This window comes from Miscanthus floridulus, chromosome 8 (genome assembly GCF_019320115.1).
Source record: "Miscanthus floridulus cultivar M001 chromosome 8, ASM1932011v1, whole genome shotgun sequence".
Lineage (NCBI taxonomy): Eukaryota > Viridiplantae > Streptophyta > Magnoliopsida > Poales > Poaceae > Miscanthus > Miscanthus floridulus.
In genome coordinates this window covers 206,320,392-206,464,570 of record NC_089587.1, presented here as the reverse complement: position 1 = coordinate 206,464,570, position 144,179 = coordinate 206,320,392, and the positions used below count along the sequence as shown (strand labels likewise).

Here is a 144,179-nt window from a genome sequence, read left to right as displayed (position 1 = left end):
GCGTCGTCTCTCTCTTTCCCTCTTTCTACCTCTATTTTCACCGCCACCGGGGAGAGCCCGCTCTGCTTCACCCCCGTTTGTGCCACCACCGCCCATCATCGTGCGTCGGCCCATAGGTGAGCATCGGTCTCCTAGCTAGGTCTGCAAGGGTCTCGGGTGGCCGGCGTACCGCCTAGTGCCACCATCCGTCGCGCCGACTTGCGCGGGGCGTCCTGAGGACCTCTCCGGTGTGAAGGTGAAAATATTCGAGGGTTCTGTTGTAAAGTCGTTGTATATAGAAATAGTACGTGTAGTGTTTGCGCTATTGTCTTATAATACGAGGGCATTTTTGGAAGAGTGCCAGCGCGTGGGCTTCCTCACCGTGGGTCGCCTCGCGTGGGTGGGCCACACCGCCAGCCACTGTGCGCTCGTGTGCACGCGCGTTGCGTCGCGTGGGCCACGCGTGTGGGCCGCACGAGAGAATACATTTTTCTTTTTTATAAGCAATTAGAAATAGTTTTCTAATATAATTTTTTGAGCTGATCCTTGGTAAATCATATAAAATCATGTAGGTATCCAAAAATTATGAAACCAATTTTATTAGGTTCCTAAAATTGTGCTATATCTGTTAGTGTATTTAGTTCATATATGTGCTTGTTGATACTAGGAGCTATTAAATCATTTGAGAGTGCTCAATATTATTAAGTTAATTATTATATCAACTTTTGTGGTAGATTGGTAATAGCGAAAACCCTGAAATTTTTATAGCAGCATCGTGGTATGATTATGTGCTCGCTGTAATTTTTGTAGCCTTAGAATAGGCTAAGTACTAGCATAGTTAGGTGCTCCTTGTTGTAATATAAGTTAAATCGTTAATAAGAGTAAGATTACATTTTAGTTTCTAAGTTAATATCCGTTAGATGAACCCATACCTATTTTTGTGGAAATGATAAGTAGTTAGTATTTTAACCATTAGAGCTAGCTTAGTGGCTTAGTAGATGTATTCTTATTTTAAGAATTGTTGTTACCTTAATATTAACGTGTTGCATCATCATCGCATGCATGTAGAGAACGAATTGGCGGAGATCATGACCATCGGAGATCATGTAACACCCAAAAATTTTAGTCTTTTGAAATAAGAAAATTTGATTTAATTATGTTATTATGTGTGCATTCAAATATAGGAAATTAATAATTTTTGGGAAATTAAAATCAAATATAAGGTTAGTAACCTTTTTATGCATACATGCTGCTGCACTTTCATCTTTGTAATGATTGGTTTTTTATAAAAATTGAATTTGGATACAAAACCAATTTGAAAATGGTTTGCTAAAACTATGGAACATAAAAAGAAAAAGGCTTCTTCATTTCTCTTCCCTCTCTTCCTCATTCGGCCCGCAGGCCATTTCCCCGCTGGCCTAGCTCCCCTTTTCTCCCTTGCGCACCACGCCAGCCTAGCAAGGCGTCGGCCCACTCGGGCGAGCAGGTAACCGCCATCATGCCCTCCTTCCCTCTCTGTGTTGATAGCTTGGGCCCACTTGCCAGCGCCGTCGCCAACCTTCCGCGCGTCCCACGCCCACGTCCGGTCCAAGCGCAACCGCCGCCGCGCCCACGTCGCGAGTTGTGGGAGCGTTCCCCCACGCTCGGCCTGTACAAATGCGAGCTGAGCCTTCCCCGCTCCCCCTACTGCTTCCCCACTCCCTTTTCGCACTTGCTCGAGCCGAGGAAGCCACAACCGCCGTATTGGAGAAGTGCCGTCGTTCACCGTCCGCCCCTCCGCGTGGCCCGCCGTCCTCGAGCCTCCTCCGTCTTCATTTTCATTCGCGGTGAGCTCTGTTGTCTTCCCCTCCATCTTCCCATGCTTTCAATTTCTTGTTTCACGGTCTCTAGGGTCCTATCCGCGAGTGCCGTCAACCTTCTGGCCGTCAGCCATGGCCACCACCGCCACGGCCGAACCCTCCGGCCGTGCTCTAGGCCTAGCCGAGTTCACCTGTCCCCTCTCTCTCTCTCTCGGTGCTCTCGGTTCATCGAACTGTGGCCCGTAGGACGAGGTCTGCGTGCGCCGGTGACCTCTATGCCGCCGACCATGGCTGCGCCGCCACTGGAGTTACTATTCCCGGCCGGCTCCTTCTCTTTCCCCCCAGATCTAATCTGATCCACCCGTTTTTGATCCAACGGTTCACATAAGCCGGTACCCCTTCGTGTGGTGATCTTGTTAAAGAACCCCTGGGTTATTCCATAATCCCGCCCATAGTCCATAGCATACACCGGGTTTACGCTTTCTCTTTCTAAAAGCGCGGATCTCCTTTATTAGTTTCAAAATACGTTTTCCTTATTTACAGTTTTGCCATCCATCTTCGAAACCCCATAACTTTTATGTTTTAACTCCGTTTTGATCCGTTCAAATTGCATTAGTTTCATAATTTCATAATCTACATGTTAGTACCACTGTTAATCATGATTGCAACTTTTAAATTTCATAGTTAGATTTAATTAAATAAATTGCTATAGGAAATCCCGTTTAAATCATAACTTTCACGTTTTAGCTCCGTTTTTCGTGAACTTCGCATTGCCGTGATCGTAGCGAGACGTAGATTCTTTTCATAAACATTTTAATTTGTTTTCTATAATGCTGGTGTACTGTTCTAACTATAGGATTGTTTGCTTTGCATGAATGTTCCTGGAATGTTGTATGTTGCTGTGTTGGTCGTGTTCAGACGGTGAGAAGAACGTTGATGACCAAGAGTACTTTGACGACCAGCAGGATCAGTAGGAGTTTGCTAACCAAGGCAAGTATAGCATGGGATCTACCTTGATGTCCTATTCACATTCACTCATGTGCATGTGTCTAATTTTGATAACCATAAGGACATCCTAGTTATTTGATGACATGTTTCCTTGACTCCTATGGGTTAATTGCATATGGGTAGATTGCTAGCGCTCTAACTGAACATGATCTATACAATGGTTAATGGTTCTATGGAACTAAAGGTAAAACATGCTTTATAACAACTGATCCATAGGGCGAAGGTGCAAATGACTTTGATCATGATGTCCTAAGCCCTCCATAAGGACTTATCTGTCGACAAAAGCTGTGACTGATAGTGCAACCGTGAGAGTCACATGGCTCTGACTTTAGCTCAGTAATAGGACATTTTCTAGCTTGTTAGTGGTTACCTTTATGGCGCAAAAGAGGCTTGCCACGTTGGGTATTGGGCTGCCTCTGTTCCTATGTGTATAGCCACGATGAATATGTGCCATAGGAAAGGGGGGTTCCTACATCTGCCTGTTGAGGAAACCTAGCGGCCCTAACTTGTTAGAGAAACCTATGAAATGGCTTCATAGTGTACCCTGCCCACTCACCTTGGCAGTGATATGGGAGTAATTAACCCGAGCATATGGGAATCATGACTCACGGTGAATGTGCACCACCTCTATAGAGGGTTACAAACTGTTATAACAGTCATGCTCATGATCATGAGCGGCCCGAAAAACTCACAGAATAATTGGTTACTCATTGTTGTTCATTTATGATGGTATACGATGATAATATGATCCAAACGATTCTAATATCTGATTATGTGGGTTTAAATGGGAGCTTAAGCATAACTTGATAATACTTGATAATAAAATCTTGACTTACTAAAAGTGCTAACTGCAGTAAACCAGTGTCATCCTTTTTGAGCTACATAACCCTATGTTATCCTGTTAAGTACAGGAAGTACTTACGCTTGTTTACTTTCTATATTTGGATAAAAATCCCGGATGGGTAACAGATGACAACGTGTATGAGGAGTTTCCTGATGACTTTTAGGCTTGTGGTCAACCAGTTGACCGTCCCTGTGATGGAGTTCCACGAGAGAGTTATCTTTTTATCTTCCGCTGTGTTGTGTAAGACTATGTGAGGTTATTAATCGTGATGTAAGATACACCGTGATGATACTTTTTATAATTTGTCAACTTGTGTGTGTGACTGATCCCTGGGCACACATGAGTTTAGTGCATTCAATTTTATCCTTAAAATTGGGTGTGACAAATTGGTATCGGAGCCGTGTTGACTGTAGGATGCAAGCCTAGTTAGAAATGGTCGTTTTAGCATCTTTGCTCCTCTGGTTTCATGCTTACTGTCTCATTCTTGTTATTTTATTAAAACATTTATGCTTTTCATACCTTAATCTATTATATAAAATTGTTGATTCTAATTCTATCTCACTTTAAATCTATAGATGTCTCGTAACCCAAAGACCGCCCGCCTCAGCACTGCAGGTTACCACGCTATGTTCACCCCCCGTGCTCCATAGGCGGAGAAGGAGATTGTGATCATCTCCGATGATGAGGTGGAACCCTCGATCGAGGATGATGAGGAGTGGATGGCTACCCCAACACCTGCACCTGCTCCTACTTCAGCTGTTGCACCTGTCTATCCTACTGTAGCTACCCCAGCGGAGTCATCAGCTACTTCACCTACGCCTGTGCTGTCCCCAGCTATTCCTGTGGTGGATGAGGAGATAGGCTGGAAGTGCAAATACTACTTCAAGCTAGCCCCAGAGACAGCCTACTACCACACCCTCCTTACTCATGTGCTGGATGACTACTACACTGATCTGTATGCCTCCATCAGTTATCATTGTTCAGAGTACCAGCATCCTTTGGAGGCAACCTTTTGGAAGGTAGAGCTGGTTGTCACTGCTTGGAATGACATAAAGAATGGACATGAGGTGGAGATTGTTCATCGTGCCACTGCCAGATGGGCCCATGCATTGGATGGCATGGAAGATGTAGCGCAGGACGTCTACATCTACTACCATGGTTGTCGTTTTGAGGCCATGAAGGAGGATCGTTTTAGATACCTTCCTCACAATGATCATGAGGGTAACTGATAGGTCCTGGCACCACCAGAAAGTGACCCAACTCTGAAAGCAACAGTGCAACATGTCCATGCCATGCAGGGGGTAGATGAAGAGGTCAAGGGAGAGCTACATGCATCACAGAGGGTCGAGAGGCGCCTCCAGAAGCAAGTTGATGAACTACGTACTCAACTTGGGCTGCCACCGATCTACAAGAAGAAGCGCCGGTTGTTCACCATGATTGACACCGCCCCATAGGTGTTAGATTCCTTGTTTAAAGATTACAACGTTGTTAGTTCGTGAGTCATGTCTAGTCTTGTTTGGTCTTATGAACTTTAATGATTAGATGTTTTTAATTGTGAACTTGGATGATTTGGGGTTTGTTTGATTGCTGGAGGTTTGTGGGCATGTCCACAACTTCCTTAGGTTTGAACCTTAAGTTGAGATGATGTTCTTAATGTAGATGGGTTTGCTTTATCTTATCTCTGTTGTGCTATTTTTTGGATCAGCCTATGTTCTTTATTTTGTATCTCGAAATCTGGGCTGCCAAAAATTCTGAAATTTTTGTGGAGATATCTAGACTTCTGTATCTTTCCAATGGCTCTAGAATTACGTCAATAGCTGTTCAAGTTTGTGAGATCTAGCTGTCACAAGTTGATGTTCCTGCGCAGACTGGAACACAGAACATATTCGGTTTAGCTATGTTTTTGAACATGTGTAAGTCAGAATCTATAAAAGTGATTTAAATAAAAGTTGTAGCTGATCTCCTAAGATTTCCAACCGTCCTTGGTACATCTCTGTGGGATCTCTAAAACTCAAGTAATGACAGATTTTCTAAACTGCTATAATTGAATCTTGTCCAGAAAGTTTTCAGCATTGTTCATTATCTTTCATAAGCTTTCTATAAATTGGAAATCTCTAAAATTTTGCGCATTTGTTGGAAAGCAGATGGCCGCAAGAGGAGGAAGAGGTAGAGGCCGTGGTCATGGACGTGATGCTCTCATAAATCCACCACCACTGCCACCAGTGACCATGGAACAATTGATGGGAATGCAAGCGTAGTTGATGCAAGCCATGATGCAACGCTTGGATAACGAACCGGCAAGAGGACCACCGCATGTTTAGGTCAGAGATAAGCATGGAGAGTTTATGAAGGGTCACCCTTCGATGCTCACCCATGCCTCAGACCCTTTGGAGGCAGATGATTGGTTGCGTGCTGTGGAAAAACAACTTAACATAGCACAATGCAATAATCTTGAGAAGGTGTTGTATGCTTCTGGTCAACTCCAGGGAGCAACTCAGGATTGGTGGGATTCTTTCCAGTATGGACACCCCAACAATGCTCCTGCTATCACCTGCCAGGAATTCAAGGACAACTTCCGGTCATATCATATCCCCGATGGACTGGTGGAATTGAAGCAAGAGGAATTCAGATCCCTTAAGCAAGGATCCATGACGGTGGCGGAGTATCGTGACAAGTTTGCTCAACTATCACGCTATGCTCCAAATGATGTAGCTGAGGATAAGGAGAAGCAACGTCGTTTCCACAAGGGACTTTATGATGGCCTGCAGCTCTAGCTGATGTCCAACACCTACCCTAACTTTTAGTCCTTGGTGAACCACGCTATTGTGATTGATGATAAGCGTAAAGAGATGGAAGCCAAGAAGAGGAGGCTTCAAGGGCAAGCTTCTAGAAGCAACACTCGCCCGCGTGCCTATCCCCAGCAGGGTTTTCAGTAGAGGAATCAAGGACCATCTAACTAGGGAAGCCGTGGTCAGTATCCTCAGCGTAACCAGTTCTAGCAACGCCCTTAGTACCAGCAACAGTATGGTAATCAGCGTCCCCCACAACAGACCGGCAATCTGGCAACACGCTAGGGAATGCCCAACAATGCTCCTATGAAGAGTGGTGCACCCAATAACCCCAATGCATGCTACCGCTATGGAGAAGTAGGTCACTATGCTCATCAATGTCCAAAGAAGCAGAACCAGCAAGCTCTTCAGAACCAGAGTGGCAATCAGAAGTTCAACGCCCGACCACCTCACACTGCGAAGGTGAACTATGTGTAATCTGATGCAGCTCAGGAGACGCCTGAGGTCATGTTGGGTACGTTCAGTGTCAACTCTATCTCTACTATAGTACTTTTTGATTCCGGTGCTTCGTATTCATTTATTTCCCAAGCTTTTGTTAGAATGAATAGCATACATTTATGTGCCATGAAAAACCCCATACTAGTAAATTCACCAGGAGGTAGTATGCTAGCTTCTTATTGGAGTCCCTCAACTAGCATTTCCTTAAGGGGGGTAGACTTCAAAGTGAAACCTATTGTGTTGAGAACAGTGGGAATTGATCTTATTCTAGAAATGGATTGGATGAAACAGCACCAGGCAGTGATTCAGTGTCAGGAGAAATCTATTGTTGTGACATCACCCAATGGAGATAGAATCTGTATAGAAGTGGTAGTGCAAGCTCAGCCAACAGCCACTGTGAATCAGTTGGATGGTGATGCCAATGAACAAGATCGTGTTGTGGAGGAGTTCCCGGATGTCTTTCTCGATGACTTGCCAGGTATGCCACCTGACCGAGACATTGAATTCATTATTGAATTATTACCTGGAACTGCACCAATAGCTAAACATCCATATAGAATGGGGGTTAATGAATTAGAAGAGCTTAAGAAACAACTAAAAGAGTTGCAAGAAAAAGGTTTCATACGCCCCAGTTCTTCCCCATGGGGGGCACCTGTGATCTTTGTGGATAAGAAGGATGGTAGCCAACGGATGTGTGTGGATTACCGTTCACTTAATGAGGTTACTATCAAGAATAAATACCTTTTGCCTAGGATTAATGATTTGTTTGATCAGTTAAGAGGAGCCTATGTATTCTCCAAGATTGATCTCCGCTCAGGTTATCATCAGCTTAAGATTCAAAACTCGGACATACCTAAGACAGCATTCACTACACGGTATGGCTTGTATGAGTATACCGTTATATCTTTTGGATTGACCAATGCACCTTCATACTTTATGTATCTGATGAATAAGGTGTTTATGGAGTTTCTTGACAAATTTGTGGTGGTATTCATTGACGACATACTGGTATTCTCCAAGACCGAAGAAGAACATGCTGAACATATAAGGTTGGTCTTGCAAAAGCTTAGAGAACATAAGTTGTACGCTAAGTGGAGCAAGTGTGATTTTGGTTGAAGGAGGTCTCTTTTCTAGGTCATGTTGTCTCCAATGGTGGAATAGCAGTGGATCTAGGCAAAGTACAAGATGTGTTGAATTGGAAACCACCAATCAATGTAAGTGAGATTCATAGCTTTTTGGGATTGGTTGGATACTACAGGAGGTTCATTGAAGGGTTTTCCAAGCTTGCTAAGCCTATGACAGCTCTATTGGAAAAGAATGCTAAATATGTATGGTCTGATAAATAACAGGCAAACTTTGATGAGCTAAATAAGAGATTGACTACAGGTCCAGTATTGATTTTGCCTGACTTAAGCAAGAACTTCTCTATATATTGTGATGCATCCTGTTTGGGCCTTGGATGTGTGCTTATGCAAGAAGGAAGAGTGGTGGCATATGCATCTAGACAATTGAGGAAGCATGAGTTGAATTACCCAACTCATGACTTAGAATTCACAGCTGTGGTTCATGCTTTGAAAATCTAGAGACATTATTTAATTGGTCATAAGTGTGATATCTATACAGATCACAAGAGTTTGAAGTATATCTTTACCTAGTCAGATCTGAATCTGAGACAACGTCGTTGGTTAGAATTGATCAAAGACTATGATTTGGAAGTGCATTATCATCCGGGAAAAGCAAATATCGTAGCTGATGCACTTAGCAGGAAGAGTTATGCCAATGGACTTTGGGTGACATTTATGTCAGCAGAGTTGTGTGTGGAAATGGAGTATCTCAACTTGAGTCTTGTCACTAATGCAATGGAATTGGTGATAGAGCCTACCTTGGAGCAAGAGATACGCAAAGGTCAATTAGAGGATAAAAAACTAAAAGAGATAGCGAGAATATAGTGCTTGGAAAGGCACCAGGATTTAGGATGGATGAGAATGGTACTCTTTGGTTCGGGAAAAGGATATGTGTACCTAAAGTGAAGGCTATCCATGATGCAATTCTATAAGAGGCACATGAGTCTGCATATTCTATACATCCTGGAAGTACCAAGATGTATTTGGATCTCAAAGAGAAGTATTGGTGGTATGGTTTGAAGAGAGATGTGGCAGAGTATGTGGCTTTGTGTGACACTTGTCAAAGAGTGAAAGCTAAGCATCAAAGACCTATAGGGTTGTTACAACCAATGAAGATTCCTGAATGGAAATGGGAAGAAGTTGGTATGGATTTTATCATAGGTTTGCCCCACACTCAAAGAGGTTATGATTCAATATGGGTAATAGTGGATCGACTCACCAAAGTTGCTCACTTTTTATGAGTCAAGACTACCTATACGGGTGCAACGCTAGCAGAGTTGTACATGGAAAGAATAGTGTGCTTACATGGTGTTCCCAAGAAAATTGTGTCGGATAGAGGCACTCAGTTTACATCGCAATTCTAGCAAAAAGTACATAGATTTTTGGGGACAAAGTTGAATTTTAGTTCTGCTTACCACCCGCAAACTGATGGACAGACTGAAAGGGTCAACCAGATTTTGGAAGATATGTTGAGAACTTGTGCACTGCAGTATGGTAATAGTTGGGATAAGAGTCTGCCATATGCGGAGTTCTTGTACAACAATAGTTACCAGAAGAGTCTCAAGATAGCACCTTTTGAGGCGATGTATGGACGTAAGTGTAGAATGCCCCTGTTCTGGAATCAGACTGGTGAAACTCAAGTGTTTGGACCCGATGTACTTAGAGACGCAGAAGAACAAGTGAGAATGATTAGAGACAACTTGAGAGTGGCTCAGTCTCGACAGAAGAGTTACGCTGATACTCGTAGAAGAGAGCTGACTTTCAAAGTTGGAGATTATGTGTACTTGAAGGTGTCACCAATGAGAAGTGTGAAAAAATTCAATATGAAGGGAAAGTTGGCACCGAGGTATATTTGACCTTTTAAGATCCCAGAGAGACGTGGAGAAGTAGCCTATCAGTTGGAACTGCCTGAGAGTTTGTCAGGTGTACATGATGTGTTTCATGTTTCTCAGTTAAAGAAGTGTTTGCGAGTACCAAAAGAGCAAATTCCTTTAGAAGAACTTGCTGTTAAGGAAGATCTCACATATGAAGAGTATCCGATAAAGATCTTACAGACGGCAGAAAGAGTTACAAGGAGCCGAGTTATAAAAATGTGCAAGGTATAGTGGAATTGGTATATAGAGGATGAGGCTACTTGGGAAAGAGAAGAGGAGTTGCGAAAGTCTTATCCCCAACTGTTTGAGTAAGCAATCACCTGAATCTCGAGGACGAGATTCATCTTAAGGGGGGGTAGAATTGTAACACCCAAAAATTTCAGTCTTTTGAAATAAGAAAATTTGATTTAATTATGTTATTATGTGTGCATTCAAATATAGGAAATTAATAATTTTTGGGAAATTAAAATCAAATATAAGGTTAGTAATCTTTTTATGCATACATGCTGCTGCACTTTCATGTTTGTAATGATTGGTTTTAATCAAATTTGAATTTGGATACAAAACCAATTTGAAAATGGTTTGCTAAAACTATGGAAAATAAAAAGAAAAAGGCTTCTTCATTTCTCTTCCCTCTCTTCCTCATTCGGCCCGCAGGCCATTTCCCCACTGGCCCAGCTCCCCTTTTCTCCCTTGCGCACCGCGCCAGCCCAGCAAGGCGCCGGCCCACTCGGGTGAGCTACTAACCGCCGCCGCACCCTCCTTCCCTCTCTACGCTGATAGCTTGGGCCTGCTTGCCAGCGCCGTCGCCAACCTTCCGTGCATCCCGCGCCCGCGTCCGGTCCAAGCGCAACCACCGCCGCGCCCACGTCGCGCGTCATGGGAGCGTTCCCCCGCGCCCGGCCTCTACAAATGTGAGCCGAGCCTTCCCCGCTCCCCCTGCTGCTTCCCCACTCCCTTTTCGCACTTGCTTGAGCCGAGGAAGCCACAACCGCCATATCAGAGAAGTGTCGTGGCTCGCCATCCACCCCTCTGCGTGGCCTACCGTCCTTGAGCCTCCTCCGTCTTCATTTTCATCCGCGGTGAGCTCTGTTGTCTTCCCGTCCATCTTCCCGTGCTTTCAATTTCTTGTTTCATGGTCTCTAGGGTCCTATCCGCGAGCGCCGTCGACCTTTCGGTCGTCGGCCATGGCCACCACCGCCATGGCCGCACCCTCCGGCCATGCTCTAGGCCTGGCCGAGTTCGCCTGTCCCCCCCCCTCACTCTCTCCTGGTGCTCTCGGTTCATCGAACCGTGGCCCATAGGCCGAGTTCTACGTGCGCCGGTGGCCTCTATGCCACCGGCCATGGCTGCGCCACCGCCGGAGTTACTGTTCTTGGCCGGCTCCTTCTCTTTTCCCCCAAATCTAATCTGATCCACCCATTTTTGATCCAACGGTTCACTTAAGCCGGTACCCCTTCGCGTGGTGATCTTGTTAAAGAACCCCTGGGTTATTCCAAAATCCCGCCCACAGTCCATAGCATACACCGGGTTTACACTTTCTCTTTCTGAAAGCGCGGATCTCCTTTATTAGTTTCAAAATACATTTTCCTTATTTACAGTTTTGCCATCCATCTTCGAAACCCCATAACTTTTATGTTTTAACTCTGTTTTGATCTGTTCAAATTGCGTTAGTTTCATAATTTCATAATCTACGTGTTAGTACCACTGTTAATCATGTTTGCAACTTTTAAATTTCATGGTTAGATTTAATTAAATAAATCACTATAGGAAATCCCGTTTAAATCATAACTTTCGTGTTTTAGCTCCGTTTTTCGTGAACTTCGCGTTGCCGTGATTGTAGCGAGATGTAGATTCTTTTCATAAACATTTTAATTTGTTTTTTATACTGTTGGTGTACTATTCTAACTATAAGATTGTTTGCTTTGCATGAATGTTCCTGGAATGTTGTATGCTGCTGTGTTGGTCGTGTCAGACGGTGAGGAGAACGTTGGTGACCAAGAGTACTTTGACGACCAGCAGGATCAGCAGGAGTTTGCTAACCAAGGCAAGTATAGCATGGGATCTACCTTGATGTCCTATTCACTTTAATCATTCACTCATGTGCATGTGTCTAATTTTGATAACCATAAGGACATCCTAGTTATTTGATGACATGTTTCCTTGACTCCTATGGGTTAATTGCATATGGGTAGATTGCTAGAGCTCTAACTGAACATGATCTCTACAATGGTTAATGGTTCTATGGAACTAAAGGTAAAACATGCTTTATAACAACTGATCCATAGGACGAAGGTGCAAATGACTTTGATCATGATGTCCTAAGCCCTCCATAAGGACTTATCTGTCGGCAAAAGCTGGGACTGATAGTGCAACCGTGAGAGTCACATGGCTCTAACTTTAGCTTAGTAATAGGTTATTTTCTAGCTTGTTAGAGGTTACCTTTATGGCGCAAAAGGGGCTTGCCACATTGGGTATAGGGCTGCCTCTGTTCCTATGTGTATAGCCGCGATGGATATGTGCCATAGGAAAGGGGGGTTCCTACATCTGCCTACCGAGGAAACCTAGCGGCCCTAACTTGTTAGAGAAACCTATGAAATGGCTTCATAGTGTACCTTGCCCGCTCACCTTGGCAGTGATATGGGAGTAATTAACCCGGGCATATGGGAATCATGACTCGCGGTGAATGTGCATCACCTCTGCAGAGGGTTACAAACTGTTATAACAGCCGTGCTCACAGTCACGAGTGACCCGAAAAACTCACAGAATAATTGGTTACTCATTGTTGTTCATTTATGATGGTATACGATGATAATATGATCCAAATGATTCTGATATCTGATTATGTGGGTTTAAATGGGAGCTTAAGCATAACTTGATAATATTTTATAATAAAATCTTGACTTACTAAAAGTGATAACTACAGTAAACCAGTGTCATCCTTTTTGAGCTACATAACCCCATGTTATCTTGTTAAGTACGGGAAGTACTTATGCTTGTTTACTTTCTATATTTGGATAAAAATCCCAGATGGGTAACAGATGACAACATGTATGAGGAGTTTCCTGAGGACTTTTAGGCTTGTGGTCAACCAGTTGACCGTCCCTGTGATGGAGTTCCACGAGAGAGTTATCTTTTTATCTTCCGCTGTGTTGTGTAAGACTATGTGAGGTTATTAATCGTGATGTAAGATACACCGTGATGATACTTTTTATAATTTGTCAACTTGTGTATGTGACTGATCCCTAGGCACATATGAGTTCAGTGCATTCAATTTTATCCTTAAAATTGGGTGTGACAGATCACGAGTTTGAGGAGGTGATCAAGGAGTACGAGGAGGAGATCCTCGTGAAGGAGGAGGTCTCAGAGCCACCACTGACTGACTGAGCTGACACCCCGCCTGCCCAAGGCAAGCCCTAGTGCATAACCCTTATTTTGAATAATCACTGGATATATATATATATATATATATATATATATATATATATATATATATATATATGATGTGCATTTATGTTACAGGCTTATTGTTAAAACTACATGCATAGATAAACCTTCCTATGAGTCCTACTAGCATAGGTCGAGTAGCTGCTATGCTTAGGCTATCGGTAGCATGAGTAACCTGATGTTACTCACAATAGGTGATTATTATTATCACTCTCATGATAAAATGATGAAAAGGAAATGGAGACCTGGCAGGGATATGTTATGGGTATTGGTGGGTGTAATACATTGTGTCCCACGGCCAACGGGGCATAGCTTGGTTACACTATTTTCCTTGTCCGTGTCGGTTAAGGACCGACCGTTGCATTAGATTCTAGTTAGGTCACAGACTTATTATCCTGAGCACATACTTGCTTATGGGAGCGGGAAGGCTTGTTGCTCTCTTGTCGTGGGTTTTGGTTCTTTCTAGACCGTCTTATGGGAGGCAGGGATGGTGGAGGTCTAAGCACCACACTGAGTCTAGGACTCAGGAGTAGGGGCTTAGAGTCCAAGTTTGGATGAGGACCTAGACCCCTTGATAGGAGAGTGATGGGTTGGTCTTGCTTGTGCCTAGGGTACAAGCGGGGCATGTGTTTTGGGGTACCCAACTGGGATACATTGGTTAGTGAATTGCTATGTGATATGGTATGACTTGTCTACAATCTAGCACCATAGTAAGAACTAGAAGATGAAAGATGGTGAAATGGATCTGATTATTCAACTCTTGCTTGAAAGTAGAACATGTGCTTACATAGAATGGTTAGCTAATAAACTAATCAGGACTGCTAATAAGAAACATACATAAGGATTCACTACTAGTAATGCTTTTTGCAAAAAGGAAACCTAGCAAACCATAAAGCTTATCATATCCTTTGGAGTCGGAAAATTATTCCCACTAGTCGGGTAAGTCTTGCGAGTATATTGTGTACTCAAGGTTATTTATCCCTATGTAGGTGCAGCTTGAGGAGTGGCTGTTGTGTGGAGAATTCTTCTAGTGGGCATAGGTGGATCCTCATATCTTATCGTTAGATGTTTATTTCAATTCCGCTGTTTAAATTCCACACTCTGAACTTGGTATTGTAATAATGTATTTTTGAGAACTCTTGTTGTATGAAATGGACTAAGTGATATAAACTTGTTCTCATTATTGGATCCTCGATGAAAAACATGGATTGTTCGAGCTCTCCCTAGGGGTGTGCTCGACGGAACCGTCCGATGTAGCCAGCTTTCGGGGTGCTTAGCGTCTGGTGGAAGACAAGCGCCTCCAGAAGCGTGCTATTTCGAGCGGTTCTGCCACATTTTCCTATACTCAAAATCAAAATATAAAAGAATTTAAACCTCCTTTGAGTTTGAAGCCATAAACATTTGTAATTGGGGGCTCCTCCATTTCGTGTAGCATCCTTGAATATAAATTCCCTGCTTGTCATCTCGATAAATCTCATTAGTTCTCTAATTGCATGGTCATTATCACCAAAACGCACAATTAGGACTTGATTGCACTTTCAATCTCCCCCTTTTTGTTGATTGACGACAACCCAATTAGAGCTTACAAAATATATAAAATAAATATTGAGGTTTTTTGAGCCATGGGTGTAGATCCTCCCCCTAAATGTGTGAAGAGAATTGAATTCTCAAATTGGCATAAGAAGCCAAGATTCACATTTTAGTGAAAGTGATGGGGTTCTCCCTACATCCATGCTCCTATGGGGTTCTACATACTGTGTCAGGTATGTAAAATATGATGCGAATGATAGTTTATGCACAACATGTTTTGCTGTTATAACTGGGTGCGGCACTGCTGCACCAGAGTGCGGCACTGCCGCACTTGCTGTAACAGCACAGATCAGAACAGACACCACACAATATGTGATACATATAAGGATATACATTCTAGCATAATTTTATCACAAGCGACAACATAGATTAATATATGTCCATATCCTACACATATATAAAGTACTTAAGTAGCATTATTACATAAATAGAGTTTCTAATGGACTCTCAAACTCTCACCTAATGAAGACTACTCTAAACGGATACGAACATGACTCTAGCTGCAGCAACCTCCTCTCCATGGCGTCGAAAAAGTTATTGACCTCTCTAATTTTCTCCCCCTTTGGCATAAAGTACCAAAAAGAGAAGAAAAGAAGAAAGACCAACACCCACTTCTCATCCTCTTGGATGGTGTCCCAATCGACATCATCCCCACCAGCAGCTCCACTAGCACCTGCAACATCCTCCTCTCCACCATCATCGTTGTTGTCGTCATCATCGGAGGAAGAAGAAGACACCATTGCCCTCCCTTGGCGATGAGTGGTTGAAGTCTAGCACTCATGCCTGGTGCTCCTCCGCATGGACTGCAAGGTGGACCTCAAACTCGTGTGAGGATCAAGCTCTGGCTGCTCCTCCTCCTCCTCCTTCTCATCCTCTGAATCTGTCTTAGAATGGCTAGGGAGGTCATCAAACCTCGACGGTGACTGAACTGGAGAAAGAGGTGATAGCCCTACATGCTCTCTAGCCTCCCGGTTAGCTTCACGGTTCTCCAATCGGTCCTGATATGCAGTCCTCGCTACATAGGTGCATGTGGTGAAAATAGCCTTGATTAACTTCCCAAACTTCTCCATCTTCTTTTTTTCTTGCGAGGCCTAGAGCGGGATGACTTAGACACATCCACAACTGATGGAGAGCTTCTCAGTGCCCTGCTAGCACCTGCTCCTCGGGTCTTCTCAATCTTGTAGACGGTGTGAAGACCATCTTTCTCAAATATGTAGCCAGTGACCCTCTTAATCATAAACATGAGATAGGAGGCATAGGGTATCCCCTTTCTCCCATCCTCCATGGTGTTCCTCAGCTCACGCCACCTGAAACGAGGGACATTAAATCTGTCACCTCTAGAAGCAAATCTAAGAAGGACATTCCTCACATATCCATTAAGATCAGAAGCTGCTCCATCCTTAGGATTGATAGTTTGCCTGATCAAATTGTTCAGAATATAATAATAGCTCTTTAGGCCACTGACCTTCCCATCTACACTTCTCCTATTAATCCACATATAGGCAATATCATGGATCTCAGCTCTAGCCTCATCATGAATGTAAGTGAAACCTCGCTCCTCCTCTCCAAAACCAAGGATCCGGCTGAAAGTCACAAAATCAACTCTATAATGCCGTCCCTCAGTCATCCAATGAATCTCATTAGTGTAGATGCTATAGAAGAAAGTGGCATGGAACTAGGCTAGCACTTCTTCATTCCAATTATATCTGAAGCTCATAATATTAGTGAGGCCAAACAACTCACAAGCCTTGATCACCTTATTAAATTCTGGCTCATTCTTTGCCTTCATCTCCTTCCAATCAACATACCGCATCTTCACAACCTTGGATTTCTTGGAGTTGAAGTTCACAGATGCATAGAAGTTGGAATGAAACTCATTCCAAAACCTATAATCAATCTCCAAATCCTTTAGTTGTTCATAGGGATTGTTCTCATGTGCTTCTTCCACCATCTTTAGCTTTCCCGCATAAATGAGCACGGGATGAGCACGTGTGTCAATAGGACGCCTCATAACCACATCCTTAGAATACTCTCTGATGTAGCTCCTATGAAACTCCTTAAGATGAGGTGGAGTATCTAGGCAAGCACCTAGAGGAATAGTGTAGTCAACCCTCTCTAAGTTCTCCTTATCCTGGATCATCTTATCTCTCCTCCCCCTGTCTCTGGCAGCATCTTTGCCTGCCGCACTGCTGCTGCCCCTGTGGTCCTACCACGACCACGATGAGGCATCTGCTTATCTTGAGGCTCGGTCATCTTCCTCTTCCCCCTCCGGTCATCATCACCTCTAGAGGACATCTATGCAAACAAATATAGGTCCAAATAAGAAACTATACATAAGGGTATAGAAGAGCACTTGTAAAACACTCTGGATAGATGATATGATTCAAATCTTGAGTTAGGAAAGCACTCTAAACTAATCAGGTCAAAGGGTGTAGCACTGCCGCACCCTAAGAGCGGCACTGCCGCACCTAGTGCTTTACCTCTCCCACGATTCAATTCTTCTCAACTATTCAGACTATTTCTCAAACATTCTCCTAAACCACTAGATAATCTCAGAATGAGTAGACCTAAACAAATACATGGAGTTGTCTACAATGTAGGTAAAGTGGCTACATGTTTAAGATAGAAACAAATCTAGTGCACAAATCTAACCAAACCAGAGAGTCATCGATGGAACAACATATGCATTTACAAGTTCAATCTATTGAGTGCGGCACTGCCACACCCAACATGCAGCACTGTCGCGGGTATAGATGAGGCTCAACCAACAAATCGTTATTTTGATTCAATTCATCCATCAAACTAGTTTCTACTCTAATCATGTAGTCACTAGAAACCATCTTCCATCAAATATAGAACTCCATGGCATAGATCAGGATTAGGTTAGGGTTTCACCTTGATTCACATGGACTGAAGAGGAAAGGAAAAGAATGTCGCCGTCCATGAGCTAGAGCTACTGCTGCTGTCGGCGAGGAAGAGTAGCAGCAGGCCGTGGCACAGCCGGAGCGGTGGTATGGAAGCAAGGAGATGACGGCGGCTGACTATGCGCGCGTGAAGGAGAAAAGAGGCGACGGCGGCGTCTACTGAGGAAAGAGGTGAGGGGTTACCCTGGGGGCCAGGTAAATAGAGATAAGATGCAGGGCCCCATGGCACAACCGCCCTCCCTAGTACAACAAATTTAGCTACTAACTAAATACCTATATATATAGGATATGGGCACATATCTCAAGCACACTATGATCAGCAACAAATAATCAATACAAACAATGATCATAATGCACTTGTTTCTTATGATAAACATTTTTAGGCACAATATTTAAAATTTTGCAATTCATTTCTCCTATCCATGCTAGTTCATCAATCAAGGTGTGCTATAGTTCAAACCATGTTACAAGAATCAAGTATATTTAGCTCACTATACAAAGCACAAAACTTTGACTCATCAAGAGGCTTAGTGAAGATATCAGTTAGTTGCTTTTTGGTGCTCACATGGCGAATTTTGATATCTCCTCGCTGCATAGGTGCATGTGGTGAAAATAGCCTTGATTAACTTCCCAAACTTCTCCATCTTCTTTTTCTTGCGAGGCCTAGAGCGGGATGACTTAGACACATCCACAACTGATGGAGAGCTTCTCACTGCCCTGCTAGCACCTGCTCCTCAGGTCTTCTCAATCTTGTAGATAGTGTGAAGACCATCTTTCTCAAATATGTAGCCAGTGACCCTCTTAATCATAAACATGAGAAAGGAAGCATAGGGTATCCCCTTTCTCCCATCCTCCATGGTGTTCCTCAGCTCACACCACATGAAGCGAGGGACATTAAACCTGTCACCTCCAGAAGCAAATCTAGGAAGGACATTCCTCACATATCCATTAAGATCAGAAGCTGCTCCATCCTTAGGATTGATAGTGTGCCTGATCAAATTGTTCAGAATATAATAATAGCTCTTTAGGCCACTAACCTTCCCATCTGCACTTCTCCTATTAATCCACATATAGGCAATATCATGGATCTTAGCTCTAGCCTCATCATGAATGTAAGTGAAACCTCGCTCCTCCTCTCCAAAACCAAGGATCCGGCTGAAAGTCACATAATCAACTCTATAATGCCATCCCTCAGTCATCCAACGAATCTCATCAGTGTAGATGCTATAGAAGAAAGTGGCATGGAACTAGGCTAGCACTTCTTCATTCTAATTATATTTGAAGCTCATAATATCAGTGAGGCTAAACAACTCACAGATGCATAGAAGTTGGAATGAAACTCATTCCAAAACCTATAGTCAATCCTCAAATCCTTTGGCTACTCATAGGGATTGTTTTCCCGTGCTTCTTCCACCATCTTTAGCTTTCTCACATAATTGAGCACGAGATGAGGACGTGTGTCAACAGGACACCTCATAACTATATCCTTAGAATACTCTCTGATGTAGCTCATGTCAAACTCCTCAATATGAGGTGAAGCATCTAGACAAGCACCTAGAGGAATGGTGCGGCCAGCCCTCTAAAGTTTCTCATCCTGGATCATCTGATCTCTAGCAACATCTCTGCCTACTGCACCGCTGCTGCCCCCTATGGTCCTACCACAACCACAACAATGCATCTGCTTATCCTGAGGCTCAGTCATCTTCCTCTTCCCCCTCCGGCCATCATCACCTCCAGAGGCCATCTATGCAAACAAATATAGGTCCAAATGAGAAATTTACATAAGGGGTATAGAAGAACACTTGTAAAACACTCTAGATAGATGAGATGATTCAAATCTTAGGTTAGGAAAGCACCCTGAACCAATTTGGTCACACCCTAGGAGCAACACTACCGCACCTAGTGCTTCACCTCTCCCATGATTCATTTCTTCTCAACTATTTAGACTATTTCTCAACCATTCTCCAAAACCACTAGACAATCTCAAAATGAGTAGACCTAAACAAATATATGGAGTTGTCTACAATATAGGTAAAGTAGCTACATGTTTAAGATAGAAATACATCTGCTGCACAGATCCAACCAAAACAGAGAGTCATCGATAGAACAACATATGTATTTACATATTCATTCTGTTGAGTGCGGCACTAGTGCGGGTACAGATGAGGCTCAACCAATGAATCTTTGTTTTGATTCAATTCATTCATCAAACTAGTTTCTACCCTAATCATGCAGTCACTAGAAACCATCATTCAACAAAGATAGAGCTCCATGGCATAGATCAAGACTAGGTTAGGGTTTCACCTTGATTTACGCGGATTGAGGAGGAAAGGAAGAGAATGGCGCCATCCATGAACTTCGGCTGCTGCTGGTGATGACGAGGAAGAGCACCAGCAGGGCACTGGATAGAGCGGTGACGGCGGCGGCTGCGTGCGTGCGTGTGGGAAAGAAGAGGCGTCGACGGCTGCGGTGAATAAGGGAGAAGGGAAGTTACCCTAGGGGCTAGGTGAAGTAGAGAGGTAAGATGGGCCCCCACAGTAACTACTATTTTTGGGCCGAATTCTAGTTGGAATTCAAAGTGCGGCACTACCTCTCACCACACGCGACACTGCCGTAGGGCAGGTGCGGCACAGTCGCACTCCCCAGTACAGCAAATTTAGCTACTAACTAAATACCTCTATCTATATAGGATATGGACACATATCTCAAGCACACTATGATTAGCAAGAAATAATCAATACAAACAATGATCATAATGCACTTATTTCTTATGATAAACATTTTTAAGCAAAATATTTAAACTTTTGCAATTCATTTATGCTATCCCTGCTAGTTCATTAATTAAGGTGTGCTATAGTTCAAGCCACGTTACGAGAATCAAGTATATTTAGCTCACTACGTAAAGCACAAAACCTTGACTCATCAAGAGGCTTAGTGAAGATATCGGCTAGCTGGTTTTCGATGCTCACATGGTGAATTTCGATATATCCTTTGGCTTCGTGGTTGTAGAGGACCGTGACGCCTAAGAGGGGGGTGAATTAGGCAACTTAAAAATCTAACTCTAAACTATGTCCTCTTTTCCTATCCTTAGAAAAACCTATGCAAAAGATATAAATGCGCAACTACTATTTTGCTAGTGTGTTGCTATCTCTACCGCACAAGGAGTAATACAATCAATGTAAATGTGGAAGCTAAAGAGCAAGGTAGAGATATGCAAACTTCCGTCGATGACTCCGGTATTTTTACCGAGGTATCGAGAAGCACGTAAGCTTCCCCCTAGTCCTCGTTGGAGCCCCTCACAAGGGCCAAGATCCTAGCCGGGTAACTCTGTGGATAGCCTTAGGTCTTCCCCATGCGCAAGTGGGTCTCCAACGTGCCTTCTGGCAAGGCTCTCCCAGATGCTCCCCACCATCTTCACTATCAAGCTTCCAGCCAAAACGCCGTAGGCCTTGTTCCCTCTGGTACATGGTGGCGGCCACACCACAACCGCGGTTGGTGTGATCTCACAAGACTACAAGCCCCTCCATTGTACAACAATGGTGCGCGCAAGCACCGAGTGCAAGAGGTATGCAAACCTCACTAAACACTAGCCTAAACCTAGAGCAAGCGCATAAGCGGTGGTCTAATCAACCTAAGCACTTCGCAAAGCATCTACGCTAATCACCTAATGAATCACTAAGCACTATACAAGTGGAGATCACAAAAATGGTGTATCAACACCCTTGATATGTTTTCTTAGCTCCACACATCTCAAATGGCCAGTTGGGGGGTCTATTTATAAGCCCCACTAAGAAAGTAGCCATTGGGGATGAAATCCTGCTTTTCTGCTACTGACCAGACTCTGACCAATGTCTGGTCAGCACTGACTAGACGCGTCCGGTCATGGAAACTGCTCTCTAGAACCTTACTGATGTTGATCGGACTCTGGCACCTAGTGTCCGGTCACTTTGCTGCTCAGCATTCGGTCTAGCGTCCGGTCACTTCTGTGAGTTGTCCAGCGTCTGGTCTAGCGTCCGGTCACCTCTATGAGCTGTCTAGCATCCGGTCCAGCGTCCGGTCACCTCTATGAGCTTGTTTCTTCACGATCTTGCGTCTGGCTTGGTTCCTATCTTCATGCTTGGACTTTGCTTGATATCTTAGGTCTTCTCTTGTGCTTCTAGGGTCTTCCTTATGGTGTTGATCATCAGATCATCATGTCGCCTTCGTCTAAGTCACGTCTTTCATCCTATTGAACTACAAAACAATCACTTGCAAATTTATTAGTCCAATCTGGTTGTGTTGATCATCAAACACTAAAATCGAAAGTAAATGGGCCAAGGGTTCATTTTCCTTACAATCTCCCCCTTTTTGGTGATTGATGACAACACGACCAAAGCAAGCAAATAATAAAAATTTAGAATTTAAAAACTATCTACTTGCTAGGATGCAATGCAAGGGGCAAGGTTATATGATGCTAAAAGATACTATTTGTAAAACTAAAGGATACCACATAAAAAATTTATCTTGCCCTTGCAAATGTCCCCATGTGGCATTATGGATTTCCTACAAATTCTCCCCATTACATAGGCAATCCATAATCCAATATCCTCCCTTTCTCGGACCATTACCACTTGTAGACACCACTTGTAGACCATTACCACTTGTAAGTTATTATGATCTAGCTTTTGGTCCTACAAATGAATGCTTCCTTTTGGTCCTCTAAATTCTCCCCTTTGGAATCAAACACCGAAAAGGAAGACATTAGTAGCACAAGGGAGGGTCAAACTTTGTGATCCTTTATATGTAGAGTGAAATATGTCATAAAATTTGACTCTCACATTATATAGACTAAACTCCCCCTAAATATGTGCATACATATGGTGGAAGGCAAAGCATATGCATAATTGGCGATTTATTGCTCAAGGGAATTTAATCTATATAATGCATGGAGAAAGCATATAAATATCAAAAATAAAATCAACATGATGATATCGGTTTAGAAATACCACATGTGAAAGCCAATTTGATTTCTACCACTTGTAATATGTGGTGTATACTTGAAGTATGATGCTTAACTCTGGGGATTCTATTTTCCTTGTAATGAGACTACTGCTCACATGATAAGCTTGAAAAGGTGTTAGTCTCAAAGCATCCAACTTGTAGAGTAACCTCCCCCTAAATTTGTGCACACAAGTGGAATACATGTAGAAGACATGCACATTGATTTTAGAATCAATAATACCTCTTCAAAGATGACATCACATGAATGTGAGAATCATTTTTAAAGGTAATATTTAGGAGAAATTATCTATAATTTAGACTATGGCACATATTAGATAAACAATCGAAAGACAAGCTATGTGCCATGCTCCTAAACAATTTTAAACCATGTAGGTTTGCTCCAATGGTTATGAATGAAACTGAGCAAGCCTACCATAAGATATACCTAGTGTATGCATGTCAAAAGATTTAAGCATGCAAATGCAAACCTAGGCATGAAGAGTAACTAGATGCTTAAAGATGCCACTTGTAGGAGATTAAATCTAGTACCACTTGAAGCAAAAAGAATCTAGTTACCTAACATGGGAAGGGGAATTTGGGTCCATAGTATTCACTAACCCACTTGGCAATGATCTTGTCCATCATGATGCACCCCATGAAATGCACCCATACTTTGCCAAGTCTCCAAATTCCTCGACGTCCATCGGACCTCTCACTTTCCTTTCGGGATCCAAACCTTTTTGGTGCTCTTCATGTTGGAAATGATTTCCTTTGGCACCCAAAAGCGTTTGACCCCATTGATGGCTTGCTTGTTCACCTTGATGGCCACCACCTTGTCATTTTTCTTCCTCTTTAACAAGTATGGTGCGGATGCCTTCTTGTCCACCTTGTTGGTGTAGGTGTTGGAGAGCTTGCTTGTTTGCTTCTTCTCTTTCTTCTTTGCTCCTCCCCCATTCTTCACCTTGCACTCATAGGATTTGTGGCCTTCCTTGTGGCACACGTAGCAAACCACGGTTTGTCCTTCATCAAGCTTCTGCACTCCCTTGACGGTGTTATCTTGATGAAGTTGGGCTTGCTTCGCCATGCCTTTCACTTGAGTCAAGTCCTTGGTGAGGCGAGCTACTTCTTGCTTGAGTTGCTCATTCTCCCTTGCAACCTTTTGTGTGCATGTATCTACAACAACTTTCTCAGCACAAACTTAGTTGCACAAAGATGAGTCTAAACATAAATTATTACAAGAAGTAGAGGCATCCTTTTTAAACATGTTGAAGATAGAACTTTTCTTTTTAGATGCCTTGGTAGAGGTTGTACTAACAACTTCAAGATTAGCAACTTTATTAGTTAGCTCATCACAATGTTTGCACATGGTTTCTATTTTAGCAAGCAAACTTTTATAAGCATCTTGTGAGCTAGCTAACTTTTCTTTTAATTTTTTATTTTTCTTTACAAGTTTCTCATCATTGATTGTGCATGCATTTGTTGTTGCACTAGCCTCAAGTTGCTCAATTTTAGTAGATAGTTCAACATTGAGATTAGCAAAGTTCTCATATTGTTCAAGCAAAGTTTTATATGCTTCTTGTGAACTATCTAGCTTTTCTTTTAATTTTTCGAGCTTCTTTTGTTGACTAATGCAAACTTTAGCATAATTAAGATTTTGTTGCACAATTTCATCATAAGAAGGCATTTCATCATCACTATCACTCTCACTAGAGGATGCGTTTTCATTACCTCGTGCCATAAGGCACATATGAGAAGAGCTTGATGATGAGTGCTTGCGCCCTCGCCTCTTGTGATGGTGTTCTTCTTCACTTGAAGAATCATCCCATGACCTTATTGATGTGAGGGCTTGGTTCTTGCATGCCTTTTTATTTGTCTTGGGTGTGGGCTTGTTTGGACAAACTTCCACAAAGTGTCCCAACTCGCCGCATCCATAGCATCCTCTCTTTCTTTGCTCATTTCTTTGATTGGTGAAAATGATATCTTGGATTTGGATGGGCACACCCTTGATATTGAGCCTTTGGATCATCTTCTCCACCTTATTGATTAGCTTGATTGATTCTTCATCAAGGTTAGAGGTGGAGGAGGAAGATTGATCATCTTCACTTGAATCATCATCATCATCGTCCTCATCTTCTTCTTCATTTTCACTTGAGGAGCTTGAGCTTGAGCTTGTCTCAACTTTCTTGCCCTTCATCTTCTTTTTCTCGCTACATGCGAGAGCTTTGCCTTTGCTCGATGAAGAGGCTTCATCTTGACCCATCTTATGTGACATTTCAAATGCCACTATCTTGCCAATGACTATGCCCGGGGTCATGGTGCTCAAGTTCTCCATGTTGTGAAGGATGGTGGTGATGCTTGCATATTTCTTTTGTGGTAGCACATAGATGATCTTCCTCATGATATCCGCATCATCTAGCTTTGTTAATCCTATTGAATGGAGCTCACTGATAATTAGATTCAAATGAGAATACATATCACGAACAAGCTCATCATCATTCATTGTAAGAGAATCATAATTTTATTTAGCTAGACAATGTTTTTGCTCACAGACATTTGATGTGCTGTCATGGAGCTCTTGAAGTTTCAACCAAATTTCATGTGTCATATTTAAAGTGAACACTTGGTTAAACACATCCATACTAAATGATTCAAACAAGCAATTTTTAGCTCTAGCATTGAAATAAATTTCCTTTTCTTCACTCTTGGTGGGTTTATCGGGATTCTTAATGGGTTTCATCCCATCACGAGTGACTCTCCAAACTCCCAAATCAACCGCCTCAAGGTAGCAAGCCATTCTAGCTTTATAGTAGGGGAAGTTAGTGCCATCAAAGTATGGAGGCCTAGAGGTATCCATCCCAACCACTCTAAATAGCGTCGGCTCAACGGCGGTTAAGATAAAGGTCCAAATTGAGCCAACCGGCTCTGATGCCACTTGTAGGGGACCATGACGCCTAAGAGGGGGGTTGAATTAGGCAACTTAAAAATCTAACTCTAAACTATGACCTCTTTTTCTAACCTTAGCAAAACCTATGCAAAAGATAAACTATCTAAATGTGCAACTACGGTTTTGCTAGTGTGTTGCTATCTCTACCGCAAAAGGAGTAATACAATCAATGTAAATGCGGAAGCTAAAGAGCAAGGTAGAGATATGCAAACTCCCATCGATGACTCCAGTATTTTTACCGAGGTATCGAGAAGCACACAAGCTTCCCCCTAGTCCTTGTTGGAGCCCCTCGTAAGGAATCCCTCACATGGGCTAATCTCCTAGTCGGGTAACTCTGTGGATAGCCTTAAGCCTTCCCCATGTGCAAGTGGGTCTCTGACGTGCCTTTTGGCAAGCCTCTCCTGGATGCTCCCCGCCGTCTTCACTATCAAACTTCTGGCCAAAATGCCGTGGGCCTTGTTCCCTCTGGTACATGGTGGCGGCCACACCACAACCATGGTTGGTGTGATCTCGCAAGACTATAAGCCCCTCCGATGTACAACAATGGTGCGCGCAAGCACCGAGTGGCAAGAGGTATGCAAACCTCACTAAACACTAGGCATAAACCTATAGCAAGCGCATAAGCGGTGGTCTAATGAACCTAAGCACTTCGCAAAGCACCTACACTAATCACCTAACGAATCACTAAGCACTATGCAAGTGGAGATCACTAAAATGGTGTATCAACACCCTTGATACATTTCCTCAGCTCCACACATCTCAAATGGCCGGTTGGGGGTCTATTTATAAGCCCCACTAAGAAAGTAAACATTGGGGACAAAATCCTGCTTTTCTGCTACGGACCGGACTCTAACCAGCGTCCGGTTAGCACTGACCGGACACATCTGGTCATGAAAACTGCTCTCTGGAACCTTATTGATGTTGACCAGACTCTGGCACCCAGCGTTCAGTCACTTTGCTACTCAGCGTCCGGTCCAGCGTCTGGTCACCTCTATGATCTGTAAAGCGTTTGGTCCCCTCTATGAGCTGTCTAGCGTCCGGTCCAGCGTCCAGTCACCTGTGTGAGCTTGTTTCTTCGCGATCTTGCATCTGGCTTGGTTCCTATCTTCATGCTTGGACTTTGCTTGATATCTTGGGTCTTCTCTGGTGCTTCTAGGGTCTTGCTTATGGTGTTGATCATCGGATCATCATATCTCCTTCGTCTAAGTCATGTCTTTCATCCTATTGAACTACAAAATAATCACTTGCAAATTTATTAGTCCAATTTGGTTGTGTTGATCATCAAACACTAAAATCCAAAGTAAATGGGCCAAGGGTTCATTTTTCTTATAGTGGTCTCTCAAGAACTGATGTTGGACATCTATGTGCTTAGTTCTTGAGTGGCTTACGGGATTGTTGGCTAACTTTATGGCACTTTTGTTGTTACACAAGAGTGGGATTTTAGTTAAGTGACATCCAAAATCTTGAAGGGTTTGCCTCATCCAAAGTAGTTGAGCACAACATGCACCGGCTACAACATACTCGGCCTCGGTGGCGGAAAGGGCTACACAATTTTGCTTTTTAGAACTCCAAGATACTAGGGACCATCCAAGGAATTGACATGTCCCTGAAGTGCTTTTTCAATCTACTTTGCAACCGGCATAATTGGAATTCGAATACCCAAGTAGATCAAACCTAGAGCCCTTAGGATACCACAAGCCAAGGTTAGGAGTGTGTACTAAATATCTCAAGATTCTCTTAACGTCCACTAAGTGACACTCTTTTGGGTTAGCTTGAAATCTAGCACACATGCATACAATAAGCATAATATCGGGCCTAGATGCGCATATATAAAGTAGAGAGCCGATCATGGAGTGATATACCTTAGTATCCACGGCTTTCCCCTCATCATTGAGATCTAGATATCCATTGGTTGGCATGAGAGTTTTGATAGGCTTGGCATTCACCATGCCAAACTTCTTGAGCATATTATGGGTGTACTTTGTTTGGCTAATAAAAGTTCTATCCTTCACTTGCTTGATTTGAAATCCAAGGAAGAACTTCAGTTCACCCATCATGAACATCTCAAATCTCTTGGTCATGATTCAAAGGTCCTAATGGCTAGAGGGGGTGAATAGCCTATAAAAAATTCTACAACAACACTTTGCAAAATGGTTAGACAAATATGAGGCGAAGCAAGTGTTGCGCTAGCTTACTAAAAATGCAAGCCACCTACCACAATTCTAGTTTATATAGTCTCTATCCACATAATAGCTATGTCACTACACTAAGTTAGTGTGCTCTCAAAAGCTAACTAAAGAGCCACACTAACCAAACTAATAAGCTCTCACGACTAGCTACACTAAAGAGCTTGACAACTAGTTTGCGGTAATGTAAAGAGAGAGAGCAAGATGGTTATACCACCGAGTCGAGGAATGAACCAATCAATCACAAGAATGAATTCCAATGAAGACCAATGACATCAGAATCAAATGATGACACAATGATTTTTACCAAGGTTCACTTGCTTGCCGGCAAGCTAGTCCTCCTTGTGGCGATACACTCACTTGGAGGTTCATGCGCTAATTGGCATCACATGCCAAACCCTCAATAGGGTGCCGCACAACCAACACAAGATGAGGATCACACAAGCCACGAGCAATTTACTAGAGTACCTTTTGGCTCTCCGCTGGGAAAAGGTCAAGAACCCCTCACAGTCACCATGATCGGAGTCGGAGACAATCACCAACCTCTACTCGATGATCCTTGCTGCTCCAAGCCATCTAGGTGGTGGTAACCACCAAGAGTAACAAGAGAACCCCACATCGAAACACGAACACCAAGTGCCTCTAGATGCAAACACTGAAGCAATGCACTTGGATTCACTTCCAATCTCACAAAGATGATGAATCAATGATGGAGATGAGTGGGAGGGCTTTGGCTAAGCTCACAAGGTTGCTATGTCAATGTAAATGGCCAAGATAGTGAGCTAGAGCTAGCCAAATGATATTTATACACCTCAAATAATAGAGCCGTTGGCTCAATTATTGGGATGACTGTGGGATGACCGGACACGTAGGTCATGTGCACCGAATGCGTCCAGGGTGGTGATCGGACGCATTCGGTCACTACGTCCGATCGCAGCCTGACCACCATGTGTCCCTTTCAAATTGTTTAGCCATTCACGCCCAACAGCTATCTGCTCAACAAAGACCAGACGTGTCCGGTGTGGCTAACCGGATGCAGGAGGGGCAGCATCCAGTCGACTCCAGAGAGCTCCCAGAGCCATTCAACTGTGATTGGACGTGTCCAGTGTGGCCAACCGGATGTAGGAGAGGTAGTGTTCGATCGAGTCCAGAGAGCTCCCAGAGCCGCTCAACTGCAATCAGACGCGTCTGGTGTGGCCGACCGGACGTACCCCTCCGTCCGATCCTATCTGGACTAACACCCGCACCCCATGTCATCATGACCTGATGCTAAATAGTGATTGCTTAGCGTTCGGTCTCTACTATGAGCCAGAGTCCGATCACCTTGGCAACTCTACCCGCGCCTGGCCAGAATACTGGACATGTCCGGTATAGATATCAGTCGCGTCCGGTCATGTTGGGAACTACCGGACGTGTTCGGTCCTCATGTCAGACGTGTCCGATCACCCCGTGGCCAGCGCATTCAACTCCTTTTCTTCACCAACTTCTTCTCCTTTGCAAATGTGCCAACGCCACCAAGTGTACAACACCTTGTGCACATGTGTTAGCTTTTCACAAACATTTTTCAAGGAGTTAATCACTCCACTAGATCCTAAATGCATATGCAATGAGTTAGGGCATCTAGTGGCACTTTGATAACCACATTTCGATATGAGTTCCACCCCTCTTAATAGTACGGCTATCGATCCTAAATGTGATCACACTCGCTAAGTGTCTCGATCACTAAACCAAAAAGCTCCTATCAATTTCACCTTTGTCTTGAGCTTTTTGTTTTTCTCTTACTTCTTTTCCAAGTCCAAGCACTTGATCATCACCATGGCATCACCATCATCAAGTCATGATCTTCATTTGCTTCACTACTTGGAGTAGTGCTACCTATCTCATAATCACTTTGATAAACTAGGTTAGCACTTAGAGTTTCATCAATTCACCAAAACCAAACTAGAGCTTTCAATCTCCCATTTTTGGTAATTGATGACAACCCTTACACAAAGATATGAATTGAAATTAAATTGAATCCATGTTGCTTGCCCAAGCATATTTACCATGTGTAAAAGGATATGGACAAGTTTCATGAATCCCAAATGGTAGCAATTTCTCCCCCTACATATGTGCTAAAAGTTTGGATTGTAGCTTGCACATATGCTTAGATAGGAAATATAGGAGACAATGTCTACCAAATGATGCTAAGGTATAAAAGATGGACCTTTGAAGCGTGATATCAATTGGAGTGCACAAATATACCATCCTTAGCACTATGAGTAACTAGACACACATAAAAACTAGAATACCCTTTGAGATCAACATTAGAAGCAAGGGTCTAGTTTTCATAATATGAGCATGAGTCTAGTTACTTAACCTATGCATGCTAGTTTTTCCATTTCATCATTCAAACCTACAACTAGCATACACCACTGCTGGCACAAAAAAATGTCAACACGCAGCAAGCCAGAAGGATCTGCTTGATGGAGCAAGGCTAGAGATCTACTTGGCTCCAACGCAAGACCAATCGACCCTATGAATTTCTCGAGGACGTGCCAGTCAATTTGACCTGTAATTGACAACGTGAGAAGTTTATCAGTAATTTAAGGTAAAACATGCCGGTTTTGCCCAGACAGTTCCAAGTGTGCCGCTTTAGGAGCAGCCAGATGGGAAAATTGACTAAATAGCCGAAAAACATGAAGAAATCGGCTATTAAGGACTACGAAGCTCGCGGGTCACGATTGATTTTACAGTAGCGAATACAATGCACCCAGATATAAATAACATCATCAGCTAGATAAGTATAACCGGTGTAAAGCATTGAGCTGATGAGTTTAACGAGAAAGGATATAAGATGCGAACAAACCCAACGGTCTAGTATAAATGGATTTACAAACGCTATGAATCTGCTACTATCAACAGTGAGGTTCCATCGGATCGATGCAGCTATGATGATAACAACAAACCAAAATAAAAAAATATATAAAACCATCTATACATTGATAGGTTTGTGAAAGACATGCTACATGTGTAAAAGTACAGGCGAATCGACTGAAATAGCCGATTCAGGTAGAAAAAGGATCATAGCATGAGAACAATCGACTATTTAATAATAAACTCATCAAATCTAGCCTATTATCTTTAATAGTGGGGTTCGACCGGATCGATGGCAGCCATAATAAAGATAACAGATCAAACCTTTAAAGTAAACAGATCTATTCGCATTTAACAGGATCATGAAAACATACTATGAGCGTTAGAGTGCGTCGATCGGCTATTTAGCCGATGCAGGCATAGCAAACAACCAAGATCATGCCTAGTCGAAAGCAAATCTACCAACTAGCATACTCCGATCTAAAGTACTAATAGTGGGGATCGATCAGATTGTTACATCCATATTAGCGAGCTATAGATCAGATTCAACTAGCTAGTAAACCTTCTCAAGATCAGACATGCCTTAACCACGTACTACGCATGATCAAGATCGAAGTGGAACAGCCGATAAAACAGAGTCCATCGTTTAAAGTAAGAATCATCATAATGTGATAGAATAAACGATGGACTAAAAGGATGTGAGGCCAATCTAGATCAATTTCAATCGGGCAGGTTGATATTGCTGAAACTAATGACAGTAAGAACATCAGCAAAAATTGGTAACTTAATGAATCTACCCAAAGGATGCCACCCTTAGGTAGAGCCGATAACTTGACCTTAATCTGATTCGAGCAGTGGAGGTCAAACTTAACCGATGCAGCCATACTTGAACTAGATAAGGATCAATAACTAGTTTATACTAGAGCTCGCAAGAGGTCGACCGGACCGATGCAGCCTTACAAACAGAAATATAAGCAATGACGATACTTACAGACAAGCCGGAGGTCGGTTGGACCGATCCAGCCCTACTTGTTGAAGAACTCACCAATATCTACACTACACCTACTCCTAAGGGTTGGCGTGAAGCCAAAAAAAATAATTGGTATTGATTGATTGGGTGTCCTTTTACAATAGCCGGGGTCCAATATTTATACCTAGAACCTAAGCATGAATCCTACTCAAGTACGACTCATTACAATTTTTGGTATAAGAGAAAACATTCCCAACTTAAGATAACTTAGACCCTAATCTTTCCCTTTTTGTAGAGTCCGACATGTCTTTCTCGACGCCAACCGTAGCTCATTGACGTTGTCTGCTGATATCATCCAAAGAGAGCTGATCCTAGTGCTGTATCTGAATTAGCTGATATCGATCCTTATGCAATTGATTCCTTGACGACACAATCTTGGAGGCTTCGAGTTCCCGTGTTCTTCTTCACAAATTTTGGTGTAAACACATATCCCCTAATTTTGGGATGAAAATAATTTTATCACAAAATTACCACGTTTGTACTCCCGATGGGTCCATAGTCAAGGGTAAAGAATCTTGATCTGGGGCCTACTATCTGTCTTCTTCACCAACGTACTTGCCTGCTTATGAGCCCATACTTCAAAGTTTCACGAGAGCATTATTGCTTCATGGGCGCTTGGATCCATCCTTCCAGATCGACTATAAAGGTCTATCCGACTCTGTTGAGAGCAACCCAACAACTCAGTTATGTTTCTCTTCTACTTGCTTCCTCGAGTGCCCATGGCTCTACCAGACCCTTCATGGTCTAATTCCTTGCTATGAGGGTCTTGAGTGGTTAGAAGAATTCTTATGCATAGGGTGATTGTGTCCTCATTTCAGTGCATTGTCGAGCAAGAGGATCAGCTACTGCAGTTAGAAGAATTCTTGTGACATCACCTGAGTTTTCTCACCATGATTGCAGAGCTATTCTAATGTTTGTAAGGGTTAAAATGTGGGGACACCTTTCCCTTGTTTACTTATCAAATGCTCATCGGGGGAAACCACAGACTTCTTTCCCATGGTTTCTCAGCCACCGAGAAATCGGTTAGATATATGGGCATCTTTTTAGCAGGCGGCCTTTTCTCTCTCCTGATGCCACTTCTATCAGTGGGCCAATATGGCTCGGTCCATGATGACCCTTGGCCTTGTGGGGATCCAGACTCCTTTCAATCCAAAGAAGTCTTAGTGGGTTGATCGTTGGTTAATGTAAACCTTTTGTATCAATCCCATGGTATCTTGTAATTATGGAAAGCAATAAGTCCGAATTCGTTGTGCTTTCATGATCCGTTCCCTGAATTTTTAGAGTGCCGATCTATTTCCATAACTGACTTTAATTCCATAACCCCGATGAAGTTTATCTTCTCACCTCTAGGGCTATATATACGGGCCATGGTTGTGGATCGAAAAACAACCTGCTTTGCCCCAAACTTTCTATGTCTTTGGTGCGATTTGATTTTCAATAAGCTCAAAGACACGAAGAATGGAAAGAGGCCTACTGAAGAGGCCCTTAACGAGTTTGTGCCACCACGCCAGCGTCTTTGTCATCATGAGGATGCAACCCGCAATCTTGGGCGGATGGACCTTCATCTGAACACGCTATAGGACGCTTTCACTGTCTTAGAACATAGGGCTGACTCCACTCAAGCAAGGCTGGCCGAGGCCAAGGCCAGAATCATGGGTGAGATGTCCACGACAATTTTCTGCTCTCTTAGTTTTATCTTCAAGATCTTGAATATCCCTCCTTTGAATCCTTTTAGACCTATCAGCCCGGTTGGAAAGTCTTCAATCAGCTACAGAGTATGTAGGAGGATTAGTCAATGCCAGGGGTGCCGTGCTAGTGGTTCATCTGTACGATGTCCCAAACTACATGAGAGAAGTTGCCCTCCATGGTGTTCGTCATGGTGCTGCCATGACATTGGTTGTTGCACAAGCCTGCTCCAGTCACGAGCTTTGACTTCTTCTTCATGGCTTCCTAGCCACCGAACACCCTGAGGACCATGAGCGCCTGGTTAAGTACTTCTTCAGCACCACCAACTCTGTAGCCCTCGCTTCCTAGGCTAAAGACATAGTGAACAAAGTGTTCTTCGACCCTTAGATTGTAATAGGAGAAGCTAGCAAACAATTTCTTCGTTCTAAGTGACTCCTCTTTTACCCTATACTTTTGTCCCATGTACTCATTTGTAAGCAGTTATCTAGCCTATTGCGTGTCTTCTCGAGGCTCAGTAGAATAGCCATTTTAGATTAGCCGATTTTGACTTGTGATTCGATCTGACTCGATTAAGTCCGAAACGGCTCTCATGGTAAAATTCTTCAAATTCCTCCCTGGTCATTAATCACCGCATTTTCCCTTGGTACTGGCAGAATGGTCCTCCCTCTTTCATTAATTGGGCTTGCCTTTGCACATTATGAGATATTGATCATCCCGTCTCCAAGGCTATAAACACCGGCTAAGGGTTCTGGCTTCAAGCACATCTACACCTGCAATTGCTCCTGCTCTCCGTACTTCTCCACCTTCACAAACCCCGTAGCAATTTCCCTTCTTTTTCCATGATCTAGGACAACATCCATGGTAGGAGAAGATCACCGCGGTAAGCGCATAGCGGAAGATCTCTTGGAGGTGGAGGTCCCGGTCAGCTAGCGGCTCTACCGCATGAGGTAAGACTGAATGCTCCCATCCATAGTGAGAATCTTCTACTAATGCATCTGCAGGCTCATCCTCAATGACAGCCTTCGGCTACTTCCTCTCAAGACTGGTAGGCCTTCTATCGCCACATCTGCTGCTGCCGGGCCAGACTCATGGTCGGACTCCTCCGACTCCTACAACGGCGATGACGCCCGGCATTTCATCTAGGAGTGGAGGGTGGCCAAGGACTATTATTTCGAGGCAACTCGGGAGAATAGTCAGCTTGAGAGTCACCTCGAGGCTTCTTAAGCTGCCCTCCTCGCCACTGAGGATGAAACAAGCGCTGCTTGGGTGCAGTTGGCTGAGTCTGACGCTTTGGTGGCGGGTAAGAGGAACTCCAAGAAAACCTTTATTTCAATTTCCACTATCTTTGTCTTGATAGCTCATTTGTTTCCGTGATTTTCTAGCCTTGACGGTGTAGTTGGAAAACCTCCAACTTGCGGTGAACGCAGCTTACGGTGGTTGTCAACGCCCGGGGCCCTCTCCTCATCAACCACCTATAGGACATCTCGGCACACGTTTAGGAGATCGCCCTCCACAGCATTCATCGAGGCGTGGTGATGGCTCTTGCAGCGACGTAGGTCCAGACCGAGCATGATCTCCGCACCATGGAGCCGGGCTTTCCAATGGGTGACGACCTCGACATGCATGAGGACCTGATCGAGGACTCTAAAGACGCCGCAGCGGCCATCGTGGACATCGCTTCAGCTCAGGACGTTGTAAACAAGGTGTTCGAATAGCTTGTAACTGATCAATGAATGAAATCCCTGTTCTTCTGTGATCGCATCTTAGTGAACTTCTTGCAATACTTTTGTATACATCATGATTGTCTTTGTGTTTGTTTTTGCTCTATAGGTGATACATATCAAATCGACTTTTATCCCTTCAGGTCTATTTTTGAACTAGAGGCGATACCCTTCTAGTACCATCTATTAGGGCCGATGACTGAACAAATCTGCTATCAAGTATTAATCCAAATAATAGGATAATATTTCTTTAGATACTTTCCATTGATTGCTCTATCGAACTCCTCTTCTCCTCCTAGTGTTTCCAAAATATAAGCATTTCCAGGCGCACAATGTTTAATCCGATAAGGTCCTTCCCAATTAGGCGACCACTTGTCGAACTTGTTATCTCTTGACCCGTTCGGTAATTTCACTTTCTAGATCAAGTCGCCTTTAGAAAATTGTTTGTTCTTGACCTTCTTATTGTAATACTTTGCAATCCTTAGCTTATTGGCTTCGATATTCTCAAGAGCACGCAACCGATGGCAACTTAAGTCTTCTAAGTCATTCATCATAAGATTTTTGTAAACTTCAGCTGACAAATCATTTTGTAATGTGACACGCCTTGATCCAGTTTGAATCTCCTAAGGAAGGACCGCGTTATGACCATACACAAGTTCATAAGGTGATGCTTTAATCTATCTATGGCAGACCATCTTTTATGCTCATAATGCCTCATTAAGCGTTGAATACCACTTCCTTGGTTGTTCTTCAATCTTTTTCTTGATTAGCTTAATCATAATTTGATTGGACGCCTCTGTCTAACCATTAGCCTAAGCATAGTAGGGAGAAGAATTTAATAACTTAATTCCCACTCTGGCAGCAAAATCTCTAAACTCTTCTGATGTAAACATTGTCCCCTGATCAGTAGTGATGGTTTGAGGAATCCCAAAATAATACACAATATGCTCTTTGACAAAATCAACCATGTTCTTTAAGGTTATCATCTTCAAAGGAATTACCTCAACCCACTTAGTGAAGTAATCTGTTGCTACTAGTATAAACTTATGTCCTTTACTTGAAGGCGGAAAAATCTGGCCAATTAAATCAATTCCCCAACCTCGAAACGGCCATGGTTTGATTATTAGATTCATAGCCGATGCGGGCGATTTCTGAATATTACCAAAATATTGACAATCCTAACATCCCTTATAATATTCAAAACAATCTTCTAGTATTGTTGGCCAGAAATATCCGGTACTATGAATAATCCATTTCATCTTTTAAGTCGATTGATGAGCTCGACATATCCCTTCATGTACTTCACCCATCAATACTTTAGCTTCTTCTTGATTTAAGCATTTAAGCAATACCCCATCGACTGTCTTGCAATATAGCTGATCATCTAGCAAAATATACTTAGCCAATTTATACCTGAGCTTCCTGGTAACCTTCTGTGATGGATTCTTAAGGTAATCGGCTATTTCCACTCTCCAATCATTAGTCATGGTTTCACTACTAAAGATCTCTTAAAACACTTGATAACCTGACGCACTTTAAGCCAACTGATTACCTTCTTGATTCTGTGCTCTCAGAATATGCTGAAGAGAAATATGAGGAAACTCCTTGAGTAACCTCTGGCATTCATCATAATATTCCCTCAGAATATCATCTTTACATTCATATAGGCCAATCAACTGATTAATAATTAACTATGAATCTCCAAATACTTCAATTGAGTCAGACTTTACTTCCTGAAGAAGTTGAAGTCCCTTAAAAATAGCTTCATATTCTGCTTGGTTGTTGGTAGTCATTGGTTTAGTTGGAAAAGCAAACTCAAAACTTGCCCCCTGAGGTGACACAATAACAATGCCAATGCCACCACCTTGCTTGCATGATGATCCATCAAAGAATAGCGTCTAAGGTATCAGCTCTACATAACCAAAACTCAGTTTATGATGCTGAGTGACAAAATCGGTCATTACTTGCCCTTTGACAGCTTTAGCCGATTCGTACCTCAAGTCAAATTCCGACAATGCAAGAATCCACTTCCCCATTCTTCCATTTAATATCAAGATTGATAGCATGTGCTTGATCACATCAGCCTTGGAAACAACTGTACACTCAGCTGATAATAAGTAATGTCGCAACTTAGTTCAAGAGACATATAAGTACAAGCATAATTTTTTAATAGGAGAATATCTTGTTTCTGGATCCAAAAGCCTTTTGCTTAGATAGAAAACAACTCGTTCTTTTCCTTCAAACTCTTACATTAAGGCCGATCCAATCGTTTGGTCATTGGCCAACATGTACAACTTAAAAGGTTTACCTTGCTGAGGAGGGAGTAGCATGGGTGGACATTTCATATATTCTTTTATCTCCTCAAACGCCTTTTGTTGCATGTCTCCCCATTTAAACTCTTGATCATTCTTCAACTTCAACAAGGGAGAAAATGGCAGAACCTTTTCTAACATATTTGAAATAAACCTCCTAATAAAATTAATCTTACCAAGCAAAAATTGTAACTCTGTTTTAGTAGTCGGGGGTACGGTCTCGTCAATTGCTTTCATACTTTTTGACCAATTTCAATTCCTCTCTCGTGGACCATAAAATCTAAAAATTGTCCAGCTGATACTCCAAAGGCACACTTATTAGGATTCATCTTCAAACCATGTTTTCTTGTGCACTCCAAAGTCTTCCGCAAATCAGCTAGATGTTCCTTGTACCCTTTAGATTTTATCATCATATCATCAATGTAGATTTCAATAATCCTGCCGATCAACTTATAAAAATATAATTCATCATCCTATGATAAGTTGCACCAGCATTCTTCAAACCAAAGGTCAGTACAACCCATTCAAATAAACCGATTGCGCTAGGGCACCTAAAAGATGTTTTTGCTATGTCTTCCTCCGCCATAAAAAATTGATTATATCATGCATTGTCATCCATAAAACTAATAACCTTGTGCCCGGCTGCTGCATCTACCAATATATCGACTATCAGCATCGAATAACCATCCATGGGTGTAGCCTTGTTTAGATCTCTAAAATCAATGCAAACTCTTAACTTCCCATTTTTCTTATACACAGGAACAACATTCGATATCCACTCTGCATATCGACACGGCCGAATAAATTTTGCTTCTAGTAATCTTTCAGTCTCCTTTTTGATATCATCAAGAACATTTGGGTTAAATCTCCTCGAAGCTTGTTTAAACAGCCGATATCCAGGTTTGATTGGCAACCGATGTTCAACAATCGATCGATCTAGACCAGACATCTTATAGTATTCCCAAGCAAAACAATCTTTAAATTCCTTTAATAAATCCACCAACTCTTGCTTATACTCAGGATCCAACTTAGCACTTACATACGTCGGCCTAGGCCTATCTCCAAAACCAATATCTATCTCTTCTAATTCATCGGCCGACGTGAAGCCATGTCCTAGTTTACCATCTGTACCATTTATTGGATTATTCATTAAAACAAACCCTCAAAGCCGGCTACTTGGATCGATTATTGGCTTTCATCATTGACTTTAATGAAGCCTCCTTCCCATAGCTTGCTAGAAAAACATTCGAAGTCTTCTAGCTCCTAATACATTGGATCAGTTATTGCGATACTCACAGAATCATCAGCATGAACCAGCTCAACATCATTTCCATACCACTAAATCAAGCATTGATGCATAGTCGATGGTACACAACAATTTGCATGAATCCAATCGAGACCAAGGAGTAAACTGTATGAACCTTTTCCATTAATGATGAAGAATGTGGTGAGCAAAGTCTTACTTTCGATTGTCAATTTGATGTTCATTGCCCTCCTGGTCTTGAATGCGTTACCCCCAAAATCTTTAAGCATCATGTTGGTATCAATCAGATCTCCTGGTCCCTTGCCAAGTTTACAAAAAGTAGTATAAGGCATAAGATTGACAGAAGCACCTCCATCCACCAACATTTTGTTCATCGGCTTTCCATCAACGAAACCTTTTACATATAAAGCTTTTAAGTGCTGATGCTTGACTGGCTTATCAAATATAGCTTGATGTACAATTGTCAACTTGGCAACTATCTCCTCATACTCCAATTCATCAAAATCTAAATAGATTCCTCGGTCTGCTGAAGCTCTAAACTCTAACGGCAATAGAAAAGCCATTTGAATATTAGCCGATGGTTGACCCCTATCGGTTGTTTGTTTAGCACACCACACTTGAGGTCTACTAGATGCCTGAGTCTATTCTAGCTCTCTGTTCCTTAGGCGTTGCACCCTTCTCTTCTGGCTTCTTGTCAAACCTCCTGGACATCATTGCCCTTCCTACCAAACATACTCTTCCTTAGTATCCTCTTCTTCATAATCAGCCCAATTTTGATCAACAACTCGCTTCCCAAGTCAATCATAAACACTTCTATTTTTTAAGCGTCGATCTATACTATTATGATGATATTCATCTTGAGTATGAATAGACCGGCGGTTGGCTTGAGATTGCCTAAACTCCCGATATTGCTCACTACACTCTGGGCAGTTATTTCTGGTATGCAATTTCAAACCTTCATTCCAGCAAAGTCTAAAGAAACGATAGTTCCAATGTGATTTGGCTTGTTTTCTTTCATACCTCTCTTTCTCCTGTTGACGCTAGTATTCTTTCTCTTTTAATCAACACTGATAATCCTTTTCCTTTTGTCGTTGCCATTTATTCAACAAAATTCAAGATGTGACATGTGGCCTTATCGCCCCATCCCTTGACATCTCTCCATATTCATATTGGCTCTTCTATTGGTCACGACGCCTTCTAATCTCTCTATATTCATTAACTGATATTTGCATCTCGGGGTCGAATGTTCTAGTTTCTTTTGCTCTGGTTGATGTCAGGACCTTAGTCTTTCCTTTGAGCAACTTTGCATCAACCATATTCTGATCTCTTAGGAAAGGATTATCATCAACTCTCATCTTCCTAGGTGTATCAAATTTAAGCTTCCCTTGCTAGATAGTCCTCTGTATATGTTGTCAGAAAATTCTACACTCATTAGTAGAATGAGAAGTAGCGTTATGAAACTTGCAAAACTTCATATTCTTCAACTGATCAGGAGGTAACATAACATGATTGGTGGGCAACTTGATCTGTCCTCTCTTGAACAAAAAATCAAAGAGCTTGTCCGATTTTATGACGTTGAAATCATAGCCCTCTTCGACTCCTCTTCCCCAAGGATTTGGCACCATTACTATCTTCTTACCCTAATTCCATTTAGCCACAGCAACCTCTTCTTCCTCATCATCCTCATCGCCATTATCAACTGAATATGGATTATAGGTTTCAGCAATTGCGGCACTCTTCTAGAATCGGGTATCTCTGCGCATATTCTAGAATTGGCTATTGAGTGCTGCCACTCATTGAGCCAGCTGACCTAAATTATCAAACTCTTGCCCAAGCAGCTTCTCTCTCCACGTTGGCAACATTCCTTGAACGACCAAAGCAGCTAGCTGATCATCAGTCAAGTTTAATGAGAAGCACAAATTTCTGGTCTCTCAGAACCTCTGAAGAAACTCGACACCCGATTCATTAGTTCTTTGCCTTATTGTCGTCAAATTTGTAATTTTCTTTTCTCCTGTCCTATTATAGAAATATGTATGAAACTTCTTCTCTATGTCTGCCCAATTGACAATAGAATTAACTGGCAGCGATGAAAACCAAGTGAAGGTTGGTCCTGACAGGGACAAGGAAAAGAAACAAACTCGGTGAGCCTCTTCAATGGATGCTTTGCCCAACTATGTAAGATACCGACTGACATGTTCCATTGTGCTTGTGCTATCTTAGCTTGTGAACTTAGCAAACTCTGGGAGTCTATAATTTGTAGAAAGAGCAACCAAATCATACCACTCTAGATATGGATATTTGTACAAAAAGGTCTACCCTTTTGGTTTCAAACCAAACTGATTCTTCATCATCTCGGTCACTCTGAGCATTAACTCATCAGCATTTGAATCTGGATTTCTTTGTAACTGCTGACTTATCTGCGGATTGAAATTTTGGGTACCTTGATACCTTGGATTTTGAATAATATGAAGGGTATTGTAATCTATGCCATAATGATATCCTTGTGGAATCTCTATCTATTGGGTCCTTTGCTGGTTTGCTGCTTGAAGTCTCTGGTTGTAGATGCTGGGATCTGTATCTCTATGAATCCTTTGAACTGATGGCACTATTTTTTGAGCCGGTGATGGTATTTGGCTTGATGTGCCAAAATTAACCATTTGATTCTGAACTTGCCCCATCGGCTATTGCACATACTGTACTGATAATCCTGTATTATTTTGTATTTGATTAGTAGTGGTACCTTAAACTTGCTCAGATGAGCTCTGAACTACCTGGACATCATCATTACCAGTTAGTGCTACTTCTTGATGGCTAGTACCAGCTTGATTAGTCCCCTGAGTCGATCGATGTGGAATGTTGTAATAAGCCAGCCCAATCAGACCAATTGGATATCCATAAAACACCTCTCTCATGGTATTGTGCAAGGTGTTCAAGAAAACTGTATTATGGTTCAACATGGCATCATGAACAAATTTGTTTACAACATCTACAAAGAAACGTCTGTCATCAGCTTTGTCTATATTTGACTACCCATGCAACAAAACTCTAGGTAGTGGATATTTTAGAACAACATTATTGTCACGTGTCTTGGTGTAGGACAACAAACACTTGTTCTAAAATTCTTCTATAGCTTTACTAATGACATCTTTATCCTCATCAGATAGGTCTTCATAAGGCACCATAAGGATGTCCTTGTTGTTGTAAGTTGCCATGATGACTGTGGGGTCCCACCGAGCGTGCCAGAACGCGTGTCGGCACAAAAAAGTGTCAACATGCAGCAAGCCGGAAGGATATGCATACTTGTTCTTGTTTCCCCACATTGATTCCTTAGGCTTATGGAAAACCTATTTCTGCTGGAATATCTTCTTCTTGGGCTTAGTTTGATCAGAAACAGAATTGGTAGCCTTTCCATTTTTGCGGGGCGTGGCAATGCCGCCCTTCACCACGGCACTGCCGCTTGGGGATGCTGCACTGCCATGGTCTATGCAAGCTAATATGTACCAATTTTGCCCTTCCTCTCAAACTACACACACTCATAGCCATTCACTATCCTTCTTCCATTTGTCTTAGCTCCTTTTGTGTGTCCAAGCCCATGCTTATTGAGGGATGCCTTCCTTGCTTGAATTGTGGCCCTTTTGATTCATTATTCTTCTTATCATTAGATTAGGTCTCACCCATCCACCCTTTTCCAATGATTTCATTGAGGCTAGCAATCTCCTTTCTCATAGCCTCCATGTTTGCAAGGTTAGTGGAATAGACATTCAAATCAAGATTAAAACATTTTTCACAACCTTGACTAGTGGAAGGAGTAGAGATTTCCTTTGCCTTAGGGAGATGTGAGTTGCTATCCCAAAGAGTGTCATATTGCATCTCAACTTCTTTGTGCTTTTCATCCAAGTCACAATACTTTTTCTTGATAGCTTTATTTGCTTTCTTTGTAATAGCATGGTCCTCTTGCTCTTTGGCCAAAGCCTTGTGCAAGGATTCCACCTCACTTCTCTCTAATGCAAGAGCTTCTTTGCTAGCAATGTAGAGATTCTCTTGTTGGATAAAAGTCTCTTCTCTAGATTCTAGCTCAGCTTGGACAATCTCTAAATCCTCCATTAGCTTAGTGATGAATAATTTGGTCTTTTCATCCAAATTTTTAGTTATTATGTTTATTTCGTCATCACTAGATTCATCATCACTAGAGCTATCACTAATATTACTACTAGAGATATCATTAGGAGGTGGAGGAGATTTAGCCTTTGATTTGGATTTTACCTTCTCATCCTTTGCCATGAGACAAATGTGAGAGGAGTAGAGTCATCGTCAGACATGTTGAAGAGCCTTGGTGTAGGGGATGACTTGTGAATAGCAATGGTTGCAATCTTTCCATCCTTCTCACTTGTGCTCTCTCTAGTTGAGTCCCATTCATGCCCAATATGAGTCTCTCTCATGTACTTCTTGCTCTTCCTACGTTTGGCCTTGTCCTCTTTTTTGTCCTTCTTATATTTGTTGTCCTTGATCTTATTTGGGCTTGCTAGTTGAAGCTTGTTGGTTGATCTTGGACTTGCTTGTAGAGCCTTACTTGCTTGATTTGTTGGCCTTGAGAGCTACATCTTTGATCTTAATGTCCTCTAGCTTTGCTTGCAATTCTCCAAGTTTCTTCCTCTCATTTGCTTCTTTTCTTTGCATGTCAAAGGTCAAGATCCTCCCAAGTACATCATTTAGTGTGAAGTACTTAAACTTCTTGTCTCTAATTAGAGTGACTACGGTCTCATTTCTAGGTGAATAAGTTTCCAACATAATCTTGACAACTTTGTGATCATCTAGCTCATCACAACCATAGACTCTAATCTTGCCCACCATTGTCATCAACCTATCAAACATCTCTTGTGGGCCCTCTCCATCCAAGATTACAAACCGGTTGAGCTTTGACATCAACAAGTCCATTCTTGCCTTTCTCACTTTGTCAACCCCTTCATGTGCTAGGTGCAAAGTGTCCCATATTTGCTTGGCAACATCAACTCCAATCACTATATTGTACTCATCACCATCCAAGGCACTAAGCAACACACTTGTGGCTTGACCATTGAGGTGAATGATTCTCATGTCTTTTAGTGTTGGGTTCTTGGGATCAACCGGTGGCTCAAATCCATTGCAAACAATCTCTCAAATGCCGGGGTGAAGACCTATAAGATAGGCTCTCATCAAGTGCTTCCACTTGGCAAAGTTAGTCCTATAGAAATGAGGTAACTTGCCCATGGGCACATTGATGAAAGACCTCTGATCATGGTTAGTCATAGGAATAGAAGAATAGTTAAAGCATACGGCAACATATTTGTTATTATCGGCCTTCCCTTTCCTTTCTTCTCCTTCTTGTTCCCCTTTGACACTTGGTATGACTCATCATCATCTCCATCTTCGAAACTACTTGATATGCTTGATGATGTACTTGTTGCCTTCTCTTCTTCTTCCTTCTTCTTCCTAGCTCCTCTTCTTTTTCTTCTTGCTTCTCGCTTGATCCTTCTTTCTTCTTTTATTTGCTTCTTGTCCTCCAACTGTTGTTCCTCCTTCTCCTTCTCTCTTGTTTCTCTTTTTAGCTTTCTTGCCTTCTTCCTTCTTCTTCTCTCGTTCTCATTGAGAGCTCTTTTGGCATTTGTAGCCTCAAGATGTGGTAGCGTGGTGTTGCTTACTGTCGACGTGCTTAGCTCACTGCTGTCCATGTCGACATTCACTCGCTTCACGCCATTAGTTCCTCCTCCAGGCTCTAGACCTCACGCGGTGAAGCGTATATGAGGTAACCTGCTTTGATACCACTTGTAGGATCTCTGGTTGGCCTAGAGGGAGGTGAATAGGCCTGTCAAAATAAACACTCAAACTTTTATCAAATTCACCCTGCGGCACTGCTGCTCTAGAGGGCAGCACTGCCGGACTGCGGCACTGCCAGACCAGAATAGCGGCACTGCCGCACCTGCAGACAACTTCGAGTCACAGTTCAAAATCAGTGAACGGAAACTTAGATCGGAGAAATTTCTCAGCCAACTATAGGTATGATAGTCACAGATCAAGAGCTAGAAGTTTTAGGAACACCACACACAAGTAGATTGACTAGACATAATGATTTATCTCATGGTTCGACTTGCCACCAAGGCTTGTCTACCTCCACATTGTTGAGGTTAGCCGCTAAGGCTTAGGGCTTTCCAACCCTTCCTCGTTCTCAACTCAAGAGACTTAACTCTTGAGATGAGGGGTGAGTATACTAGCTTTAAGAGATGATTACAAACCTCCTGGGGTTGCCACACAAGTTGGCAAGCTCCACGGGCGACGCTCTAGCTAGCTAGGAGCCAAGCTCCAAGAGTAACAAACACAACCGCCAGCCAAAACGTGAACCAAATGCTCTTTTGAGTTGAGAAATCAATGGAGCTGCTCTCTAATCAAGTTTTGGACCCTTTTCTCTCAAGGATTGATGGGGAAATCAATGGATTTGCTTGAGGGCTCAAGGTCACTAATGGAGGGAGAGAGAGAGAGCTCCTTTTCTATTTTGGACGAGCTAAATTGAGCAGAAGGAAGAAAATAGTTGTTGGGGAGGAAGAGGATGGGTATAAATAACCCCTCAGCCCCAATGGTCACTTAAGTCACGACAGTGCCGCGGCTTAAGTGCGGCAGTGCTGCACCAATCAAGGCAGTGCCTTGAATATGAGGATGCATGTGTATGTTTGAGCACTTGGTAGCACATGTTAGCTTAAGCATTGTGTTCCCCTTTATAGTATGGCTTTTCCTATACTCAAATTCAAAATATAAAAGAATTTAAACCTCCTTTGAGTTTGAAGCCATAAACATTTGTAATTGGGGGCTCCTCCGTTTCGTGTAGCATCCTCGAATACAAATTCCCTATTTGTCATCTCGATAAATCTCATTAGTTCTCTAATTGTGTGGTCATTATCACCAAAACCCACAATTAGGGCTTGATTGTATTTTCAAACCTTGGTGTTAGTCATGTTCAAATTTGTTTCCTATGCTACTAGGGTTGCATGTTTTCATGCTTCAACTCAACATCATGGCGTTGCTATCTTGCATTCTTTTATGCATTCTCTGTATTTATGCACCACTTGCATACATATAGGATCGGAGGAGGAAGTTCCAGTAGAGTACGTGATCGTCGAGGAGGAGAACCCTCAAGAGTTTCCACCCGAAGGCGAAGGACAAGTCTCTGAACCACTTCCGGAGTGCCCGACCCACGAACCCTCCACTTTTCGCCAAGGCAAGCCCCGGACATTTCACTTTCCCTCCTATCTCTGTTTTAAATTACACTTGAGTAATGTTAGACGATATTGTGCATTAAGTTGTTAGGTGTTGATTGGTAACCGTTACTGCATCTCGTACCTTGACCAGAAAAATTTATCACCCTTTCTAACTAGATACAGACCGCTTTATGCTTAGTTATGCTTAGACCGATAGAAGTTGGGTGATTCCTGTCACCTACGAGATATAGGTGGTCACTTGTCCAATTGAGAAACCATGGAATCATACATAGATTAATAATTGACAATCGAGCAGGATCCTTGATTGTTGTTGTTAATGACTTAGGCTTGGCCTGTGTTTGATCCCGTCTGTATCAATTAAGGACCGCTTCATTGTTGGACCTTGGTTGAGATTGAACGTACCTTCACATAACGGCCGGATAACTCATTCCGACTATGAAACTGAATAGCTCATTCGAGATGAGTCATTGGACCGTTAGCATTTCTAGGAGGGGAGCCTGAAGGAAGGGGACTGGTCCAAGACCATGTTTGCTATGGACTCTGGGCTATGGGCAATTCATGTGAGGATGCAGGATCATGAGTTTTACAAAATAGTCCAAACTCAACACCGAATGGAGTGAACGGTGACTCACGCGAGTGTTGCTAGCTCGTGGGGGTGTGTGATACGGGCTTTACCCAGCTGGTGTAATCGATTCGATCGCCGTCTCTCTCGGTTAGTGAGAAACTTGGTCACTGTCCAACAGTCGTAGTAAATACTTGGCATATGATGTTGACAATTATTGAATTATGATTGGTTACTATTCTCTATAAATGGACACTATTCTTTATAATTGATTACTATTCTCCATAATTCAATTATGTGGTGTAAGATAGAGCTAATATAGTTCTAAATAGCTCAATAATAAATTCTGTACCTAAAAGTTGAAAGTAAGGATTACTTTAGTAAGCTCTTTTGCAAAGTATTGCTATCCAACTTACACCACCAAATATAGCCTTACATATTTTTGGAGTCTTTTATTTTGTTCTCTGTCGGATAAGTCTTGCTGAGTATAATTGAGTACTCAGGGTTTTATTCCCTTCGTTGCAGGTGACACTTTGTATGAAGGTTATTGTATCACTTGCTTTAGTCCCGCGATGGGCACCCATGAATGAAGGCCAACGGGCATGGTCGTATTCTATACTACTTTACTTTGCTTTTGTTGGAGGTGTTTGATAAAGTGGCAATGTATTTAGACTTATGACAATAATGTAGTTTCAAAACTATGTTGCTTTCTTGTATCATATTTGAACTCGGTATTGTAATAAGTATTGTGAACTTAGTTTGTATCTTAAACTTCCGCTGTGAACTATATGTATTATGATGCATGTTGTTTCCCTTAATCATGTACAATCTTGGTTGTGAAGTTGATTTATTCAGATCCTTCGTGGTACTCAACGGACTACCGGGTTTATATAAGTGCCGGTATGCGCGAGTCAACGTGTTTAACGGGAACCGTCATACTTAATCTTGTATAAATTAGGCGGTTCTATCACAAGTACTCACAGGAAAATTTATCCTACACATCCACCATCCAGGCATTCAGTGGAAGGACGGGGAAAATTTTGGTTCTTAACTCTTGGACGGGGCAACAAACGCCGATGTGTCAGCCACTGTTTGTCTAGCTAGATATATGTATCTCCTTTCGGATCATTATTAACATTTAAGCCAAAATATTTACTAAACCATGTATCTAATTTATAAATATTTTAAAACCTTTTATGTTCCTTCAGTTATTATTTCAATAAGCAAAGTCCTAGGTTGATGGTACTCTGATGAAAAAAATAAAGGACATGTGCCTCCCCGGAAGCATCCTCGAAGAGCGCATGTGTCTCTTATTGTGGTAGTCTTTGCATTTCGTTAGTATATTTGCGGTTTCTGCCACTCTTTAGTGCTAGGGCGTCTTGGTGTTGTTGTTTTTGCTTCTCAACGTTGTAAAACATAAAACGATATCAATATACATTCAGGTGAGGAGTAATCCCGGTGATATTAAAATAAATAATAAATAAAGGACACGTGAGTCTTGCATGTCATCCTCGTAAGTCGCTCTTTTAAAAAAGTGATGGCTATACTGACTTTGTATGCCTCGGCTACAAACCAAAGGTTATCTCCTTTTTTGTTCCATTTTGACAAAGCCCAAATATTATTAAGGCTTGGAGTATTTGCAATAGTCTTTCTTAAACCTACTCTCTAAGTCCTTATTTGAAAAGTCATTCTAATAAAATCTCTCTCTCTCTCTCTCTCTCTCTATATATATATATATATTTGCAATAGTCTTTCTTAAACCTACTCTCTAAGTCCTTATTTGAAAAGTCATTCTAATAAAATCTCTCTCTCTCTCTCTCTCTCTCTATATATATATATATATATATATATATATATATATATATATATATATATATATATATATATATATATATATCCACACTCTAACAATTTCTCTATATTTTGTTCGGCACTCTAGGGAGCCAACTCTGCCCTATATTTTTGGAGAGCGATCGAGAAACAAGGGATAGATAATGAGAATATTTAGAGATCTAGTTGAAGAAGCTCTCGGAGGAGATTTTCTTTTTCACTAAAACCTATATTCCTATTAATATAGAAAATATAAAAAGATTCTTGGAGTTATTATTAGTTTAGTCACAAACAAAGCCGACACTCAGAGCATCTCCAATAGTTCTTAAAAAATAATTTGGTAAATCAATGAGTTTTTCAAGTCGTGGAAAAATTGCGAGCATATTTGTTGGGGTAATACTCGTTTTCAAAATCTAGCTCCTAAAAGATAATAGAAGAAATTTGCTGTCAGGAATCTTTATAATTCTTCTGTCTTGTACATTTGCATGGAGAACCTTGTCCTTAGTCCTGAGTCTCCCCTGTCCCCCACGTCATTCGACCTCTAGATTGGTCGATTAATTCGACTGTTTTTCTAAGTGTGGAATGATTGAGAGTTTAGGTAAAAAGTTGTATCAAACATTTTCTCTATTTTACTACAAATAGTCCACGCAAAGTTCCATACCACTTTCCAACGCCACATACCACCTACCTTTGCCGGGCAGTTTTCCCGCGTATGGTAGGGCAAGTAGCGCGGAAAAGGAACCATGAAATCTTGGATGTTTCGTTTCGTACAATCGTACCGGCGTGCGTGCGTGCGCGCTTGCTTCGCTGCCCATGTTTTGCCCACCGGCGCGCACGCCTCAAGGCGCCCACAACGGTTTCTGGCTCCGGCCATGTCGCTTCCCGGAAAGGGAGAGACTCACGACGTCCAGAGCCGGACGAGAAAAACGACCCCAGTGTTGGTACTAGCGTACATGGTACTACTACTCCAGTACAGCAGCAGTACTCCAACAGTGAAACGCGAGGTACCAGCGGGAGCTGCGGCCTAGGGGTGGTGCCGTGGTGGGCAGTAGAACGAGTACACGGCCTTGATACTTGCAAGGGCGGGGGAGTCACACACTCACACTCACACAGGGCCATGTTTAGTTCCCTAATTTCCTTTTTTTTTTAAGATAAAGGATAAAATATTCGGCTTCATCTATCCAAGGATAGAATCAGGCTAATTATTACAAACTCCAGACGCGTGCACAAAGTACGGTTGCAGGCAAAACAACCAGTGTCGCAACTAACAGAACAAGTAAAAAGTTCTTGACTAAACAAAACCAACATGTCTTTGTGAAAGCCATCCATTAGAACCGAAGAATTCTAGAGCCGACTTCTCAAGGTGTTTAGCCACATAGATCATTTGATCTTTCAGATCTTCATGCCGCTGCAAGTTGGCCCATTGACGTAGCCAGTGTGTCCCTCGGAACAGTACCTGCAAAAGAGATTTGAGTTTGCATTCGTCAAAAACTACCTCATTCCTTGTTAGCCATATTGCCCACAGTAGTGCTGCAGCTGCTGTTAATAACAATGTGTTATACTTTTTGTTACCCAATTTAGACCAATTAACAAACAGATCATCTATGGTCGTGGGAGGTGAAATTCCAAAAAGTATATGTATAGAGCGCCACAATAATTTGGCATAAAAGCAATCAAAAAAGAGATGGTGAATTGACTCTGAGAAATAGCAGAAACAACACGACTTGTCTCCAGCCCAATTTCTCCTAACCAAGTTATCTTTGGTTAGAATCACTCCTCTTTTTAAATACCACATGAAAACTTTTAGTTTCATGGGGAGCTTCGTTTGCCAAATATCTTGTGATACTCTCACCCCATTATTAATTAATGCAGCATAAATAGACTTGACTGTAAAAAAATCCAGAAGCCTTGAAGCCCCATACAAACACATCTCTTTCCTGCAGTAAGTTTATTTGTTGTACAGAAGCAGCTATTCTATTCCAGTTTAATAAGTTCACACCCACCAAATTTCTGCGAAAAGAGATATTTAGTTCGGGGGAACTCAAAACTGTAGCAATAGTGTCATGTTTTCTTCTTACAATATTAAACAACGCCGGAAATTTATCCTTGAGAGGTTTATTGCCCAGCCAAGTATCAACCCAAAATCTAGTCTGTGACCCATCTTTGACATTAAAATGTCCTAACTTCAAGAAAGTATCTTTAATATTCATGAGGCTTTTCCAGAAATGCGAGTCCCTTGGTTTCTTTTCACAACTTCCTAGTGTCTTATTCTTAATATACTTATTTCTTAATAACTCTTGCCATAATCCGTCCTCATTTAATAAATTAAATAGCCACTTACTAAGCAAACATTTATTTTGGACCTCTAAATTTTGTATCCCAAGACCTCCCTGGTCCTTAGGCTGACACATAATTTCCCATTTGACTAATCTATACTTTTATGATGGTCATTTTGCCAATAGAAACGAGACCTGAAACAATCAATTTTTTCTAATACTCCTTTCGGTAATTCGAAAAAGGACATCATAAACATCGGTAAGCTAGACAGCACCGAATTTATAAGGACTAATCGACCACCGACTGTTAGCAGTTTACCTTTCCACCCACTAAGTCTTTTCTCAATTCTCTCTTCGATGCTCTTCCAGTCTTTATTATATAATTTCCTAAAATGCATAGGTAGCCCCAGGTAGCGAAATGGGTATTTACCAATGGCACATCCGAACAGCTGCGAATAAAACTCTTCGTGATCTTTAGCTTTTCCAAAACAAAAGATTTCACTTTTGTGGAAGTTTATCTTTAAGCCAGATAGTTGTTCAAAAGTACTTAGCAACAGTTTCATATTAACTGCCTTTTCAACATCGTAGCTCATGAAGATCACTGTGTCATCCGCATACTGAAGGATGGACAAACCATCTTGAATAAGATGGGGAATAACCCCTTCTATCTGCCCTGCCTCCTTTGCTCTGGCAATTAGTATGGCCAACATATCAACCACTATATTGAATAGTATGGGTGACATGGGATCACCTTGCCTAAGTCCTTTTTTAGTCTGAAAGTACGACCCTAGTTGGTCATTAACTTTAATATTTACATTGCCTCCTTGTGTAAAATTCTGTACCCATTCACACCACTTTTGTGAAAAACCCTTCATCCTTAATGTTTGCTGTAAGAAGCTCCAATTTACTTTGTCATAAGCTTTTTCAAAATCTATTTTAAAAATCACACCGTCTTGATTTTTAGTGTGTAGCTCATGTAACGTTTCATGTAGTATCACTGCACCCTCCATAATATTTCTTCCTGGTAAGAAAGCTGTCTGAGTCGGTCTTATTAATTTCTGGGCAATAGTAGTTAGTCTATTCGTTGCAACTTTTGTGAAGATTTTGAAAGAGACATTCAACAAACAGATGGGTCTGTATTGTTGAACAACTCTTGCATCTTTCTTTTTGGGCAACAATATAATGTTTCCAAAATTAAGACGATTAAGCGGTGTTGTTCCATGATGAAAATCAGAGAACAAAGCCATCAAATCATCTTTAATTAAGCCCCAGAAAACTTGATAAAACTCCGGTGGAAAACCATCCGGTCCGGGCGCCTTATTGTGTTCCATTTGGAAAATTGCCGCTCTGACTTCCTCTTGTGTGAAAGGCTCTATCAAGAACTCATTTTCCATATCAGAAACTTGAGGTATGTCCTCCGTCCGAGATTCATCTAGAGATATTAGAGAATCATCAGATGGGCCAAACAGGTTTCTGTAATAACTAGTAATATGCTCTTTAAGCTGAGCATCACCAGTTATAATACTATCACCATCCTCAAGCTGGAAAATACGAGTTTTTCTATGTCTACCATTGGCTAGCAAGTGATAATACTTTGTGTTCGCGTCACCTTCAAGAAGGTGTTTCACTTTAGCCCTTTGGTACCACTTGAGTTCCTCTTCTCTTAGTAACTCTGCAAGCCTTTCATTTAACACGTGCTTTAGATCTCGCTCTGAGTCATTGAGCATGGTATGTTCTGCTTTCTTATCTAGATCATCTAGTTTGTTTAAAAGTGTTGTTTTTTCTTTCTTATACTCGCCACTCACATGCTTCGCCCATCCTCTAAGATGCTAACGAAGTCTTCTGATTTTCATTTGCCATCTCTCGATGGGTGAGCCTGAAACTAGAGTGTTCTGCCAAACCTCTGAAACCATCTCACAAAATCCGTCCCTTAACAACCAGCCTAATTCAAATTTGAACTGAGGTTGATAAGTTGTGGACGAGTCATTTGTAGAAAAAAGCAGAGGTGTATGATCAGAAATTTCTCTGGTTAGGCTATGTACAGTTGAATAAGAGTATTGTGACTCAAAATCTGTACATACTAACACCCTGTCTAATTTTTCAAAGGTTTGGTTACGCAGATTGTTAGCCCAGGTAAACTTTCTTCCTGACAACTCAATTTCTCTAAGATTTAAGGCATCAATTACTGCGTTGAACATAAAAGGCCACCTGTCATTGTAATTTTCATTGTTTTTCTCGTCTGGTCTACGAATAATGTTAAAGTCACCACCTATAATAATAGGTAAGGTTTGCTTTGAACATACCCGAATCATCTCAGACAAGAAGTTTGACTTGAACTCCGCCTGGGCCGGACCATAAACTGAAATAAGATTAAATTTAAAATCATCTTCTTTGTGTCGTAGTTTAAAACGGATAAAAAAATCCCCTTCCTCAATTTCCCCAACGTCAAAGGTCAACAAATGAACGCCTAGAATCAAGCCACCGGATCTGCCATGTGGAGCCATGCAGTGCCAAATAAAATCTCTACCAGCACAAATGGTGTTAAGAGTATTTTGTGGAAAGCTGGCTCTACCCGTTTCCGATAAGGCGATGAAATCTAGACTTTTATCCTTTGTTAAGTCAGACAAGAATCTGTATTTTTTACCATCCGAGAACCCATTACAATTCCAGAAAATTCCTTTCATCTTGAACAACTTTTATTACTTTTTTTCTTTTGCCTAGGGCGCCCTCTTTTACCTTGTGATACGGGGGTTTGTAAAATCACAGGATCACAACCCCCATCACCCAGCCCTTCTACAATTTCTGAACAAATATGGTTTAAAACTCCTAGATCTATATTGTCATCATTAGAACCAACAGTTGAGGTATCTTCTACTAAAACAAAACTGTCCTCCCTTAGTTTAGTGTTCTCGATCAATCTATTGTACTCAATGTCTTTAAGGGATTTTAAAGAATTAAAAATGTCATGGTCATTGCTACCTAAAACAACTCCTAAAGATTTTGTTGAACTAAGTAAAGAAGAATCATCTCGAGAAAAAAAAGAGTGAGGTTGCTGCGTTTTACCTTTATCAGTCGCAGACTCGAGGTTCTTCTTTGCTTTAAGCTTAGCCGCCTTCTCGGTGGAATCCAGATCCACAGTCTCGGCAGTCCTCTTGCTAGATCTCACTGGAGAGACTGTCCCTTTGCTGAATTTTTTGTTAGAAGTCCCAGAGTCGGTCTGTGAAGGCAACCCAGTCGCTTTCCATGCTCCAATACCATCTAAAGCTCCAGCAGATTGGGAGAGGAGGACCCTTGGTTTGATGTTTGGCTTGTTGGTAGATACACCAATCTCCTCCAGCTTTGCCGCCCCGTTAGGATCATTCTGCTGGTCATTAGGTGGAATCTGACCATTGCCATTACTAGGTGCTTTGTCATCTACATCCATTTTTCCCTCTGGAATTCCCCCATTGGGGTTATCATCTTTTGGACCATCTCTCTTGGGGTCCTCCTCCTTAGGCTCCTCCTCCTTGGTAGAGTCCAAGTCAATGAGTTGTGGCTCACTAGCAAGGGTCTCTTCCTCTACACCAAACTGTAGCTCATAAACATAGTCCCAATAACCACATCCACAAAATCTGGGATGAGTTTTGGGTCCAGCACTGCTACTTTCAACCTTGCCCTGCCAGTGTTCTTAGTAAAGACAGTGTCAACAGCCCGAGGGACACCCAGGATAGTTCCAATTGCCCAGATAACTGGAAACTCTTTGAACTCTCTGGGTAGTCCTCTAAACTGTACCCACACCTTGTCAATCTCACGTTTGTACACCTCATTATCAGTTCCTTTCTCAAACTGAATCCTGCCATGAACTGCCTTTGCATCCATAGGGCCCCAATTAACCACCGTATCCAGTAGGTCAGCTGAAGGGAAATTAATGATAAAGGCACCAGTGCCTGTTGTCTGAATCTCCCATTTATGATTCTTGTCTGGTCGTAGCCTTTCCAGTTCTACTGCCAATTGCTCAACAGTAAAAGAACCTTCCAGAACACGTACCACAGCTTTTGTTTCATGAGCATTAACTTTTGGGTTATCAACCACTGGAATAAGATAGAAACCAAGGCCCTCCACGGCATATCCATAAAGAATAGCACTGGCATTTGTTTTTTTACTATTTGGGCACATCTTAGTTGAATGATCTCCATGACAAAGCTCGCAGCAAAGCACAACAGTACATTCATGAATTGTATGTCCTTTAGTGCGACAGCGATAGCAATACGGTTTGCCCTTTTTTTTTTGCTCCTTGATCAGACGACTCTGGGATGTGTAACATATTACCTTTCGGCCCAGGAGCTGGTGGAACAGTCTCCTTGGGAAGTTCTAGAGCCTTCACTGACGTCGAATCCACCACCATCGCGGTGGCTGACTCTACCCTTGCCACCTGGTGCCTCCCCTCACCTTGCGCAGCCATGTTGAGATGCAACCCGTCCTGTGCAACAGGAGGAGGGCCGCCACCAGCCTGCTGCTGCTGCTGGGGAAGGCCTCCATCGGCCAGCTGCTGAGGTTGCCCAGCGACACCCTGGTACTGAGGATGGCCGCCAGCAGCCTGCTGCGGCTGATGAGAGCCGGCCTGCAGCAGCTGAAACTGGCCGCCACCGGCCTGCTGAGGGAAGCCGCCACCAGCCTGCTGCTGAAGATGGCCAGCACCAGCTGGCTGCTGCTGGCCTCCGGCCTGCTGGCCACCACCGCCCTGCTGCTGCAAGTGGTAATCGCCACCGCCATAGTTGGGCAGTTGGCCCGTGTTCTGGCGATGCCCACGTCCAGCCCATGGACGACGGCCACCGCCATAACCTCCTCTTCCAGCATATGGCCGACGCGGCGGTCCTTGATTGTAGCCGTACCCGTAGCCACCATATCCCCGTCCATTGCCACCATGTCCACGGTCACGGCCCCTAGGGTGGAAGTCACGCCCGCGGCCACGACCACCGAACCCTGGGGCAAAGCTGTTGAACCCTGGGATGAAAGGTGCGCCTCTACCTCCGGCTTTGTCACCATAACCCTCGCCCGGTCCCTGCGACGCCATCGGTGATCCCTCTCGTACCACTTGTGCAAAGGTGCGGCGTGGTGAGGAGGATCGTGCTTCTGGCGGCGCAGTACGAGAGAGATACAAGGTTTTGGTCCCCGTACGAGAGAATAGCGCACACAACCCTTTACTGGGCCGAAAAAAATTTCCAGACCCAAGTTCGATCCGATCTGGGTCTGAACACTGGTTGTTGTTTCCTTTCAATGCTGCACCGTTCGCGTCACAACCGGAAACGACCGAGGAAGCCGCACAGATTGGCGAAAGGATACCGTGTGTTTCGTTAATTTTTGAATTCGGATCCGTGTCCTCCGCTAACACGAGAACTATCCTTCCATTGCTCCCCTCCACACCGCACACGTCACCCGCGATCGAGACCGGGGAAGTCGCGCCGGCCAGTGGAGGAAAAGGAAGATCGGCGTTCAGCGTAGTCATGGATACAAAAACTTTCGAATTTTTAACCTGATCAGCCGTGTAACCCTTCAACGGTGATCTAGAAGAAGAGCAAGATCGAAGTCGACCCTTTGAATTGCTATGAGTAGCCTTGGCAATGGCATCACCCAGCGTTCTCGGAGGAGACACACGAGGTTCGGGTAGAGAACCTTGCCATGGCACCACTGATAATTTCTTATGAACCATCTTTGACAAAATGATATTGGGAAGGAGACGATTGGCAGAAGTAAATTTCGTACCAGAGTCCAGTACCTGTTCAGCTTTGAGAAGCTGATTGCACGTGAAGCCTGCGTCCATGGCTTCGTTGATGAACTCCTGTGTGGATGGAGAATGCATCTCCGGCTTCTGTTCCATCGGAGACGAGAGTGGAGTATCGTCATCGTCGGAGACATCTGGATCTTCGCTCCTTGCCCAGAACTTGTACTCGATCGGTTCTGCCTGCTCCAAAACGCCATGTACCACCTTTGGCCGCCGACTCGCCGCCGCAGCCAAGGCCACAACCTTGGAGAGTTCTTCTCGCCCTTTGTTGCGCCGTCACTCCAAATCCTCCTCCTTGTCCTCCTCCTGGACCTGCGAGGAAGACCGAACCTTGTGCCAACAGGGCGCAAGAATGAGACGGCGTACCCCTCCTTTCCTCATCGACCGCTGAACGTCGCCGCTCTCATGCCCGCGCACGTATGCTGCTGTTTCCCAGCCTGTGTTGTGTTGTGTTGTGTTGTGTTGTGTTGCAGGCTTGCAGCTATGGCGTCGCTCGCTCTCAAGTGCTAGCTAGCTTTATTTTTTATTTCCTCCCCCAATTTCCTGAATTTGGCACTATGCAAAAAGAAGATTTTTCATCACATCAAACTTGTGGTACATGCATGAAGTACTAAATGTAGACGAAATAAAAAACTAATTGCACAGTTTGATTGTACTTTGCGAGACGAACGTTTTGAGCCTAATTAGTCAATGTTTTGGACAATTATTATCAAATACAAACGAAATGCTACAGTGCACCTGCATTTCCGGCGGCTCCAACTTTGACCGGAACTAAACGCGGCCTAGGTCACAAGCACAAGGATCCGTACGCCCTGACGAGGTCCATGCAGCCCAGGCATGCTACTGCGAGCACGAGCCCTGCGCTATCTCTCCTTTACGTGACACTCGAGCGTCCTTTCAGGCTTTTTCCCCCCTGCGCGACTTCCTTTGGGACGCAGCGCAGCACGCCCGGGGCCATCCGGCCACGCCGCACGCTCTGCTCCTGCTCCTTCCTCCCAAGTCCCAACTAGACCCACGCACGGGCCACGGGTGCCAGCCATGTGACGGCCGGGGCTCGTGCTTGGCGCGGCGTGGCCCGAAGATGAGATATGCAAAGATGTGGGTGTCCGCCCGCCTGTCCGGTGTCCGGTCCTCGACCCTTTTGCCCGCTGTGGCGCTGTCGTCGCCATCGCCTGGAACAAAAGGGCACTGATTCCTCGCTCTATGCTGTGCTACTCCTACAGTCCTACTACTTGCATAAACTGGCAAGAAAAAACCGCAGAGGGAGAGGGGGGCAAGAGATTGCCGTGGCGTCGTTCTCGTATCGTAGGCACCCCAAGAGCCAAGTGGAAGTGGGACCGGACGGACGGAGCATGTGGCGAAGCTGGAAATGGGGGGAAATTAAGGCCCCGTTTGGCCGGGTCTCGGTTTCTGCCTGTCGGCCGTACCTGGTACTGTTCACTAAAACCGTTTTTCTCTTCTTCTTTCCTCCCTCACAGACAGAGCCGGAGCCGAAGAAGCTCGTTTTTCGGGCTCCGGCTCCGCCTAGCATCTATCGGCCCATAGACGGTCGACAGGTGCAGGAGCCGGAGCCGCCGGAGCCCTACCAAATAGGCTCTAAATTACCATGCAGTTACCTTAATATAACCCGGCAAGCTCAGGTGTGGCAAGTGCAGTATGACTTGCTGTGCTGTCGTTTCAGGCTTTCGGCTTTCGGCTTTCGGCTTTCAGCTTTCAGCAACCTCAGGTGTGGCAGGCAGGAATGGACTTGGGCGCGGCAGATGTATGAAAAGGACAGTGCCGTGCAGGGCAGGGCAGCTCGCGATCCTGCATTTCCCGCCCTTCCGCTTTGGAGACACGGGCACACGGTAAATTTCAAAGACGGGAACTTTTTTACTGGAATACAGTATTATTTTCCAACGGAGATGGATTCTTCCTGTTAGATTCGTATACATGTCCCCGACAGACAGGTCCTAGCGTTTCCTGGAGCACACTGGTACAGAAGTTGCACTACAGAGTACAGACGATGGCTAAACTAAACGATCACCAGCCTTTTCGATTCTCGCGCTTCGATGGAGAAGAGAGCGCATGTGCACGGGGGGAACAAGTTGCTGAATCCGGGGGCCGAAATGAACAGAAGGCTAAGCGTGGGCCGCACAGAGCCCATGCTATGGAAGCTAAAATGCGGACCGCAGATGATTGGTGCCCCATTTGCGGCCAGTTTGTTGTGGGCGGGGCCCGAAAACCAGATTACGAGTTTATTTAGGGGTCGAAAGGATAAATATATTCAAGAGGAGGGTGAATTGATCTAATTCTAAAATTTTTTATAATAATTAAATCATATGGTTAGTTCAATTAACCCCTTGTGTCTAGAAAGTGTTTCTATTGATCTACCGCATAAAAGTTTAGCAACCTATGTTCCAATCCTACTCTAGCATCAATTCCACGAATGTAAATGGCAAGAATTGAATTGCCCAAAGTAAAGAGAGAAGGAGAAACGCGGCGATGTTTTGCCAAGATATCGGAGAGTCGTCACTCTCCACTAGTTCTCGTTGGAACACCCGCGTAAGGGTGTAGCTCCCCCTTGATCCACGTAAGGATCAAGTGCTCTCTACGGGCTGATTCTTCGACACTCCGTCGCGGTAAATCACCCACAACCGCTCACAACTTGAGTTGGGTCATCCACAAGCTCCGCCGGATGATCATCAAGCTTCAAATCACCACCAAGCCGTCTAGGGTGACGGCGATCACCGATAGTAACAAGCACGAACTCTCACTTGACCACGATAAGCCTAATGAAAAGGGTGGATACACACTTTGCTACTCTTGCTTTCACTAATGAGGGCGCTCTTTGGGATTCTCAAATCTCAATCACCTCACTAGGACCTTGCTCTTCTTGGCACTCTCAACGGTGTTTCTCAGCTGTTGGAATAAGCAAAAGTATCCCCTCACACGAATGGAGAAAGTATTTATAGACCCGTGTTCAAAACGAATCGTTATGTGTCTCTGCGGGGTGACCGGACGCTCCAGTCATGTTGACCGGATGCTCCGGTCAATTCTCCTTGAACTCCAGTGTTTAAGTTGTGACCGGACGCGTTCGGTCACGATTTTCCCTTTTTGGAACCTTACTAGAGTCGACCGGACGCTGGCACCCAATGTCCGGTCGCTCACCTCTCAGCGTCCGGTCGCACTAGACGAAATCACCTTGATCAAATGAACTGACCGGACTCTGCGCTAGCGTCCGGTCACACCGGAACCAGCGTCCAGTCAGTATTTGACCCTCCATTCACTTCCTACTCTCAATCATACGTTAATGAAATTTGCTCCAATTGATCTAAGGGCTTTTTAGGAGCTACCTAGTGCTAGATTTAGCTAGTGTGCACCACACTTAACCCACTAGACTCACCTAGGTCAAGCTACCCGTACATACCCCCCTTAATAGTACGTCCAAAGGAAAAACAAAGTCCTAAACTACTCTAAGTGTCTCTTCAACTCCAAACGACACTTAGAACTAGTCCATCCTTAATCTTGTCCTCTATCCTTTGAAAACCAAAACGATTTCCATCGTAGGGGCATGACCACCATGATAGCCCAATCAATTTCTATTACCGTGATCTAACATAATTGCCTCTGCAAAACACACGTTAGTCACAGTAATCACGTATTGTCATTAATCACCGAAACTCAACTAGGGGCCTAGATGCTTTCAATCTTCCTCTTTTTGGTGATTGATGACAATACCACCTTGAGTATATGAAAGAGATAAGGTTTTTAACATGCTTAGTTCATATAAGCTTTTGATAATAAGAACAAAAATGTTAGGCAAGCTTATATGACCTAAGCCAATATGATGTACTCAAAAGATATGAAATAAGCATGAGTACAAGTAATAAAGTTCATTTGCATCGGAGTAAAACACGGAAGCAAAGCAAATGAACATAACACAAGTGATATGACATATAAATAATTCAAAGTAGAGAGCACACATGTCAAATATCACGATCACGTAGATATCACTATCACATAAATATAGTTCGATAAATAAAAGTAAACACACGAATACATAATAGTGTATCACGAATGTATAATAGTGTATCACACATAAAAAGCCAAATGTAATAGATAAACTCTCCTTAAATATGTCGCTCCCCCTAAGACTAACATACTTGATCCCTCTCCCCCTTTGGCGTCAAACACCAAAACCTAAGGCTCGGTCGACGGGGCTGCAGCGAACGAGTCGGGTGCTGAGATACGAGGAGCGAGCTAGAACTATGTGCCATCATCATCTGATCCTAAGCTCTGAGCTGTCTGACCCTCTGTAGCTGGAAGCGATGCTGAAGCAGTTTGGGTCGGATCAGGGACTGGTGCGGCCTGAGACTCTGGAGATATGACTGTAGCAGACGGCTCTGATGATGCAACTGAAGAAGGGAGCATCTCTATAGTCCCGGTAATAGGTGCAACTATGAAAGGACCTGGGATATGAAGATATGGCAAAGTAGGTTGCCCTGTCAACTCGCTGAAGGTAGCACCAAGGCTCCTGGAACTATAGTATCTGGCATAAGCAGCGAGGAAGTCTGAGCCAGTGTGAAGCCCGTCTAAAGAGGTGTGAACTACGGGGCTAGCACTGGCGAGGCAAACCACTGGGACACTTGCTCTATAGGAGAAGGAAATTGTGCTGGTGGTTGTCCCTGACTATGAAGCCCACTAGCCTATAAAGCTAGAGTCGTAGAAGTGGTGGCAGGCTGGCTAATCTATGGTGAAGGCTATGGCGGTGGAGCCCCAATAGCTGTCACAACATGCTGCATAAACCCAAGTAGTTGCTACTGCATGAGAAGCTGCTGCTGATGCATGGCCTGCTGCTACTGCTGGATTGCCTGCTGCTGTCTCTAGAACTCATCCTGTCGAGTCTAAAACTATGCAAATGTAGCAGCGGTCTCCTAAGCCTGGCGAGCCTAATCCTGCCTCATCCGCTCAAGTATAGCAAGTAGAGCGGGGTCTGTCTGCAGTGCAGGTAGAGCTAAACTGGAGCTACCGGTCTCATGGTCATGTCGTCGAGGAGGCATCTGAGGGATATCCCTGTAGTCATCATCTGAGCTATCGTTGGGGTCACTCTCAACCATCCCCTCCTACTGAGCATCTAACTGCTCCTCCTCAATAGCTGATATGCCTCTGATGGTCTCATCCTATTGGGCTACAGTCTCTAGCACCTCTGGACGATAGCATGGCTAGCTGGGTGTCCTCACTGCACTATGACGGATCATCTAAGTCATGTTGTATGTAGGGAACTCTGTAGTAGTACCACTATACTCTGGCAGCATCTCAGGTGGCCTCACAGTAACTACCCTATGGATCAAGAATGTAATCCAGTGAGTATATGGTAGCTGCCTATGACCCCTGAACCCCTCTATAATAGTATCCTCCATCTCTGATAGAAGGAGATCCCAAATGTTAAACACAGTCTGTTGTATCAGAGAGTTCTATAGTCATAGTTGTATGGGAGTCAAGCCCACGTGATACCCCATCCTCGGAAGCAGGGTCCTCCTCATAATAGCATCAAGCACTCTAGCAGTAGGAGTGAGATCATTGGGTGTCCTACTTGACCCCTCACCGAAAGGCTCTATGAAGCAATAGCGGACTAGATCTGTAGGGGGGCACAAGACCACCGTAAGAGCATCTAGGAGACGTTGTCTATCCATATAAAACCTCAAGTAGCCAAATGGGCTGCTCCTGAAGCCTAAGAATCTCCCTAACCCTAAAGCTCATTAGCATGTAATCTCTGCCTCTGAATGCAAAGTGTATAAATATGTGCTGCGGGTCAATCCATAGTGTAGCATAAAACTCACGGACCCAAGATGGAACATATAAGTCTGTCTATCCAAGTAAATCTGTCAGTCCTAGCAAGTAAGATAGGTAAGGGCGAATATGTTATCCTGCTGCTACTACAATGGACTCAATATTGCACACCATCTGAGATCTGAAAATTGCCCCACTGTTAAGATATACATTATAAAAATCTTCCTGCAGTGGTGTGTAGAAGCCCTCTGAAGCTTGGTCATCTCTCCTCGGTGGAAATCACTGCTCAAAGTCCACAAATCTGAGCTGCTAAATCTACTTGGCCGTGGTGGTCCTCAAATCTAAGCAAGTCACTAGAGGTGGACCCTGTGGTCTAGGTGACGGACGAGAACCCCTCTGCTGTGTCTCTGTCCTTGGTGTCACCTAGGTACGGGTACGACTAGAGCGGCGAAGCTGTGGTGTCGGCTCTGTCTCCTCTGCATGCTCTCCCTCCTAAGGCTGCTCGGTCTGCTGTGCCTACTGCTGTGACTCCCCCTGAGGCTGACTCTCATCAATAGTGACACATTGTCCTCCAACCATGGCTGTCCCAGCTAGACCATCATGATGACGCTCAACCTCCTAGACAGCGGCCCTTTGTGCTAGAGAAAGCTGCTCTGCAATCACTACACCACTCCTAGCACCTCCTGCCTCTGCACGCTCTGTGGCGGCTGCAACTATGGCTGCTCTAGCTGTATCGACATCAGGATACTTGCGCGTCTTCGTCGCCTTGCCTTTTGTATCTGTAGGTAGCCGAGGCAGGGGCCTCGGATCCTCATCATCGGGACCTCCTCCAACATTCTTGACACGAGCCATCTTATGAAGCTGAAAAGAATAACTACCGCTAACAAAGATCAACTGCCAACTGTCATTTGCGAGGCTTGGCCTCGATCTGTACTCGCGAGCTTGGCCCCAAGTTGACTGACAACTGCCATTGAGACCTTAGAAACATCGACTCGTTGCACGATGGAATATATCGGATATATAAATAATTATAATAAATCTAGAGATACGAAACCCTAAGAAGCAAGCAATTAGGTATGAAATTAGAATCGAGGGCTTGCTACCTGATGAACTGGCGAACCGAAGAACAAGGAACGGATCATGGAGAACCACCGGGATGGCAATTTAGGGTTAGGGTTGGCACTGCATGGTGAATGTGGCATTGTTGGGGAAAGGCGGTGGCTCTGGTGGCGCTGTTGCGGCAATGTAGGCGCAAGGGGCTGCTCTGGTGGCGTAGGAACAGAGCACGGTGGCGCTAGGGCATGGCTTGGGCGAGCTATGGTGTGGACACAGCGGTGCAGCACGGCGGCGCACGGGTGCGGAGAGATGTGGCTGTGCAGCGGCACTGGCATAGAGGCACGGGCGCGGGAGAGGTGCTGGCTCATCGGCGGTGCGTAGCCGAGGCACGAGCAAGGGAGCAGTGCGGGAAGCAGTGGCATAGAGCACGGCGCATCTAGGGTTTGGCGATGACGGCGAGGATGCAGGGCTAGGTCAAGGCGGCACTGCGGTTATATGAGGTGGCCCATCATGACAGATAAGGAAATGGAGAAAAGAGTTGGAATCCCACACGATATCTACCAGACGCTGTCACCTAGAGTCTGGTCAATTACAGAGAGGTCCAAAACCTCTAGAGCCGTGACTGGACATGTCCGGTGAACCCCAACCGGACGCAGCCAGAGTCCGGTCCTCACTGTCTTGATCGCCTTCGCTTGATCGGACGCTGAACCACCATCTGACCAGACGCTGAACAGCAGAGTTCGATCACTCCATCGTAGCAGGTTCACCTCCTACGAACTGACTGGACGCTGGACATCAGAGTCTGGTGCAGCATCCGGTCACTCTTTTTCCAGCAAATCTTCAAAGTCTTTCGTGCTGCCTGTTCCCAATCAAGTCCCAACTTCAATAAGATCCAAATAAACACCAATTGGGACTGATATGAGTGATCTCTCTCAAACCCTCAATTTTTTCAAAATATTTTGCCTCAGGCTATAATTCTTTTTAAGAAAATAGGAATAAGAAGGCAATTGAAGATAAACGACAAAGCAACATTCATGCATATGCAATGCAATACTTAAAAGTAAATCTAGTTGCTTGTCAAGTTTGATCCAAGGTTAAGCTTCTTCACAAGCTTTTTGGCGGTTATCTTAACTATGTTAGACAAGCTCTAAGTGCATTACCATAAAGTAAACATATTGTATATTACAATGCAATGCAATGCAATACAAGGGACACCACAAGCTCATTTTCTAGTGAAGTTGCTAAAATCAAGAACATTGAGCTCATTCCACAATCGATAAAAAGTCGCCTCATCTAGCGGTTTAGTGAAGATATCCGCTAAGTGATCCTCAGTCCTTACACCTTCTAATGAAATATCATTCTTTGCAACATAATCTCTAAGAAAGTGATGACGGATATCTATGTGCTTGGTGCGAGAGTGTTGAACCGGATTGTTTGCAAGTTTTACTGCACTTTCATTGTCGAACAAAAGAGGTACTTTTTCTAGAACTACACCATAGTCTAGCAAAGTTTGTTTCATATAAAGAATTTGTGCACAGCAAGCACCCATGGCAATGTATTCCGCTTCGACGGTGGATAAAGCCACACTATTTTGTTTCTTGGAGAACCAAGACACAAGTAATCTACCAAGCAAATGGCACCCTCCGAATGTGCTTTTTATATCTACTTTGCAATTGGCATAATCCGAATCGAAATAGCCAACTAACTCAAATATAGCTCCTTTAGGATACCAAAGGCCAATGCTTGGTGTGTGCTTAAGATACCTAAGGATTCTTTTAACAGCAATCAAATAAGTTTTCTTAGGATTAGCTTGAAATCTAGCACACATACACACACTAAACATGATGTCGGGTCTAGATGTGGTTAAATATAACAAGCTACCAATCATAGAATGATAGAGAGTTTGATCAACCATGTTACCTCCCTCATCTAGGTCGAGATGTCTATTTGTTGGCATTGGTGTCTTGATTGGCTTACATTCATCCATCTTGAATCTCTTGAGAAGATCATTTGTATATTTCTCTTGAGAGATGAGAATCCCTTCTCTCATTTGCTTGACTTGAAAACCAAGAAAGAATGTAAACTCTCCAATCATTGATACCTCGAACTCCTTCGACATCAATTCACCAAACTCTTTGCAAGAATCTTCATTTGATGATCCAAAGATGATATCATCAACATACACTTGATAAATGAAGATATGTCTATCAAGCTTCTTGATAAATAGTGTGGTGTCAACCTTTCCATGGTGAAGCCCTTCTCAATGAGGAAGTCCCAAAGACGTTCATACCAAGCTCTTAGGGCTTATTTAAGCCCATATAACGCCTTGGACAACCTATAAACATGATTAGGATATCTAGGGTCTTCAAACCCAGAAGGTTGATCAACAAAGACTAGTTCATTAATAAAGTCATTTAAAATACACTTTTCATATCCATTTGATATAGTTTCATTTCATGATGTGATACATATGCAAGGAGGATACGAATGACTTCTAGTCTTGCAACCAGTGCAAAGGTCTCTCCAAAATCCAAACATTCAACTTGAGAGAACCCCTTTGCAACTAGTCTTGCCTTGTTCCTCACAACAACGCCTTGATCATCTTGCTTGTTGCGGAACACCCACTTTGTTTTAATGACTCTTGCACCTTGTGGTCGCTCTTCAAGAGTCCACACTTCATTGCAGGTGAAGTTATTCAACTCTTCATGCGTGGTGTTTATCCAATCCGGATCTTGAAGAGCTTCTTCTACCTTAGTAGGCTCAAAGCAAGAGACAAAAGAGTGATGTTCAATAAATGAAGCAAGCTTTTGAGAATGAGTTATTACTCTCTTTCATGGACTTCCTATGATGAGATCTTATGGATGAGCTTGTAGTAGAGGTGAATTTCTTCTATCAACCATTTGAGGGGGAGGTTGTGGAGCATCAACATCTTGTGCTTGTACCACCATTTGCTCATGGGAGACATGAGTGTCTTTATTTTCTATTCTCCCATCTTTTTCATCATCTTGTGGCACATTTGATGAAGAAGGTGGACTGATCACTTATACACTATCTTCATCATCATTAGGCTTGATGTCTCCAACCAGAATATTCTTTATAGCCTCCCTCAATGGTTTATCACCTACATCATCAAGATTCTCATGCGCTCCTTGGGAGCCGTTAGATTCATCAAATTCCACATAATATGTTTCTTCAACCAAGCCGGTGGCATGATTAAATACTCTATATGCTTTGGACTTTGATGAGTAACCAATAAGAAAACCAATATCACAACGTCTTTGAAACTTCCCTAGGTGTTGTCGCTTCTTGTAGATATAGCATTTGCAACCAAACACCCTAAAGAAGGAGATGTCTGGCTTCTTCCCATTGAGCAACTCATAAGGTGTCTTGCCAAGAAACTTTTGAAGAAATAGGCGGTTGGATGCATAGCATGCGGTGTTGATAGCTTCTACCCATAGAGTTTTGGGAGTGTTGTATTCATCAAGCATTGTTCTTGCTAGTGTGATCAATGTCCGGTTCTTTCTCAACTATACCATTTTGTTGAGGAGTATATGTTACGGAGACCTCATGCTTGATCCCAACTTCATCACAATAGGCTTCTATGTTTGTGTTGTCAAATTCTTTACCGTTGTCACTTCTAATCTTCTTGAGCTTCACTTCAAATTCATTTTGTGCTCTCTTGGCAAACTTCTTGAAGCATGATGCAACTTTGGATTTGTCATGAAGGAAGAATACTCATGTGTATCTTGAATAGTTATCAACAATCACAAGACAATAAAGATTTCCTCCCAAACTCTTATATGTTGTTGGTCCAAATAAGTCCATATGAAGGAGTTCTAGCACTCTTGTGGTTGATATGAAAGCTTTTGTTGGATGAGTATTTGCAACTTGCTTGCCGGCCTGACATGCACTACAAAGCTTGTCCTTCTCAAACTTCATATCCTTCAACCTTCTCACTAAATCATTCTTCATTAGCTTCTTGAGTGAGCTTATCCCAACATGAGCAAGTCTTCTATGCCATAGCCACCCAATTATTATTTTGGTGAATAAGTATGTCTTCAAGTTAGCATCTTCAGAGGTAAAATCCACTAAATATAGGTTGTTGTATCTAAATTCTTTGAATATTACTTGATTATCATCCTTTTTAGATACAACAACTTCCTTCTCGGTGAACAAGCATTGGAAGCTAAGATCACACAATTATCCAATGGATAGCAAGTTGAAGCTCAATGAAGCAACATATAGCATATTTGAGATTGAATGATCATTTGATATTGCTACTTTGTCCAATCCTTTAACCTTGCCCTTTGAATTATCTCCAAATATGATTCTTTCTTGTCTATCTACTTCTTTATCTAGTGAGGTGAATATACGAGGATCACCTGTCATATGTTGTGTGCAACCACTATCAATTACCCAATGACTTCCACCGGTCTTGTAGTTCACCTATACATAAGAGATCAAGCTTTAGGAACCCAAACTTGTTGAGGGCCCTTCACCTTCTCAAGAAGTGACTTTGCTACCCAAATTTTCTTAGGCCTATTCTTGTTGGGAGGTCCTAAAAACATGACTTTTATCTTTCCACTAGAATCCTTTCTAAGCATGTAATAAGCATTGAAAGCAAAAGGTCTAGCATACTTGGGCAAGGGTTGTGGTGGTGGAGTTTGACATTCATGGACAAAATGGCCTTCTTGTCCACACTCAACACATCTCTTTGGCTATGGCTTTGACTTATGTTGTTATTGAGCTTGAGCCTTCTTATCTTGGTTTGCCAAGTACCTAATACCACTTCTATTTATCTTCATGATGGTGTTCATTAGTAGCTCAGTTTGAAGATGCTTGCCTCTTATGAATTTGCTCAATTCAATCTTAAGATGCTCTTACTCCAACTTGAGCTTCTTGTTCTCTTCCTTGAGTGCATCATTGTTTTTCTCTTTCTTGAGTTTCTTGTTCTCTTCTTTGAGCTTCTCATTCTCAAGAATCAAGTCACCATCATGATCAAGAGTTTCTAGCACTATAGTATTGGTGGTTTTGAGCTCTTCAAGATCTTTCTTTAGCTTTTCATTGTCATTCTTAAGCTTGACATACTCATCATAATTATTGGTCTCAACCACTTGCTTGCCCTTGCTACTAGAACTTTGCTCAATGCTCTCAATGATCAAATCATCACATGATGTACCTATATCAATCTTAACAACATCGTTAGTAGCATCATGTGACTCATTGGATAAATATTCTTAAGCAATGACAAGATTATCATGATTAATCTTGAGAGTTGTATATTCATCTTTTAGCATATTATGGCTAGTGATGAGCTCATTATGTATCCTCTCAAGTTTATCATGTTTTTCTTTAAGCTCTTTCTTAGAAGATTTGAGCTCCTTGAGTTTAGATGATATAGCATCATTTGCTTCTCTAAGCTCAATACTAGCCTTTTCAGCTATATCACATTTAGCTAAAAGAGAATCATTCTTAGCTTCTAGCTTGTTATTCTTAGCTCTAGTCTTTCTAATGATCCTAGTATATTTGTTTAGCAATTTGACAAGTTCATCATATGAAGGTGATTAAAATTCTTTATCATCACTATCACTATCACAATCATCATTGTTAGCATGATCATCACTACTACTATCATCATCATTTGATACCTTTCATTCACCCTTAGCCATAAGGCATAGGTGTGTAGAGGATGATAGCGGTGGTGTTGATGAAGATGATAAAGAGTCAATCACAATGGCGATCACCTTCTCATTATCAATATCATCATCGGATGAGTAACTTGATGAATCAATGTTCGTGAGCTAATCACCGATGATGTATGCCTTTCCACTTTTCTTCTTCTTGTGGAATTCCTTCTTCTTGCCATCCTTCTTCTTATATGGCTTGTTTTTCTTCTTCTCATCTTCTTCTTCATTACTTGAGTCATCTTTTTTGCCCTTTTACTTATTCTTGTACTTGTCTTTCTTGGGCTTTGTGTATTGGTGTGCTAGATGACCAAGTTCTCCACAATTATAGCAATCCATCTCTGAGATTGGCTTCCTTCTAGAGCTAGTGAAGAACTTCTTTTTCTTACCATCAAACTTGATGCCACTCTTGTTAAGCTCCTTTAGCATCTTGGAGGTTCTTCTCACCACGAGAGCAAGACTTGCATCATCAATTTTATCATCACTTGAGCTCTCATACTCAAGCCTTGCTTTGCCCTTCTCTTGGCTAGCTTTGAATGCTAAGTCCTTGTCTTTCTTCTTAGTAGAGGACGAGCCATGTTGTGGTGTGATGTGCATGTACATCTCATGAGTATTGATCTTTTCCAAGATTTGTGTCGGTGTAGCGGTGGAAAGATCACCTTGATGAAGCACGGTCACAATATGCCCATATTTGTCAATGGGGAGGATACTCAAAATCTATCTTACAACATTGGATGGTTGCATTTGAGTAAGTCCAAGCCCATTGACTTCCTCTACAAGAATATTCAAGTGTGAGTATATTTCATTAGCACTCTCTTTGAGAAGCATCTCAAATGAATTTAGCTTTTTCATGACAAGATGATAGCGTTCCTCACACTCGCTCTTTGTTTCCTCATGGAGCGCACAAATATCCGACTATAGTGCATGGGCGTCTTTGTGGTATCTCACCTGGTTAAACACATCTTTGCAAAGGCCTCTAAAGATGGTGTTTTGGGCCTTTGCATTTCATTTCTCATAATTCACCTCATCGCCTTGTAGGTGTGTAGCATCCCGAGGTTTTGGGAAGCCTTGTGAGGTGGCTCTAAGTATTCCAACATCTAGAGCTTCTAAATACGCCTCCATGCGGATTTTCCAACCCCTCAAATATAGGAGAAGGATCATCCCCGTGAGACATCTTTCTCTAAATGGTTAAGTCTAAAAATGTGAGCATGAGACTATGATACCAATTGAAAGGATCAAGATGCCCAAGAGGGAGGATAAATTGGGTTAATTCTAAAATTCTTTGCAATAATTAAACCCTACGGTTAGCCCAATTAACCCCTTGTGTCTAGAAAGTGTTTGTATTGATCTACCACACAAAAGTTTAGCAACCTATGTTCCAATCCTACTCTAGCATGGCAATTCTATGAATGTAAATGATAAGAATTGAATTGCTCAAAGTAAATACTCAAAGTAAAGAGAGGAGGAACGCGACGATGTATTACCGAGGTATCAGAGAGTCGCCACTCCCCACTAGTCCTCGTTGGAGCACCCGTGCATGGGTGTAGCTCCCCCTTGATTCGTGCAAGGATCAAGTGCTCTCTATGGGTTGATTCATTGACACTCCATCGCGGTGAATCACCCACAACCGCTCACAACTTGAGTTGGGTCATCCACAAGCTCTGTCGGATGATCATCAAGCTCTAAATCATCACCAAGCCGTCTAGGTGATGGCGATCACCAAGAGTAACAAGCACGAATTCTCACTTGACCACGACAAGCCTAATGAGAAGGGTGGATGCACACTTTGCTACTCTTGCTTTCACTAATGAGGGCTCTCTTTGGGATTCTCAAATCTCAATCACCTCACTAGGACCTTGCTCTTCTTGGCACTCTCAACGGTGTTTCTCAGCTATTGGAATGAGTAAAAGTACCCCCTCACACGAATGGAGGAAGTATTTATACACCCGTGTTCAAAACGAACCGTTATGTGCCTTTGCGGGGTGACCGGACGCTCTGATCATGTTGACCGGACGCTCCGGTCAGTTCTCCCTGAAATCCAGTATTTAAGTTGTGACCGGATGCTGGACAATGTCCGGTATGCACTGACCAGACACGTTCGGTCACGATTTTCCCTCTCTGGAACCTTACTGGAGTCGATCGGGCGCTGGCACCCAGCGTTCGGTCGCTCACCTCTCAGCGTCCGGTCGCACCAAACGAAATCACCTTGATCAAATGAACTGACCGGACTTTGTGCCAGCGTCCGGTCACACGGGAACCAGCGTCCGATCAGTATTTGACCCTCCATTCACTTTTAACTCTCAATCATACGTGAATAAAGTTTACTCTAATTGATCTAAGGGCTTTTTAGGAGCTACCTAATGCTAGATTTAGCAAGTGTGCACCACACCTAATCCACTAGACTCGCCTAGTTCAAGCTACCCGTCCATACCTTTCTTAATAGTACAGCCAAAGGAAAAACAAAGTCCTAAACTATTCTAAGTGTCTCTTCAACTCTAAACGACATCTAGAACTAGTCCATCCTTAACCTTGTCGTCCATCCTTTGAAAACCGAAACAATTTCCATCGTAGGGGCATGACCACCATGATAGCCTAATCGATCTCCATTACCGTGACCTAACTTAATTGCCTCTGTAAAACACACGTTAGTCACAGTAATCACGTATTGTCATTAATAACCGAAACCCAACTAGGGGCCTAGATGTTTTTAGGGGTGTTTGGGTCTAGAGACTAAAGTTTAGTTGTTGTCACATCGGACATTTGGATGCTAATTAGAAGTACTAAATATGAGCTAATTATAAAATTAATTGCACAGATGAAGACTAATTTGTAAGACGGATCCATTAAGCATAATTAATCTATCATTAGCACATATTCATACTTGATAGGGCTCGGTTCCTACCCGGTTACAAATGCTTTTCATGGCCGTTCATACTATTTTAGTTGAAAAAGATCCGATAAAAATATTTGATAGGGCTTGGGTTTTATATAACCAAAAGTATCTCTAAGCTTCTAAAAATTATGGATAAATTTTAAACATACATTGAGATAAAAAACAAAATAAAAATATTTAAAATTTGTGAAAGTATCTCTAAATTCTAAAAATTTCAGATTTAACTCTAGAAAAAAGGAAAAGTAAAAAGTAAAATCTTAAAACATTCTAATTGATGTCTTAAACACGTTTTGAAATTATTCTGCGCACAATATGCAACCAGCATAAATGCATTCATCATTAAATTTATGTTGCATTCTTCTAGTTGCATCTAATATTTTTATTGCGAAAAGTTTTCTAAACGCATTTGGACATCAACTAGAATGTCTTGGAAATTTTTTAGGTTTTTAATTATTTTCTATTTTCATAAAGCTAAATATATTTTTAAAGCCTTTAGAGATATTTTCATGAGCTCTAAATATTTTATTGGGCTTGTCACATCACAATTTTTCTCTTGTATTTATTGAAATATTTTAAAATCTTGAGAAACATTTTTCATAGTTTAGAAAGCCTAATCGAGTATTTGCCAACTTTTTTAAAACTAAAAACGATTAATGACCGGTATAAGAAGATAATTTAAATTATTTTAAAGGATAAGATGTCTAGAATGAAATTCGATAAAAATATCACCATGATAATTCAAAGAGGTAAAAGATACTTTTTTTGTGTCTTGTAATTTTTAATTTTCTTCTTAGGCCGAAAGGAAGAGCTGCTTTATGGCCCAAAAGGAAGAGCTGCTTTACAGCCCAGTCTTTAATACAGTCGGGCCCATTGACACCAACTCCTAGAATGTTTAGTTGCTACCTATACAGAAAACCCTATACAGTCTCCAACTACAGACAAGTGACAGAACAACAGAGGTCGCTGAACGTCAAAAATGCTATTTTGCTAGTCACTCTTACAGACAATGACAGTTCACAATTACCGAGACTCAGCAAGTCAACAGCAGCAGCAAACATATCACGAAACTTAACAACTACCGGCACAACAAAAGGCTCTACAAACAAAAATCCATACTTCTGGTTGGGCTCTCCACAGATGATCTTCAGCTGCTTTCTCAGCCAATGCTGAGCTCAAGGGTCACTACTCGTGTTATCGTGTAATTGTGTTAACGGTATCGGCTGCAGCAAGTGGATATATACAGGTGGGGCCAAGAGGCGTCGTCTCATCTCTACCTTTACATAGCTGCTAACTGTTATCAGACCTGGTAGACCATTCCTACCTCCAGAGTGGAGGCATGGGGTATGTTCGCAGCGTATGCAGGACCACGGCTGTTTTTCCTCAAGAACTCGTAGAAGTTTATCACAATTTGCTTTATGAAACTTGACCCGCTCTTTGCCTTCATGTACGAGTGACCCAGGATGAAGGACATGCCTGCCTCCCTAGCGTCCATGAGCTCCTGCAGCTCGCGGCGTACCTCACCGTCCACCTGAGCACTCTTCGGTATCATGAACCTTGCTTTCTTTCGCTTGGGTGCTGCATCGTGTGGGTCTATCTCCTTATGAGGGGATATGGATGCATCAAGTTCTCCATCCTCTTCCAACATATTAATTCTAGTACTGATGGTGGACAGCTTCTCGGAGGGCTTATCTGTGTCCTCCACGAAGCCATTCTTGTCGTATTCCCCACTGCTGCGGATGAACTCTGCAATGTTGCTGACTAGCTCCTTCTCGAACTCTAGGTCATCCTTCTGCACGTCGCGATAACCATATCTGACAATGACCCTGTATAGCCTATACTCTTTTGGACCAATGCGACCCACCAGAAATCGTTCCTCAGGTTCCACATGCGGCACAGGAACTGATTTGACACAGAGAAATACCAGTACCTGATGAAAAACAATTGTGAGAATTCTACAACTTACATCCATAAACTGACTCATGCACTGATGCTGCTTATTCAGATCTCTGGGCAGTGCATTAAGAAAAACTGTTGCTTGATATGTTTATGAACTATGAAGTGATAAGTTACCTGGTGAAACGCAGGCAGATTGGTGACAAAGTGGGAGAAGATAGCTGGAATTCCAGACATTAGCTCTGTATGTATTAGCCCAATGCCTCGAACGCGAACAATGCCCAGTGAAGGACCAAGGTTTAAGAGCCAGTTTACTGAAACCTTGTTTTGCACATCGAACTCATACTTCTTTATTGTGCCATAGTGCCAGACACACATGACCACCATAAATATGAAGGAGAGAGTAATAGGAACCCAAGCACCTTCATGAAACTTGACAAGGGAAGCTGAGAAGTAGATTACTTCGATCGTGCCAAAGAAAAGCAGGAAACCAAGGGCAAGGAAGATACTCTTGTTCCAGCAAAGCACAATAACGAGTGACATTAAGCAAGTGGTAACAAGCATAACAGTTATTACTGCCAACCCTGTATCAAAAAAAATGGGCGAAACCACAACAATTCTATATGAGGTTCACTTCAATGTATGAAGAACTATATGAATCTGAGTTTTTTTTTTACCTTGTGCATTTGCCAAGTGCTTTGTGTCTCTGAAGCCAATAGTAACAGCCAGGCAGAGTATCATCAGCATCCAATTGATTTCTGGTATGTATATCTGACCATGCACTGTCGAGGATGTGTGCACAATCTTCACTCCAGGGAAACAACTTAATGAAGAACACTGCTTGATGATTGAAAAGGTTCCAGTAATAATTGCCTGACTCCCAACTACAGCTGCTAGTATAGCAATCACCAGAACAGGCCATCTGAGTGTTTCTACAAACAAAGTTGCATACATCAGTGCTTCGAAGCATGCAGGTCTTTTTTAATGGAATTCTGTAAAAACAAATTACTACTTTAATAATAACATTTTTTAAAGAAAAAAAAAAGACAAGGGAAGTTAAAGAAATTACCTGGTACTGACACATAAAAGCCAATATGATAACTGCTCTCAATGTTGTGATGTTGTGAAATAAAAGCTGCTTGTCCCATATAAGCCAATACAAGTGCAGGATAAACCACGGATATGAATGCAATCTGTCGGGATTTTTTTAAAATCGTTAAGAATTTGAAGACAGTTCAACATTTACGTTTTCCTTTTTCAAGTGTGGTGAGTAGCACAATCAAGATTCGGAGACCAAGAGAATGTTGATATCTCTAGGATACGGAGTATGAATATAAAGAATTACAGAAATGCTGACAAAACTTAAACACACATCGAGTACAGATACAAACACGCATCAAGTACAGATACTTGGTTGAGCTTTCAAAGAAACAAGTAAATTAATAGTGTGGTTTGCATGAAAATTTAAATATTCCAACCCTATAATTAAAAGATTTCAGTCAAGAGGCAGATGCTTTCAGGAAAGGAACTGACTCAGCACAAAATTCAAAAAACTAAAAAAAAAAGGGCGTACCCAGTGCAGAGAGCTCCCGGTCTATGCGGGGTCTGGGCAAGGGTGCCAGTGGCAAGCCTTACCCTCACCTGTGCAATGCGAGGAGACCGCGACTCGAACCCGGGACCTTCCGGTCACAGGCGGTAAGACTCTACCGCTTGCACCATGTGGACTAAAAAAAAGTTTAAATGTTAAGGATAATTAGAAAAATAGACTAAGGATTCTTAGTGTGTTACAATTTTTCTACATTTGTAGAAGTCTAAATTATGACAGAGATATCCAAATACCATGAAAATAGGAGTTCTAATGAGAGTCGTGTAAACAACTGGAGTATCTTGTTAATTTTATTGTACAAAGAATAAGAACCGGAGGTAAACTAGATAAGATTTTATTAACAAGAAATAGGTGAACATTGGGAATCAGTAAATTCTGTAAATATAACACATAACAGTACTTGCTGTTGTAAGTTGTAACAAACTCGTCTATACCTGGATTGATGATTGTGAAAAATGTCCAAGATCTGCATACATAGCTTCAGAGCCTAAAAGTTTTACCAATAATAGAAAAAAAAGAGTGTCAGACTTCTGTCACTAGAATTCAGGTATTGCCGCAGTCAAACATTAAGCAACAACAGAGCCTAGCTTATCTGTACCTGTCACACAAAGAAGGATTCCACCCAGTGACATCCAGCCACCAGTTTGAGTCTTCCTGAGGAATTGATACATGTAGTATGGCGAGAGGGCTCGATAAACATGGTGGTCCCAGTGGATGATATTGTAGAGGCCTATTGCACTTATGCAGAGAAGCCAAATGCATACGATTGGTGCAAACAGAAACCCAACTTTGTGTGTGCCATAGTGTTGCAGTGCAAACAAGCATATAAGTATGGCACAAGCCACTGGAAGTTCTATATCTGCACATAAACAAGTTGCAGTAAACATCTCATAAGCATGGTACAATCGAACATAATACATAAAGCTGACTAAAACTAACACAATTGAACAGTAAATGAACCATTGGACTATATGCATTCTACCATGTGCTATATAGTATAGCAATAAACGCAAGCAATCAAAGAAAAGATTTAACATACATTTGTGTTGATCCTTTTCCAACGACAACTCAAGCCCAGATACAGCAGAAAACACTGCAAACGGAGCAACATCACTCGCATCAGAAACAAATATAATGCAATGAAGACCAACCATCCAAAACCAAGACTGGCAAGGGGTCCAACCTGAGACTGCAGGGGTGAGCACGCCATCCCCGATGACCATACATGTCCCGAGCAGTGCGAAGAGCAGCAGCAGCCGCTGCAGCACTCTGTACTTCTCCAGCACCGCCCTGACCCTGGACACGGGCCGCTCGCCCCGACGCCCGGTGACCTTCTCTTCCTCCATGAGCTCATCTCTGGTGCCACCGCCGGGCAGGAGGCCGGCGCGGACGTGGCGGCAGATGAGGGAGTAGAGCGCGAAGGTTCCGCCCTCCCCGCCGTCGTCGGCACGGAGCACGATGAGCACGTACTTGACGAGGGTGATGAGGGTCAGTGTCCAGAAGACGAATGAGAGCACGCCGTAGATCTCCTCGTTGCCCTCCGAGTGCTGGATGTCGTTGCCCGCAAAGGCGCTCTTGTAGACGTAGAGCGGCGACGTGGCCACGTCGCCGTACACCACCCCGAGGCTCTGGTACGCGAGCAGCAGCGTCGCGCGCCATGACTCCCCGCGCCGCTGCAGGAGAAGCAGCAAGCAAGCAGTCAGGAAAATGGAGGAGCAAGCCCCAAGCCCCCAACAGAGGAAACCGCTCCAAATCCAAGGACTCACCTTGCGTTGCGCCGCCTCCGCACCGCCGGCGGCCTCCAGATCCATGTCACTCCCCGGCCCCGCACGCGCGCCTCAATGCGTCACGCCACGCCTGCTGGCTTCATGGCAGCGAACCTCGAGGAATCGTCGGAAAGAAACAAGGAATCGGGGGCACCGAATCCAACCGCGGCGGCGCGTCGAACCAAGATTTGTCCGTCGGGCTTGGCCTGTAGCGAGCGGGAGGCCAACCAACCAACCAGGACAAGCGAGGCAAAGCAAGGCACACTCCGCACTCCTCCCCGTCCCCCCTCCTTCTAGTAGCTTCCCGCAAAGAACCACCTCGCGCAAGCAAAGCAAGCTCGCTCGCCCCCACGCCCGCCGCGCCTCTTAACTCACTATCAAGTATCAATCGCCCGTACGAAGCGAAACCGGGCGGTAACTCTCCTCGCTGAACGCGTACGAGAGCGCCACGACAAGCAAAAGCCAAAGCCCAAAGGGGTGGAGACTGGAGAGGTCTCTGGCGCTGGCGGGGAGGGCAACTAGCCAGCCAGCCAACCACGCGACGCGAGCGAGAGAGAGAGGGGAAGATAGGGACGCCGTTTGCCGTGGGCTCCTCTCCGATGCCGTGCCGCTCGCCCTACGGTTCTGGATTCCAAACCACCCTGCCTTTTCTTTTCTTTTCTTTTTCTGGGTGATGAAGTGGAGTGGAGTCAAGTGAAGCGAAGCACGCAGCTTCCGTTCTTGTAGCCGCGCGCCGCGGGAGGTGGCGCGCCGGCGAGGGGAGTGGAAGCTTGCGTGTGGCTACCGAACGGGACGGGACGCGTGGAGCCGGTTGCTTAGACTATCTTCAACACAGCTAAAACACGAGACATATTCGTTTTTTATTAACACTGTAGGTAAAAGATTTAACATCTATTTTTTTTCTTCTCCAATGATAAAACTCAAAAGACAACTATTTCTTGTCTTAAGAAGAGAGAATACTTAGATTTGTATTATACCTCTTCTAGTATCTAAAATAAGTCTTTCATATAAATACTCTATTGAAGACTCTGGCGATGTGTTGGTGATTCATTTTAAGTTTGGTTCCCAATGAATCTCGTGTCGTAGACAGCACTCAGCACTTGCTTGTCGCAACGGGCTTGATACGTCGTTGTACGTTTTGCCGGTTTTAGTGCCTTTTAGGCCCTAATCGAGTGACTTTTCTGGTTCCACTCCTTTTTGGGTGCACTTTTAAATGGCTGCCAGCAGTGAATTTATACGGGTTAGATAGGAATCTATCTTTGCCTTTATAAGTCGTATTTTTTTAGTTAATAAATAATTTTTTTTTTTTCACAGTAGCTCCGTTCGTCTTACTGAATTTTGGCTGAAACTGACTGAAAAATATTATTCTGGCTGAAATGTTGTGAGAGAAAAACACTGTTCTGCCTGAAAAAAAGAAGGCGAACAAACCGAATATAGGGGAAGCCGAACGAGGAGAATAAATCAACCAATAGTACTTTCAACTATGACTTATCAACTAAACGAATAGAACACGTGCTGTCGAGACGAAGCTTCGAAATTATATGCAGGCATATGATGGGAAAACATGAAAGCTAGCTTTTTTAAAACGAACGGGACAAGACTGTGTTAGTTTCATTTCATCGAATAAAGCATGAATAAATATACGAGTAAGCAGTGAACTATTTACATGAGAAGAAAAAAAACTACCAATAAGAGCAATTCCAACTCTATGAGACTCTATTTCCTTCGTAATTTTTAGAAATAGAGATTTTGGTGGAAAACACCCTATAACAGCTCTCTATTTTTTTTATTGTTAGGAATAGAGATTTTGGTGGAAAAAAACAACCTCCAACGGCTTCTTTAATTCTAAATATAGTCATCCTCTATTCTGAATTTCTCGCTAGCCAAAGATATACAGTGAGAATGACTCTCTTGAGTACGTAGAAGGTATATGAAAGCTGTTGGAGAATGAGAAGATATAGAAAACGATTTTTGTGCACATGGCTATATAAAATGATGATTTAGAGAGTGGATTTTAGAAAGGCTCATGCTAAACATCTCTCATGGCGCACGGGCTAGGTCGTTATCTATCTATAAATGAGCTAAAATCGAACCTCGTTTTATCTTTTTTCAATAAATAAAAAGACACTTAAAAATGGGCCCCGAATATAATATATATAAACAAAACAATAGCAGGCATAAAAGATAGACAATTTGATATAGAACCACCTGATAAAAGGGTTAATTGGATCCCTACTATTAAAATAGATTGGACGTGTCTGGAATACGCCACTATTTCTTTATCTAATAGGGCTGGTACTCTTATAATTTCTCCAAATCTTGAAATATACCATTTTGTACGCCGACACATCTTTGAGACAATATACAGGCATACAACCAACTCTGTTTTTTTTCTATGGACGAAATTGCATCTTCCTCCTCCCTCTCTCGCACTCACTGACACATGAAGCCCACATCAGCCCTATGGTGTATGTTTAAAGAAACTACGGTGAGTATTTCAAAATGAAACTACGGCGAGTATTTCTAAACGACTAACAAATCACAAAGGTGCCAAAAATGTTTGTTATGAAGTATGTTTAACTTGTATTTTTTACTTTGGTTTCTTTTAGATATCAAACAAATAGAATAATTATCAAGACCCTTAGAGCATCTTTTATAGTTTTTTTACAGAGCTAAACTCAGTTTTTAAAGCACCATATGTCACAGGTACAAACACACGCCAACACTCGTTGGGAACACTTTACATACAACTACACAACCAAAAGAAGAACTAAACAACCACTTCCGAGAAAAGAACAAAGAACCTAGCCATCCATCAAGGTCAAAAAGAACTATGAGCAATAATATTGTGCAACGGAGAGGAATAAAGTAGCGACGAAATCCGAGATAACGACGGGTCTTCCTTGCACGCCGCCGCCGGTGCCTGGCCCCAACGCCGCGCCGCACCGTGCCACCGCCTGGCTCCAGACCCACGTCGCCGCCAGCTCCCTGCCTAGTGCCATGCCCCTAGGTGGTGGCCCTCTAGAAGAGAGGTGACTCTCGGGCTGCTGAGCTAGCGCTGGTGGCCACCCAGGCCCCGGCGGCCACCGCTGAAAACCGCGGTCAACTGCTTCGGCCACGGCGCACCTCTCCTCTGATCTCAACGAGTGACGCGTGAAGGTCTGTGACAGTTCCTCGTCACTTCGCCGGAGCTACTGGTGGTTACACACAATCTGCTTGACGTTTGGCCGAGCTCTAGTAAATCTGGCCTTCTGAAGGCTCCGTCGCTGAAGCTTGCCATGGAGTCTCTACCATGGTGGTGGCAGCAAGTTGCAGTTCTATATTTGGCTCCCCTCCACCACCAGTGCCCTCTCCTGCGACAACTCTCCCATGGCATCTTTGATTAAAGCCTCACCCAGGCTTCGATGGAGCTCCCCGGCCTTAGCTTCCGTCCGGGCGTTGGGGTTCAAGCCGCCATCAGGGAAAGGTTTGGGCTTCCAGTCACTTCTTCTGGTGTTTCTTCTTCCGTCTTCTTTTTAGTTGCTTCTTTTGGTTGCTGCAAGTTTCGTCTCTGTTCTCTCTCGGTGGGTCTTCTTCTTTAGGCCACCATTGGAGGTGTTGCTCGGGATTTTAGCGCCCTTCAGCTAGGTCCCCATGTTTTCCGCTTCTCTCCTTCTTCCAAGGTTGTGGGTTTTCACATTTTCAAGTTGGTCAGCTTCGAGTGTTCTTGCTACAAGGTGTTGTTCCACCTTTGGGGTAACGGTGGCCCTCGATGGGACCTTGAGCTTGCAGCTTTCAACAGAGAAGAAGTTGATTCCTGGGTACCAGTGAAAGGTTCCATTCAAAGGTTGAATCACAAGAGCTTTACTGATGCAGTGAAATCCAGTATTCTAACAGGGGCAAACAGTCTTCCTATCAGGCAATCAGTCTTTAAGTGTATTATTTTCCTAGATAATGCCTAGGGCTCTCGTGTAGTTCATCCTGAACGACATCTCCATGGCCAACCTCAAAGCTCAAGTAGAAGGGCCTCGGTCAACAGTAGGAAAGCAGTCAACAGTGAGCAAGGGAAAACAACTGACCAGCATCTAGTGGATTTGAATTTGAATTTAGATCTCGGGAGTCAACCTCTCTCTGCTCTAAATCTATCAGAGACAAAGAGTCCCAGGATTTGCTCGCGGTGTTTCTTAGATAGACATGCAAGGAGAGACTGCAAGTCTGAGATTAGATGCCACAATTGCCTGCGTGGGGGACACGTTGCAGTTAATTGCCTTGGGTAGTGACGCCTAGATAGAGGTGTGGAGGGAATTAATCAGCAGGCCAAATAGGGCATTAAAGGGAAAGCTCCTCTTTGAGCAGCCCAAATGGTTCTCCATGGTAGCAAGCATGTCTCTTGGGCCTAGCGCGAGCAATCCACCAGTGTTTAATTCTTTTATAGATTGGTGTTGTGCTGGATTGGCACTTCAAACGGTGCCTGAGCTACCAGAGCCCAGGGTCATATCGTGGAATTTACCTCCCAAGCTTATGACTGATGGACCGAGCATGGTAGGGACCCGCACAGTAGAGAGTGCAACCTGGGTTAATGAAGTTTTAACACTGAGTGCTCCTACATCTTCCACTCCGCATGCTCCACCGCATCGTTTAGATGCTTGTCGCGACATTGAAGAAAACCCACTCGGCCTCAACTCATTACCGAGCAATTTGCTACCTCCGTCACCGATCATGGCTTTTCAGTGTGTAGACCCGATGCCCTTCTTGCCTTCTGGGATGCAGTGGGATGTAGTACCTAACAGGATGTTCATGGTGTGCACTGTGGCTCTTTCTCGTCCTCAACCACGCAATGAGAATGTGGCCATTGCAACTATTTCTCCTGTACCGGGTATTGCACTAAACTTTGCGGTGGTTAAGGAGATACTTAGAACATTTTTAGTTAATCAAGAGAGAGTCACAATTTTAGATATTCAGCAGACTCACCTAGGACAAGCTTTTGTTCATTTTGCATCTAATAATACTAGAAATACCTTTGTTCTAGAAAGCCCTCATCCGTTTGGTGATGTCAACATCTCTTTTACCTGCCATAATCAGGGGAGAAATTGGTGCAGGGTTAACTTTAATCGAGAAGTCCGGTTGATGCTTTTGGGATTTCATATGGATTACTAGAAGGATGAATATGTGGAAAAGTGATAGGTCCCTTTGGCAAAATAATTAGCTGGGTTATAGATGACAAGCACTTAGCTAGAATTCTTGTCAGAGCTCGAGTTGTTGATCTAGAATCAATTCCTTAGTTTATTGTGTTTACTGACTCAGAGGGCTTCGAAGGGAACTCATGGACCATACAATGCGAGATCCTCACTCTCCTGAATTTCCAATAATCCAATATGCGGATGATACTTTAATAGTAATGGAGGCTTGTAGTAGGCAATTGATCACCTTAAAAGCCATTCTTCATTCATTTGGAGAGTCCATAGGTCTGAAGGTAAACTATAGTAAATCTGTCATGGTACCAATAAATATTTTTGAGGAAAGACTTGATAACCTTGCAAGAACCTTCAACTGTGAAAAAGAAAAAGTTGCCTTTCACCTACCTTGGATTGCCCCTTAGCTTGACAAAGCCTAGAGTAATTGATTTCTCCCCCCTAGTAAACAGATGTGAGAGAAGATTGGCAGCCACCTCATCCTTTCTGAACCAGGCAGGTAGACTAGAATTAACAAACTCTGTGTTTTTAGCTTTTCCAACATTCTGCATGGGAACTTTTGCCATCCATAACACAGTCATTAATCAGATAGATAAATTCAGAAAACACTGTCTTTGGAGGAGAGCTGATATAAATGCATAATAGAGACCAAAGGTTGCTTGGACATGTGTTTGTAGATCAAAGAAAGAAGGAGGTTTGGGGGTTTTAAATTTAAAAACACAGAATGAAGCTCTACTGCTCAAGCACCTTTTCAAATTCTTCAACAAGAAAGATATTCCATGGGTTTTTCTTGTTTGGGAAAGTTGCTATAGCTCTGGAATCCTGCCACCATAATAAAAAAGGGCTCTTTTTGGTGGAGGAATATCTTAAAGCTGCTGGACAAGTTCAAGGGATTGGCCATGCCGAATGTGAAAAATGGAGGCTCATGTTATCTTTGGTCAGATTTTTGGAACAACAAGGTGCCTATGCAAAGCCTACCCTAAGTTGTTCTCTTTTGCAAAATCTAAAACAATCACTCTAGCAGCTAGAAAGGATTACCCAGATTTGCTATCCCTTTTTCACCTTTCATTATCAAATCAAGCTTATGCACAACTAGCTCAGCTTAGCTCAGATATCCAAATTTTGACCCTAACCGAAGAACCAGACGTTTGGACCTGCATGTGGCAATCAGGTAGCTATTCAGTCCCTAAAGCTTACAGGCACCTCAGTGGTCATGCTATAGTTCATCCTGCTTTTAAGAGAATTTTGAAGAGCTCTTGTTAGAGCAAACACAAGGTCTTCAATTGGCTAATGCTAAAAGACAGATTAAGCACCAGGGAGCTTTTAAGAAGGAAAAATATGGAGCTTCAGGACTACAATTGTGTCTTATGCAATGGGCTGATAGAGGAATCTTTGTGTCATCTTTTCATCCATTGTCCTTTTGCAACTTCCAGCTGGAATTGGTTGCAGGTTCAAACAGATCAACAGATGGATTTTGTTCAAAATATAGAGTTGTTCAGAAGGCAGCTCCAAGTGCCTTTCTTCATAGAGATCATAATAATCATGTGTTGGATGTGGTAGAACCACCCAAAATAACACACCTACGGAGGCACTCGTCTTCCATTAGACACTAAGCACCCCGAAAGTAAGCTACAACGGGCGGGTTTCGTCGGGCACACCCCAAGGGAGAGGCCGAAAGGTCCATATTTTCCCCTAGGGATCCAATAATGAGAACAAGTTATAATACTTAAACCATTTCATACATCCAGAGTTCTTAGAAATATATTATTACAATTCCAAATTTAGAGTGCGAAATATTAGACAGCGGAATGAAAATACACATCTAGCGGTAACGAACAAGGATTCATTTGTGCCCACCAGAAGAATCCTTCACACAACGGCTACTCCTCAAGGATTACCTGCAACAGGGGTAAATAAACCCTGAGTATACAATGTACTCGCAAGACGTATCTTATTAGTGGGAATAGTTTTCCGACTCTAACGAATATGTAAAGCTTTATGGTTTGTTGGTTTCCTTTTTTTAGAAAGCAATACTAATAGTGAGTCCTTATTTATGTTATTATTAGCAGCCATGATTAATTAATTATCTAGCCATTTTATGTAAGCACCTATTCTACTTTCAAGCAAGAGTTGAACAATCAGTTTCATTTTATCACCTTTCATCTTTCAGTTCTTACTACGGTGCTAGTTCGTAGACAAGCCATACCGAATTGCTCAGCAATTCACGAATCAATGCCCCTAGCTGGGTACCCCGAAAACACATGCCCCGCTTATACCCCAGGCACAAGCAGGACCAACCCATCACCCTCCTATAATGGGGTCCAGGTCCCCGTCCAAACTTGGACTCCAAGCCCCGCTCCTAAGTCCTGGACTTAGTGCGGTACAAGAACCTCCACCATCCTCGCATCCGATTAGTCAGTCCAAAAAGAGCCAAAACCCACGACAAGAGAGCAACAAGTCTTCCCTATGCCCATACCCAAGTATGTGCTCGGGATAATAAATTTGTTACTTGTCTAGAGACTTATGCAACGACCGGTCCTTAACCGATACAGACAGGGAAAAAGTATAACCAGGTTATGCCCTGTTGACCATAGGACACAACCTCTTACAACCACCAATACCCAAACCATATCCCTGCCTGGTCACCATTTTTCCTTTCCACCATTTTATCATGAGTGGTCATAATTATCACCTATTGTGAGTAATGGCAGGTTACTCATGCTACCGATATCCTAAGCATAGCAGCTACTCGACCTATACTAGTAGGACTCATAGGTAAGTATATATATGCATGTAGTTTTCATAAAATGCATGTAACATAAATGCACATCATATATATTTAGTAATCAATCAAAAATAGGGGTTATGTACCAGGGCTTGCCTTAGGCAGGCGGTGTATCAACAAAGTCAGCAATGAACGGCTCCGGGGCTCCCTCTTGTACGAGAATCTCCTCATACTCCTCAATGACCTCCTCGTAGTCCTGTTCGTCAGCAGGCACGAACTCTACCAACTCGTGATCTACATGCATGAAATAATGACACAACACTTAGTAATATGGCACAACAACTCTTAAAATCAAAATACATCCATCAAGCTACTAAGCTAGTCCTACCGACTAAGGTGCTAAGTTACCTACTGCTACCACTAACAAGTACGAAGCATGACATATATTATCTTAGCAACCAAAGGTATTCTTACTCTTAATACCGATTTACTCTATATATGATAAAACAAGGGGTACTAGCTACTCTATTTAGCAACCTACTCTAGGGTTACAAAATTTACAATGAGTACATAATAATCTAATGAACCTACTGTAAAAATTTCATGGCTAAAACTATCATCAATTTGCCACAAAAATTCTGACAAATATTAAGCTAAATAATACTAAGCTTTCTAAAGTGAATTTATGAGTCTATCATTACCATAGCTAACTATAAACTAACTACATCAACAGATAGATAGCATTTTTGTGAACCTAACAAATTTTGTTTCACTATTTTTAGACATATATAGAATTTACTATTATTTTTCAAAGTTCATCTCAAAACTAAATTGAATAAACCTTTACTAATTCACTAGAAAATAAAAAAAACCTAAATCTACCACGTGGCCCAAAGCACGAGTGGCTCGGCCCACTCTGGCGCAACGCGCGCGTGCACACGACGCACAGCACGGCCCAGTCCGCGCGATGACGGCCTGTGACGGGGAGGACCCGTGCGCGCCAGTCATCTTGCGAAAACACCCTTGTCTACCCGGTAATCACACGAACACTAAGAGCACTGTTCCGCCAGTCTGCTATCTTACAACTACGCCCCTCCCCCTTCCCATCTTTACCACGGCCATATCCTCGGGCCCCCTGCGTGCACTGGCGCGGCGGCACTGGCACTAGGCGGTTACGCCGGCCAAACCGGTCCCTCTCCACCCCCACTAGCGAGTCGATACCTGCCTAGGCGTGAACGTGAAGCACTGGCGAAGAAAGTGCAAGCTGGGACACCATAGTAAGGACGATCCACTGTGGCGGAGCTCCTATAATCATGGCGGTGGCGTTCCGGTGAGTCACAACTATGCCAGAGTAAAAAGGGTAGCAAGTGAGCTCCAGGCACTCACCATAGACCCAGATGAGGTGGCGGTTCGACCGGAGACGGCCCCAGCTGAGCTGGCCGCATGCGCACAGACGACGCGGTGGTGCATCGCGGTGGCAAGGCTACGTCATGTGAGGCTAGAGGGAGGTAGCAACTAGGCAAGGGTGCGCAGGGTGATGAGCAGGTGGAGGAGAAGTTGGCGGTGCAATGAATTAAATGCGAGCAGCACTAGAGTGGGAACCTTGTTGTCGACGCGCGCCACGATGGTCTTAATGACCCGGCGAGAGGAAAACTCCAAATTGGAGCATGGCTCAGCGAGTAACACCGCACGATGGGGTCAGGTGGCTGGCTGACTACACCACGAAGCTGTGGACCACGCTAATTGGATTGAGGTGGCTCCACTAGGCTGAATTGAGAGGCGTGGGTCCGGCGACCACGATGATAGAGGAACAGGGGAAGGTAGGTACGGCTTGGCTCGTCGCTGCCATGGCGGGACATGGCTATCAACTCAGTGCATAAACGCGCACAGGCTATAGGGCGATAGGGGGATAGCGAAATGTGCTCTAGATGTTGGCCCCATGGCCATAAATCGCAAGCCAACGATGGCAGCTCAGCCCTTTGCGCCGCAGTGGATGGCGCCGGTCTGAGGAGGCAGCAGCGCAGCATCAACGAGCACCGATGTGATGGCAAGGCAGGTAGGACAAGCCCAAGCGTGTGCAGCTATGAAGGGTTAAAAGCTCTAGTTTGGTTTTGGTGAATTGATGAAACCCTAAGTGCTAACCTAGTTTATCAAATGATCATGAGATAGGTAGCACACTTCAAGTGGAGAAGCTAATGAAGATCATAGCATGACAATGGTGATGGTATGGTGATGATCAAGGGCTTAAACTTGAAAAGAAGAAAGAGAAAAACAAAAAGCTCAAGGCAAAGGTATAATTTGTAGGAGCTACTTTGTTTTAAGTGATCAAGACACTTAGAAAGTGTGATCACATTTAGGTTTGATAGCCATACTATTAAGAGGGGTGAAACTCATATCGGAATGCGGTTATCAAAGTGCCACTAGATGCTCTAACTCATTGCATATGCATTTAGGATCTAGTGGAGTGCTAACACCCTTAAAAACATTTGTGAAAATATGCTAACACATGTGCACAAGGTGTTACACTTGGTGGTTGGCACATTTGAGCAAGGGTGAAGAAGATAGAGGAGATGCCAGCGTCGATCAAGTGACCGGACGCTGGATCTGAATGCACCGGACGCTGACTGCCTGTGTCCAGTCACGCTGACTTAGCGGTATAGTAGCTAGGGTATACCACTAGACGCTGGGCTGTGTCCGGTCGAGGTGGATCGGACGCGTCCGGTCGAGGAAAAATGGATTTGGACCCTTACTGTACTCGACCGGACGCTGAGGCTCTAGCGTTCGGTCAGTTTAGCCAGAGCATCCGGTTAGCACTTAGCCGTTGTGATCTGACGATTCAGTTTTAACTTAGAGTGACACGTGGCAAAAATCAGTGGACCAGACGCTGAGTCCAGGGTCCGGTCAGTATGACCGGAGCGTCCGGTTAGAGCGCAGTGTGCCTAGTGAATGGGACAATGGCTCTATTTCATAGGGGCTTCTATTTAAGCCCCATGGCCGGCTATGGCTCATATCTTTGGCCATTTTCATTGACATAGCAACCTTATGAGCCTAGCCAAAGTCCTCCCACTCATCTCCATCATTGATTCATCATCATAGTGAGATTGGGAGTAAATCCAAGTGCATTGCTTGAGTGTTTGCATCTAGAGGCACTTGGTATTCGTGTTTCGCTGTGGATTTTGCTTGTTACTCTTAGTGGTTGCCGCCACCTAGATGGCTTGGAGCAGCAAGGATCATTGAGCGGAGGGTGGTGATTGTCTTCGGCTCCGATCGTGGTGATTGTGAGGGGTTCTTGACCTTTCCCTGGCGGAGCGCCAAAAGGTACTCTAGTGGATTGCTCGTGGCTTATGTGATCCTCATCTTGTGTTGGTTGTGCAGCACCCTATTGAGGGTTTGGCATATGAAGCCAATTAGCGCGTGAACCTCCAAGTGAGTGAATCGCCACAATGAGGAGTAGCTTGCTGGCAAGCAAGTGAACCTCGATAAAAAATCATTGTGTTCATCATTGATTCCGAGGTGATTGGTCTTCATTGTTATTCCTCCTTGTGATTGATTGGTTTCTTCATCTATATGGTGGTATAACCTTCTTGATCACTCTCTTTACTTTACCATAAACTAGTTGACAAGTTCTTTAGTGTAGCTAGTTGTGAGAGCTTGTTTGCTTGGTTGGTGTGGCTCTTTAGTTAGCCTTTGAGAGCACACTAACATAGGGTAGTGTCATAGCTATTGTGTGAATAGACACTATCTAAACTAGAATTGTGGTAGGTGGCTTGCATTTTGAGTAGGCTAGCGTAACACTTGCTTCGCCTCATAATTGTCTAACCTTTTTGTTAAGTGTTGTTGTAGAAATTTTTATTAGGCTATTCACCCCCCTAGCCATTAGGACCTTTCAAGTGGTATCAAAGCCGAGGTCACCGTTATTTGAGGCTTAACAACCTTCGGTGTTAAAATGGCTCAAATCAACAATACCAAGAAGCCACCTCAATTTGATGGCATAAATTATCCTTATTGGAAGTCAAAAATGACCACACACATCAAGTTAATCAATAGAAAGGTGTGGAAGGTGGTAGAAACCAAAATTGAGATTGGTGATCCGGAGAATCCCACCGCCGCCAAAGAAGTGCTTCTCCAAAATAATGATATTGCTCTAAGTGCCATTCATGATGCAATTGATGAAAGAACATTTAAGCAAATCAAGAATATTGAGATGGCACATGAAGCTTGGAAGAAGTTAGAAGAATCATTTGAGGGACTCAAGCCATGAAGGGTGTAAAGGCTTACATTCTCAAAGAGAAGTTAGCAAGCTTCAAGATGAAGGAGGATGAGAGTGTGCCGGAGATGTTTCATAGGCTTCAAGTGTTTATCAATGATCTCAAAGCACTTGGAGAAGAGGTGAAGGATAAGGACTTCTCCCACAAGTTCTTGAGATGCTTACCTTCAAGATTTGGCACATTAGTCACTATTCTAGTAAGGAGTGGTTTGGACACCATGACACCAAACCAGGTGTTGGGAGATATAATGACCGATGATACATATAGAGATGATGAGAAGGAAGAAAAGAAGGAGAAGAAAGATGAGAAGAAGAAAAGCGTGGCATTCAAAGCCACATCATCCAAGGGCAAAGCAAAGTAAGAAACTTCAAGTGAAGAAGATGAATCATGGGATGATGATGATGATGAGAAGATGGCTCTCTTTGTCAAGAGATTTGGCAAATTCATGGTGAAGAAGGGCTACCATGCAAGAAGAAAGAAATCTTCATTCAAGAACAAAGAAGAGTCAAGAAGATGCTTCAAGTGTGGAAGCAAAGATCATCTTGTTGCTCAATGCCCATACAATAGTGACAATGATGATGACAATAAGAAGACCAAGAAGAAGGACAAGAAGGAAAAGAAAGAGAAGAAGGATAAGATGGCCTTCAAGAAGAAGAAGGGTGGTTCATATGTAGTCACTTGGGATAGTGATGCTTCCTCAAGTGATGATGATGATGATAGTGATGATCATAAGACCACCAAGAAGAAGGTTCTTGCAAGCATTGCCATCAATGAGAAGCCTTCTCTCTTTGAATCTTCATCATGCTTTATGGCTAAGGCCACTAAGGTGCAATCTTGTGGTGATGAAAGTGATGAAGAACATGTTGATGATAATGAACATGAAAATGAAAATGATAGTGATAGTGATAATGATGAACCTACTAAGGATGAATTATTTGACATGCTAAAAGATGTTAGAGAACACTTTGATATTAAGAGAAGAGAATGCAAAAGCTTGCATAAAGAAATCAAAGCCCTTAAGCAAGCCTTTGATGAGCTCAATGTATCTCATGAGAGGCTAGAGGAAGCCAATGAGAAGGTTGTCAAAGCTCACAAAAAGCTTGAAAAGGCTCATTCCTCTTTGCTTGATGAGCAAAATAAAAAGAAGCATGTTGAAACTTGCAATGTAGGTTTAACTTGTGACATAATTGATGAATCTCTATCTATGCCTATCATTGTTGCTCCTACTAACCCTTCTTGTAGCACTTCCACTTCTACCTCATCTAGTAGTGATGGTCTCACTTGTGATGCCTCACTAGTGGTTGAGAATGAGAACCTCAAGAAGGAGGTCACTAAGCTCACTCACACCTTAGCTAAGGCTTATGGTGGTGAGGACCGCTTGCTTATATGCTTGGGTAGCTAAAGAGCTTCTCTCTACAAAGAGAGATTGGGCTATACCCCCAAGAAAGGTAAAGCGGCCTTTGCTCCTCACAAGACTAGTTTTGTGAAGAATAATGGTCGGTTTTGCACTAGTTGCAAGCAAGTGGGTCACAAAGAGTAAGAATGCAAAAACAAGAGCAAAAATGATAATGTATCCTCCATTAAGCTTGATTCATGCTACATGCTTACTAGGGGTACAAATGGTATAAAGGCTAAGTTTATTGGTAAACCATGGATGGGCTCAAAGAATAAAGCCATTTGGGTACCAAAGAGCTTAGTGACTAACCTTCAAGAACTCAAGCAAGTTTGGGTACCTAAAAAAATTGATCTTCTTTTGTTGGTTAATTACAAAGCCGGAGGAAGGCATTGGGTTCTTGATAGTGGGTGCACTCAACACATGACTGGTGATGCAAGAATGTCCAACTCAATCAACACCAATGGCAATGATGGTTATGATAGTATCACATTTGGTGATAATGGCAAAGGCAAGGTCAAAGGGCTTGGTAAGATTGCAATATCTAATGACATGAGCATATCCAATGTGTTGCTAGTAGAGAGCTTGAACTTCAATTTGCTATCCGTGGCACAATTGTGTGATCTTGGATTCAAATGCATATTTGGGGTAGATGATGTAGAAATTATAAGTGTAGATGGCTCTAACTTGATCTTCAAAGGCTTTAGATATGAGAATCTATACTTGGTTGATTTCAATGCTAGTGAAGCTAGATTATCTACATGCTTGTTCACTAAGTCTAGCATGGGTTGGTTATAGCATAGAAGGCTTGGTCATGTTGGAATGAAACAATTAAATAAATTGATTAAGCATGACTTAGTTAAAGGGTTGAAAGATGTTGTGTTTGAAAAGAATAAGCTTTGTAGCTCTTGTCAAGCCGGCAAACAAGTTAGAAACACTCATCCTAAGAAAAGCATGATGAGCACTAGTAAAGCATTTGAGTTATTGCACATGGATTTGTTTGGGCCAACACAATACACTAGTATCGGTGGTAACAAATATGGATTTGTGATAGTGGAGGACTATACTAGATAACATGGGTATTCTTTCTAGTGGATAAAAGTGATGTATTTGCAACATTCAAATTATTTGTCAAAGGCATTCACAATGAGTTTGAAACAACCATCAAGAGAGTTAGAAGTGACAATGGTAGTGAGTTCAAAAACACTAGAATTGATGAGTTATGTGATGAATTTGGAATTAGACATCAATTCTCGGCCAAGTACACACCCCAATCAAATGGCCTTATTGAGAGGAAGAACAGAACACTCATTGATATGGCAAGGTCTATGCTTAGTGAGTACAATATGAGTCAATCTTTTTGGGCTGAAGCTATCAACACGGCTTGCTATTGTAGCAACCGCCTCTATTGTCACCGATTGAAAGAGAAGACACCATATGAGCTCTTGAATGGTAGAAAGCCTAACATTGCATATTTTTGGGTCTTTGATTGCAAATGCTATATCTTGAAGAAAGGCACAAGATTGGGCAAGTTTGACAAGAAATGTGATGAAGGATTCCTACTTAGTTATTCCACTAAAAGCAAAGCATATAGAGTTTGGAATTTAGATAGTGGTACTCTTGAGGAAGTTCATGATGTTGAATTTGATGAAACCAAGGGTTCACAAGTAGAGAATGTGAACTTGGAAGATGTTAGAGGCATTCAACTTTCAAATGCCATGAAGAACATGGATATTGGTGAATTGAGGCCTAGGCAAGTGATTGATGATGAAGATGATCAAGTGCAAGTGCTCTCTAACTTAAATGTGCAAGATGATACAAATCAAGTTAATACAAGTGGCTCTCATAACAATGAACAAGATCAAGTGGATAGTACATCATCTCAACCCAATGATCAAGCAAGTGCAAGCAATCAAGTTCCAATCCTCCAACCAACCAATATTGCGAGAGATCATCCTTTGGACACTATAATTAGTGATATTTCAAGAGATGTTCAAACAAGATCAAGATTGGCATCATTTTGTGAACACTTCTCATTTGTGTCATCTATTGAACCAAAAAAGATAGATGAAGCTTTAAAGGATGTTGATTGGATGAATGCTATGCATGAAGAATTGAATAACTTCACAAGAAATCAAGTATGGGAATTAGTAGAAAGACTAAAGGGACACAATGTGATTGGAACCAAATGGGTCTTTAGAAACAAGCAAGATCAAGATGGGATAGTAGTAAGGAACAAAGCAAGATTGGTAGCACAAGGCTATACACAAGTTGAAGGTCTTGACTTTGGAGAAACATATGCCCTAGTTGCTAGATTGGAAGCAACTAGAATCTTGCTAGCCTATGCTTGTGCCCACAACATCAAGCTCTATCAAATGGATGTTAAGAGTGCATTTCTCAATGGCTACATCAATGAAGAAGTATATGTAGAGCAACCTCCCAGTTTTGAAGATGATAAGAAGCCCAACCATGATACAAGTTGAAGAAGGCATTATATGGCTTGAAGCAAGCACCTAGAGCATGGTATGAGAGATTGAGGGACTTCCTCCTCTCTAAAGGGTTCACAATGGGCAAGGTTGACACCACTCTTTTTATCAAGAAGATTGGAAAAGATCTATTTGTGTTGCAAATATATGTTGATGATATCATATTTGGATCAACCAATAAAGAATTTTGTGATGAGTTTGGAAAGATGATGGCTAATGAGTTTGAGATGTCCATGATTAGAGAGTTGAGTTACTTCCTTAGTCTTCAAATCAAGCAATTGGAGAATGGTACATTTGTGAGTCAAGGCAAGTATATCAAGGACATGATCAAGAAGTTTGGCATGATTGATAGCAAAGTCATTAGCACACCAATGGGAACCAATGGCAACTTGGATAGTGATGCAAGTGGAAACATGGTGGATCAAAAGTTGTATCGATCTATGATTCGAAGCCTACTCTATGTGACCGCATCAAGGCCAGATGTCATGTTTAGTGTATGCATGTATGTAAGATTTCAAGCCTCACCAAGAGAAAGTCATTTGAAGGCTACAAAGAGGATATTAAGGTACTTGAAGCATACACCAAATGTTGGTTTGTGGTATCCTAAAGGAGCAAAGTTTGAGCTAGTTGGTTACTCTGACTCAGATTATGCGGGATGCAAGGTTGAAAGAAATAGCACCTCGGGCATATGTCAATTGTTGGGAAGATCACTTGTTTCATGGTCATCAAAGAAGCAAAATAGTGTTGCATTATCAACCGCCGAAGCCGAATACATATCCACCGGTAGTTGTTGTGCACAAGTACTTTGGATGAAGGCCACTTTGAGTGACTTTGGAATCAAGTTCAAGAAAGTGCCATTGCTATGTGATAATGAGAGTGCAATCAAGCTAACCAACAATCCGGTTCAACATGCAAGAACAAAGCATATTGATGTCCGCCACCATTTCATAAGAGATCACCAACAAAAAGGGGACATTTGCATTGAGAGTGTAGGCACCGAAGATCAACTTGCTGACATATTCACCAAGCCATTGGATGAGAAAAGGTTTTGTAAGCTAAGGAATGAGTTGAACATATTGGATTTCTCAAATATGTGTTGATGCACCCCCACTCATATGACATGCCTCTCCTTCGAGCAATCCAAGGTAAAAGTTGATTGGCATGGCATACATCCTTGCTAAGGACATGTTTAGTGCGTCTAGTCATATTTTCAATCTTATTAGGACCTTTCAAGTGGTTCTATTTTATTAGGCTCATTCATGAAAATCAAATGATTTTGATGTTTATATGATATCACTATTGCTTCTATGCTTGACTTGATCTAGTGATGGCATATGACATGTTTATGGGCTTGTAAACCTAGTGTTTAATCTGGAAAATAAACTATAAGTGTTTAACTCAACATGGTACAAGATAACCCTTATTTGGAGGTGTGAAGAAGCTTGTCATTAGATCAAACCGAGTTAAATATCTTTGGCAAATAATCTAGACTAAACCAAATTTGGGAAAATGGTCCTCACCTCATTGATTGACATTGATAATCTTGACCCTACAAGTAATACTATCTATTTTTTGGACCTTTATGGTCATTGATGACAAAGAGGGAGAGAAACAAAGATAGTGAAAAAGGGAAAAACATAAAGATATCTTGATATATGACATAGGGGGAGAGATATGACAAAGGAAAGAGATCAACTAAAATTTTGAGCACACAAGTAGGGGAGCAAGCTCATGGACTTATATGGTGCATTTGAATATGCATTTCATATGTTTGCTTGCATGGCATAAGTATTAAATTTAAACATCCATGCTTGTGTGATGAATGTTAGTTGTAAGATTGAATGATGAAATGAAATCACTAGATAACTTTCATTTCCAAGTAAGTCTTTACAAGTGGTATCTTTCTAAAGTATGTTTCCAAGTGATATTGAGCTAACCATGGTGCTAAGGATGGTATATTGATGCACTCCGATTGGTATCACGCTTCAAAGGTCCATCTGTTATACCTTAGCATCATTTGATAGACATTGACTCCTATATTTACTATCTAAGCATATGTGCAAGCTTCAATCCAAAATTTTAGCACATATGTAGGAGGAGCAATTGCTACCATTTGGGGTTCATGAAACTTGTCCATATCCTTTTACACATGGTAAATATGCTTGGGCAAGCAACATGGATTCAATTGAATTTCAATTCATATCTTAGTATAAGGGTTGTCATCAATTACCAAAAAGGGAGAGATTGAAAGCTTTAGTTTGGTTTTGGTGAATTGATGAAACCCTAAGTGCTAACCTAGTTTATCAAGTGATCATGAGATAGGTAGCACACTTCAAGTGGAGAAGCTAATGAAGATCATAGCATGACAATGGTGATGGCATGGTGATGATCAAGGGCTTAAACTTAAAAAGAAGAAAGAGAAAAATAAAAAGCTCAAGGCAAAGGTATAATTTGTAGGAGCTACTTTGTTTTAAGTGATCAAGACACTTAGAAAGTGTGATCATATTTAGGTTTGATAGCCGTACTATTAAGAGGGGTGAAACTCATATCGGAATGCAGCTATCAAAGTGCCACTAGATGCTCTAACTCATTGCATATGCATTCAGGATCTAGTGGAGTGCTAACACCCTTGAAAACATTTGTGAAAATATGCTAACACATGTGCACAAGGTGATACACTTGGTGGTTGGCACATTTGAGCAAGGATGAAGAAGACAGAGGAGATGCCAGCGTCGATCAAGTGACCGGACGCTGGATCTAAATGCACCGAACGCTGACTGCCTGCGTCCGATCACGCTGACTTGGCGGTATAGTAGCTAGGGTATACCACTGGACGCTAGGCTGTGTCTGGTCGAGGTGGATCGGACACCCCCGGTCGAGGAAAAATGGATTTGGACCCTTACTGTACTCGACCAGACGCTGAGGCTGCAGCATCCGGTCAGTTTAGCCGGAGCGTCCGGTCAGCACTTAGCCGTTGTGATCTGACGATTCAGTTTTAACTCAGAGTGACACGTGGCAAAAATCAGTGGACCGGACGCTGAGTCTAGGGTCCGGTCAGTATGACCGGAGCGTCCGGTCAGAGCGTAGTGTGCCCAGTGAAGGGGTACAACGGCTCTATTTCATGGGGGCTTCTATTTAAGCCCCATGGCCGGCTATGGCTCATATCTTTGGCCATTTTCATTGACATAGCAACCTTGTGAGCCTAGCCAAAGTCCTCCCACTCATCTCCATCATTGATTCATCATCATAGTGAGATTGAGAGTGAATCCAAGTGCATTGCTTGAGTGTTTGCATCTAGAGGCACTTGGTGTTCGTGTTTCGCTGCGGATTTCGCTTGTTACTCTTGGTGGTTGCCGCCACCTAGACGGCTTAGAGCAGTGAGGATCATTGAGCGGAGGATGGTGATTGTCTCCGGCTCCGATCGTGGTGATTGTGAGGGGTTCTTGACCTTTCCTCGGCGGAGCACCAAAAGGTACTCTAGTGGATTGCTCGTGGCTTGTGTGATCCTCATCTTGTGTTGGTTGTGCGGCACCCTATTGAGGGTTTGGCGTGTGAAGCCAATTAGCGCATGAACCTCCAAGTGAGTGAATCGCCACAACGAGGAGTAGCTTGCCGGCAAGCAAGTGAACCTCGGTAAAAAATCATTGTATTCATCATTGATTCTGAGGTGATTGGTCTTCATTGTTATTCCTCCTTGTGATTGATTGGTTTCTTCATCTACACGGCGGTATAACCTTCTTGATCACTCTCTTTACTTTACCGTAAACTAGTTGACAAGCATTTTAGTGTAGCTAGTTGTGAGAGCTTGCTTGCTTGGTTGGTGTGGCTCTTTAGTTATCCTTTGAGAGCACACTAACATAGGGTAGTGTCATAGCTATTGTGTGAATAGACACTATCTAAACTAGAATTGTGGTAGGTGGCTTGCATTTTGAGTAGGCTAGCGCAACACTTGCTTCGCCTCATAATTGTCTAACCTTTTTGTTAAGTGTTGTTGTAAAAATTTTTATTAGGCTATTCACCCCTCTCTAGCCATTAGGACCTTTCAAGGGTCAGCAATAGCAGTGGCCACGCGGCAGGGGCGGTCGGAGCGCAGCGCGACCGGGGACGCAGCGCGACGCGATGGTGAGCCTCAACGGCACCGCGCGACAATAGCCCAAACTGGCCAAGCCACAGGCCAGCCGAGGACGGCCATGCGCGCACGGTCCCGCATAGGCGAGCACGAGGAGGCAGCGTGGCTTAGGCTCACGCGACGACGGTGGTAGAGCGGCCAGGCTTGTCGGGCCCTAGCGTCCCGCCAAGCGCGGCATGCGCGTGAGAGTGTGGTGCTTTGTGTGCATGAGCGCGGCAGTGGTGGTGCGAAGCCCGCGCGGCGGCGCGCACAGGTGCACGCGTGGGCGAGTGGCGATGCCGGCCAAGTCACGGTGACCTCGGCCAGACGCTGCCACCGTTCAAAAACGTGTCTTGCACGCTTTTTAAAGCGTCCCAAAAATCCATCTCAATGCTTCAATTGCTAAACCAACTATTTTACTCTCGAGATAACATATCAAGCTACTAAAACACACCCTAAGACCATACCACTACTTAGCCCGATTCTTCTACGAAAATTGCCGAACTTAGCTTCGTCAAAGCGTTGTCCGACTTAGGAATTTCGGCTGTCTCAAACGGTTTCGCGTTGAATGCGATTTCCAAGCTATTAATTAAGCTAGCTAGCAAATCCCGTTCTCGACCGCAAGTATTTCACCGCCACCTACGAAGCTTACACTACAAACTTTATTAAAGTGCCGGATATTCATTCTATAGTATTTTCGTCCAATAAAAATTCATTTAGAACTCTAAGGGATATAATGCGACATGAAATATAACATTTATTTCACGTTTCCGATGAACGTTTCGAGTCACAGAAATTGATTTACACACTATAATTCATACACTCACATATAAATATAATGTTCATGTAGTGTTTTAACAAAAGACTAAATAGTGTAACACCGAGGGTGTTACATTGGACATTTTAGAAGGCAAGAAATGGACTAATTTTCAACCAAATTCAACCTTCAATTCAAGCATCCAAGAGAGAGTTCAAAGATGAGTTGACACTGCTTCTTTTGCGCGCCAAAAAGAAATTCTTTCCCTCAATAGAATTATGATTAAGCAATCTAGTCTAATTTCTCTAGCTTGGTTGGTCTTTTTTTTCTTCTTCTTTTGTTTCTTGAACTCTCCCTTTCCCTCTGTATCTGCTTGTTTTAAAATTTCTTAATAAAATTCAGTAGGGGCAAGCCCCTCATGTTCCCCTCAAAAAAAAAAAAAGAACTACGAGCCCCAAACCGCCCGGGGGAGAGCAACATTTTCAATAGTTTGGTAAAACTATTTCCAATATTGATTCTTTTGGCAATATAAGAAAAAAACTTTATCCAACAGTTCCATGTCCTAGCTCTCAATTTATCCACGCTCGGAAAAATAGAGTCCTATCATGAGGCAGTGATTTTTTTTTTCTTCCACACTTTGTCGTCCTAATCGAGATTGCCGAACTGAATCTCCGCCCACTATTTTCATATATGCGATAATGAGTAGTAGAGCAGACAATGAAGATTATATTTTCTAGCTAGGTTCTACCTGTGAGTTAGAAGTAGAGCAGCCTGAATGCCATTGTTTTTCTATTTAACATTGTTATGCAAGGTTTTAAATAGCAAACTAAGATATTTATCACAACCTCCTCCAAAAGCTAGAAAAGGTATATAGGGATATAGCGAAAGCTATTTTATTTAATGGTTTATAGAAAACATAAAAAGTTCCTAATTATCTATGTTAAGAATCATGTAAATAAGAAAATTTTACGTACACAAATATTCGAATACATGCACATGACTCTATGAAAACATACTTCCAAATCAATTAATGAACATTCATTAAATCAATCTCATGGCTACGATGAATGTTTATATCCGTTCAAACATTCAACGGCTCAATACTGTTCATGTATCATTTATTTATTTAACAAATCAATTGTTCAAACATTCAACATTTCAAGAACACGACAAAAAGGCATAGATTGTATTATAGCCATCTAGAATAAACAAAATTCGCTTATGCTTATGCAGCCAAGAAATTTCTGAGGCTGTCAAAAACCGAACATACACCGTGGCTAGAAATTTGCTTCACATAACACTACGTAGAAAAACCTTTCTAGGGTGCCGGTAACGCTACGTAGGAGTGGCTACGGATCGTTGATTCGTAGGAGTAGTTTTCAGACTGCTCCTACAAATTGATTTATAGGAGCGATATGATATTAAGCCGTCTCTATGAATTAATTTTTAGAAATTACGAATAAAAGGACAACAAAATAGTATTTTTTTTAATCCGAGGAGGTCTCCACCGACAGCCACACACACTCACTCTACCGTTGTAGTATTTTTTCACAATTTTTGCACACTATGCGTCGGCCGGGCTGGGTTTCGAACCCGCGACCTCTCGCTCGCGCGTAAATTTCTCTACCACGGCACCTCACGATCACTTATGTCTATGTTCAATTTTAGTTCCCCACATATTATACAAAACTAAGCATAAATTAATTATTTGAGGCTCTAAACTAATTCAAATGAAAAAGTTGTCAACTACAAAGTTTTATAACTTTTCAAGATCTACAACTTTTATTTTGGTAGTTTCTCCATCCGAGGTTATTTATAAAATTTGAATTTCAAATTTAAGAAATTCGAACGTAGTTTTCCATGACAAGATGATTTCAAATGTGAAAGTTATCAACTACAAAGTTTCATAACTTTTCAAGATCTACAACTTTCATTTTTATTGTTTGTCCATCCGAGGTCATTTAAAAAAAATCAAATTTTAAAATTTTGAAAATTCAAACGTAGTTTTTCTTGACAAGATGATTTTAAATCAAAAAGTTGTCTGCAAAAATAATTCACTTGTAGGCATGCAGCTGCTGCTTTGACTGCAAAAATAAACTGTACTACACCGTACACATAGCTGTAAACAGCCATAGCCATAACTATAGCTGAATAAGCACAACCGATTAGGCCGATACATCAGAACAAGCCAGCCAGGAGGCTTTGGCTAGTCCTGGGATATGGATTAGTGGCCAACTCCGCGTGCAAGTTAATTTGAATGAGCTGCAAAAAGGGTAAGTCAGTTTGGAAGAGCCCTGTAGGCCGATATACACCAAATGAGCTAACTCTATTTGCTTGCAACTTTCCAAACAGTTGAAGCTGTGACAGCATAGGAACCACATTCAAATTTTTGGAAATTCAAACTAATTTTCCTTGATAAGATGATTTTAAATAAAAAAAGTTGTCAACTACAAAGTTTCATAACTTTTCGAGATCTACAACTTTCATTTTGGTTGTTTCTCCATCCGATGTCGTTTACAAAATTTGAATTTTAGTGCTTAATTTTTAATACTCGGCGTCTATTTGTAGAGGCACTTCAATATTGAGCCGTCCCTACAAGGGCGGCTGGATATAGAGCCGCCTCTACAAATGGTCCGATTTGTAGGGACCGCTGATAACACTGACCGTCCCTACAAATTCATTTGTAAGAACGACTTATTTGACAACTATTTATAGAGACGGCTCAATATAGAGCCACCTACAAAGAAAAGAAGGTGTTGCTATAAATTATTTTTGTAGCAGTGTAATTTCCGTGCAGGAAAGATCTTATGTGAAAGGGGGGAACATATTTCCTTTCGTTGAAAAGATAAGTCCACTTTATACTGCCTCTGATAGCTTGTCGACAGACGAAATGTAGACGAAACGAAAGATATATGCACGGACGGAGTGTACTTGCAGCTGGAAAAGCTACTACGAAAGAGATATGCCGGGCGCCCGGGCATCTCATCTGACGGCAAAGAATTATTGATATTATTATCTCCAAAAGAGCATCCGTCCACACAGCGGTTTGACCCTGAAAAAGACGTTGGTGTGTACTAGCATAAGGAGCATTTGTTTATTTCCGGTACTCCAGGGCTTATTTTCCAACGAGAAAACTCCTCATGTACATACAGGACGGATGAGTTTTTGTCCTTGCTATTGCTGTCAGATGATGCTACACTTCCTTTTACTCGGAGCGAGTTCAACGCTGCCCGGTGAAATTTTTGGACCGTCTTTGTTTGCACTCGTGGATAGAAAATCTCACGTCTTTGACAAACTCAAACCAAAGATTTTGTGCGTGTAGCTTGACCAACAATGCGTTAATGTTCACCATTTGTTTTTTTGGCTCATGTTCTCATGCTCCTTAGTTTATACCTTTTTGAAATTTAAAAGAAGATAGCGTTTGGGAGAGAAACTACACGAAATCGAAGGAACAAGCACAGGCCACCTAGCCGGATATGGATATGTTTTGTAAAATAAAATCGTTGGGAATCACAGACAGAAACGGAGAAAACCAAGCAGGACGCTTCCAGGTGAGATGTATGCCTAGAATCTAAAGATGTGGTGCCACATGGTTGGGAGGCAATTAGATTTTTGAAATCAATAGATTAATTAACTCGGCCCCAGAATTAAGTAGTACAGTGTGTAATACTATACTACTCCTACATCAGTGTCCACGTATACACCATGTCCATTTGTCAGAATTTACACGCGCGCGGCGTCGTACGGAGACGCTCAGAGCCAACGGATTAACTCGAGTAAGTCATGGAGTTGGTGAGCAAACAATCAAAGATTTCAAATGTACATACCCAGTTCATCGTCGATTCGTTCTAGATGACATGATTTCACGTCTGATGGTAAGTAGGTAAGGTACGGGCTTGGATTCGAAGCTTTTACGCTGACGGAGCGACAGCGGCTGATTCCAACCCCCTAAGCAAGCTCCCTGTCAGCCTCTATAACATCACCGCCTCCTCCTTTTATGCTTTTAACCTCCTTTTTATTTCTTGAAGAATATGCCATTGCCATCGTTCGTCTACCTAGCACCCATTGTTTGATCGAAAAAGAAACGAGGGGATTGGGCGACCTTGCTTTCGGACCCATCGGGTACCATGACCGGATGGGGGCGTCTATGAGCGCGATGCTCTTCCAACTAAAGTCCCGGGAGAAAATCTTGGGACTTGGGAGCTCGTCCATTTTGGCCCTCGAACCACCAACAAGGAGAAGATCCTGATGCACTGGTGCTGCATCATCTGTAGTGGACTAGAACTGTGACGGTGCTTTCGTGTGTTCGTGTGCCTGCTGAAACTTCCACCAAGAAATTTCTGCGTTGCAAACTGCAATCGGGCCTCGCTTTCGCTTTCAGAAATCAGAACACCGTATCAGAATTGTGCTCGCATAGTCGCATGGCGAGCGACAGAGTTAAAATAGTGCAAGCATAAGCATGCATCTTAGCATAAATCTCTGTGGTGACGTGGACTGATGGCCAATAATGAATAATTAACCAGCAGGAGTAGTAAGAGATTTTGGCGCATCAATCAGTCATGCTGCCGGAGCCGGACCCACCGGAGCCTCCGATGTGCGCAAAAGTTGGGCTCCCGTCACATCCGCTCCCCGGCCGGGCATGGCGACGTCGCTGTCGGCAGCCGGGACCCGACGCACAGGACGACGCTGCCGATGCCCGATCGATGCCGACGGCGGCGGAGGCGGGCGTTGAGCTTTCTTTAACTTGAATAATTTAGCGTACGGGCGCGGGCGGTGCTGTGCTGGACGAGAGCATGTTCGCTTGGCCGGGTCGTAAAGAAGTATTTTTGGTTGGTTTGTGTAAGAGAAAAATATTATTTTGATTAAAAATTTATAATTATTTATAATAAATTTTTACGACAAGGCACAGCTAAACGAACATACTTATATCTTCTTCTCCATGGTCTTCGTCTTCCCCGACAGGCCGCAGGCTCCCATATTCTTGGGCCACAGTCCCACAGCGGCACAGCCACTTCTTCGTATTAGGATATCTCTAACAACATCATATAAAATATAAGATATATTCATATTTTAGGTAGCGCTACAGACAAAAGGTTTAATACCTATTCAGTATCTTCTCCAACAATAAGACCTAAAAGAGAATTCTTTCTGTAAATGAGTTTCTAGGAAAGAGGATATCTATATTTAGATTATGTCTCTTAGACAATTCATAATAAGTTTTCTATATAGATATTCTGTTGAAGACTGATTTTAAGTCTTTTTGCTACCTATTTTAGATTTAGATCTCTTTATGGCAGACAGTCTTAGGTGTCTGGTGTGACTTGTGTGCTCGACTGCTCGTGCAGACCTGTTGTGCTTTCTGTGGCTGCTGACTAACCAACAGTCGGACACTCCGGTAAGCTACTAGCTAGGGCTGTCGAGTTTTTCAGTTTGATTTTTTTTGGTAAACCACGTCGTCGTCATGCGTGCGCTCGTGCTCTACGTGTGATTATTTATTAACCTACTATATTATAGTAGTAGTATATATATGCATGTGCGATTGGCACGTCGGCTTCGCTTCATTTAATTTGCTTGCGGGAATTCTATAAACAAACTGATATTATCAACTCGTGCGAACAGTATCCTGCTTTGTACTACCTATCTGGTATGCGGTCGATTTTTCGTTGGTTGGCTCGATGATCCATCCCCTCGAATAATTGTGGCCAGAGAAAATGCTGGACGCGAAACAGGTTGCTGTATTGTTTGCTTGGTGGTTTGGGCTATATATATACTAAATGGGATTATGGAGGTTGGTGATAATGGAGAGCAGCAGAGGTTGGCGCCTCACCTGTTTCCATGAAACTAAACCGTGTTTTTAAGGCAGCTATAGCATCTCGGGTGGTTTTTTTTTGCAGAAAAACACGCCTGAATATATCGCCGGTTCACCACTAATAACAACTAAAGACGAACTGCGTGTAAAAGGGGCGTTGGCTCTGGTTCAGTGACTGTGATGTGCGTTCCGTTGCACCACGCACCGGAAATGAGCTCCGAAGGATCGTTAGTTCTCATGCCACAGCCCACAGTCGTCCCGTCCGTTTGGCCAATCAATGTGTAAAGGCATCGAAATCTACAATGGTTATTTAGCTCGAAACCACGGCGCGTGCAGTGGAAATGGAACCCGAATAGAATAGTCTCGAGATCTCCAATAATACCATTCCGTGGAAGGAAGCCATAAATAAAACTCTGCCCGCCAGCAGTTCCTAGGCGCTGGGTCGTCGCCTGTCGGAAAGCCACCGGCGGAACACAGTGAGCTGAACTGACCACTCGTCGGGAATCATTGAGCATGGGGGCTAGGTCTACTACTGCCTCCCCGAAGGGCCACCAAATCATTGAGCCTTTCCATCTTATCTCTCGAGGCTGTGACGAGTTGAAACAGCCATGCATGGACTGAACTGGACTGGACTGGGTTGCTTGATGGCAATCCAATCCCAAGAACTTGGCTGTTCCCCCGTCCTGAAGCTAAACGTGGACGTGTGTATGGAAGTAGTACTCCGTACTTGCGACTCTGGGCATGGCCGTAGCCGGCCCCCGAATCCCGATGAACACGAGCCACATGCTCCGAACGCGTGAAGTGTCGGAGGAGAACAAGTCCGAATGGATCACTCCCCGGCAAAGCCAAAGCTGCTGTTTCATTTCGTCGATCGATCTGCTGGCTAGGCCACGTACGTGTAGGATGTACTCCTCCTAGCTGTACTATAACCGACAAGGAACGACAGACTGCCGACTTACAGCAGCGAGGAGGCTCTTGTTAAAACCGTAGGATCATAGATCTGGCTTTAACTGTTATATTCGGTATAACATATAAAACGGTAGATCCTAATACATCTAGAACAGTTTAGAGAGAGACAGGGAGAGAAGGGGAAAAGGTACCGATCCTGAGACCGCAGGGGTGGAAGATCCAGTGGCCTCCATCGGGTTCGCTGGTGTAGGCTGCGCACGGGCAGCGACGGTCGGGGAAGAGTCGGTGAAGTCCGGCGACGCAGTGAGGTGCAGTGAAGCCGACGGTGATGACGGTGGCGTCTTTCCGTCGCTGGCTACGCACCCTTGCTAGATCGGACTTAGGGTTTGTTGGTGGGGCGGATTGGCTCATGGTGAACCTCGTACCTCGAGCCGCCGGCCCCCACCACTTTATATAGTGCAGTGCGACGGGGGCCCACCAACTATGTAGAGTTGGACGTCCCTAATCAGGACGTGTGACCAAGACCCAATAGGTCGTTGGACTTATTGGTTGGGAGATCAATCCAACAGCTCTCACTCAGGCAGGCGGCCAGTCGGGCGACGATCAGTCGTTGGTCTACTAGCTACTCGGCCTATGGATGGATCGTCCCGTCAATTCTCTTGACGAAGCGAGAGGTTCTCAGAGGCCCGGCAGATCGCGGCCGCTCTTACTCCACGACCATACCCTGCGTCGCCGATGGCGACGGAGGACGACGACGACCGGCGAATTGATGGGCACGTCGATCCCAGCCCCAGCGCGCCTTCCGTTCAGTTTGGTACTCGTACTAGTCAAGGGCGATGCGCATGCGCGGAGCTGCCGCCCGCCCGCCCCCGTGCGCCGGCATTGACGTCCCGGACCCGGCCCCGGGCCAGTGGCCGGCGGGGCGGGCCAGGGTCACAGTGTGTACGCCTGTACGGGCGGTTGAGCGTCGTCGTCCGTTGCCGTACCATGCGATGCGGCCATCGCCATATCTATCTCCCAGATCGATCGGGTCGCCCGCACCGACGCGGCAGTGGAATCCTGCCGCTGCCGCTGCCGTCGTCCCGGGGGGCTGCACCTGGCATCTCCTCTCCAGCGCCGACGGCCGATTCCCTCCCTCCCTCTGCGGGCTAGGCCATCCATGCGTGCGGGAACGAGACCGCCAATCACAAGGCACCGCTGACGGAGACGCAGAAATAACCTTTCCTCCCAGCCTGCTTCATACATGGGCCGTACGGCCGTGACCTGCGGTCCACGTAGAGACCTTAGCCCATTGTTGTGCAATGGGCCTTCCGCTCCTCGGCGCCTTTACTTGTTCGGGCTTCGGGCCCAGCCGTATTCCGAACTCGTTTCTACTCCAACCGACCTAGTACGGCGTAGAGGTCGAGCCAGATAAAAAAGTACACAGGTGGTACGAGTACGGCGCGCGAGTCGCAAACCGACCATTCGGACCCGCTGTGAAGACTCGCTCGGTTTCGCCGGAGCCGTGCGCGCGTACGGGCCGTGGGGAGGCCCTAGCTGCAGTGTGATCCGGTGCTCTCGCAGCACCGGCGCGCTCGCCTCCGCCTGCCCGCTCGTCGAGGGGACGCGCGCTGCACCGCCGCTCCAGTCATGGTAACTTCCTCCTACCTCATTTGGACCAGTTCGGTCGCACATGCTGTGCTGCGGTTACTTTCTGCTAGGCTGCGCTTGCGGATTTTGTTGATCTCGCGTATCATAACGTACGCTGCTTGTGCTTGGAGATAGCGGGGAACTATAGGTTCTGAAACTGGAATGTTCCGACTTCCTAGGGGTTCTGAACTTCTGATTTCGCTTTAGTTGACTGTAGTTTTGTTTGTATGCTTTGCTGAATTTGGGAGCGTAAACCCTTCATTTACAATTTGGATTTAGGTGAGATTGTTCATAATCGAAACAATTCTAGCCTCCTGCAACTTGCCCTGTAGAATGTGTGATACCAGCCGAGATATTATCACACGCTTGTGCTTGGTATGCTTGGTTCAAGTGCTACCGTAGTTGTATAGTTGGATACTTGGATTGGACTGGTCATGTTATGATATCTATTTAACCCATCCAGTTTAATAACTTACTTGGGCATTCTGATATGATTTCCTTTTTAATCTATTGCATCCACCACATCCAGTATTTGGTGAGTCTTACATTTTTTTCTTCTACCAATATGACTGACAAAATTACAAGTTGCCAACTAACGGCTTCTTCAGGCTAGTGTTGCTGATTCTTTCATGGCGGATCTTGATGATCTGTCGGATAGAGAAGACTATCCTGTGAGTTCATTTCTATCCTGTGAAGGATTCTTACACTGTAGCACATTTTGTTGGCTGATTACTGACATGTTGCACTTATTTCAGGAAGTTGAAAATGCAGAGGCAGGAAACATGGAAGAGGATGCTGATGATAATGTCCCTGACCCGAAATCTCTTGATCTTGATAGTGTCTCAAAACTTCAGAAGACGCAACGTTATAAAGACATAATGCAGGTAAGCCAGCTATTTCTTGGAAATCCATGTCTTCCCCCTTGTTACATTTCTGGTTAACTGTAATTAAATTAGTATATGGTTGAAGGCACCCTGAGATTTCAAATGGGGCTGCCCATTGTTACCCATCAATGCATAAGCTGAATAATTTTTGAAATGAAAGCTTCTCGTGCAACTGAATGAATGGATAGGAAACGGCATAAAACATTTTTTTTAATTGAGTCTCTTGTACTAACAGTTCTGTTCACATATTTTATCTTCCCAGTTAAATGGACTTTCCATGATGTAAATAGTTCTTCATCAAATATTAATGGGTGTATCTTAGAATGTAAGTAACGTCTAAAATTATCTTCTTTTTGTTGTATTTCAGAGAATTGTGTTTATGTATTTGTCTTTTGTGCTGAAGTGTTGATCCTATCGATATTTAATTTAATTGACAACACTGGATAGTCTATTCTGCTTTGTTAAATCATTTTATTACTGATGTAAGCCGTGTTGGCCCACAGGATCATCGACTCAGGTGAGTGAAGCACTCACCAGTCTTGCCGAGCACCCGCTAGTGTTGTCGAGCACCCACTAGCCGTGCCGACCACGAACAAGCATTGTCCGTCCCCACGCACTATGGCTAGAGCTTGAAGAAGAAGGGAGAACAGAGCATACACACACAGTACAAGACACCAGCGTTGGCCGAAACCCTGTATGGGAGATGACAAATCTGAACTCTCTTTACCGAGTTACCGTGGTAATATATTTATACAACTATATCCATCTAGTCCTAGTATAGCGCACATACTGTAATAGTAACTAGATAACATACATGACTGACTCTGCGCCGGCCTCTGCATGTGGCTACAGTGCTACAGGTGAGCCGTGCGGCGCCTGCACCTGCAGCGGCTATAGTATCACAGCAGGGGGCCTTTCGGCGCCGCCTTCCCTTGCTGTGTTCACACAAGGAAAGCAGTAGTTTATTCTTACAATTCTTCCCCTAAACTTACTGTTATCCCTTGTACCCCCTCCATACCGATCATCTCCTTCAGCTCCGTGAGTCGAAGACGTCCGAGCGGCTTGGTGAGGATGTCCGCGAGTTGCCGACCAGTTTCGACGAACTCGATGACGATCTGTCCTCTATCGACACAGTTCCTGAGGAAATGGAACTTCATGTCGATGTGTTTGCTCCGGTCGTGCAGAACCGGATTCTTCGCGAGGGCGATGGCGGGCTGGTTGTCCACCATCAGTGCTGGTGGGTGAGCTTCCACGCCGATCAGCTCGCCCAGCAGCCGGCGCAGCCACACAACTTGGCACGCTGCTGTGCCCGCCGCTACGTACTCTGCATCGCACGTAGATAGCGCCACCACCTTCTGTTTCAGCGACAGCCATGAAATTGGGGCCGACCCGAGGAAGACGAGCACGCCAGAGGTGCTCCATCATCCGTCGATGTCCCCCGCCATGTCTGCATCGCTGAACACAGTGAGTTGCAACCTACTCCCGTCGGTCTTTGGGAAGATGATCCCATGATCTACCGTCCCCTTGACGTAGCGCAGTAGCTGCTTCACCGCAGCCCATTAATCCTTTCTGGGATCCTCCATGAAGCGACTGACGTAGCCCACGGCGAACGCAATGTACCGGCCTCGTGTGGACTAGGTAGTGCAGATCGCCGACGATGATCCGGTAGAGTGTTGCATCCACCTTTGCCGCGGTGCTGGCCTTCGTCAGCTTCAGCCGCTCCTCCATCGGAGTCACGCATGGCTTGCACTCAGCCATGCCGCTCCTCTCCAACAGCTTGGAGGCATACGTGCTCTGACCGAGCGTGAGTTCCTCCTTCCTCTATCTCACCTCGATGCCGAGGTAGTAGGAGAGTGCGCCGAGATCGCTCATTCGAAAACAAGCCGCCATCTCACGCTTGAAGCCGTTGATGTCCTCCGTGCGCGCGCCGGTGACGATCAGGTCGTCCACATACACGCCGCCGACGAGCTCCTTCCCCCGTCGCCGCGTGTAGAGCGCGTGCTCGGTTGTGCACCGCTGAAACCCAAGCTCGCCTAGCGTGGCGTCAAGCTTGGCGTTCTATGCTCGTGGGGCTTGCCGCAGCCTGTAGAGCGCCTTGCGCAGTCGGAGCACCCCGTGCTCCTCTCTCTTGACAGCGAAACCTGTAGGTTGCCTGATGAAGACCGTCTCCACCAGTTCGCCGTTGAGGAAGACCGATTTAACGTCCAAGTGATGGACGCGCGCAGTCCTTTGCTGCTGCCAAGGCTAGTAGCAAACAAACTGACTCCATGCGCGCTACTAGCGCAAAGACCTCTTCGAAGTTGATGCTCTCGCGCTGAACAAAGCCTCGGCCGACGAGGCGCGCCTTGTGTTTGACAATGACGCCGAGCTCGTCTCGCTTGACCTTGTACACCCAGTTCAGGCTGATCGGACGACATCCTAGAGGTGGATCGACGAGCTGCCATGTCTCATTTTCCTCGATCGCCTTCATCTCCTCTAGCATCGCCCGTCGCCAGTTTTTGTCCCGCTCGGCCAGCGCGAACGTGGGTGGTTCCTCTACACTGACGAGCAGCAGCTCTGCGTCATTGAGCAGCCGACCAGCCAGTCTTGAGGGTCCTGTACCGCCGACGATGTCGTCCAGCCTGTGGAGCCACACCTCCTCACCTTCGTGGTAGGCGTCCACGAACTCAGTGATGTCACTTGGAGATGGGGCGAACTCGATCAGCGTTGATGGAGTTCTCTGTTCCACCGGAGTGCTCGGCATAGCACATCGAGTGCTCGGTACCCTGGTTGCAGTGCTCAACACTACTTCTGGACAACTCGTCATAACTCCTGTAGTGTTCGGCCACACTGTAGGAGTGCCCAGCCTCAGTCTTGGAGTGGTTGGCACCACTGCAAGACATCTTGGCTCCACCACAGAAGTGCTCGGCACCCGTCCTAGAGTGGTCGTCACCACTGCAGAACCTCCCGGCACCACTCTTGGTGTGCTCGGCATCCCTCCAAAAGTGCTCGGTACTCCTCCCAGAGTGTTCGGCATCCCTCCCAAAGTGCTCGGCACTGCCCCAAGAGTGCTTGGCTCTACCACTGGAGTGCTCGGCACTCCTCCCAGAGTGCTCGGCACCTCTTCCCCAGTGTCTCCACCATCGTGGATGACCAAGTGCTCGACGATGAAGGTATTGGTGAAGCTGCCAGCTTTCCCCTTGCTCGGACTGCTCCAGTCCCAAGCCGCCTTCTCGTCGAACACGACGTCGCGAGACAAGCACCTTGTCTCCGCGTGGGTCATAGAGCCGGTACGCCTTGGTACCCTCCGCGTAGCCCAGGAACAACATGGGTGTGCTCCTGTCCTCTAGCTTGGTGAGGTTCGGCTTCGTCTTCCTGACGTGGCCGATGTAGCCGAATGTCTGGAGGAAGGACACGCTCGGCTTATGCCCATACCAAGCTTCGAACGGTGTCTTGCCCATCAGGGCTTTGGTCGGAGCGTGGTTCTGCCTCCCCCAGAACCTTCCCGGCATGCCTTTGGCCTTCATCATGGATCGGGCCATGCCGACCACCATCTGATTCCGTCGCTCCACCATGCCATTCTGTTGTGGCAAGTACGGCGCGGTGTGGTGTCGCTCCACACCCTGATCCACGCAGTACGCAGCGAACTCCACCGAAGTGAATTCGTCGCCACGATCAGTTCTCAGCACGCGAAGCTTCTTGCCGCTCTCGGCCTTCGCGCACATCTTGAACCTCTTGATCGCCGTCGCTGCTTCGTCCTTGCTCGTTAGGAGTTGCAGCCACATGTAGCGACTGTAATCATCCACGAGCAGGAGAAAGTACCGCCGACCACCGTTTGTAGCAGGCGTGATCGGCCCGCAGAGGTCGCCATGGACGAGCCCGAGAGCGTCCTTCGCGCGATACTTGGCCGCCTTTGGGAATGGTAGCCTCCTCTACTTCTCGGCCAGGCAGCTGTCACACAGCTCGTCTCCGTGCTTGATGTGGGGTAGCCCTCGGACCATCTTCTCCAGCCGACCAAGCGCGTCGAAGCTGAGATGTTCGAACCGGGCATGCCATATCCCCGGTTCCTCGGAGTGCCTTGCCGCCAGGCACACCGGTTGCTCTACCTTCAGGTCGAGCAGGTACAACCGGTTCAGGGACCTCTTCACCTTGGCGAGAAGTCACTGCTCGCGGTCCCTGATCCTAAGGACTCCATCCTTGATTAGTACCTCGCTACCGCGCTCATCCAGCTGACCAATGCTGATGATGCTGGAACGCAGCTGCGGGATGTAATATACATCTGTTAGCGCGCGGTGCTCCCCGTTCTGACACCTGAAGATGATGGTGCTACGCCCTTGGATAGCCACCCTTGAGCCGTCACCAAACTTCACCGTACCGGTAACATCGCCGTCGAGCTCAGAGAAGGATTCCTTGGAGCCCGTCATGTGGTTGCTGGCACCAGAGTCCAGATACCACCGCTGCTCCTGGTCGGCGTCCACACGTCCGAGGTGGACTTGGGCGCGAGGTTCATCGAGGTTGACAGTCTTCAGGGCCTTCCCAGGTCCTTCCACCGTCATCGCCTCTTCCCTCTCCTCAGCCTTGATGGCGTGCAGTGCACAGAACGTTGCCATCAGGATAGTGGCCTCATCCTCATCATCAGCTTACGTCAGATGAGCCTCAACCTTCTTCTCCCGCTTGCGATTTGGGCACTCCCGTGCCCAATGACCCATCTTTCCACAGCGCCTGCAGGCGTTGGGGTCGACTTGCTTCTTCTCCAAAAAAGCCCTGCCGCGACGCTTGCTATCGCCACCGCGGCTGGAGGAGGCTGCCTTCCCGGAGTTCTTCCGAGCAGCCCACTCCTCTTCCGTCAGCAGCAGTTTGCCGCTGTCCTTCGTTGCTGTCACCTGCTCTAGGCGCTCGTCCATCGCCCACAGATGGCCTATCATATCCTCAATGGTGAGGGTGGATAAGTCCAGCATCGTCTCTATAGAGAGAGCGGTCTGGATGTACTTTGCCGGTACGGAGTGGAGGTACTTGGAGACCACCTCCTCTTCGTCGATGGTGACGCCATGGCTCTTCAGCTTGCTGATGAGCGTCTGCAGGCAGAGAGAGAAGTCCTCCACCATTTCACCATCCTTGAACTTGAGGTTGGCGTACTCCTGCTTCAGAAGTTGGGCCGTCGCCTTCTTTGCGCGGTCGAAACCGACGCGCATCGCCGCAATAGCCTCCCACGCCTTCTTAGCCGAGCTCTTCGCCCCCAACGGCTCCCTGTACTCCGTCGGTACAGCAGCGAGGATATCCTCCAACGCTGACATGTCATCTTCTTCATTGTCGGTGCCCTTGTCAACAACATTCCATAGCCGTCGGGCTCTGAGCTTGACCTTCATGGTCACCGACCACTCTCCATAGTTGGTGCGAGTCAGCGTCGGTCAACTGGTGCCGCTGACCTCCCGCACTGTGCGAACAACGACCTTTAATCGTGGCTGGGCAGCCACAACAGTGCCACTGTTGTCGCCCATCTCTAAACCGTCCGTCATCGTTAGCAGTTAGTCTGGCGACGGCGCTTGTACGGCTCCGATACCACTTGTTGCCCCATAGGATCACCGGCTCAGTTGAGTGAACCACTCACCAGTCTTGCCGAGCACCCGCTAGTGTTGTCGAGCACCCCTAACCGTGCCGACCACGAATAAGCGTTGTCCGTCCCCACGCACTATGGATAGAGCTTGAAGAAGAAAGGAGAATAGAGCATGCACACACAGTACAAGACACCAGCATTGGTCGAAGCTCTGTATGGGAGATGGCAAGTCTGAACTCTCTTTACTGAGTTGCCGTAGTAGTCTATTTATAAACTCTATCCATCTAGTCCTAGTACAGCGCACATGCTGTAACAGTAACTAGATAACATATATGACTGACTCTGCGCCGGCCTCTGCATGTGGCTACAGTGTTGCAGGTGAGTCGTGCGGCGCCTGCACCTGCTGCGGCTGTAGTATCACAGCAGGGGGCCTTTCGGCGCCGCCTCCCCTTGCTGTGTTCACACAAGGAAAGCAGTAGTTTATTCTAACAAGCTGTAGCATTCTTCATTTCATAAGTCATTTTTCTAAACCCTTTTTACTTGTTGCTCACAGAAAGTTGAAGATGCACTTGAAAGAGGTATAAGTGATTCCAATCAAGGGGCCATCGTGGAAGATCAAGAGTACCAACTTGTTTTTTATTGCAATGCTTTATCAGTAGATATTGACAATGAGATTACTATAATCCACAATTTCATACGTGACAAGTTCAAGCTAAAGCACCCTCTACTAGAATCCCGTGTTTACCATCCAATTGATTATGCCCGTGTTGTCCGGAAGATTGGAAATGAGATGGACTTAACACTTGTTGATTTGAAAGGTATTTTACCTTCTGCAGACATAATGTTGATCACAATGGCAGAATCAACAACTAGTGGGGAGCCTCTTTCTGAAGATAATTTAGTAAATACTATTGAAGCGTGTGACAGAGCTCCAAAGAAGATGCTACTTGGGGCCAGTTTGGATGCCAAAATTTTTGGCAAAATGCTACTGTAGTGTTTTCGTTGTTATTTGGCAATTAGTGTCTAATCATAGTTTAATTAGGCTTAAAAGATTCGTCTCGTGGATTTCGTCTAAACTGTGTAATTAGTTTTATTTTTTATTTATATTTAATGCTTTATGCATGCGTCCAAAGATTCGATGTGATGGAAAATCTTGAAAAATTTAGCATTTTGGGGTGCAACTCAACAGGGCCTTGAGTTTTTGAAGAGACGAATGGGATACATTGCACCAAAACCTTGCTGCCATTGTTGGCAGTGCTGTTGCCTCGAAATTGATGAGTCGTGCTGGTGGTTTGGGAGCACTGGCCAAAATGCCCGCTTGTAATGTGCTGCTTCTCGGTGCAAAGAAGACATCTGTCTGGATTCTCTACTGCGTCAATGCAGTCTCGTATTGGTTATCTTGAACAAACTGAAGTATTTCAAAGCACACCTCCATCTTTAAGACCTCAGGCTAGTAGACTTATAGCTGCAAAGGCAACACTAGCAGCAAGGATTGATTCCATAAGAGGTGATCCAACTGGAACAGCTGGGCAGAACTTGTTAGAAGAAATTAGTAAGAAGATTGAAAAGTGGCAACAACTACCACCTGCAAGGCTTCCAAAGCCACTTCCTATTCCAGACTCTATGCCTAAAAAAAAACGAGTGGGTCGTCGGCTCTGGAAAATGAAGGAAAGGTAATTTATTTGAAACTTTCTTATGTCCAAATTGAAAAAAAAAACTATTATACTTCATGTAAAAAATTGCTATATAATTCCCATTCACGTGTCTGAGTTCCCTGATTGCATTACCTGTTTGTCTCATTTGCATTTTCCAACTTACTTTATTATATATACTGTGAGTGGCCCTTGCTAATTTCCTCTTACCTTTTTGTATCTGGGAATTCAATTGTGCAGATGTGCACAGATCAACACGATGAAGCTTGTGAATCGGATGAAGTTTGGCGTGCCAGAGGAGAGCACATTGGGTTAGTTACTCAAAACATGAACACTAGAATGGCATTTTTTAGTCTCCACCCTGTCGGGAACTGGAATGTTTTTCTCCTTTTAAGACTCTTTAGTATTTCTATTACTAGGTGATGGCTTAAGGAAAGGTTACGGCTTGCTTGGGCAGGCTGGAAGCGGGAAGCTACGAGTGTCTGCTTGTCAAAGCAAACTTTCTACTAAAATTGCTAAAAGGTGCGTGATTTAATCTGTCTTTCCTTTTTTCCCCCTGGAGTTTTAATTCTATACATATGACAAATATTGGATCCTGCAAATTGTGGAGTGTCTTTCCATTGTACAAACTTATATCTCACTGTTTGGAATGCTGTATATATAAAATAATAAATATGGATCGGACTTTGTTACATAATAAAATTGCATATGAATCGGTATACAGGAAAAATATCCATAACTACAACAAAAAGCAGTTATCCTTTCCCTTTTTATCTTTTTTTTAACTTCTATTTTCATGTGCATGACATTTCTTCATTTGATGATCTGCACCAGGACTGTCTTTGTATAATATTTTTTGAAATTGTTTACCAGGAAGCATATGCCGTTGCACCGGATACCATTCCCAATAGAAACTGCTTTATTGTGCATGCTGCACTGAACTTGAATACATTCTTCAAGAAAAGCTTATTTGTTTGCATTTCCAATCTTAACAGTCCCTTTCTACAATATGTCGCTCATCATTAATTTATTTTGATATGTTATGTTTATATCAGACTCAAAGAGAGAGTTCTGAAAGTAGTGGGTCAAGATTGGGGTTGACATCAAGTTTTGCATTTACGCCAGTTCAGGTAAGTGAGCTTTGAGTTGGAGTTGCAATGTTCCTTTCTATTATATTTAAGTGGTACACGACCTCAGTTTATTTGCTTACAACTTGTCTGATTGCCATTTAAATAACTGTTTGACTTGCCCATAATTCTGAAGAAAATCATATAATGCCAAGGAGGAACTAGGTATACAAGAATTAAGAAGAGCAACTCTCAGATCTGAACTACTCTCTAATTTGCTTGCTTCAAAGTCTTTTTCGCAAACATGCTTTGCATGTATATAATTAAGGAGAAGTAAGAGTTTTACAGCAAGTAACGTTGGGAGGCCTAGAATGCGAGCGGCACACCATAGCCTCCTAACGACAACCGTGTTGCTTGCTTCAAAGTCATTGACAACGCTGTACTTCTTGTACGATTTAATGCTATACGTCACCACACAGCTTAGGGCCTGTTTAGTTCCCAAAAATTTTCACCCAAAGTATCACATCGAATCTTACGACACATGCATGAAGTACTAAATGTAGACGAAAAAAAAACTAATTACACAGTTAGGTGAGAAATCGCGAGACGAAACTTTCGAACCTAATTAGTCCATAATTAGATACTAATTACCAAATACAAACGAAAGTGCTACAGTAACCCAACAGTAGCCAAACCTAAAAAATTTTGGGAACTAAACGCGCCCTTAGCATTGGCATCTATGTAATGTTCACTTTATGCTCAGTCGTTTGATTATAGGTGTAGCTTTTGACTTCTATGTTCTTTCTTATTTGTGCTTATGATCGCTACAGTTCCCTTATCTTTGGTCCTATCAGTTTACATACAGCTTTTGATGATTTTCTTTCCCACAGGGAATAGAGCTGTCAAATCCATTCGCCCAAGGTGGTGACATAACCGAAGGCACCTATTTTTCAGACACCGGGACATTTTCAAAGATCAAGGTCTGAAGGAATCAGTTCATTTGCCCCCATCTTCACAGAGTCATCATAGTCCAAAGGGTGTTACATATGGAAATCAGGTTGATAGCATTCTTGATCATGGTTTTCACTCACTCAATGTAGATATTGATCCTCAGTTGTGCAATATTATCCTTAGGTTACCACTTTTTGCTAGCATGCTTTGCATTTCCATGTGGTAGATCTAGTAGATGTATACTTGGCTACTTGCCGTTGCCACCAATAGAACCTTGTTTGGTTTCCTCAGCGATGAACTATGACATGAGAAAATTCTACCCGCGATTCTTTTTCCCCAGAAAAGACAACCAACAGGAGATGATGTGCTGCCTATACAAATCGAACTGTCACTCTTTTCTTTGGACCATTCCTTGCTCTGCTTCCAAAACCATTTGTGATGCTGGCGTGAAAGAATCCGATCTTAATCTGTGAGCGCCCACAGTTTTGGAACAGCGGCCCTGGTGGAGCACTTATCAAGTTGCTCAACGAACCCTGAGGACTGTAGAACGCTGACGCACTGGTTGCAGTGAGCCATGTGCATCTTCTTATCCTCTGCAGACTAGAAGCCAACGAACTTTTCTCATCCAGGCAGGGGCCAACTTTCGTGTGATGGATTGCCGTTCGTACCGAAGTCTGTTGCGCATACGACGCCTGTCTTTCAGATTGATTGGCTTTGCGCTTTGTCGAAATTTGGTCGCATAGACCGATCAGAGTGGGCAGTGGGCACGGTTCATTGTAGCTGGACTGCCTCGGTGCCTCCAGTGAGGCCGTGCGGCCGTGTCCTGACTTTGTTTTTCACGTGAGCTCATGAAAGGCTGGAACGATCTGTACTGGTTACTCCACGGCTGCACGCAGTACTTATACCGTGACATCCCTCGTCCATATTTAAGTTGTCGAATCGGATTCGTCTTCTCGTGCCTCAGGAGTCAGGAGCCACGACAGCAAGAATCATCATGAATAAAACCCGGTCTCCAATAGACGTATGGAAAGTGGGAAAACACACACCTATGGACGCAAATTGATCCAATAGAGCACAAAGTTCTACCTTTTTTTTCCAAGAACGGAAATTACTCTCTTTCTTGTAAGACCCTCTACTACTTTGTTTGGTAAAAAAAGACATTTTTTCCTTGTTTGCACTCAATGTTATCTAAACTTTGCCCACCAATATATGTTTACACTCATACTCTAATCTCTTTGCATCACCATGTTTGCCACTACCTTCAGCATGTGTGTGTATAGATGAACATTGTTATACACAATATCACAAGGAAATGGAACAGAGTCATCATCTATCTTATCCTCTTCTGAGATTGTACTTAACAACATCAGTTTGAAAAAATACGCATATAGACTTGCTATACGCATTTTATCTATGCAATATGAAAGGAGACCCCAAGAATTACTTATACGGGTGGTGTTAGTTATGTGTGACTGCAGAAGGCGAATCTTGATTGACATAGGTTGCCAGTGGATGTTCACAGTGTGTGAGGATTATGACGATCGTGAGTGTCAGTGCGAAATAACGAGCATTTTGTCTAGGTCATCTATGATTTCTCCACCAGTTTTTATAAGGAAAACATAATTAATGGGCCGTTGCAGAAAAAAAGAGAGGGGATGTTATGGAAACGGACGAGCATTGGGATGGATAGACAAAACCCAGTAGAGACATAGACAAAGAAGATATAAAAGATACCCTACACACTTGTGCTCCCGTAAGGCTATCTCCAACGACACCACCCAAAATACAAGATACATTCGTCCTTTGGGTAGTGTTACGGGCAAAAGGTTCAATACATGTTCGGCATCTTCTCCGACAACATGACCCAAAAGAGAATCCTTTCTGCAAATGGGTTTCCAGGAGAGAGGATGTCCATATTTGGGTTGTGTCTCTCAGGCAATCTAAAATAGGTCTTCTATTTAGCTCTTGTTTAGTTGGACTCCAAAATTCAAAAAGTTGCTACAGTACCTATCACATCGAATGTTTGCGGCCCGTGCATGGAGCATTAAATGTAGACGAAAAGAAAAACTAATTGCACAGTTTGGTGGGAAATTGCGAGACGAACGTTTTAAGCCTAATTAGTCAATGTTTGGACACTATTTGCCAAATAAAAACGAAGGTGCTACAGTAGCCCCAAAATCCAAATTTTACGAACTAAACAAGGGCTTAGGTACTCTGTTGAAGGCTGATTTTATGTCTCTTGCTATCCATTTTGAATTTAAATGCCTATATAGATTTTTTTTTGTTGGAGACCGTCTAATTGTCTAGTACTGGTAGAGCACAATATTGTCATGCTTCTCGCTCCCTTTTCTGTTCCTTTATTTATCTGGACGTGCGTCGTCAGCAAGATAGCAACTACACTCGTGCTGTCACGCGACCCTGCTTTCCAACCTCGAGACTGGCCTGATATATAGCCTTGGCGGCTAGGCCCCTCCAAAAGAATCGCAAGGCAGCAGAGCAAGGGAGGCCATTGCTCTCCTGTATTGGCCTCAGAGACTTGCCTGGCTGGCATACACATCCCCCGGAGGCCAGAGCTGATCCTGCGCACGCTCAGGCGCTCAGCACCTGCTTGAGGGTATGGCTGCAAGAAGGGCTGCTTCCTCCATCCTCTCTCGCTTCCTCCTCACAAGGCCTTCGCCTGCTTCTCCTGCTTCCCCTGCCGGCAAATCCGCTCTCCTCGGAGCAGGTGACGATCTCTTCATGAACCCTGTTTCCTTCTTGATTCATTTCTGTTAATGATCGCAATCGAGCTCTGATACTGGAATTACAAGGGCCGTCTTGCCTTCGCTTATCATTTTCCTGTTGCCGTTTCAATCACCTTATCACGTCGTCAGGTGCAGTGCCTTTGTCTTTCCTCTGTGAAGTCTATTCTCACTGTTGATTGTTGGTATCTGAAGAACAGTAGAAAGCGATAGACATCACTGGTTGTTGGGAATGCCGATCGGCAAAATTCCGCTGAGAAAAAAAAGAACTTCTTATTTTTTGTACACCAAACTTCTGTTTCATTTTTGGTCTGTAGTACTAACGCCATCAGCGAGTCATGGCACTAAAGGTAGCCTGAAATTTCCTCCCAAGTTGCTCTGCAGGTGAGGTCCTTCCATATCAGAAGGGGGTTTGCAAAAGAACTGTAACTGCATACTCAGCGGTTTCTGTAGCAATAATGTGTTTTTTCAAGTTCCATACTTCCATGGCTTGAGTTGCGTGCTCACCTATAGTTTTCTGGTAGATCACACGCCTACCATGCGTCAACGAACTAGTCTGAAGCATGTACTCATCAAAAGCTAAGAAATTGTTTCGTCAGTCCATGGATTCTGCGTTACTTTTGAGCAATTTGTGATTCATTCATGCTCTAGCTGAAACTTTTGGCTTTATTGAACGCGTTCTGTTGCCAGGGGTTCTTCTTCACAGGTTCACCACTGCACCGGCACCCGCTGCTGCCACCGCAGAGGAGCCAATCCAGCCCGCCGTGGAGGTGAACCACACCCAGCTCCTCATCAATGGCAACTTCGTCGATGCTGCTTCTGGTATGGCAAGCTTAGTACCTTGGACCTGTTGATGGCGTTCATCAGGGTCTCAGCGATGTGTGCCTTTCGGTGACTCATGTGTCGGTGTGTCAGTGACACATGTTATGATATCATCTGTAATAATAGTAAAAAATTAAATGCCCCCCAATCACCAGGGAGGACGTTCCCGACGCTGGACCCCCGCACCGGCGAGGTCATCGCGCGCGTCGCCGAGGGCGACAGCGAGGACATCGACCGCGCCGTCGCCGCTGCCCGCAGGGCCTTCGACGAGGGCCCGTGGCCGAGGATGACCGCCTACGTGCGTGCGCACAGCACCCGACGCTCCATGTTGGCACACGCTGACGACAGTCCACACTAACTAACGGACGCGCATGGTTGGTCGCCGTGGTTTCAGGAGCGGTGCCGGGTGCTGCTGCGGTTCGCGGACCTGATCGAGCGGCACGCGGAGGAGATCGCGGCGCTGGAGACGTGGGACAACGGGAAGACGCTGGCGCAGGCGGCGGGCGCCGAGGTGCCCATGGTGGCGCGGTGCATCCGGTACTACGCCGGGTGGGCGGACAAGATCCACGGCCTGGTGGTGCCGGCCGACGGCGCGCACACCGTGCAGGTGCTGCACGAGCCCGTCGGCGTGGCCGGGCAGATCATCCCCTGGAACTTCCCGCTGCTCATGTTCGCCTGGAAGGTCGGCCCGGCGCTCGCCTGCGGCAACACCGTCGTCCTCAAGACCGCCGAGCAGACGCCGCTCTCCGCGCTCTACGTCGCCAACCTCCTCCACGAGGTCGGCTACTAGCGTGACACGTCCCTCGAACGTAGCATCATCAGTTGTCTCGATCGTAGAACTACCCATCACCGTGGCCTGCGTTTCCTTGTGTTCATTGTTGCAGGCTGGACTCCCCGAGGGTGTTCTGAACGTGGTGTCCGGCTTCGGTCCGACGGCCGGCGCCGCGCTCTGTAGCCACATGGGTGTTGACAAGGTAACCCAGCTCAAGCTTAACCCCGGCCTTTCCATGATGCTTCAGTGGCCAGCGCTGATCGGATCCCTGAACAACTTGCACGTTTGTGGTGCAGCTTGCGTTCACCGGATCGACGGGCACGGGGCAGATCGTGCTCGAACTGGCGGCGAGGAGCAACCTGAAGCCGGTGACGCTGGAGCTCGGTGGCAAGTCCCCTTTCGTCGTCATGGACGACGCGGACGTCGACCAGGCCGTCGAGCTCGCGCACCACGCTGTCTTCTTCAACCAGGTGCGTGTCCAACTTTACTGCAATCGTGCTGTGTTGGAGCAATCATTACTGCCGATTCTGAGCTCTGAAACGCTTTCCCAACCGCATAGGGCCAATGCTGCTGCGCCGGGTCACGGACGTTCGTGCACGAGCGCGTGTACGACGAGTTCGTGGAGAAGTCGAAGGCCCGCGCCCTGAAGCGCGTGGTCGGTGACCCCTTCAGGAACGGGGTCGAGCAGGGGCCTCAGGTACGTACGAACCTAGCTAGCACTTTTACTATTTCTCAGCGTCGCTGGGTGCATCCGTTTCAGTTTCAGCCGCCTCGCCCTGAAATCTTTTCTCCTTGCGTCGCGTCGTCAGATTGACGGCGAGCAATTCAACAAGATCTTGCGATACGTCCAGTCCGGCGTCGACAGCGGCGCCACCCTCGTCACCGGCGGCGACAGGGTAGGCAGCAGGGGCTTCTACATACAGCCGACGGTGTTCGCCGACGCCAAGGTAAGGCTCAGCGTCAGCGAGCATCTACCAAAACACGCCCTTCGATTTCGATCTCAACTTGCTCAATGGCCGCACCATCTTTGTGGCGTCTGGTTTATGTAGGACGACATGAAGATCGCTCGGGAGGAGATATTCGGGCCGGTGCAGACCATCCTCAAGTTCAGGTACACACGCATGAATGATCTTGTGACGACACAGGGCAATGGTGTGTCTGCGTGTGACGTGACAACTGACGGCGCAGAGCCGCCACACGCGTGCTCTCTTTTCTTGCTTGTGGCATGCAGCGGCATGGAGGAGGTGATCCGGCGTGCGAACGCGACACACTACGGGCTGGCGGCGGGGGGTGTTCACGCGGAGCCTGGACGCGGCCAACACCCTGTCCCGGGCGCTGCGGGCGGGCACGGTGTGGGTGAACTGCTACGACGTGTTCGACGCCACCATCCCGTTCGGTGGCTACAAGATGAGTGGCGTCGGGCGGGAGAAGGGCATCTACGCCCTCCGCAACTACCTCCAGACCAAGGCCGTCGTCACGCCCATCAAGGACCCCGCGTGGATGTAATCACACCGGTCCTGTTCCTCACTCACGGCGTTGTGCGCCTACGCCGATTCTCGCCGGTGCTCGACACCAGAGAATGTGACCAATAAAACAACCGTTACAAACACCCAGCTCGAAGTCCTTTTTCCCTCCCGTAGCTATCACCTTAGTCCATGCTTCTTCCTCCAACTTTAAATCCGGACAACACTGTAGCATTTGGTGTTACACCGTAAATCACTTGCTAAAACATGTCATGAGCACTATGTTTATGTGTTAATGCATGCGATAATGCATGTGATAATGTGTGTAGCTCAATTTCTGTAACTCGAAACGATCAACTAAAATGAGAAACGAAAGTTGATTCGATAGTCATGTTATATCACTTAGGGTTTAAAACCAATTTTTATTAAGCAAAAATGCTATAGAACATATATGTGTCACCATAATAAAGTTGGAAGTACAAACTTTGCAGATGACAGTGAAATACTTGCAGTCGAAAAATGGTATTACTAGCTAATATTTCCACTAGCTTAGAAATCGCAAATGGAAATCAAATTCAGCGCAAAAACTTTGGGATTTTCAAGTCTGTCAACAGTTAGACACTGCTATGTTTAGCAAATTATTTTGAGAGATTGGGTTAAGGAGTCATGTGTTATAGCCCGATTTGGTAGTCTCATGCGCCATCTTGACCATGGTGAAGATGGTTTAGGTTTAGGAGCAACCATTTGGTCATGTTGAGCGCTTTAAAATTCGTGTGCATTACCGGTTTCGGGTTGGTTCGTCACTGGCCGCGATCACCGCGCTCGGGCGCTCGGCGTCGCCGCGTTGGTCGAGCGTACATGTGAGCATGCGCGCGCTGCCGCGCGCGGCCAGCCGTGTCCGCCTCTGGCTTGGCCATGGCTCGGCTACCGCTGGCCCGCCGCGCGGAGCGACCGCCGCTACCACCTGCCCCGTCCCGCATTGCGCTGTCAACGCGTCCGCCACTGCTCCTCACGTCGCGACGCTGCCGCTGCCGTCGCATCGTAGTCGCGTTCGCGACGGTCCACTGCACCTCTGCGCTGTTGCTGTCCCTATGCGTGTCGCCTCTGCCGCGTGCACGTGGGCGAGCCGCCGTCGCCATGCCATTTATGGCACTACGACGTGCGGGCCATGCCGGTCGGACGCGCGTACATGTTGTCCATTGCACCGGCGCGTGGGCCTCCTGAGCTTTCCGCTCACGTCCCGCCAAGGCGTGGACGAGCCGAGCCCACCTACCGCGCCGTCTCTCTCTTTCCCTCTTTCTCCCTCTGTTTTCCACAGCCGTCGCATTGCGTCACATTGAAGCCAGAGAGCGAGGACCTCTCATCAATTCCTCGTGCTCGGGTCTCCACCTTCACGCCCCCTCTCCAGTCGACCCCACCCCGCCTTGACTCGCATCACGCCAAGCTCCAATTTTGGAGCTTTGCCCGTCGCCGTGCCGTTAAGGCCCGTCACCGTCCGCGCCGTGGCCAGCCTCCACCACTTCATCACATGCCAATTCCTCTGCACTACTAGCTAGCTTTGACTCCCTCTTTGTTGAACGCACGCTAGTCGTAGCTCTAGTGCCGCCTCCTCACCACTGACGCGGCCGTGCCTTTGCGGTTCGTCGTTCACCTCTCAGCGCGCACGTGGCCAGCCTCGCTCGGGTCGTCTACAGCCGAGCCGGCTTCTCGGTAAGGTCATTGATGAGTTATCGTTGCTCACCCGCTACCCTACCGCCTTGATTGTTGTTGTGGCTCACCAGAACGCTGTCACCGTTGCCGTAGGGCGCTCGCTGTCGTGGAGAGGTCCTTCTACTGCGTCCTGGCTCTTGCAACTGCCACCCATCGTCTCACGTCGAACCCTAGGTGAGCGTCGGCCTCGTAGATAGATCAGCGTGGGTCCCGTGTGGGCGACGCAAGCACTAGTGCCACCGCTCGCCGTGCCGAAGCGTGTGGGGAAGGCCGGGGGCCTTGCCGTTGTAAAAAGGAGAAAGATCCGAGGATTCCGCTATAAAGTTGTTGTCTATAGAAATAGTAACATGGACTGTGGATTGTTTTGCTCAAAGTCTAGAGGCGTTTTTGCTAATGTGCCAACGCGCGGGATTCCCCCGCCGCGGGCCGCCTCGCGTTGCAGGCTAGCCTCGCTTGGGCCGCGCCTGTGGGCCGCCGTGCGCTCACATGCACACGCGTTGCGTCACGTGGGCCGCGTTGGGCCAAAATCAGTTTAGCTTTTTCACGGAGAATAGAAATATCTTTTTATTTTAATTCTGAGCTGAACTTTGGTAATTAATATAAAATTATGTAGGTATCCAAAAATTGTGAAACCAATTTTGTTAAGTTCCTAAAATTATGCTCTATCTGTTAGTGTATTTAGTTCATATATATACTTGTTGATACCTGGAGCTATCAAATCATTTGTGAGTGCTTAATATTATTAGGTTAAATATTGTAGGAATTTTTGTGGCAAAATGGTGATAGCTTTAGCTTTGAAAATATTACAGTAGCTTCATGGTATTATTATGTGCTCCCTGTAATTTTTGTAGCTTTAGCATAGACTTAACATAAGGGTAGTTAAATGCTCTTTGTTTCAAATATACATTAAATCATTAGTAGAAATAAAGATATATTCTTCATTTGTAATGCTAGGTGTCTGTTAGTTGAACCCAACACTTTAGTTGATGAAGATGATAGTTAGATTAGTATCTTAGTCATTAGAGCTAGCTTAGTAGTTTGCCATGTGTATTCTTATTTTAAAAGTTGTTGCCAAAATGATAAGTGTTGCATCATCATCGCATGCATGTAGAGAACAAGTTGACGGAGATCGTGACCATCAGAGATCACAAGTTCGAGGAGGTGATCGAGGAGTACGAGGAGGAGGTTCTCATGCAGGAGGAGGTCCTAGAGCTACCACTGACTGACTGAGCTAACACCCCGCCTGCCTAAGGCAAGCCCCAATGCATAACCCTTATTCTGAATAATCACTGGATATATATATGTGATGTACATTTATGTTACAGGCTTATTGTTGAAACTACATGCATAGATATACCTGCCTATGAGTCCTACTAGCTTAGGCCATGTAGCTGCCATGCTTAGGTTTTTCGGTAGCGTGAGTAACCTGCCGTTACTCGCAATAGGTGATTATTAAATATTACTCTCATGATAAAATGGTGAAAAGAAATGGAGACTGGGTAGGGATATGGTACGGGTATTGGTGGGTGTAAGAGGTTGTGTCTCGCGGCCGATGGGGCATAGCTTGGTTACACTGTTTTCCCTGTCCATGTCGTTTAAGGACCAGCCATTGCATTGGATTCTAGTCAGGTCACAGACTTATTATCCTGAGCACATACTTGCTTATGGGAGTGGAAAGGCTCATTGCTCTCTTGTCGTGGGTTCTGGCTCTTTCTGGACTGACTGATTGGAGGCGGGGATGGTGGATGTCTAAGCACCACACTGAGTCTAGGACTCAGGTGTGGGGGCTTGGAGTCCAAGTTTAGACGGGGACCTGGACCCCTTGATAGGAGTGTGGTGGGTTAGTCCTGCTTGTGCCTGGGGTACAAGCAGGGCATATGTTTCGAGGTTCCCAGCTGGGCTACATTGGTTTGCGAATTGATAGGTAATCCGGTACGACTTGTCTATGATCTAGCACCGTAGTAAGAACTAGAAGATGAAAGATGATGAAATGGATCTGATTGCTCAACTCTTGCTTGAAAGTAGAACATGTGCTTACATAGAATGGTTAGCTAACAAACTAATCATGACTACTGATAAAATACATACATAAGGATTCACTACTAGTAATGCTTTTTGCAAACGGAAATCCAGCAAACCATAAAGCCTATCATATCCTTTGGAATCGGAAATTATTCCCACTAGTAGGGTAAGTCTTGTGAGTACATGATGTACTCAGTGTTTATTTACCCCTATTGCAGGTGTAGCTCGAGGAGTAGCTATTATGTGGAGGATTCTTCTGGTGGGCACAAATGGATCATTGTATCTTGTTGTTAGATGTTTATTGTAATTCCATTGTTTAAATTCTACACTCTGAACTTGGTATTGTAATAATGTATTTCTAAGAACTCTTGTTGTATGAAATAGACTAAGTATTGTAAACGTGTTCTCATTATTGGATCCTGTAGGAAAAATGTGGATGGTTCGAGTTCTCCCTTGGGGTGTGCTCGACGGAACCGTCTGTTATAGCTTACTTTCGGGGTGCTTAGTGTCTAGTGGAATATGAGTGCCTCCGATATAGCTTGGTTTCAGGGTGCTTAGTGTCTAATGGCAGGCATGGAGATCTAGGCGAGCGGTTGGTTTCTTGCTTCTTGCCCTTTTCTTCCTCTATATACTTTTTCTATCCTAACCATCATCTCCCTACAGTCCCTTTTAGCTCGCAGCCAGGGGAAATCTTGGTTCCTTGGTCAATAGATGGAAGCTTGGGACCACCTCATCGAGGAGGCGCAACTACGTGGGGAGGTGACAACTCAGCTCATTGCTGCCCAGCAAAGAGTGGTCGAGCTAACTCCCCGCGCCAAGGAGGCGGCCAATCTTCAGTCGCGGGTGGTCGAGGCCTATCGGGATGCTGATGTGGCCGAGAAGGCGTTCGAGGCCCTGTTAGTGAGGTCACGAAAGGATGACGAAGAAGCCACCAGAGTCGGGAAGGAGCGGGATGAGTTGCTTCAGAAGGACACTAAAACCCGCCAGCGGATCCTTGACCTTCTAGTCAAGGTTGAGAAACAAAGGGACCTGAAGCTGGGGGCCGAGGAGAAGCTCGCTGTGATAGAACCACCCAATTTATACAAGATCAAGTACGACTGTCCCCGCTAACACATTGACACACGCATACTTTCACTTATATAAACCCGGTAGTCCACCGAGTGTCACGAAGGACCTCAGTAAATCAACATCACAACTAAGATCGTATGATTAAGCAAATACACATCACATACACAGAGTTGCAGCCAAAATAATGTTTACAATGAGTTCACAATTAATACTACAAGTTTGGGTTTTAAAACCGATTAGTGAAAGCATCATAGCTTTCAAAAGATTACATTAATATAAGTTCCAAATACATTGCTAGCATAAGTAACATCCTCTGATAAAAGCATATAGATGAGAAATAAATATAGAGTCACCGAGCCCACCGGTGGTTAGCCACCATCTTCAGCAGGCTGAGAACTTCACCTTCAACATGGTGAAATAAACCCTGAGTACGAGAAGGTACTCAGCTAGACTTACCCGTCATCAACTAAAATACTAAGACACCAAGGAGTATGCAAGGCTTTATAAGTAGAGCTGGTAGACATTATTTGCATAAAAACATTAATTGTCCAATATATGTTAAACTGTGAATCACCAGTTATTAATCCTATCTCATACTAGATTAGCAACTATCCTATGCCAAACATGTTGGTACCATTAAGTCAACACAATAATAACCATATCCAGTTGAGTTCTTTCATAATCTCATAAACAACACTTCCATCAATTACTATGATGAAGCGTACTCCTATCAAGTTCTCACTATCCTAGAGAGATGGCGATTCGAATTGATTCCTACCCAGCTAGGAATTTATTCCTAACACACACCCAGACATACCTGCGCCAAGGTAGTCTTAGGTCAGCTTTGGTACAACTCAGGACTAAGTCATGGGTAAGACCAGCGCCGTACCCTCAAAGATACTACCAATCTGCAAGGAAGATCAGGACTCGAACCCACCCTTGGACTCACGCCATTGGCTCTTCACACATCCTTACTGCCTCTAGGGTGCACACTTTAATTGCTCGTGTCCCTAGCCTGAGTTGAGCTACTCGGCTTCGTGGTCGGAACGACTTATCCGACCAACTATGTGAGAGGCCTATGTTCAACATGACAAGATGACCTCCAACGATCGGTCCTTAAACGACACAGATAGAATCACTATGATCACCACAACATAAGACTCCGTCTGGTCTCCAATTAATCAACCACACTAAGTTATGTTCCACGATAGCATAATATAGCCAACCATGATCAAGTTATCGCCTATGGCTCACAGGTGATAGGAAATCACCTCCGACTTCTACTGGTTTAAGCATAGCTAAGCATATGGAGGGTTCCTAGACTTAAATAGGATTCATGGTAGATATTTCTGGACAAGGAAAGGTAATATGCTGCAAGTGTTTCAAAGCAACTCCTATCACGTAATGCAATAATACGAGTAACTTAGGTGACATTAATAAAATAGGGAGACTTATAATACTCTGGGGCTTGCCTAGGATCCAACACTAGGTTAGTGTTTGTTAGATGACACTCGCTTGGCGAGTATCTCCCATCTCGGCATTTGCGTAGTCCTTCCATCTTCGGGATAGGTCCACCATACACCGTCTTTAGGTTTGATTCCATCATCACGTCCTTCACATGGTGCATCTAGCATACCTAGATGAGATGCAAGATGCAAGTGCATGAATATGAAGAATGGTAATATGAGATGCATCACATAATAACATTCAAGGCAACCATAAGATCATGCAAGACATAGGCACCTAGAGTTATTTAACTAAACATCACACAACCTATTATAGAGGGATAGCAAGCATACTAGGCATGGCACACAAGTGAACTTAAGTTCAGATATCGCACACATGCATCAATCAAGAACTAACCAACATGTTTAGCCAAAACAAGAGCAAGCTAAAGCAACCCCCTAGCAAATGTATAGAAATCTGGACAGTAGCACAGCGGTCACTTGTTTTAACCATAACTAGAGATATAAGCATCCAACAAGGGTGAACCTAGACTTTCTAGAAATATAATGAAATTTCCTACAACATTGTTATTATCACCAAAAGCTTATTCTAAACCTAACCAGGTCAAACATGCCAATGTTTCAGATCTATACAGAACTAGGATAGAAAAGTAGTAGTAATTTCAAAAATGTATAACTCGAGTTACAGACATCAAACAAGCATGAACCTTAACTTTATAGAAATATTATTAAATTATCTAAAACATGTTTATTATCATCATAAGGTTATTCCACAATTAACAAGGCCAATCAAGCATAATTGAGCACCTCTGTCCAGACTTGGACAGATTCTGCCATGCAAATTCACAAGCTTATAACTAGAGATTGAGACCACCAAAAGGTGTGATATTTAACAATTTGGAAAGCTCATGAAAATCACTACACTTCTTATATTATCTCCAATATATGATTCAAAGCTTAGCTAAGTCAAACAACACAATTATTCAGATTTGTACAGAGAGCATGCAAAATCTGACAATGAACTTGTAAAATCTATAGCTCCTAAATTATTAGGCCTATGGTCATTACAATTTATCACAAGCTAGATTATGAAATTAGCTACAACTTTGATATTCACTATAACCATAGAAAACATCATTTACACTATGAAAATAATTGCACAAGCAAAACTGCATATGCAGCCCAAACAGCAGTGGTACAGAAAACTGATAGGAACTTCAGAGAAGCACAACTGGAGTTCTAGACCTCCTACAAATATGAATCATAACTTTTTGAAAATATTATAAAGTCACGTACAACTTTATTATTATCATATTATGATTATTCTATAGCTAACAAGGTCAATTAATCCAATGAATGCATCTCTATCCAAAACATGGACAGAGTCTGACATGCCACTTTAAACAGTTATAACTAGAGTTCTACATGTCTAATAAATATGGTTCTAGACTTTTTAGAAATCTTAGCAAATTCTAAACAACTTTGTTATAAACTCATAGAGCTAATTATACTATCAAAAAGTCCCTAAAGTACAAACAAGGAAACCCTGTCTGGGTTTGGGCAGAAACAGCCATAGAAATTTAAGCAACTATAACTAAAAATCTACTTAACAAAAAATTATGCTTTTTAGCTTTTTGAAAAGCTTAAGAAAAGTAATACAACTCATTTATTGTAATCAAAGCATGATTCATAACTTAACTGAGCCATTTAATACAAACATGCAGGCCTATTCAGAATAGGGGCAAAGCAATACAGGGCATTTTTATGTTTATAGCTATTAAACTATCAAGCCTAAACTCCTAAAATTTTTACCACAGTATACACATAGCATCATTAGACTACCATAAAAATTTCACATTTATTTGAGAACAACAACTATAGTTATGAAAAAGACAAGACATAACGAGTATTAAAAACCTAACTTCATAAATTGATTTTTGCAGCAAAAACTTTAAACTAAAGCATGCTATGTTATAGATCTACTGCATAGATAAATTCACAAGGATTTCAAAAAGTCCTCATTTACTATTTTACGATTTTTCTACTAATTACTACAAATCTGCAAAGTTGATCATCCAAATCTGCATAAACAAAAGAAAAGGAATGTAGATCTTGCATCGGGGACCCTACAGTTTCTACAAATTAAACTCGAACAAACATTTCCTTTTTGGCACTATTCATATGAGTCACAGCTTCACACTTAGATCCCATCCTTTTCCCTTAATCAAGCCCACGGTCCTTCTTCTTCCTTGAGTCGCTATAGGGAGCAGGGGAGGCTGGCGTCGGCGACGGGGTGCTTGCCGGCTATGAGGGAGAGGCACCGAAGGGGAGCAGCGGCAGAGCATGACCGTGGGCTCATATAGCCTAGCCTATGATGGCAGGTGGTGCCCTAGACACACACACACACATGTTGTAGCCACGATGGCTGCACCAGTGGTGGCGAGCTGTAGGGGCGAAGCCGGCGAAACAATTCGATGGGGAGGTCCGGCGTGAACTGAGGAAGGAGGCGGCGGGGTTGGTTGGGCCTGAGGAAAAGCCAGAGCAGAGGAATGGGGCAGCCATGGAGCTTGGCGGCGGTGTCCATGGTGGCCGTGCACTGGCGCGTGTGTGTAGCGTAGAGGGCGAGGGAGGATGAGCGAGGGAGGCTCGGTGTCCACTTCTAGAGGGCATAGGGACACGGAGCGGAGCCAGACAAGGACGTAGTGAGGCAGGGGCGCAACAGTGGAGGTGGAGCCTGCGACATCCATGCACGGTGTCCATGCAGCATTTTGTCGAACACTTGGTGTCGGGGACCTAATATTGGGGCACCCAATGAGGTGGAACTAATAGCCATCGAATGTTGACGCTTCCGGTCAGACAAGAATGCTACTATGCTTCTTGCCCGAACGACGGAAGATTGGTTCCACCTCGCCCAACCCCCGAGGGCTAGACTCTACCTCGCCCGACCCTCGAGGGCTAGACTCCATCTTGCCCGATGGCCGAGGGCTAGCTCCACCTTGCCCAATGGCTGAGGGTTGGCTCCACCTCGCCCAACGTCTGAGGCTGGCTCCACCCCGCCCGATGTCCAAGGGCAGGCTCCGCATCACCCAACGGCTGAGGGTAGGCTCCGCCTTGCCCAACGTCTGAGGGCTAGCTCCGCCTCGCCTAATGTCTGAGGGCAGGCTCTGCCTCGCCCGATGTCTGAGGGCTAGCTCCACCTCACCCGATGGCTAAGGGCAGGCTCTGCCTCGCCCGATGACTGCACCCTGCTCCTTCATAATGATGAGCACAGGGTATGATAGGACATTTGAGTCAACCGTAGTACCAAGAACATGCCCTGCATGCCTGCAAGAAGGTACCATCAGGATATGACGGGATGGGTGCTTTAAGCCCTTTTCGACCTGACAGAGCCCGAATAGTATTGTAGGCGCCGACTTTTGTCCTACAGTATTGTAGGCGCCGCCATCAGACCTTGGGCGTGGATACTAACATAGGCATATGACAACCACTACAATCCAAGGAAGAACTCACATCATCTACAGTAATAGGCGTATAGTCATTTCCCCATCTACTCCCTACAGAGTCATGGCTCAGCACCCTGACACACCACACCGTCCACCGGGGGAGGATGGGACATGACCACTCTCTTAAACGAAGCTAGAGCCGGGCCCTATCAGGATCAGCGAAACATGCTATCCCTGGCATGGTCTGCCATGATAGTAGGGCAGACTCAAGGGAAAAGGAAGACCCAACACCTTCGAAGGACCTTCTCTATCTTTGGTTTTTTCCTCTTTCTCCCATCTATAACCCCTGCTCCCCCCTTGGTCTATAAATGGGAGGGCAGGGCACCCCACTAAGATGACGGATTAACTCCACACACAACACACACCCAAGCAGCAACCGAGTTCTTGGCGTCCTTTTGACCTTTCCATCAGAGACTTGGGACCTGTCCCTCTCTCGACCATGTGTACCCCCTACTACGAACCTTTTTTGGTACTAATAACAGGAGCAGCAGCAAACTGGACGTAGGAACATTCCGCCTGAACTAGTATAAACCTTGTGTCCTTTAGTGCACCATTCGAGCCTAACGCGCAACAATATAAATTTACTAGTTGGTGTTTGTTCGAAACACCGACAGTTGGTGCGCTAGGTAGGGGCCTTTGCGCGTTTCAAATTAGGCCTCGGATGGCTAACTAAGCAATCAACTGGGTCTCGAGCGCACACGTGCATTTCGGTGACCTAGACTTTATCGTCATGGTAGGAGGAGAGTTGGCGTTGGCCCACATCACCATCCAATCTTTCCCCTCCATCGGCTTCAACTATGGGAGGCTTGAGCGCCAGCCCGGCATCTCCCTTGGACCCCAATCGTCTAGGGAGGACCCGCGCTGCCTCACCCTCTCTCCGAAACATTCTGCACAGAGTGCCCCGACGGTGCTTCTGTTCAGTCTCTGCAACACCGAGGTGACCGTTAGCCACCTTGTGGCACAGCGCATGATCCCGTCCCTCGTGAACAACAAGTTCGTGGGGATGATCGAAAGCGTCACAGAATCCCTCCATGGCCTCCTCATGGAGGGGCCAGGGTCGGACTCTGGCTCTAACTCCAGCATGGGGAGCCATCACCCCTTCTGGGAATGTTTCATGGCGGGTACCCCCGAGGGACACGTCGAAAGCATCTATACGGAGGAGGCCACCTCACCAGGCAAGCTCGGCGGTGAAACCAATGGGGCGACAATGGCCCCACCTTGCATTGGGGTGGAGCTACTGAGAGCCCGAAAGTGGGAGATAGATGAGGCTAGACAATAGCTTGTGCGGGAATACACGGAGGTTGATCGGGAGATCGAACGCCGCGGAAACGGTGGGTGCGCACACGCCGTGGCCCGTGATGTAAACCGAAGGATCATCATCAACGAGGAAACCCTTCCTCACTTTGCTCGAGCAAGCCAGAACATTGTCGCCACAATGGCCTTGCTCCATGACCTTCTAGAGGCCACAACACTCGAGGATCGTCGTGCCCACCGTGAAATTCGCATGCTACTTGAGCGTGCGGCGGCACAGCAGGCGGAGAGCTCATTGTCTCGATGATGTGAGCTCGACACCAGCCAGCATATGGCCTTGGTGTGCCCCACTAGGAACGCATCAGTCCACCAAGCACCACAAGGCGGCAGGCAGCATGCTGTAATCCCAATGCATCAACATCTTGGCTGCAACCGTGACGCACACAGCACCCTCGACGCCCATAAATGCACCTACAGCGACCCAGGAGAAGGAGCCCACCACGGCTATCATCCTCATCATGGCAGATGCTATGATAGCGGCGAGGACCAGAGCCTGAGCCTCGGCCTGCTAGGCCCTTAGGCCTTCAGCCGACACATCCTCAACGCTGCTTTCCCACCAAGGTACCGACCACCTACCAATATCCCTAAGTACTCTGGGGAGACAAACCCTGGAGTTTGGCTTGAAGACTATCGGCTTGCCTATCAAGCCGATGGTGCCGATAATGATGACTTCATTATCCGCAACCTTCCACTGTTCTTGGCCAATTCGGCACGAGCGTGGTTGGAACACCTGCCATCCAGTGCAATCTAGAGTTGGGTGGATCTGAAGGAGATCTTTGTGGAAAACTTCTAGGGCACATACAAGTGCCCGAGGAACCCATGGGACCTCAAGAACTGACATCAGAAGGCCAGTGAGACCCTTCGTGGGTACATCTGGTGCTTCTCCCGATAGGGCAATGAGCTCCCTAACGTTGCCGATGCCGACGTGATAGGAGCCTTCCTGTCTAGGACGACCTGCGAATCCTTGGTTCATAAGCTGGGACGCAAGGGCCTGTGAACCATCAAGGAGCTCTTAGACATCGCCACTAGCCATGCCTTAGGAGAAGAGGCGATCAGAGCGATCTTCGATTGCCTCGAGGGTAAGGCAAGGCGGGACGAGGGTGCCGGCAAAGGCACCTCCAATCATTCCACCAAAAAGAAGAATAAGAAGCAACAGCATGAGGACTCGCTCATGGCTACTACTGACCACATGGGTGGTCGAAAGCCTACGGAGGGTACTCTGAACCAGTTCAAAAAAATACTCAAAGGGCCATGCCCAAACCACGCCTTTCCTGTTAAGCATCTGCTCAAGGACTGTGGCCTGGTGCGGCGGTTCTTGTTCGGAGGCTCCAACAAAGTGGACCAGGGGAAAGACTCTGACCCCACTATGGACAACGCTGAGGAGAAGGACGATGGCTTTCCAATGCCAGATGGCTGCCTTATGATCTTTGGAGGATCAATGGCCAACGACTCCAAACGCCGTCAGAAGGTCGCACGCCACGAAGTCTACACGGCCCAACTAGCCACACCTCCCTTCCTTCGGTTGTTGGAGTCTGCCATAACCTTTGATCAGACCAACCATCTGGATACCGTCCCACACCTCGGAAGATATCTGCTTTTGGTTGACCTAATCGTCGGCCCAAAGTGACTCACCAAAGTACTGATGGACGGGGGAAGAGGCCTCAACATCATGTACGCCAAGACGCTCGATGAGATGGGCGTCCACCGGATGCGCCTCTGCCCAACCCAAGCGTCTTTCCACGGCATCGTGCCTGGGAAGCAGGCCATGCCACTCGAGCAGATCGATCAACCTATTACCTTTGGGGATCAGTTCAATTACAGGACTAAAACCCTCACCTTCGAGGTGGTTGGGTTCCTCGGAACCTTCCACGCCATCTTGGGACATCCATGCTACGTGAAGTTCATGGCCATCCCTAACTATACATACCTCAAGCTAAAGATGCTAGGCCCCCATGAGGTCATCACCATCAGCACCTTCTTCTAGCACGCCTACAAGTGCGAGGTCGAGTGCTGTGGCCACACCACGACAATCGTCGCCCTCGGGGAACTCGCCACCCTCAAGGAGGAGGTCGCCGAAGAAGCGCCCGATGCGAAGAAGTCGATCGGGTTGTTCAAATCAGCAGAGGGCTCTAAGGGGGTCCTCATAGATCCCAGCAGCTCTAAGGGTAAAACGGTATGCATTGGTACCACGCTTTCCTCCAAATAGGAAAGCGTGTTCGTCGACTTCCTCCATGGCAATAAAGACATCTTTGCGTGGAAACCCTCGGATATGCCAGGCATTTCGAGAGAGGTCGCCAAGCATACCTTGAAGATCCATCTAGGCTCTAGGCCGGTGAAGCAATGCCTGCATTGGTTTGACGAGGAGAAGCGTAGGGCCATCGGTGAAGAGATGCCAAACTCTCGGCGGCCGGATTCATCAGGGAAGTATACCACCCAGAGTGGTTAGCTAATCCCATTCTCGTATGAAAGAAGAGCGGGAAATGGAGGATGAGTGTTGACTATATGGGCCTTAACAAGGTGTGCCCAAAGGATCCATTCCCTTTGCCATGCATAGACCAAATAGTTGACTCTACCTCGGGGTGCGAAACCCTCTGCTTCCTTAATGCGTACTCCGGCTACCATCAAATCACAATGAAAGAGTCTGACCAGCTCGTGACATCCTTCATCACCCCCTTCGGATCATTCTGCTACATCTCGATGCTATTTGGTCTGAATAACGCTAGGGCTATGTACAAGCGATGTATGCTCAAATGCTTTGGGGACCTCATCGGGTGGACCATTGAGGCCTACATTGATGACATCGTGGTTAAGTCCAAACGGGCCGACCACCTCATTACCGATCTTGAGCAAACCTTTGCAAAACTCCAAGCAAATGACATCAAACTCAATCCTGAGAAATGTGTTTTTGGGGTCCCAAGGGGCATGCTGCTCAGTTTCATCATCTCTGAGCGTGGCATCGAAGCCAACCCGGAGAAGATCTCAGCCATCACAAGGATGGGCCCAATTCAGAACATAAAGGGGGTTCAACGAATCACAGGGTGCCTCGCCTCCCTCAGCCGATTCATCTCGCACCTCAGCGAACGAGGTCTCCCCCTTTATCGACTCTTGAAGAAAGCTAACCGCTTTGAGTGGACATCTAAGGCCTAGGAGGCACTTGACATGGTCAAACTTCTTCTAACAAGGCCCCCGATCCAAGTTCCTCCAAGCAACGGAGAATCCCTCCTGCTATACATAGCGGCCACCACGCAAATGGTCAGCGCCGCCCTGGTGGTAGAGCGGGAGGAAGAGGGGCATGCCCTCAAGGTGCAGCGCCCTGTGTACTTCATCAGCGAGGTACTATCTGACTCTAAGGCCCGCTACTCCCAAATCTAGAAGCTCCGATATGCCATCCTCATCACCAAGAGGAGGCTATGCCACTACTTTGAGTCACACCCCATGATGGTCATAATGTCGTTCCCCCTAGGCGAGGTCATCCAGAGCCAGGACACCATGAGAAGAACTGCGAAGTGGGCACTCGAGTTGATGGATCAAGGCATCACGTATGCCTCCCGAACAGCGATCAAGTCCTAGGTGTTGGCTGACTTCATCACGGAATGGACCGAGGTCCAAACACCACTGGCGGTCGTCGATCAAGAGTACTGGACGATGTACTTCAATGGATCACTAATGAAGAAGGGCATCGGCATGGGGCTGGTCTTCGTATCACCCCTCGGGGTTCGCATGACATACATGGTTCATCTCCATTTCCGCTCATCCAATAATGTGGCTGAGTATGAAGCGCTCATCAATGGCCTACGAATTGCCATTGAGTTAGGCATCTGACGCCTCGACATCCAGGGTGACTCTGAGCTGGTCGTCAACCAAGTCATGAAGGAGTCAAGCTACCATGACACCAAGATGGCTGCGTACTATCAAGAAGTCCAACGGCTGGAGGACAAATTTGATGGGCTCGAACTCAATCACATCCCAAGGCACCTCAACAAAGTGGCCGACGCGCTTGCAAAAGCGGCATCCAGTCGAGTGCCGGTGCCAACGGGTGTCTTCGCCAGTGACCAACACAAGCCCTTGGTACGCTACGAAGGGTCAGAATGGGCCGACAATGGTCCATCCGATCTAGCCCTAGGGGCTAACCAACCGATGGCTCCGTCCAGCCCCAAGGTCATGGAGCTTGAAGAGGATCCAACGAGAGAGCCCGATCCTCTAGATGACTGGAGAACACTCTACCTCGACTACCTCCTCCATGACACGTTGCCAATGGACAAGACGGAAGCTCGACGGCTCACATGTCGCGCCAAGTCCTTTGTTCTTGTAGAGGGCAAACTCTACAAATGAAGCCACATCGAGATCCTACAGCTCTATATCCCCATCGAACAGGGAAAGCTTCTACTGAGTGATATCCATGGTGGGGTCTGCGGTCACCATGCCATGCCTAGAACCTTGGTTGGGAACACATTTCAACAGGGCTTCTACTGGCCCACTGCAGTAGCTGACACCGAGCAGATCGTACGCACCTACGAAGGGTGCCAGTACTACCCTCGGCAAACTCACCTCCCGGCCCAGACACTCTAGATGATCCCCATCACGTGGCCCTTTGCGGTCTAGGGTTTGATCTAGTTGGACCTCTCAAGAAGGTGCTCGGGGGCTACACCCTCTTGCTTGTCACCATAGACAATTTCACAAAATGGATCGAAGCTCGGCCGATCTCCATGATCAAGTCCGAGCAAGCTATGCTGTTCTTCCTCAACATCATCCAATGCTTTAGAGTACTGAACTCCATCACCACGGACAACGGCACATAGTTCACCGGTAAGAAATTCCTTCGATTCTGTGATGAACAACACATCCGGGTCGATTGGGCCGCCATCACGCAGCCCCGAACGAATGGGCAGGTTGAATGCACAAATGGCATGCTCCTATAGGGCCTCAAGCCTAGGATCTTCAATCGGTTGAACAAGTTCGGCGCACGCTGGGTCACCGAGCTCCTTGCGGTGCTCTAGAGCCTAAGGACAACTCCTAGCCGAGCCACCGGCTACACGCCTTTCTTCATGGTCTATAGTTCTGAGGCTGTCCTCCCAACCGACCTCGACTATAGAGCACCAAGGATCAAAGCTAGAGGAAGCCCACAACATCGCCCTCCTCTGTTCGGCCAAGTACCAGCAGGCGCTGCGATGGTACCATAGCCGACGGGTGCCAGACCGAGCCTTCAACGTCGGGGACCTAGTTCTCCGCCTCGTGCAGAGCAACTAGGACCGCCACAAGCTCTCTCCACCCTAGGAGGGGTTGTACGTCGTCACGAAAGTACTCTAGCCAGGTGTCTACAAATTGAAAACCATCGACGGCGAGGTCTTCACCAACGCCTAGAACATTGAGTAGCTACGTTGTTTTTACCCTTAAATAAACACATACCTTCTCTTGTCAATTTTTGTCATTAAAAATCCCCAATCTTTAGTGACATCTGACCCCTGCAAAGTGCGAGGGGCTAGACCTCACTCTGGGGCTAATATAAGTACATTTATCTTACAAACACTCTACGTTATCTTGCAAACATTCTCTGTGTTTCCCCCTTTTCTCATTGTAAGTCCTAAAGCCTAGAATTTCGAGAACAAAATATGAGTATAACTGGTAGGACTATGGGAAACCCAAGCCCCAGCAGCTACGACCTCCTTGCTCACCAGCATAATTAGAATTGATTCACCCGTACTCCAAGTTTTTTGTGACCTTAACTATGGGAAGGGTCGGAAGGCACTAAAATCTCTTTTACAAAAAGAGGGAGAAGAGCTAAAAAGCTGTTTGCCGTAATGAAATTTAAGAACTTGTTCATTTTTTGCATAAATTCATCACTTACAAAGTGATTTCATCACAAAAAGGACTGATATTTTTATAAATACAAAAAACTGTTCACACGGGGGCTCCCCCATAACTTATTCGATTATAGTTTCTGACCAGTTCTACTATGAGCACTACTACGGTCGCCGTGCCATGCTGTCCATTAGTGACATCCTACTGCTCCATGGGATCCTCAAGGGCGGCGGCATCTGCAATGTTGGGCACCATGTCGGCGACCATCGTGCCTTTGCTAGGGCATCCAGGGACTACGCCATCGTGTTCAGCCGCAACCCTGATAACGGCACCTAGACGGGGGGTGCTCCTCGCCGAAGAAAGGCCACCATGGCTGATGGATGTCTCTGATATCTCATCAAGCTTCATGAACTGGCCAATCTAAGCAGCAGCAAGGGCGCAACCCCTTATCGACGTAGTCCTAGGCGGCTTCCCCACCAACAAGGCTCGCCCAGAGAAGGTTCACTAGAAGAAGTCCCCGTACGGCTCCATTCCGATGAAGGACTCGCGGACGATGACAAAGGCGACGACGCTCAGCACCCTCCAGTGCACCTCCTCCTTCGGCAGAAGTGGCCCCTTCTCTACAAAGGTGGCCAGCACCATCTCATCTATGTTGGATGACCTCCAGCTCGACATCGCACTCTAGATTCATGAACGGATCTGTGAGTTCTCCTCTCCCTCGCACTACCCTCTCTCACTTAGGAATCACCGTGACATGCAAACGCGCTCGACGAGAAGGAGAAAGGAGGAGAGGTAGCAGCTCAGGAACAGGCAAAGGAATGGGACAAGAACTCCCCTCCCCCTCCCTATTTAAGGAAGAGGCACGGCAGCTATAGAAAAGCGAAAGGTGGGGACAAAAGACTCTCTCCCTTCCCCTATTCAATGCAGATGGGAAATCAATGTTGATGGGAATCCGAGGGGATGCACCTAGACCGATGGGACGTGCTCTGATCGACGAGACATCGCCTGGTCTAATGGGACATTACATGGGCATGGCCCACCATTATCGCACGCTAGGCGCAAGAATCAGGGCGCACCCGCATGCAGGTGACTCTCCGCTTCCCCAGGCAGGACCATGGAACGACCCGATGACAGAACCCCCATCTAGGGGGGCCCAATAGGCCTCTTGGGTCGATCAGACGGCCTAGGTAAAATGATGAACGAACGACTGCTGAAAGATAAGCACCTCTGTTTACTTACTTTGCGTGTTAGTTTCATTACCGAGCTTTCGACCCCAGCAATGGCAGGGGCATGGACATCGCTCGGGGGCTTCCGAGAGTGTCTACTTGTTTAGACATCCTCTTCATCTAACCCCTCCTTATGTAAAAAATAAGAGACATGGGGCATGGGTGTAAAACTTTAAGTAAAACTGGATGAACCGCTAGACCCTATGCCCGGTGGCTACGATGTTTTTGTTCACCAGCATAATTGAATTTATAGTTCCCTGCACCCCAAGCTTTAGCATCCACCTTCTCGAGAAGGGTTCGAAGGGGTCCTCCTATAGAATCTCCTTCAAGGAGAAGCTGTTAGGTTGCCTAAAATCGATCGAATGGCTCAGATCAATTTAAGTCCCAAACAAGTTGGGGTAGGCTAGAGTTGAAACCCAGCAGAAGCAATCAAGGTTCAGGCACATAGATAGCTGTCTTCCAAGCACTCCTATCTAAGGCTAAGTCTTTGGGTATATTCCATCCTTTCAAGTCTCCTTTTATTGCCTCTACCCAAGTCAACTTCGGTCTTCCTCTGCCTCTCTTCACGTTACTATCCTGGCTTAGGATTTCACTATGCACCAGTGCCTCTGGAGGTCTCCGTTGGACATGTCCAAACCATCTCAACCGGTGTTGGACAAACTTTTCTTCAATTGGTGCTACCCCTAATCTATAATGTATATCATCGTTCCGAACTCGATCCCTTCTTGTATGACCGCAAATCCAATGCAACATACGTATTTCCGCGACACTTATATGTTGAACATGTCGTCTTATCGTAGGCCAACATTCTGCACCATACAACATAGCAGGTCTAATCGCCATCCTATAAAACTTGCCTTTTAGTTTCTGTGGTACCCTTTTGTCACATAGGACACCAGATGCTTGACACCACTTCATCCACCCTGCTTTGATTCTATGGTTAACATCTTCATCAATATCCCTGTCTCTCTGTAGCATTGATCCTAAATATTGAAAGGTATCCTTCCTAGGCACTACTTGACCTTCCAAACTAATATCTTCCTCCTCCCGAGTAGTAGTGCTGAAGTCACATCTCATATACTCAGTTTTAGTTCTACTGAGTCTAAAACCTTTGGACTCCAAAGTCTCCTGCCATAACTCTAGTTTCTGATTCACTCCTATCCGGCTTTCATCAACTAGCACTACATCGTTCACGAAAAGCATACACCAAGGGATGTCTCGTGTATGTCCCTTATGACCTCATCCATCACTAAGGAAAACAAATAAGGGCTCAAAGCTGACCCTTGATGTAGTCCTATCCTAATCGGGAAGTCATCCGTGTCTCCATCACTTGTTTGAACTCTAGTCACAACATTGTTGTACATGTCCTTAATGAGCCCAACATACTTCATTGGGACTTTATGTTTGTCCAAAGCTCACCACATAACATCCCTTGGTATTTTATCATAAGCCTTCTTCAAGTCAATAAAAACCATGTGTATGTCCTTCTTCTTCTCCCTATACCGCTCCATAACTTGTCTTATTAAGAAAATGGCTTCCATGATTGACCTTCCGGGCATGAAACCAAATTGATTTATAGAGACCCGCATTATTGCTCTCAAGCGATGCTCGATAACTCTCTCCCATAGCTTCATAGTATGGCTCATCAACTTAATTCCTCGGTAATTAGTACAACTTTAAATATCCCCTTTATTCTTGTAGATCAATACCAATATACTTCTCCACTCATCAGGCATCTTGTTTAATCGAAAAATATGGTTGAACAGCTCGGTTAGCCATACTATAGCTATGTCCCTGAGGCTCGTGCAGGTCACGCCGGCCCCATCGCAAATGTCGAACCTGAACCCTGCACGGACATGTCCGGTAAGAGCTTCTCATCTCTCATGCCACCAAGGTAACATTACCGACCCCTGCTTTTATTTCAATTAAATCATACATTAATCCCATACATCCAAACGTTGCATATGCAATCATTGCATCCCAACACTTCATGTCACGTCACAAAGTGGCACCCGCCTCATTCAATATGAACGACAACTAACCGAAGTTCGAAGGTCGGCCCGCAAAGGGCTCAAGGCCGCCTCGCGTCAAATAGAGCCAGGGGAGAAAAACCAAGATGAGCCCCAATGGCCTTGCCCAACCCCAATCAGAAGCAGACAGTGGCATCTCGATCTTTCTTGTTTGATTCTAACCTCGAGCCAAACCTATAGATTCTCCATCAAGGAGAGGCCAACGAGCCACCTGAGCCTATCGAACAGCTCGGGCATCTACCGGGAGGCAGGTTAAGAAGTAGTGGAATGCCACATGAGGGCTCTGCCGACCCCATCAGCTAATGATGGACCCAGATTCCACATGAACATACCCATTAGCGAGTTCATCGAGCACGACACTCGAGCCATCGAGGCAAGTGTCATCAGCTCAGCCCCTCCGGTTGCAGAAACCGAGGACGGGGTGATGCGCGAAACACGGCTGACCCCTATCAGACCCCAAGGGGCTCAGGGGCTCAAGCCGCTTGATCTAAGATCGAGAGACCGAGGTTCGAAGGCTGGCCCATGAAAGGTCCAAGGCTAGGTCATGTCAAACAAGGGCCAGGGAAGAAAACACGGATGAGACTCAGCGGCCTTTGCCCAACCCACATTGAGGTGGATAGGGCCATCTCAACCTTCTAGTTCAATCTAGCCTCTTGTTGAGCCCATAGAATCCCCATTGAGGGGGAATCTGTTGGAAGGTAGGTCAAGGAGCAACGGAACACCACCCGAGGGCTTTGCTGACCCTATCACAAAGCAACAGGATCGGATTCTGTTCGAATATCCCTGTTAGCGAGATCATTAAGCATGTCACTTGAGCCATCGAGGCAAGTGACGTCGCCTTAACCCCTCTAGTTGTGGAAACCACAGACGGGGCGATAGTCACAAAACGAGTTGACCCTTGACCGAATCCTACCATGCATGGGGGCTCAGGGAAGGCCAGGCCAGCAATGAGATCAAACGCACGGTCATGGAACGATCATTAAAATCCCAAGTAAGGGGTACGTGTGAATACAAGAGTAAGTTTGCTACCCTCGCTTTGGTCTCCAGTAACATTCGGCCCTAGCAACTGCAAGGGGTCGGATCTCACTCGGGGGCTGATAAAGGTATAAATACCTCCTTTTTTTGAAACAGTCGTTGCATTAGACCTCTTCCTCGCATTAAGGTTGACGACAAGGTTTGCGGGAACAGATAAACGAGCATGCCTGGCAAGACTGCAAAAAACCCACACCCCGACGGCTATGGTAACTTTGCTCACCAGCACAATCGAAATTTCCCCCTTATACACCTCGGGCCCTACAGTCTTAACGAACGGATGGATTGGATCGCATAAACCTTTTGTCTCAAACGCAGAAGGGAAGAAAGTAAGCTCAAACGAATGAAACAAAATTGTGAAACGAAATTACGAATTTGTTTTCGGACACAAAAGTACCAACACTTGTCCACATATCACAGATGAATGTTTATCAAAATTGTTTGACTAACTACTTCCTCAGAGGGAGAACTATGTCTTTCAGCTTGTCTGCCAGGTTCCGCACAATAGGAGTCACTGCCTTCTCAATCTCATCTAGCTCAGAGTTTTCGTAGCCAGGCGCGAAGCCGAGGCTCATTGCCTCCAAGTTAACTTCCTGATCATAATGAGAGTAGGCAATGACAAAGGCTTGGGTGATCCTAGCATGGAAGGTGTTCTCCTCAAGCTAGCGCAC

General features: G+C 44.7%; 1 protein-coding gene, 1 long non-coding RNA gene and 3 pseudogenes across 3 annotated transcripts; 2 read left to right on the top strand and 3 right to left on the bottom strand.

Moving 5' to 3' along the window:
* Positions 1-44,751: 44,751 nt before the first annotated feature.
* Positions 44,752-55,823, bottom strand: LOC136470542 (uncharacterized; annotated as a pseudogene).
* Positions 55,824-72,896: 17,073 nt separating this feature from the next.
* On the bottom strand, positions 72,897-77,885 carry LOC136478024 (potassium transporter 25-like). The gene is made up of 9 exons (XM_066476346.1): positions 77,202-77,885; positions 76,619-77,108; positions 76,475-76,528; positions 76,034-76,294; positions 75,870-75,922; positions 74,899-75,022; positions 74,507-74,761; positions 74,007-74,413; positions 72,897-73,863 (listed from the first exon to the last, which is right to left on the bottom strand). The coding sequence occupies exons 1-9, from the start codon at positions 77,244-77,246 to the stop codon at positions 73,234-73,236; spliced, it is 2,319 nt and encodes a 772-aa protein (XP_066332443.1). The 5' UTR covers positions 77,247-77,885; the 3' UTR covers positions 72,897-73,233.
* Positions 77,886-84,123: 6,238 nt separating this feature from the next.
* LOC136478029 (uncharacterized) lies at positions 84,124-105,402 on the bottom strand. Of its 2 annotated transcripts, none has more exons than XR_010764161.1 (3): positions 105,019-105,402; positions 85,244-85,391; positions 84,124-84,270 (listed from the first exon to the last, which is right to left on the bottom strand). It is a non-coding gene; the product is annotated as an uncharacterized lncRNA (long non-coding RNA). The 2 variants fall into 2 exon arrangements; XR_010764162.1 differs by having other exon boundaries at positions 85,254-85,391.
* Positions 105,403-106,011: 609 nt separating this feature from the next.
* On the top strand, positions 106,012-117,154 carry LOC136478028 (U4/U6 small nuclear ribonucleoprotein Prp31 homolog; annotated as a pseudogene).
* A 1,859-nt stretch (positions 117,155-119,013) lies between these two features.
* Positions 119,014-122,597, top strand: LOC136478025 (benzaldehyde dehydrogenase, mitochondrial-like; annotated as a pseudogene).
* The last annotated feature ends 21,582 nt before the right edge of the window (positions 122,598-144,179 follow it).

Coding starts and splice junctions, on each gene's coding strand:
- LOC136478024 (XM_066476346.1), bottom strand. CDS start 77,246: ATGGATCTGGAGGCCGCCGGCGGTGCGGAGGCGGCGCAACGCAAG. Junction 77,109..77,201: donor CGGAGGCGGCGCAACGCAAG/GTGAGTCCTTGG, acceptor CTTCTCCTGCAG/CGGCGCGGGGAGTCATGGCG. Junction 75,023..75,869: donor TTTCACAATCATCAATCCAG/GTATAGACGAGT, acceptor AAATCCCGACAG/ATTGCATTCATATCCGTGGT.